At 51.5% G+C, this 144179-nt stretch overlaps 1 protein-coding gene across 1 annotated transcript; it reads right to left on the bottom strand.

Moving 5' to 3' along the window:
• Positions 1–66858: 66858 nt before the first annotated feature.
• LOC147706650 (potassium-transporting ATPase alpha chain 2-like) lies at positions 66859–140825 on the bottom strand. Its single transcript, XM_086933150.1, has 23 exons — positions 140697–140825; positions 128104–128235; positions 125714–125773; positions 125129–125332; positions 118586–118699; positions 115333–115467; positions 113300–113417; positions 112711–112979; positions 107185–107383; positions 105790–105899; positions 102394–102528; positions 93997–94189; positions 89981–90156; positions 89733–89869; positions 87806–87956; positions 86463–86631; positions 82395–82549; positions 82062–82185; positions 80780–80925; positions 75226–75359; positions 70537–70638; positions 69569–69660; positions 66859–67146 (listed from the first exon to the last, which is right to left on the bottom strand). Exons 1-23 carry the CDS (start codon positions 140706–140708, stop codon positions 67118–67120), a joined length of 3096 nt encoding a protein of 1031 aa, XP_086789276.1. The 5' UTR covers positions 140709–140825; the 3' UTR covers positions 66859–67117.
• Positions 140826–144179: the final 3354 nt, after the last annotated feature.

The raw sequence follows: 144179 nt of genomic DNA, 5'->3' as shown, positions 1-144179 counted from the left end.
ACTCACACTTGGATGCCTGTCTGGTTTAAGTTCTATAAGTAGGCTTTTATATGCAGTACATGTCTCCCTGGGAAACAACCACAACCCTGTTGATGTGTTTCGACTCAGCTGGACACACACAAATATATATCGCATTCCTCTATATGGTCCTGGAACTTCTTACTAACTCACAAATATTTATGCAAATAAAAAAAATATATACAGTCAAGGGAAAAAAAACACTCAGATTTGTTATTATAGTATGCACTGAGCACCATACCACGTAACTGCCCTCCATCCTCGGTACATGCCTTGGCTAAAGACAAATGAAAAATAAGTTAGTCAACCAAGTGCATAACATTGCAGAGGCATCTGTTATGGTGCGCTGTGTGTTGCATACCATAACAGAAACATTTAGAGTATGTTCTTGTGTTCATTAGAACCATAACTAATCTTTAAAAAAAATGTCAGTACATTTCTATGAAAAAAGATTTTGTATCCAATCTTTCACTTAACTGTTATGCCCAGTCCGCCATTGGCAGCTTACCGCTGCTATGTACAGTCTCTGGCTGTGCACAGCTTAAGACCTGCACCTAACTAACCCACACTGGCAGCCTAATCCAGTGTGCATGGCCCAGTGATGTTAGAATGTAGGGCCACCACTCTGTTCAAGCTTTCAGTGGCTCTTTATATGAACCTCCTCCCTTTTTACGTCTCGGACCTGAAGGCTGCGCTTGCACAGTCTAGCTCAGAGACTTTGTCTACGGTATGGGGACTTGAACCTACCCCTCTTCACCAGTGGCTGACCTCGTAAATGCTGGCCAGCCATTGGAGGAGAGGAGCGTCATTCCGTTGAAGACCGGATTCGGGGGCGTGTTTTTTCGATCCTTACTGTTTGCTTTCTCTCCTCTTCCCATTGGCTGGAATTTTACATTCCAGCCATTGGGAAGAGGAGAGAACGAAAACCACGCCCCCGAATCCTAAAATGACGGGGCTTTTCGGTAGCCATTTCTGCTGGACCGCCGACGGAAGAAGTAGAGAAGCTGCTGAGTCCTCCGGTGAGTGCTCGCTTTTCTTGCCTCGTTGTGATTGTTTTTCTGGCTTGTGGGTCTGCCCCCTCGTTGTGTTTGCTTTCCGGTCCCCTCCATGTGCGTCTGCCCCCTCGTTGTGCTTGCTTTCCAGCCTAAGTGCCCCCGAACTCCTCTCCCCAGCCGGCCGAGTTCCCTCTCCTTCCCACGTCCGGGTCAGAGCGCTGGTGCCCCCTCCACCCGTGTGCACCCCCTGCCCGTGATCTGCCCTCTCCTCGGCCACCTTCTGCCCTGATCTCCGATTTCTGTCCCCCTCCACATCCACCGACTGCCGTTCCCTCTTTCGAGCCCCCGGTTTGAGCTCCGCTGTCACCTGCCGCCCCGAGCTTCCACCCGAGCTCTGCTCACCCAGAGGGGTGCTGTCCCCCGAACTCTGCTGCCCCCGGATCCGAGCTCTGCAAGAACCCCACCCCCACCGATGCTGCCGCGTGTGATGCGGGGTCTGCTGCTGACAGGGGGGTGGGGAGCTCAGTTCATCCAAACTCTGCAACTCTCGCAGGGCTCTGGCCCGTGGGCGCTTTGTACACTGCTATAAAAAAAAAGGTTACAGGCTTCTGGCTGTGCTTGCTCTCCTGCCCCCTGGCTGTGCTTGCTCTCTTGCCCCCTTGCTGTGCTTGCTCTCATGTCCCCCTGGCTGTGCTTGCTCTCCTGTCCCCCTGGCTGTGCTTGCTCTCCTGTCCCCCTGGCTGTGCTTGCTCTCCTGCCCCCTGGCTATGCTTGCTCTTACCTCGTTGTGAACATTTTTTCTGGCCTCTGTTCCCTGTGTGTGGCTCTGTGTGTGTGTGTGGCTCTGTGTGTGGTTCTGTTTGTGTGTGGCTCTGTGTGTGTGGCTCTGTGTGTATGTGTGTGTGTATGGGGCTCTGTGTGTGTGGGGCTCTGTGTGTGTGGGGCTTTGTGTGTGTGGCTCTGTGTGGCTGTGTGTGGGTGGGTGGGAGGGTGGCTCGTGTGTGTGGGTTCGGTGGCTCTGTGTGTGGGTGGCTCTGTGTGTGTGCAAATGCAATAGGTCTCGCATTTGCGAGCGATTAAGCTATTGGCATTGTAAATGACAATGCCATTTATTTATGTTTTAAAAACAAAAACATAAATAAAAATAATGTCATGAGTAATGCCAATAGCTCTAACTTTAACAATGCCGAGACCATTGCATTGTAAATGCTTGTTGAGTAATGTTGGGTGATGTTGGCTTGGTTCCTCTGACAGTGTTGTGTGGTTCTTTCTTTACGATGGTTTTGAAGCGTCCAATACTTTATGACTCACTGGCGCTACATACGTGCCCTGGCCCAGGGCCCCAGCCTGTCGGGGCACCTGATAGAGCCAGCTCTGTTCTGCGAAGTCTTGCCCGGGTGACCTTCGATAATAATTAAACCGATTGCGGTGAATAGCCTTTTTAGGTCTCGCCGAGCCAATGCGCTTGCGCATTGCTGGCGAGATTATAGTAAGGGAAAAGAAAAGTTTACCAAAACGGCTGCGGATTAGACACAGTTCATGTGAGACAGGCGCGTGCACAAACCAGCCATGTGACACACCACCATTTGTCTGTGCTTCGCATCAGACTTCAAAGGCTGCCGCCCCCCCTCCCCCACATCAGACTTCAAAGGAATGCGCTCAAGCTCCCACGCCCCCACCACAGCAATGTCGAGAGCTTGTTTCAATCCTCTGCTCCCCTCCTTTCTCTCACTCTGTTTCCGCCACTCCTCGTTCTTCTATAGTATCCACTCCCCGCTTCTGCCCCCAATACAACTCAACCTACGTAACTGCTTACTACATCGCCACCACCTTTCATTCATCAGATCACACCGACTTTCCTCCAGTCACCTGCCTTTGCCGCGCTCGTGACCCACCCGTCCCCCTTCCCCCCCATCACTACTACGCGATCAGCACATCTGGCCTCCGCCCGGTTTCCAATTAGTGAAAAGCTGCTGCTAACACTCCTTTAACAACAATCACCAGTGTCTGTTGCAGTTATAGGCACTTAGGGTCATATGTAGGTAATTTGTGTTTTGCGATTTTCAAATTGCGATTTTTTAGGAATCGCAATTAGAGAATCGCAAAACACAATGTAGGTAGGATTAGCAAAATTTTTTGCGAATCTTACTTATTCCTTATTTGCTAATCTCAAATTGAGATTCGCAAATAAGGAATACCTCCTCTTTCATTCCTATGGGCTAGAAGGCCCATAGGAATAAATGGGAAGACATTCTCAATTGCGATTCTCAATTAGAGAATCGCAAATTGAGAATGCAATTTCAGGGTTGCAAGGGTGTCAATAGGACACCCCTTTGCACCCCTGAAATTAACATGTGTGCACATGTGGCCCACATACATGCCCTAAGGGCAAAATACCACCAACCTGAAGTTGGTGATATTTTGCGATTCCTTAAGCCAAAATTTGCACAACTTGGGTGCTTCCTACATTGCATTTAAGGAATCGCAATTTGCGATTCCTTAAATGCAATAGCAAAATAAGGAATCTCATATTTTGTGATTACTTATTTTGCATGTGGGCTTTTGTGTGCTACATAGCACACTGCCCTAATTGCGATTGCAAATGCTGAAATTCTGCGAATTTCAGCATTTACAAGCGTAATTAGGCTTCGTACATATGGCCCTTAGTCGTGGACATTTGGTTAACGTCAGTTGTTAGCACCTCGTCATCCACGCGTGACTCCGCTTTGTGTGTGCTGAGCTACATATGGCCATGACACTCAGAAAGGTTTTGTGGTAAAACACTGGATGATATACTTGTATCACTCAGCCACATGCATTGCAAAATCTGGTAGTCTTTAATTATTTCTCCCAATCATTTTTCTATGTCTATGAATTCCCCAAAGTGACATGTAGTATAATCTTGCGATGTCTCCTCACTAGAGGGACTTCAGACGCGAAGAATTTAACAACAGAAACACATAAAATAGACGAGTTCACCATAGTCCATCTTTGCTAACCGAACACACTACTGAGGGAATTGCTATATTGTTGAGACCAGTAAGTACTCTCGAGTCACAACTTGCTATAAATCTTACCTACAACACACTAAAAGCGGCAGTTTAAACGCACGCAAGCATTGCCAGCATCGTATTTGTTTTGTGCAAATTTGCACGCTAAATTCAATAAAGACAGGATTATTAAAACATGACATAGGATTTGGATTCCTTTTAAATATCTCTCTACGTCTATTGTTTTTATCTACAAATTTTGAATAAAAGGAAAGAATAAAGAAGAAAATTGACTTTGGACTTTCTTGAGAGAACATTTGAATTTCTTTTCTCTTATGAACAAATGCATACTGAGCATTAATATTGTGTTCACTAATTGTTTTTGGTGTGCAGGGTCAACTTGTGGAATCTCTCTACGTCTCTTTCTGCACTCTCGCACCCACGCTCTTTCTGTTACTCCTTGCTCTCCCTCCAACTATACCCTCCAACTCCACCCTCCCACTCCAACTCCACCCTCCCACTCCAACTCCACCCTCCCACTCCAACTCCACACTCCCACTCCAACTCCACCCTCCAACTCAAACTCCACTCTCCAACTCCACCCTCCAACTCCACTCTCCAACTCCAACTCCACCCTCCAACTCCACCATCCAACTCCAACTCCACCCTCCAACTCCACCCTCCAACTCCAACTTCACCCTCCAACTCCACCCTCCAACTCCAACTCCACCCTCCACCCTCCAACTCCACCCTCCAACTCCACCCTCCAACTCCACCCTCCAACTCCAACTCCACCCTCCAATTCCACCCTCCACTCCAACTCCAACTCTACCCTCCAACTCCAACTCCACCCTCCAACTCCACCCTCCACCTCCACCCTCAACTCCACCCTCCAACTCCACTCTTCACATCCACCCTCCAACTCCATCCTCAAACTCCACCCTCCAACTCCACCCTCCATCACTCAGGGACACCACCACATCACTCCGGGACACCACCACATCACTCAGGGGCACCACTCAGGGACACCACCACATCACTCGGGGACATCACCACATCACTCGGGGGCACCACCACATCACTCGGGAACCCACCACATCACTCGGGAACCCACCACATCACTCAGGGACACCACCACATCACTCGGCGGCACCCCTCAGGGGCACCACCACATCACTCAGGGACACCACCACATCACTCAGGGACACCACTACAACACTCAGGGACACCACCAAATCACTCAGGGGCACCACCACATCACTCAAGAACACCACCACATCACTCAAGGGCACCACCACATCACTCAGGGATACCACCACATCACTCATTGACACCACCACATCACTCATTGACACCACCACATCACTCAGGGATACCACCACATCACTCGGGGGCACCAGCACATCACTCAGGGATACCACCACATCACTCATTGACACCACCACTTCACTCAGGGACACCACCACATCACTCAGGGACACCACTACAACACTCAGGGACACCACCAAATCACTCAGGGGCACCGCCACATCACTCAAGAACACCACCACATCACTCAAGGGCACCACCACATCACTCAGGGATACCACCACATCACTCATTGACACCACCACATCACTCATTGACACCACCACATCACTCAGGGACACCACCACATCACTCGGGGGCACCAGCACATCACACAGGGATACCACCACATCACTCATTGACACCACCACTTCACTCAGGGACACCACCACATCACTCAGGGACATTACTACAAAACTCAGGGACACCACCAAATCACTCAGGGGCACCAGCACATCACTCAAGAACACCACCACATCACTCAGGGACATCACCACATCACTTGGGGACACCACCACATCACTCGGGGACACCAGCACATCACTCAGGGACACCACCACATCACTCGGGGGCACCAGCACATGACTCGGGGACACCACCACATCACTTCCAGACCGGGGAATACATGGCTTTGCAGTTCGGGCTGGACTGTTCCCATGAGGCACAGGGTCAGACTGATTTGCATATAGCCATGTCTGAACTGGGGTGGCAGAGTGGGCTAAAGAACGGTGATGGATTAAACCCAGATCTTTTGACTGGGTTTGAGTGTTTGATTGATTCAGATGCTCCGTCCATCACCACCCCCTTTTGTACCGCTTTCGGCCGCCATAAGTGTGGCAGGGTATGCTCAGACGTGAGTCCCTTGCTAACTTTGCCACTGGATTCAAGCAAGCCGGGCTGAAGACGGCTGGAATGCCAGAAACCGGTCCTCGGAAGCTTGTTTCCGGTCCAGGGAAGACATGGCTTGGCAGTTCGGGCTGGACTGTTCCCATGAGGCACAGGGTCAGACTGATTTGCACATAGCCATGTCTGAACTGGGGTGGCAGAGTGGGCTAAAGAACAGTGATGGATTAAACCCAGATCTTTTGACTGGGTGTGAGTTTTTGATTGATTCAGATGCTCCGTCCATCACCACCCCCTTTTGTACCACATCACTCAGGGACACCACCACATCATTCAGGGACACCACCACATCACTCAGGGACACCACCACATCACTCAGGGACACCACCACATCACTCAGGGACACCACGACATCGCTCGGGGACACCACCACATCACTCAGGGGCACCACGACATCACTCTGGGGGCACCACCACATCACTCTAATACACCACCACATCACTCGGGGACACCACCACACCACTCAGGGACACCACAACATCACTCAGGGACATCAGCACATCACTCAGGGGCACCACAACATCAATCAGGGACACCACCACATCACTCAGGGACACCACCACATCACTCAGGGACACCACCACATCACTCAGTGACACCGCCACATCACTCAGTGACACCACCACATCACTCAGGGACACCACCACATCACTCGGGGACACCACCTCATCACTCAGGAGCACCACAACATCAATCAGGGACACCACCACATCACTCAGGGACACCACCACATCACTCAGGGACACCACCACATCACTCAGGGTGCACCACCACATCACTCAGTGACACCACCACATCACTCAGGGACACCACCACATCACTCGGGGACACCACGACATCACTCGGGACACCACCACATCACTCAGGAGCACCACAACATCACTCAGGGACACCACCACATCATTCAGGGACACTACCACATCACTCTGGGACACCACCACATCACTCTAATACACCACCACATCACTCAGGGACACCACCACATCACTCTGGTACACCACCACATCACTCAGGGACACCACCACATCACTCAGGGGCACCACTCAGGGGCACCACCACATCACTCAGGGACACCACCACATCAGTCAGGGACACCACCACATCACTCGGGGACACCACCACATCACTCAGGGGCACCTCTCAGGGGCACCACCACATCACTCAGGGACACCACCACATCAGTCAGGGACACCACCACATCACTCGGGGACACCACCACATCACTCAGGGACACCACTACACCACTCAGGGGAACCACCACATCACTCAGGGACATCACCACATCACTCAGGGGCACCACGACATCACTCAGGGACACCACGACATCACTCTAGAACACTTCCACATCACTCGGGGACACCACCACATCACCCAGGGACACCACCACATCACTCAGGGACACAACGACATCACTCAGGGACACCACCGCATCACTCAGGGACACCACGACATCACCCAGGGACACCACCACATCACTCAGGGACACCACCACATCACTCAGGGACACCACTCAGGGGCACCACCACATCACTCAGGGACACCAGCACATCAATCAGGGACACCACCACATCAGTCAGGGACACCACCACATCACTCGGGGACACCACCACACCACTCAGGGACACCACAACATCACTCAGGGACATCAGCACATCACTCAGGGGCACCACAACATACATCAATCAGGGACACCACCACATCACTCAGGGACACCACCACATCACTCTGGGGGCACCACCACATCACTCAGTGACACCACCACATCACTCAGGGACACCACCACATCACTCGGGGACACCACCACATCACTCAGGAGCACCACAACATCAATCAGGGACACCACCACATCACTCAGGGACACCACCACATCACTCAGGGACACCACCACATCACTCAGTGACACCACCACATCACTCAGGGACACCACGACATCACTCGGGGACACCACGACATCACTCGGGGACACCACCACATCACTCAGGAGCACCACAACATCACTCAGGGACACCACCACATCATTCAGGGACACTACCACATCACTCTGGGACACCACCACATCACTCTAATACACCACCACATCACTCAGGGATACCACCACATCACTCTGGTACACCACCACATCACTCAGGGACACCACCACATCACTCAGGGGCACCACTCAGGGGCACCACCACATCACTCAGGGACACCACCACATCAGTCAGGGACACCACCACATCACTCGGGGACACCACCACATCACTCAGGGGCACCACTCAGGGGCACCACCACATCACTCAGGGTCACCACCACATCAGTCAGGGACACCACCACATCACTCGGGGACATCCCCACACATCACTCAGGGACACCACGACATCACTCAGGGACACCACCACATCATTCAGGGACACTACCACATCACTCTGGGACACCACCACATCACCCAGGGACACCACCACATCATTTTCAGGGGCACCACCACATCACTTGGGAACCCACCACATCACTCTGGGACACCACCACATCACTCGGCGGCACCCCTCAGGGGCACCACCACATCACTCAGGGACACCACCACATCACTCAGGGACACCACTACAACACTCAGGGACACCACCAAATCACTCAGGGACACTACCACATCACTCTGGGACACCACCACATCACTCTGGGACACCACCACACCACTCTAGAACACCACCACATCACCCAGGGACACCACCACATCACTCTAATACACCACCACATCACTCAGCTCCACAACAGCACTGTCCTTACTTGCTACCAACAAGCATTGCCATAGCCAATAGGACTCGCATTAGGAAAGTGTAAGCTATTGGCTGTGAATAACGATGCTATTAATTTATATATTTTCAAAGCCTACACATATTTTAAAAAATGTTTAATTTACACTGCCAAGAGCTAACACTTTCCTAATGCGAGACCTATTGCATTGCAAATGCTTGTTAATGTGTGAGTCTATTAGAGACATCGCGTGTTTCCTGCCGCATCCTTACTAAAGTTTCTTCACGATGATGTACGAGAGCTGGGGGGGAGGGGGGGCAGAGAGCATGTGTGGTAATGTTACTGACCCGCGGCTGTTGACACGTCACTTCCCCCGGATATCAGATGTGGACACATCTAGAGCTTGGCCGAAGAGGCCATGACCGGCTGACACTGGATCACGACATCACAGCTGATCCCAAGGGGCCCCGAAATACCTTTGGCCCCGGGCCCCTGAATCCCTAAAAGGTCCCTGGTTTCCTAAGGAGCTTGCCTTGATTCTGGGTACCCAAAATCCCCCCCGCCCCCCCTACAGCTCCCCTCCCAGGCGGTGACGCTGCCTCCGAGACCTGCAGGCCCCGCCCCGAAACTGAGCCCCCACTGAGTGAGGGGGGGCAGAGACTGTGAGTGAACAAAGGGGGCGGGGGAGGCATTGTCCGTCTCTGGGGCACCCTGCCCCCTCCCCAACTAATAAACTCCTTAATGAGCGAAGCAAACAAAGCGTCAGACGCCGGAGGAGGCTTCGAGGCGCTCGACGGAGGGTGAAAGAATGCAACTCCCCCCCCCCCATCCTGCCCACTACACCCCCACCCCGGGGCAGCCCGTCTGAATTTAAACCGGCTGTAAACCCATCCCAGTATCAGCAGAGACCCCCTCCCTCCAGTCGCAAATTGGAAGGGGTCCCCAGGGAACCCCTTCACTTTGTGACTTTCTCTAAACGTATTTTTTAGCACAGGCAGTGGACCCAGGGACCACTGCCTCCCCTTACAATATGAAACAAGCATTTGCCATGCAGTAGGGCTCGCAGTTGTGAGAGTTTGAGCTATTGGCATTGTAAATGACAATGCCTTTTATTTATTTTGTTTTTTAAAATATAAATAAAAGGCACTGCCATTTCCAAAGCTAACAGCTCAAATTCGCGCAAATGCGAGGCCTATTGCATTGTATATAGTGCAAGAAAGAGGCCCAAGGGCTTCCTGGCACTAGAGAGACCAGCGCAGCGCTAGTGAGGGAGTCTTGAGGTGTCTCTTGAATCGAGAAGGGCAGGAAATATTCCCGATAGACCGAGAATCCCAAGATGGAGCCCTCACAAGGGAGTAAAGGAGCCGCTGCCCTAAGGAACTCTTCACCGTGGAATTAAGGACGTTAAGGGAGTGACAATGTACACCGGAGGTAAACAGGACCCACATTAAGATGGGCTCTGTGGATCAGGCAGAGACTTGAAGAGAGACCCCCGCTAAGAGGTCTCCAATGGAGCTCCTGAAACGGGTGGGAGTAGAGCTCCGATGCAGAGGTGCACGCCGGGCAGTGGGTTCTGCACAGATGTTGCTCGTGGTGGGTACTTCTTGCAGTGGGCTCAGGCAAGTTCAACAAGTGCCCACTTACCTCCGTATTTCAATCAGACGTTAGGTTTCTTTCTTGTAGAAGGCTCTGGCAGGTTGGTCAGCTCATGGAATTCGGACCCTCTGCCACACCCTGTACTTTCTGTGGGAAACTACGTTTTCATTCAAGGAACGAGTACAACTCTGTGCCTTGCCGGGCTTTAAGTGGGCCAGGTCTTGCCAGTGCGCAGCACCGGCAGTTCTTAAAAGCAGGTGCCGAGACAGGTCCCTATCGAGCTCTGCCTTTTTGCCACCCCCCCCCCCCCCCCGCCATGCAACTTCAAGGAGACTCGTCACAGCTCTTTCAGTCCCACCATTTCAGAACTGAAGCATTTCAACATGCTCTACTACGAAGGCATGGTTGTTGCTTATTGATCTTATGCAACTAACAACCATTGATAAAGCCAAGAGTACTGGCTTGTTTTAAGTGTAATGTTACTTAAAGTATTATATGTCTAGAGGTAAATGACAGACGTAGGAAAATACCAGTGTGGTGGCACACTAGCTAAGCGAGTGCTTTTATGCCACGCCCTTTTCAGAGTCCCTCCAGGTTTTTAATCCCACTTAAAGCCCTGGTGCCTTGGGTGACGGTTTTACATGTCTCTGGATGTGAAGAGTGCATAGAAGAGACACATTGAGAGTGGCAGCATTAACAGAAAGAAAGCAAGACAGAGTAGGATGGGCAGATAAAGTGAGTGTGTGTTGTGTATTAAGAAGGAAGGTGGGGGTCTGTAAAGACACCTATGGATGGGGCAGTTCTGTATTTGTGCCTGTGTGAGTGCTTCAGTAAATGGTTTTGCAGAGTTCCCTGAGCACAAGAGTATGTGAGTGTATCTGTGAAAAACGGATGAGTATCAGGGAACTCTATAGAGCAATCCACCAATAAATGATTTCGCAAATATATTCCTCGCTATTGTCTTCAACAGTATAATATTCTCATTAGGAAGCGATAGGCAAGATAAGCCTATAATTCTGGAACCATCAAGTATATCTCGGGTTCCCGTACCCGATCCTCATTTATAGGTGGATTGCTCTATAGAGTTCCCTGATACTCATCCGTTTTTTACATCTACAAGTGATATCAATTTCATGCCCTGAGGAAGTCATTGGGTGATGCCCCTTGACGAAACACGTGTTGGCGTTTGGCTGTTGTAAATTATATCAAGACTGTACTGCTGTATCTACAAGTCCTCGTGATCATAAGGACTTTTTTCAAACTTGGATACATGGATATGGACTTTCATCTGTAAACCTCACAGATACACTCACATACTCTTGTGCTCAGGGAACTCTGCAAAACTTGTTATTGTGACAAGAATTACTTTTGTAATTTACTGTCTCCTGACAGCGGTGGGTGGTAGCTGTCTGTGGCTCCCTTGATGCCCCATTCTGAGATAATAAGCTGTAGATTTATTGCTGCATAGGTTATGCGCTATGAATACCTCACCACCTATCTTTCGAAGTGTGCTTCAGTAAATGTCTGCAATTGATTGGTCTTTGTCCAGATGGTTTCCAGGGGTGTGTATGCAAAGGTCTATATCCTCTTTCTGTATAATAATTGTAGTGCTAATCCTATAGTTAACTGCTCCTAGTTGGGCAGATAAAAGATTTTCAGAGTTTAAGAGTAACATTATTTCCTCTGGATCATATAGTTTTGTTAACGGTGAAAGCCAAAATTAAAACTTTTGTCTCTGGGTATCAAGCTTGTGAAAGAAGTCGCTACATGACATCTAAGTGTGAAGCCGACGTAGGCGTCCCTCACAGAAGTGGTGGACCGGCTGGACTCTGTTGTAGGCAGTCCATGGCCTATGTGAATGTGCTGCACCTGATAAAGCCACAATGCAGGGGGTCGCCACTGCTTTTCAGGACTGGTTCAAATCTTTATTGTTCACTGGAGGGGCTCGTGCTACCCGACCACTGAATCTTCTCTGGCTCTTCCCATGAACTCTCTGGTTTGCCCCCCCCCCCCCTATTACAAAGCGCTAATAGTTGCCAATTTTCATACCCCCAGATTAAGTGCTACATCGAACATTCGTAATATTATTATTGCTTTAATTCCTTGCAGTATGTACTCGAACTGGTAGATGAGTGAACTGGATGCGGCGCCGTTGCCTCTGAAGTGGAGCACTGAAAAAATAAACAAGCACTGGCGTTGCCAATAGGTCTCGCATTAGGAAAGTTTGAGCTATTGTTATTGTAAATGTCAATTTTTTTTATTCATGTGTTAGTTTTGAAAATAGCTAAATGAATAGCTTTGTCATTTACAATGCCAGTAGTTATAACTTTCGCAAATGTGACACCTGTAGCATTTGTAATGCAACATGTTTTGTATTTACGTGACTTAGCTGTATTGATATTACAAATTACAATGGCTTTTATTTTTTTTAATAATGAATACTTAAATAAAAGTGATTGTAATTTATAATGGCAATAGCTTACACTTTTGTAAATAACTTTTGTGAAGATTATGTTCAGTGTATTTTATTGTGACGAAAATCCAAAAACAGAAGTGAAATATTAACATCTTTTTGTGACATTTGTAATAAAGCTTGAAACATAGAGAGAACATATTTGAACCAGTTGTTGTTGAATGATTGCGCAGATTAAAGCTGGGGTGGCGCTGAGTGCTACACGCTCTTATAAATCTAATTACAATTACAAAATAATAGAATTGACGCAACTGGTTGATCCGCGAATCTGAAGGCTGCTTGGGGACAATGCAGGCTTTAATTGACGATCACTTGAAACTTCCTAGTGGCAAAGGTGTGTTCTTTCTGAGAGGTGCTGTGTGAGTGTTGGCAGCAGAGATGGGAGGTCTTTCCTTATAATGGACTCATAATAAATGCTTCCACCTGGCCCAGTCTGATTGCGTATCGCTGAATACATATTTTGAAAATAATCATTTTATCTTAAACACTGAGGGCCTCATGTACTGCGGAATGATGCAGCGCGGCGCCGCGAGCCATTCTGCTGTGCTGAGTGTGTGTTTAAAAGCATAAAGATGCGTTGTATTCACAACAACACAATACATCCGTGTGGTTTCCCCTGCGCAGGCGCACAACTGGACGCACAAGTGCTGCCAGGAAGCAGCGCAGGCGGCCTTGCGTCAAGGTGCAAGCAGGTCTGTGCTACGGGGATGAAGGCGCACCTTCCTGCACAAAAACAAGCATTGCTGGCATTTTCCTCTCTGCAGCACGTATAGAAAGAGGAAAATATGAGAAGAAACAAAAGTATTTCTCCTCTTTGCCCCACCAGCGGCGCAGGATTCTGACAGATTCTGAGGTTTACGGCACTAGTAAATCCGGGAATGCGTCAGGCTCAGAACACCCACAGCAACACCCATGGAACACCCCTTTCACGCAGAAAAATGCGTAAAGGGGCCATATTTACAAGGCCATGAAAGGTCATGCAGGGTGGCTTTATGTGGCCTTGTAAATATGGGAAGGTGCACTGCGCTGCCGGTGCGCATCACAAAAAGTGACACGCTTGTGGCGCAAGGGGTTGAAATCAGGCCCTAAATCTATTTTTCACACTTTGCGGCCGCCTCTTGTATACTGCGTACAGCACCGTTTTAAAAGAATGCCTTCCATATTCACAGTGCTTTCTGTCACAGGCTGGGTCTTGCAGGGCTATAAAAAGACATTAAGGGACATATTTATGAGGATGTGGCGTGGCGCAGCGCAAAAAGTCACGTTGGGAAAGGGCGGGAATGCGCCATATTTAAAAGAAAACAGCATTTCTGTCATGGTCCCAGTGCTGGGGCCGTTTTGGCTGCTTCGTGCCAGCGCATGCACCCTTGCACCCAGTGACGGCTGGTGACATCTGAAAGTGGTGGACGTAAAAGCTTGCGCTCACCTATAAGGAGCGAGCACATACTCAATTATCTGAGCCTGGCTGTTCGTTGCAGACAAGGCGGCCTGATGACCCGCCCTCCCTCCAACACAGGCACCTGCCGAAGCTGGGATGCGCCCGGCGCTCTGTTCGGGTTAAGGGGTTTTATACTGTGGGAAGTCTCGACTCCTGGTCCATGCTAAACTCTCGAGAGCATAAGCACTCACAAGCACCAACTAATTGAACACCAGAACTATGGATATGCAGCGGAAATTATAGGGAGTGATAAGGAGTCAAGACCTTTAACGAGGATGCAGCGAGCGAGCTGCACCGGAGCCCAGCAGTGAGACAAGAGTGACTCACAAAATGGCGGCCACCGCGGCTTCGAGACCCGGAGTCCCACGGTCCTGATGCATGAGGAGAAGCCGTACGAGATGCGCGGCACGGCCTGGGAGCACCCTCATCGGAAAATCCACAGCGGAGGGGCTGAGTTTATGAGACATCAACCGCGGAGAGTGAACCCGACGTACCTCCGGCAACACGCGCCTCACCAGGAGAGTGATGCGCCTAGTGAGTAGGGAGCAGAGTTGCAGCCATCGGGTGAGAGCGCAATATACTGGGGCTAAAGAGGGCCACAGTGAGCACAGATTCAGCAGCAAAACGGCCCCCAGACACTACACAAGACATTGCTTGAGCCTAAAATGGCAGCCGTACAAACACAGAGGCCTGTACTGAGTACATTGTACATAGGAAGAGAGGCAAGATGGCCGCTGGGGTAGGAGCTCTTCCAGAGGGCCCCGGGGGTAAGTGATTGATTTAAATACCTGGAAATCCAAACCGCCGAACTGCAACATTTAACCTCAATAGCATGATTTTACTTACTGTACAAGAATCGTCCTTCTCAGCGCCGTGATAGAATCTTGTGACCTCGATCTCCGGCCACTCACAGCTGTTGCGCAGAGCTGATCACCGGCTTCTGGTAAGAGGGCATAACTGCACTGACTCCCAGCTACTGCGATTGCTAGATGCATTAACCAACGATAATCTGCCTGCTGCACCATCCCGCCGCTACGTTGACGCAAGGCTGAAACAAACCAATGCTGCACCGGCCCATAGTTGGCTGCTTTCTAAGCACCCTCTCCAGAATCCTTTCCGGAATATGCGCACCCCTCTTATTTTACTTCTCTGTGCTATCGCTACCCTTGTGGCCCCTTTTTCTATCCACCACACCACGCCTTCACCTCATCTCCTTATCATGGCTTCCAGTCGAATTAAGTCTGGAATCAACTGCTTCAAAGTCATTTATCCCCCTTATATGTCGAAAGCAGCAGCAAAACGGTTCAAGCATAACATCATTGAACATTTTCCAGGTTCCCTCTCCGTTGACCAATTCCATAATGGGCGCCTAGGGAAGATTAACAATGACTTCATTTTCTTCACTCATGACATCCGTTCCTGGTCCTCCAGCTTCTTCAATTCCTTCAAAGTCTCCTCCTCCTCTTCTTTCCCGCATGGGAAGCAGTTAAAAATGTCTCCCTCCACTCGCTTTATTGGCTTTCTCACCATTACTCTTCATAACAATGGCACTGTCATGATCCAAGCTTCTGACTCCCGTCTTTCTGTCTTTGACCTCATCTTCCACTCCTTTCGTCCCACCCCTGCGACTACTATCTCTCTAGATTCTTCCTCTTCTTCTTCTTCTAGTTTGTCTACTTTCTCCCTTTCTCCCCCCTTGACCCCCACACATTCCTTCAGAGCGCTCTCCCGGGAGTCACAGGTCAACCCCTTTACCCCCCCTTCTCTCATTCCCCCCCATTCTGCCCCCTTCACAACTGGACCTCCCCCTTACCTCGTCTGCTTTACACCCCACTTCACCTCTACATCCTGCACCTCCCCATTATTCCACTGCCCTCTCCCGCCCCCCAACTCCCCTGTTCCTACCCATTTCCTCCCTATTGAATCCACCTTTCTTACAATCTGAACTACTGATCAACTCGCCTTACCCTCCTCTCTTCTCCTCACACCTTTCCGCTCTTCCCCTTTCCTCGTACCTTCAATTCTGTTCTTACACCTCCCATCTCTCTACTACCTTCACTCCCCCTCCCATGCCTCACATCCCTGCCATCCCTATTTGTAATTCCATCATCTTCCCTCCTACTGATCTCACACATCCTATCTCTCCACATCTTACATTCCTCCTTATGCTTCTCAACCCTGTTTCCCCTCTTGGTAATTCCTCCCTCTTCCCTCCCTTTGACTGCACAGTCCTTCATTCCTCCCACAACTTTCATTTTTCTCAACCCCCCTCCCCACTCTGCCTGGTGCCTTTACCCCTGCATTCACATTTCATTACTCTTGGTACCTGGCCTGCACCCTCTCTCTTCTCCCCATTCCTGTGGCCTTCCTTTAACCTCCCTCCCTGTACAACCCCTTCTCCTCTCATCTCATCATATCCATGGCCTTCCCATAACCCCACTACCTCCCCCCTCCTCCTATGATCTCTATTCTTCACCTCGGCTCAACACCAGTAAACATATCACAGTAACTCTATTCACTCCTTTCTATCACCTTCTTTCCGCCCTCAGACCCTTGCATCACATCTCTCTCCCCAGTCCCCCACAGCCCACTGCCCTCCTTCGCCTACTTCACTGTCTCCCCCACCTTCGACCCTCGCACCCCAACACTCCCCCCATCCCCCACTTCCTCCTGCCCCCCGTCGCCTAGTCCACTCTCTCCCTTAACCATTGAGCCTCCCTCCACTCCGTGCTCAGCTCACCTCTCTCTGGAAACTAAACTTGATTCCCTCATCTCATCCATTTCCCAGCTTGAAGCGTCCATTTCACTCTTATGTGCTAAGATATCCCCCTCCTAACAACTTCCCGAGGTGTTCCCTGCTCCCGCGCCCCAATAGAGCCAACCACAGTCTCCTCCACAGACATCACCAACTTACTGGCTAGCTACAAGACCATCAACGTCAATTCCCCTCCACTCGCCTCTCCTAACAACTCTACTCAATTTGCCATTCAGACCATCTCTTCTGTCACACCTTACCAGCCTCCCCCTCAAGGGGCACCCTCATTCAAGAATCTAATCCCTATCCCCCTCATCAGTCCAGACACTCACATCACCAAAACAGTTACATCAGAGCTACACTGTGTGCCCCATAACTGCAGATCTGCAACCAAACACAAACTGGAAATCTCCGACACCATCACTCACCACAATCTCGACTGCTCTTTCTCACTGAGACCTGGTTTAATGACTCCTCTCACACTTCTTTTGATCTTTTGTTACCCACTGACTACTCTATCCTCAGAAACGACAGACCAGGCAAGATCGGAGGAGGTGTTGCGATTATCTTCAGAAACTCCCTCCAAATCAAAGCCTTTCCCACCACCCTCTTTCGCACCTTTGAATGCCTCTCTCTAGAATTCCAAGTTCATCACGGCACACCCTTCAGGTTCCAAACCATCTACCACCCGCCTGGAAATTGCTCTTCCTTCATGGAGGAACTCATCGACTTCATTAGTGACCAATATTCACAAAGCGTCAAGCAGATCTTCCTAGGTGATTTCAATCTCCACTGGGCTCCGTGGAAGACTCGGCTGCCAACAAGCTTGCAACCTTTCTCTCAGCTAACGATCTTGCCCAACACTGCCCGGAAATTACGCATGCCAAGGGCTCAATTCTGGACCTTGTGATTTCCAAATCAGACCAGATTACCACTGCTTCACCCATCCGTGTAGACTGGTCTGACCATTTCCTCATTCCCTTCTGTTTTCACCTCTCGCACATCATAACTCTCGGCCAACCTAAAAGAGCCTCTACGTGGTTCCGCAACACAAAAAACATTGATCTTGAGACTCTATGTTATTCTGCTATGCGTTCACTTCCTAGTCTAGACCCCAATATGGATGTCAACGATCTCACTCCCTATTGCCTCTCAATCCTTGCATTCGAAATCGACAAGGTTGCTCCACTCCAAAGCGAAAGGAAAATACCCACCCCTTCAGCTCCTTGGTTCAATAAAGCTCTCTGTGACGAAAGGAAAAACCTTAGAATCTTGGAGAAGCATTGGAGACAATCTCCATCCACCTCCAACCTCTCTCTTTTACGTTCAGCAAGATCCAAATACCACAAGCACATCTTCCAGGAAAAAACATCACATTTCAGATCCCTCCTCGATTCAGCTAAAAACAGACCCAGGGGGCGTGGCCAAGATGGCGGGGTGAGCGGACGCTTCCTCCCGTAGCTCCTCCGGCCCAGCTCAGCTCGAGCCCCGATTCCTGCGCTTCTCTCCCCCCGCGGCTGCACTGCGGGCGAGAGAACTGTGCCGGAGTTCTTGGGGCACATTTTGATGCCACTTTGACTTCTGGTGCCCCGGGGGAAGTCCCCGAAAAGTTTGATCAACGATCGATTCGAGGAGTGGAGCCTGGATCGCCCCGAGGAGAAGGGCCTGGAGGCGGAGCGTATCGCGGCGCTGTCCGCGCGCCTCGGCTGGGCCGAGTGCTGAAAGCAAGGGATCCCGAGGGAGCGGACTCGACGGACTCCGCGGAGTGCGGAGGCTTCCTGGACGGCGCCCTTGTGACCAGAGTCATCGCTGGGCGGCAGACCCCAGCCTTGCGCCGGCGATCTATCCCCCTGCCATGGGTGTCGGGGTGTGACGCCTGGCGGACCCCGAGCCTGGAAGAGAGGGACGGTGGAGTTTGAGCGGTGACCGAACTGGGCGTACTAGTTGGTGAAACTGGGGGTCATTGGCATCGCACTTTCCCGGCCCGTTGATGTTTGAGGGTCGCCCATAGACTTGCTGGCCTGGGCTGCCCTCCTTGGTTCCGCCCTCCTGCCATCTTGTCGTTGAGGAGCTGGTATTGGTGACCCTCGCCCGCGCCCTTGTCACACGGGCGCCTCGGCTCATCCTGGTGCCTACGCATCTGCCGTCCTCCCTGGAAGCACGCGGCTGAAAGCCTCCGACCTGAACCTTGATTATCGCCCTGCCTGGCTCGATGGTTGTATCGCCCTGGCCCGTGCCGCCATTTTGTCGCCTGTGACGCACTACCCTTGTCCTCGGTGTGGTCTTCACATCTGGTGCCCACGAGCGGCTGGGCGCATCTACAGCGGCCAGCTCTAGGCTTCACCCACCGCGGAGGTCAAGATGGCTGGGAGACGAGGCGCGGCACGGGGAGATCGCACTCTGCCGGACATGCTCGGCAGGGCCAAGCAACTGCGAGACAGGACACAGCCGTCCCCGGGGTCCTCCCGGGCCACAACGGACGCCACCGGAGGCGAACCACCAGTCATGAGGTCCTTCATGGAGGACTTATTCAGCTCCCTCAAAGAGGAATTCCAGACTCTCAAGACCGAGGTGGCCGGAGAGGTCCGTGAAGTGCGCAGAGAAATCGAGGGCCTGGGCGAGCGGGTCGACACTGTGGAAACGGCGGCCCAGCGTCGTGATGAAGAGATAGTTCATCTCCAGCAGGACGTTCTCCGCCTACGGGAGCAATGTGTCGAGCTCCAGGCCCACTCTGAGGACCTCGAGAACAGGTCCAGGCGGAATAACATCCGGGTGCGAGGCGTTCCGTCCGCGGATGAGGGTGCGGACCTAGTGGCCTACCTGCAGGACCTGTTTCGCGACATCTTGGGAGAAGGAGCGGACTTCCCGATCCGTATCGACAGAGCACACAGGGTGGGCCGCCAGCGCCAGTCATCGGCACCCCCACCTGATATCCTGGCATTCCTGCCGGACTTCCCCCTAAAGGAGCGCATTATGACAGAGGCCCGCAGGAAGCAGCCGCTGTCCTTCCGAGAACGACCCGTGGCGCTCTATCAAGACCTGTCCGCCATCACACTGCAGAAGCACAGGTCTTTCCGCATCGCTACGGACTTTCTGCGGGAGCATGAGACGGCCTACTCCTGGGGTCACCCCTTCCGTCTTATCTTCCGATGGAATGGGTGCTACATCAGCAGCGCTCCTTACAAGATGTCTGTGGGGTGCTGGGACTCACAGCTACGGAGGAAGAAGGGGCGACACCCGCATGGAGGCGCCCCGAGCGGCGGGGCCGACGGAGGTCGAGAAGGCGCCAATCGCCGGCGACGGCGAGTCGCCCTGACTCCCCTACCATCAGGGCGGATATGGCGGAGGCCCTGAGGACTGCGGCCAGGAACTTGCCTGAATCTAATGGCGTGGCCCAGACGGCCTAACTTTTCTCCGGGGGGAGAGACTCTTAGCTTCTGCGACGCTGAGCTGGGGCTGGGGGTTGGGGGGAGAGGTCGGAGGTGTGTGGCTGGACGTCCACCTGACTGGTTTCTACAGACTCGCCCACTAGGGCTAGACTGAGACAATGGGGTGTTTTTTCTTGTTTTTGGTTTTGGCTGGTTGCCATGGGTTGGTTTTGGGGAGGTTCAAGAACTGGTTTGGTGTTGGGGGAGCCCCGTCCGATATTGTCCGAACACATGCGAGGCCGCCTCTGGCCTTCCCTGCACCCTTGCCCCGCGCGCCCCTTCCACTGATCCCTCGCCTGCTGCATAGCGCTTTGCATCCCTGGGAGCGATGCCGTCCCTGAAAGTAGTGACCCTTAACGTTAAGGGTCTGAATAATCCTGTGAAGCGTAGGGCGATCCTTTCCCTGCTAGAAGGGTCACAGGCGGATATCTGCCTCCTGCAGGAAACCCATTTACTCTCTAAAGATTGCCATAGGTTGCGCTCTGCCAAGTTCCCCACACAACTCTTTTCCTCGCTCGGCTGCGACTAAGACCGCGGGGGTAGCCATTCTTCTAGCCAGCTCCTTCAGGGGTGAGGTGTTGTATAAACATGCCGAGCAGAAGGGGAGGCTTCTAGCGTATCGCATGCGTCTGGGGGGTGTGGCCTTCACGGTTGGCTCCGTGTACAGCCCAAACGACCACCAGGATCGCTTCCTGGAATCTGTGTTGGTGGACGTTACTGCCTCGCCCGATCGCCACGTCATTTTGGGGGGAGACCTGAACATGGTCTTCGACTCCACCTTGGATAGGTCTGCCCAGCGCTTTCCGCAGACGGGGGAGCTCTCCAGAGCGGTACAGGACCAGATTGCAGAGATGGATCTGCATGACCTCTGGCGCACCATGCACCCCGCCGATAGGGACTACTCATATTTCTCCCACGCACACCGCACTTATTCGCGGTTGGACTACCTCTTGGTGAGCGGACCGCTTCGCTCGGCCGCCACGGCAGCAGACATCGGGGTTTTGTCCCTGTCCGACCATGCGCCGGTATCCGGAGTTTTTGCTTGGCCGGCGGTCCCCCCCTCCAGAGGGATGTGGCGGCTTCGGGATACGCTTCTCCATAAGAAATCGGTGGTGAAGCGAGTGGAGGAGGTCATTCCTGAGTACCTGACCCACAATAACAACTCCGACACGTCCCTAGCCACGCAGTGGGCGGCTTTGAAGGCGGTTGTCAGAGGGGAGTTTATCTCCATTTCCTCGGCGGAGAACAGGGAGCGGCAACGTAAGAGGGAGGAACTAACGGCGCAGGTCAGGGAACTTGAACAGGTTTACCGCCGGACGGGAGCTCCTCGAGTCTGGAGGCAGCTGAAGGCGGCGCGGAAACTCCTCTCTGCGTTCGACCTGGACCGGGCGGAGTATGCGGCGTTGCGCTTGAAGCATGCCTTTTACACCGGCGGAGACAGATGCGGTAAGCTCCTGGCCCACCGGCTCAGGGCTGCGCAGCAACGCAACGTGGTAAAGAAGCTAGTGGGAGCGGATGGGGTCCCGGTTTCCGGTGACGCGGAGGTGGCGGATTCCTTCCGTGCCTTCTACGAGGCGCTGTACGCTGCAGAGCCCTCCCCACCGGGAGAGGCTGAGGCCTACTTGGAATCAGTAACCCTCCCTGCCCTGGATCCCGCCCAGGCGGACCACCTGGAGAGGGACATTCATGTGGAGGAAGTCATCTCCGCTATTGCACGGTTAAAGCACGGCAAGGCCCCGGGCCCAGATGGCTACACGGCCTTATTTTACAAGACCTTCTGTCCCACTGTCGCGCCTCTCCTGGCTCGCTTATTCAATTCCTTCTCTGAACCGGGAGCTATCCCACCGGACCTTCTCTCGGCGACTGTGTCGGTTATTCCGAAACCGGGGAAGGACCGGACTCTGTGCGGCTCGTATCGGCCCATCTCGCTTCTAAATGTGGACCTCAAGCTTTACACGGGGATCTTGGCGGCCAGACTGGGTCTGCACCTACCAGGTCTGGTGGAGGCGGACCAGGCCGGTTTTGTACCCGGTAGGCAGACGGTCGACAACACCAAGAGGGTGACGCACGTGCTAGAGAAGGCCTCACGCGTCCCGGGTGAGCGGATGCTGCTGTCGGTCGACGCGGAGAAGGCCTTTGATAGGGTCCATTGGCCGTACCTCGAACTGGTTCTCGGGAAACTGGGGATCGGCGAGAAGTTCCGCACTATGGTTTTTAACTGTTATAGGAGGCCGTCAGCATCGGTGCGTGTCAATGGACACAGCTCCAGCAGCTTTGCCATTGAGCGCGGCACGAGACAGGGCTGCCCCCTCTCGCCGCTCCTGTTTGCCCTCTATATGGAGCCGTTTGCCCAGAGGATTCGTGATAACCCGGACGCTATTGGGGTGAAGATGGGGCAATACACACATACTGTCAGCTTATATGCGGACGATGTCTTGCTGACCCTGGATGACCCCAAGCGGTCGCTCCCTGCCTGCGTCCAGGAGCTGACCTCCTTTGCCCGCGTGGCGGGCTTCAAAATGAATATGTCTAAATCGGCTGCCCTGGATGTGTCACTCTCTGTCGACACCAGGCGGGACCTCCAGCGTCTTTTTCCTCTGCAATGGTCCTCCTCCACGGTGCCTTACCTGGGGATTTTGCTTGCACCCTCCCTACCTGCAATGGTCGCAGCTAACTACTCCTCCCTGGGCAAGAAGATTAAGGAGGAACTTGGCCGTTGGAACAAAGGCCTGCTCTCGTGGCTGGGCCGTATCGCAGCGGTGAAGATGACGATACTGCCTCAGATCTTGTATCTTTTTCGCGCTCTACCTCTCCAGCCCCCTGTAGGTTGGATACGGCAGGCGCAGGCTGACATCTCCCGCTTTGTGTGGCAGGGCCGTAAGCCTCGAATGAAACGGGTCCTCTCCATGCTAGCCCCGGAGGCGGGGGGTCTCGGTGTCCCGGACCTCCGGAAGTACTTTCAGGCGACGCAACTCCGATATTTGGTGGAGTGGAGCCGGTGGGAATCGGACAAGCACTGGCTCTTTCAGGACCAGGCAGTTGCGGTCGTACTCTCCAGGAAGTCCCGTTCCTGCGGCGCACTCACCGCCCGCCTAATCTCTACGCCTCCTTTATCACCCGAGTTCCGCTGCGAGTGTGGGACGCGGTGTGCGAGCTTCGTGAGCTCACCACTTTTCCATCACCGTTCACTCCCATTGCTGGCAATCCAGACTTCACTCCGGGTCTGGAACCGGGAGCCTTTTCCCACTGGGTGAGCGCGGGTTGCAGGGCGCTTTTCCAGATCTACGGGCCGGAGGGGGTGCTCCCCTTCCAGCAGCTCCGACAGGAATTTGGTCTGACGGAAGGGGACAGACTGCGTTATATGCAAGTCCGCCACTGGGCTCTTCAACCCCCAGTGCGTGACGTCGCGGCCCGTTCGATTACACCCTATGAGCGGTGGCTGGTAACCCGGACCTCGGATGCCAAGCTTATCACCGACTTGTATAAGTTTCTCCAACCCCCGCCGTTTCATTACCATAACCCAGGGAGGGAGCGCTGGCACAGGGAATTGGGCAGGACCTTGAGCCACAAGGAGTGGGACAGGATCGCGTATCGGGCGAGGCACTCAGCGTACCACACTGGGCTGACGGAGACCTTTACTAAGGTGTCCACCTATTGGTACTACACCCCGGAGAGGCTCTACGAGATGCACAAAATCGGTGATAAAGGTTGCTGGCAGTGCCCGGTGCTGTCGGCCTATTGGAAGGAAGTCTTGGATGAGGTGAACAGGCATTTTGAGATCGAGCTCCCGCGCTTCCCTGCGTATGTTCTGCTAGGCCTCCCCAATGACCTGATGTACCCGCTGAGGTCCCGCAGGGGTAGACAGATTGCGATTGCGCTAGGCTCGGCGGTTCAAAACATCCTTGTACTCTGGCGCACCCCCACTGCCCCCTCTATCACTGGTTGGCTGCATAGGCTCTGGCAGGTACTGGGCATGGAGAAGATGTCGCTAACAGTGGCTGGGAATGTAGACCAGTTTAAAGAGCTCTGGCACCCCTTTTTAGCGCTGCTGTCCACAGAATTTCGCGAGCTCACATGTCCACGGTACCTGCGACTCCTTAGGCTGACGCCGCCGGCGGCTCCAGTGGAGTGAATGTGGCGGGATCGGGGGTTTGGGGCTGGGGGTGGGAGGCGGGGTTACATGCTTCTAATGCTGACTTTCGGACGGGGAGGTTGGGGTTTTGTTTTCCTTCTTTTTCTCCTTTGCTTTTCTTTCTTCTTTTTCTCAGGGGACGGGGGGTTGGAGGGATGGTGTGTTTTTCTTTGTGTTGCGGGACGCTACTCTAGCTCGGCCTTGCTCGGGGAATGGGGTCTTCTGGAGGGTCATTTGTATTGCCTTATTGCCTTATGACTTATGCCTTGTTACCCTCCGGGGCTTCCTGCCTCCCTACTTTCCTTCTAAATCGCTGCACCGTTTCGCATCTTGTATTGTATGTTCGCTTGACCTCCTATTCCCTTCCCCATGTTTTTTGTACCTTAATAAAATACTTTAAACCTAAAAACAGACCCAAAAAACTTTTCGACCTCATCAAAAACCCAAATTGTTCTCCCCAAACCATCAAACCTGAGGATGCTTCAAAGAAAGCAACTGAGTTCGCTATGTTCTTCGATCAAAAGGTAAAATCTCTGGTGGAACAGGTCACCCACCCCCATTGAGGAGCGAAAATCATTAGTCACTTGGCAGAACTTTGCCGCCATCTCGGAAGATGAGCTCCTCAAATGCATACTCGAAACCAAACCCTCCAACCATTCTTCTGACCCCATACCCAGTGGCATCGCCATTGATTTCTATACCAACACTCTCTCCTACTGGACCAGGCTAGTCTATCTCTTCCTCAGTCAAGGATCCCTCCCAGTTGTCCTCAAAACAGGACAGGTTACCCTCCTTCTGAAAAACCCTCTGCAGATGCAAACAACCTCAATAACTTCCGCCCCATCACCAATCTCACTTTTCCTTCAAAGATGACAGAAAAATGTGTTGCAAAACAACTTTCCCAACAGATTATGGACAATAATCTCCTCAACATGTTCCAGTCTGGCTTTATTCAAAACTGCAGCACTGAAACAGCCCTGCTACAAGTGATCGATGATGCGCTGCATATTCTCGATTCGGGGGAATCGTGCCTTCTGATTCTTCTTGACCTCTCTGCAGCTTTTGACACTGTTAATCACAACACCCTCCTTAACACTCTTCAACAGAGAATGGGCGTGGAAGGCACAGTACTCAAATGGTTTGCCTCTTTCCTCTCGGACAGATCCCAAATGATCAAGATTGCGAACAGTCTCTCGTCTCCACTGGTGGTTGGTCAAGGCGTCCCGCAAGGTTCTATCCTTGCACCCACTCTGTTCAATCTCTATCTGGAACCATTATGGAACCTTCTAAGCAAATCTGGAATCCTCTACCATCTCTATGCGGATGACACCCAAATCTACCTCAAAGTGTCTTCCACTCATGATCTCTCACTACTCAGCTCTACTCTCCACTCTATCCACAACTGGATGTTAGTTCACCAACTCATTCTCAATCCCTCCAAAATGGAATTCCTTCTCTTAACAAGCTCTCTCTCTCCGCCTCCTGTTCAATCCTGGATGGATCAATCGAATCTACTCAACAGTAAACCCATCATTGTCGACAGCGCTAAATTCTTAGGTGTCAAACTTGACTAAAGACTCAACCTAATCTCACACATCAACTCCATGGCCAAGAGCGCACGTTATCAACTGCGACTTTTATGGGGGATTCGTCGGTTCTTCCCGGAGAATGACCTAAAAACCTTGGTCCAATCGCTAGTTCTCTCTAGACTTGACTATTGTAATTCTCTTCTGACTGGCCTTCCCAAATCTCACCTCTCCCCCCTCAAATCCGTCCTCCATTCAACAGCTCGCTTCATTTCAGGGTCCAAACGAAGTGACCCCATCCCTCCTATCCTGTCTTCTCTCCGATGGCTTCCCATCAAGGCTAGAGCTATCTATAAAACAGCGTGCATCACCCACAAAGCTTTGCACTCTTCCTCCTCTCGCTATCTGGCGAATAAACTGAAATTGTCTGGAGGCTCAAGACCGTCTCGAAATGCTGAAAAGTTCCTTCTTGAACCCCGCTCCTTCAAAAGGGAAAAATTGATGGCGCAATCGTTCTCAGGTAATGCGGTGAGAATCTGAAACTCGCTTCCTCCTTCGCTCCGTGCCACCACCTCCATCCAGATCTTCAAAGCGGACCTCAAATCTCTTTTATTCCAAAGACGCTTTCAGAACTAATTCCCCCCTTCTCAGACCAGGAAGTGCTTTAGTCATTGTAAATTTGTCATATATTTTCATATTTTTGCTTGTACATTCTGTGTTTGATAGCGTGTTCCTTTTGCCTGCGTTGTTTTGATTCCTGCTGCCTTTGTTTGTTCCATTCCTGTCACAGTTCCCTCATGTGACGTCACTGGTTCTAGTGCTCGGCGCTCTGACACCTTCGGGTGAAGTCCGCGCTTTATCAAAATGCAATAAATAAATAAAGAAATGCATCTAAGATGGTCTTCTGTTTTGATAATAACCCAGTCAGTAGGCTCGCATGGTGTCAATGTGCAGGAGGGAGGGTGTCCGTGTGTGGTGATAGCCTGCCCCCTGGTGGCGAAAATCGGGACTTCTGGTGGATTCTCTGGGGTCCTCCAGCCTGCTCTCAAAGGGAAGGCCAGGGCTTCAGTAACCTGCGCTCATTTTTGGAATCGACGGTCTTAGTTGCCCGTTTCTCAATATCTTATTAAAATGCAGTCTCGGTACCAGATTATAAACGTATGAGGACGCGGCCCTGAGGGTTGGTCCCGTAGCCCCTCCCAAAACAAAGCAGAAGGCCGGGCCAGGAAAACACCGATGCCGGCAGCAGCCGCGCAGACACATTCGAAGGAACGAAACTACGGCACGGACTCTCATGGACTTCTTTACTGTTTCTTCTGTCCTGGCCGTCATGTTGCTGCTGCTCTCGGCCGCTTCACTCTGAACCCTGACCCGCCATCTTGCCCATTCCCTCGTCCTTGTACCCTTTTCCCTCGTTTCCCCCTTGACGATCCTCAAATGTTTCTTCCCTTTTCTGATTTGCCTTTTCCCCATACCCTTGTATCCCTCCCACCCTCCCTTGGTGCTGTGACTGTGTCCTCCCTCCGACCCCCCTTAATGGAACTCAGCTTCTCTGTATATAGAGATAACTCTAATCACTAGTATATGCGTAGACCTTTGTACTCTCTACCATTCCTATGCGACTCTTAGAGTATATCCATCCGTATCCCTTCCCTATGGATATAGAGATAACTCTAATCACTAGTATATGCAGTAGACCTTTGTACTCTCTACCATTCCTATGTGACTCCTAGAGTATATCCGTTCGTATCCCTTCCCTATGTATATAGAGATAACTCTAATCACTAGTATATGCGTAGACCGTTGTACTCTCTACCGTTCCTATGTGACTCCTAGAGTATATCCATCCGTATCCCTTCCCTATGTATATAGAGATACCTCTAATCACTAGTATATGCAGTAGACCGTTGTACTCTCTACCATTCCTATCTGACTCTTAGAGTGTATCCATTCGTATCCCTTCCCTATGTATATAGAGATACCTCTAATCACTAGTATATGCAGTAGACCTTTGTACTCTCTACCATTTCTGTGTGACTCTTAGAGTATATCCATTCGTATCCCTTACCTATGTCTATAGAGATAACTCTAATCACTAGTATATGCAGTAGACCTTTGTACTCTCTACCATTCCTATGCGACTCTTAGAGTATATCCATCCGTATCCCTTCCCTATGGATATAGAGATAACTCTAATCACTAGTATATGCAGTAGACCTTTGTACTCTCTACCATTCCTATGTGACTCCTAGAGTATATCCGTTCGTATCCCTTCCCTATGTATATAGAGATAACTCTAATCACTAGTATATGCGTAGACCGTTGTACTCTCTACCGTTCCTATGTGACTCCTAGAGTATATCCATCCGTATCCCTTCCCTATGTATATAGAGATACCTCTAATCACTAGTATATGCAGTAGACCGTTGTACTCTCTACCATTCCTATGTGACTCTTAGAGTGTATCCATTCGTATCCCTTCCCTATGTATATAGAGATACCTCTAATCACTAGTATATGCAGTAGACCTTTGTACTCTCTACCATTTCTGTGTGACTCTTAGAGTATATCCATTCGTATCCCTTACCTATGTCTATAGAGATAACTCTAATCACTAGTATATGCAGTAGACCTTTGTACTCTCTACCATTCCTATGTGACTCCTAGAGTATATCCATCCGTATCCCTTCCCTATGTATATAGAGATAACTCTAATCACTAGTATATGCGTAGACCGTTGTACTCTCTACCATTCCTATGTGATTCCTAGAGTATATCCATCCGTATCCCTTCCCTATGTATATAGAGATACCTCTAATCACTAGTATATGCAGTAGACCTTTGTACTCTCTACCATTCCTATGTGACTCTTAGAGTATATCCATTCGTATCCCTTCCCTATGTATATAGAGATAACTCTAATCACTAGTATATGCAGTAGACCTTTGTACTCTCTACCATTCCTATGTGACTCCTAGAGTATATCCGTTCGTATCCCTTCCCTATGTATTTAGAGATAACTCTAATCACTAGTATATGCATAGACCGTTGTACTCTCTACCATTCCTATGTGACTCCTAGAGTATATCCGTTCGTATCCCTTCCCTATGTATATAGAGATAACTCTAATCACTAGTATATGCAGTAGACCTTTGCACTCTCTACCATTCCTATGTGACTCCTAGAGTATATCCATTTGTATCCCTTCCCTATGTATATAGAGATAACTCTAATCACTAGTATATGCGTAGACCGTTGTACTCTCTACCATTCCTATGTGACTCCTAGAGTATATCCGTTTGTATCCCTTCCCTATGTATATAGAGATAACTCTAATCACTAGTATATACAGTAGACCTTTGTACTCTCTATCACTCCTATGTGACTCTTAGAGTATATCCATGTGTATCCATTCCCTATGTATATAGAGATAACTCTAATCACTAGTATATGCAGTAGACCTTTGTACTCTCTATCACCCCTATGTGACTCTTAGAGTATATCCGTTCGTATCCCTTCCCTATGTATATAGAGATAACTCTAATCACTAGTATATACAGTAGACCTTTATACTCTCTACCATTCCTATGTGACTCTTAGAGCAGTGGTTTCCAAACTTTTGACTCCTGAGGACCCCCATTGAGTCACCACTGGAAGCCGGAGACCCCCAAGCAATTTGTATGAGTTAAATTTCAAACATTAAAACAATAATTCGAAAAAAATACACACGTGTGCACACAAAACAAATACTCAAAGTACTAAGGATTTTGGGGCCAGATGTACGACCATTTCATTTAGCGCCTTGCAATTGGCGACACATTGCGAGTGGCAAATAGCGAGTCTCTAAATGAAATGTACAACAGTGTTTAACACTGTTTGGGAGTCCCAATGGGGTCGCAAATTGCTAATGAGCCTCTCGCAATTTGCGAGCCCATTGGGAATGCCAGCCCTCCCAGCGATGGTGGCCCGCTGGGCTCTGCAGGCCACCATGTCTGGGACTGCTTTTAAATAAAGCAGTTAAAAAAAAATGCAGCCTGTTACCATGCATTTAAAAAAAAAAGAAATGAAACGTTTTCGTTTCATTTTCTAAGGGCAGGCAGAGGTCCCTGGGACCACTGCCTGACCGTAAAAAATTATTTTGCATGTATTTGCAAAGGGGAAGGGGTCCCCTGGCGACCCCTTCCCATTTGCGAATGCATTACCATCTACTTGACGTAGGTGGTAATTGTGATTGTTTTGCGACCGCGAAACATTTGTACATGGTTTTGAGACTCGCTATTTGGAAGGGAATTTTCCTTCCAAATACCAAGTTTCAAAACCTATTTAGAGAGTCACAAACAAATTGCGACTCGAGAAATAGGCAATGTACACGGCCCAATAGGTTTTTGCATGCGCAAACGGGTTCGCGAACCCGTTCGCACATATAAAAACGGATCATACATCTGGCCCTTAGTATTTTATATTGAAGTAATAGCCCCTCTGTCACATGCATTTCATTTGTTTTATAGCATCTCTCATACCATTGTAGGATGTCAGAGCACTTTACATCACACACATATAGAGACATTGAATCATACATGTAAATCAGTGTGTATATAAAATGTTTAAATAGTGCTTGGTCTGGAAAAGCACAAACTCAGAATTCAGAGCATAACACGCTGGCTAGCACTTACTTTAACATTAAAAATGTATTTCCACCCAAATATATCTTTTTAGCAGCATCAGGATAATGAATAACTGGGACAAAATATAAGTTACTAACTGGTACCATGCAGTTTGCAAGCAGCTCTTTGATGACAGTTTATAGGTCCCTCTGCTATATTTCAATTGTCACTTATGAAGTGCACAGTAATAAAGGAATCTCTGTGAAAAAAGCAGTAACCACGAACCTAGGCACATAAAATGCTGCTTTTTAAGATGCATGTTACACGTCCTTTGCAGTAGGCACATTAACCCTCTTAGTTAAATCAAAGCTGCCAGTGAACAAAACTCTCCACACTCTCCAGCAAGTACATTAACCACTGGCATTCTCTTGACACTTTTATTGTTGCTGGAAAGCTGCTAATTATACAAGAAATATTTTTGTGCTTTTAAAACTGTTGCCTACGGACCCCCTGGGTATGTGTCACGGACCCCTGGGGGTCCGCGGACCACAGTTTGGGAAACACTGTCTTAGAGTATATCCATTCGTATCCCTTCCCTATGTATATAGAGATAACTCTAATCACTAGTATATGCAGTAGACCTTTGTACTCTCTACCATTCCTATGTGACTCTTAGAGTATATCCATTCGTATCCCTTCCCTATGTCTATAGAGATAACTCTAATCACTGGTATATGAAGTAGACCTTTGTACTCTCTACCATTCCTATGTGACTCTTAGAGTATATCCATTCGAATCCCTTCCCTATGTATATAGAGATAACTCTAATCACTAGTATATGCAGTAGACCTTTGTACTCTACCATTCCTATGTGACTCTTAGAGTATATCCATTCGTATCCCTTCCCTATGTATATAGAGATAACTCTAATCACTAGTCCATGCAGTAGACCTTTGTACTCTCTACCATTCCTATGTGACTCTTAGAGTATATACATTCATATCCCTTCCCTATGTATATAGAGATAACTCTAATCACTAGTATATGCAGTAGACCTTTGTACTCTCTACCATTCCTATGTGACTCCTAGAGTATATCCGTTCGTATCCCTTCCCTATGTATATAGAGATAACTCTAATCACTAGTATATGCGTAGACCGTTGTACTCTCTACCATTCCTATGTGACTCTTAGAGTATATCCATCTGTATCTCTTCCTTGTGCGACTTTACATCTTGTACATTTGCAATTTTTTTCTGTTTTTATCTTTTATGTAATGCATGTAATCCTTAGTCCTTATGTTTTGCAACTGGTTCTTATGTAAAGCGCTCTGACACCTTCGGGTAAAGTTCACGCTATAGAAAATCGCATAAATAAATAAATTAAAAAATAAACAAATTCCCAACCTAACCAATCCAGGAGCTCCTATCATGCTGCTTATAACAGTAATCAGCATGAGTGAAGCATCTGGATTGGCTGGAGCAGGCTTCAGCGCTCCGAAAGGCACTGGAGGCCTGTGCCTGCTTTTCAACCCAGCTGTCCAAAACAGCTGGATTGCAGAGGTTTGAATTGTGCATGACGGGGCTGGCTGTAGAAAGATAGCCGGCCAAACTGACATGAGCTCTTCAAACTAAAGCAGCCACTCCTCACTGCGGCCAATCATCAGCAATGACTCACGGGCCCCGCTTTCATACTCCATTCAGCGAAAAAGAACAGGAGTGAAACCCATAAACCAAACTGGGACTGGGTATACAGTATATATAAAGCACAATGTCCCAATAGGTACCAATAAATAAGGCAATTTCAAGTGTGCATGCATCAAGCATTACAGGCAAAGGACAACAAGGAACTTGCACTACTGATTAAGTCTGCCCCAGCGCAAGATTCACTCAGGTAAATCCTCGCCTACATTACCTAGTGATCGCCCTAGTGCCCCGAGGCTCTTAACCCTTGGTAGCTCCCGCGGTTTTCCGCCCGCTCTGAATCAGGCTCTCTTTTTCAGGCGCTGCACCGGCTTCAATTCATAAGGCTTGAACTCCCCCGGGACGGATCACTGCTCAATCCTCTGTAAGTTGTGCTCCCCGTTTTTAGGTTTCGCTGGAGAAAGGAGCCGTTAGGCTCCTCCTCCAGAGAAATCTATTGAGTCCAGTAAGCACTATGGAACACGCCCCCCCGTCCCATTGGCTAGCTCCATAAATGGAGCCTAGCCATTGGACGAGGGGCCTGTCCATCAATGCCGGACCAGACACGGGGGCGTTCCCGAGATTCTTTGGCTTTTGCCCACGTCACGCGACGCCGGGAACGCCCCCGAGTCTGGTCCGGCCGTGCTTGCTGCTGTCCTGCCTTGTGTCCCTCCTCCCGCCGTCCCCACGTTTCCCGCCTCCCTCCCGACGTCCGTGTCCTTTCCCGCCCCCCTCGTCCTCTCCCGCCCGCCCCCCGAGAGTGCTTGCTGCTGTCCTGCCATGTGTCCCTCCTCCCGCCGTCCCCACGTTTCCCGCCTCCCTCCCGACGTCCGTGTCCTTTCCCGCCCCCCTCGTCCTCTCCCGCCCGCCCCCCGAGAGCGGAGGAGGGAAGCCCGACTCGCCCAGCATACAGGTTTAATGTGGGCGTAGGATCCCATCCGTATGTGGCAGTGATACAGTGGGACTCCAGTCCGGGTTTACCATGTCTCATCGGTCGTCTGATTTCCTGCAACGCTGAAGGAGAGCGCACAGGCAGGCATTCAAACCCGAGCGAGGGAAGAAGGGAGTCTAGAGACCTTCTCACGCCACCCACCTCCCGAAGTGGCATACCTGCAAGAGCAAGCATGGGGGAGACGGCCCGTAGGCTGTATGTGTAGGAGCTCTCAAGTCTCTCCTCTTCCGCCGACACAAAATGGCGGCAACCCGCTTCGATAACTGCAGTGACAAAAAATACATCGATTTTGCTCCGGTAAGGGTGGACGGTGTTGTGGCAGGTAGCGGTGGAAGGCTTCGTGGGAAACGTTGCACAGAGTTATTTCCTATGCTGCACGCCACCCGGGTGGGAGGGGATCCTGGGCAGGCGGAGGGGCGGGACGAGGAGCCTCGGCAGGTGGAGGGGCCGGCAGGGAGGGAGCGAAGAGGCAGCGCTGTCCGGGCATGCTGCGGAGCACCGAGGAGCTCCCCTGCACTAACCAAGCGGCCACTGCCCTGCCATATGTAGGACCTTCGAGAGACCCCATACTTCCTGGGATTGAAGAGCCGACGGTAGCCTGGTCTATTGTGAGACCAGCAAGAAGCTCCCTACTGCTAACGGTTGGAGGTGCCGAGAGTCAGACTGCCTACTATGGTAGCAGCAGACCCACCTGCCCCTCTGCTGCCCGTGGAGCCCGGGGCTGCACTTCGGGGAGGCTCCGTAGCCGCTTCAGTGGAGCTGGGCTGCGCTATACTCCGGCAGCATGTCTGTGCCATGCTGAGTGGGACAGGTAAGGAGAGACCGTGCTGGTGCTGTGTTTGTAAACAACACGCGTGGGAAGCTTGGAGTGGCTGAGCAGGCGCTGTTCGCATTGCCTGATGCTAGAGCCCGGTGTGCCATATAAATCTCGTTTGCAGTGTCTGTGTAGGGGTTGGCAAACAGCGCGGATAAGCCTAGATTTGGGTAGCCCAGACTCGGCTGGAAAGTTGGTAGCCTCGTCCACAGACGAATGGCCCCGCGCTAGGAGGCGCCGCAGGTGCAGCACCTGCAGCTCTGCATGGATATTCCAAGAGGCAGCAGCCAGGGTCCCCACCCACAGGCGCCTACCTGTGCAGGGAAGGTGAAGCCATCTCACGCCTGTTCTCAAATGCATCGGCTCCCAGTGCCTGTTTAATCAAAGGTCGTCGAAATGCCACAATACCCCCACTCTTTTGTCACTGTTTGTCCAAAGGTTGTCTCCATTACATTGTAGACTGTGTGTGCCTTAAAGCAGCGCCATCTTCTGTAGTGCTCTGCCACCCAGAAATGCGTGTGTACAGCTTTGTAGAATGCATCTGCTATCCATAAGCAGCTGCTGGCCACGAGGGCCACAGGCTCGGATCCCTTGCATTGTCGCCCTCTTTTAGCCTCGGGAACCAAGCTTGCAGAACAATGTGTAAAATCATGCGGAGAGCCGAGAATTCACAGGTACAACTGGCGGTTTATTGTTGTTTTTGAACTGCATTTGCGCTGGGAAGCTGTCTACCCGGATCATAGTTGAGCCTTTTGGAGCCCCTGGTCGTTTTAGTCATCCACGCTGATGCAGTGGGGTTGCTTTCAAAAAGCTTGTTTCAAGATCACTCATGCTTTGTCGTGTGGCTCTGTGTGTGTGTGTGTGGTTCTGTGTGTGTGTGTGGCTCTGTGTGTGTGTGGCTCTGTGTGTGTGGCTCTGTGTGTGCGTGTGGCTCTGTGTGTGTTTGTGGCTGTGTGTGTGTGGCTGTGTGTGTGTGGCTCTGTGTGTGTGTGGTGAGGAATTAGCATTTTAAAAATACTTAGAAATTCACAGAAAAAAGCAAAAGTTACAGGGACGTTATAGTTAGCAAATGGTATGTAATAAAATGTAGACATTTTCTGAAAAACACAAAGCTAACTTGGACGTTATAGTTAGGCTTAGGTTTCACTTGTACGACACCAGTGAACCCGCAGCAGCTATAGTTAACTATAGCTCACATCCCAGCAATACGCTGACCGTGTGCTGTTCCCGCCCCCCCTCGCTGTCCTGTGCCCCGACCCCCCCCCCCGCTGTCCGTTCCTCCCCGTGTGTCCGTTCCGCCCCCTCCCCGTGTGTCCGTTCCGCCCCCTCCCCGTGTGTCCGTTCCGCCCCCTCCCCTTTCACTTCCTGCGCAGTCCTACCCCACCCCCCTCCCCCCAGTACTCGCACAACACGCCTATGTGCTAGGTGCACATTCTTTTGGGGGGGCACACTGTTGACGCACACACATTGTCCGCAGCTCTGCCTTCGCCCTCCTCCTTTCATCTCCCCAGCCCCTCCGGGTACCCCACCCCCCACATCACGCACGCATTCAGACAGCACATCACCCCTTCTTTCCCCTCTCCCTCCAGGTACTGCTTCCCATGAATGTAAACATTCAGGTGGTGTGACACCCCCTCCCTTACACCCCCTCGGGGCACACCTCGCTATCCATGCACGCACCCAGACACTGTGTCGCCCCTTGTCTCTTACACTCCCTCTGCCTCCTCTCCCTCAGGACACACTTCCCCCCCCTATCCATGCACACATTCAGACGCTGTATTTCCCCCCCTCCCCAGCATGCCCCCCTCCCCAGCATGCCCCCTCTCCCCAGCATGCCCCCTCTCCCCAGCATGCCCCCTCTCCCCAGCATGCCCCCTCTCCCCAGCATGCCCCTCTCCCCAGCATGCCCCTCTCCCCAGCATGCCCCTCTCCCCAGCATGCATGCCTCCCGTCCCCAGCATGCATGCCTCCCGTCCCCAGCATGCATGCCTCCCGTCCCCAGCATGCATGCCTCCCGTCCCCAGCATGCATGCCTCCCCTCCCCAGCATGCCTCCCCTCCCAAGCATGCCTCCCCCAGGACTTCTTTCCCTACAGGAACACTTCCTGCCTCAGTGTCCTCTCTGCAGGACACGTCTCCACCCTACATACAAACAGCACCATCTGGGTGGAGGGCGGGATGCACGTGCGCATGAAAGAAAAGTAAGGGGGGTATTCTGCAGGAACTAATCCATGCAGTTGTGCAGGCAGTGCAAGCCGCCACAAAGTGATGCAACCAAGGCATTGTTTTCAGAAGGCAGTCCTTCGAGGCAGGAGAGATGCAGGAATCACTGCATGCAGTTGTGCAGGTAATGCAAGCCGCCATAAAGTGATGCAAACAGTGTTTCGTTTTAAATTGAGGCCCTGCGAGGAAGTAGAGGTGCAGGAACCAATCCATGCAGTTGTGCAGGCAGTGCAAACATCCACAAAGTGATGCATGCAACCAGTGTGTTGTTTTAAAAGGCGGGCCCTGTGTGGGAGGAGAGGTGCAGCTGTGGTAGAAAAGGCCTATGGACCTGAGACAGGAGTGCATCCCGTGACACGATACAGCTGTGCACGTGGGCGCTGCACACAGCTGGGCTAGAATGCTGTAAACAGACTTGGGCATACAGCAATGAGAGGGAGCTAGTGACTTTCTGTTCCTGTAGAGGCGCTTTAGGTGTAAATACTGCAGTGTTGTGTTTGGTATAGGATTTAAGATGCAATATTATTTTTTTTGGTTTAAATCTTGTACAGATATTGTATTGTTTGCTAAGAGCTGATTTTCGATAATAATGTTTGAATAAACACAACCTGTGTGATGAATCCAAATTAGAGATATTCAGTATTGTCAGTGACTCAGCTGAGTTGGAGGGTGCGGGATCCAAATTGGGTGTCTCCCTGGCCCAAGCAATACAGAGTGTTACTGATTCTTACTCAACTAGCTGGCTAACAGACATGTTATCCCCAAACATCAGCTGATCAATTTTTGAAAATAGCCATATGTTGCTATCAAATACACATTTTCTTTTTGAAAAGAGCAAACAAAATGACAAAAGCTTATTAAGAAAAAATAAAATAAAATGAAACCTGTTTTGTCACAAATATCTTTTCATTTTTCGTAAATACACATTTGACAATCAAACTTCAATTTGTCATTTTCATCACATACTCACAGCCATCACTGCCACACATGAATGCCATGTATCACTATCTCATGCCATGGAGGTCTACAATATGCCAAGAATCATCATGCTTGGATCAACATTAGACCAAGGGTGGGAATCCTGATGCCATGTGTGCCAACAACAAGAAGCAAGTAATTGCCACGGTTATACCTTGGCCACCACTATACTAGGTTGAGCAATATCATTCAGTGGTGGAAACCAATATTTCAAAAATTGACATCAATATGTCAGAGGTGGCATTTGCCAGCCGTTGCCATCATGAAATTGATTCTCACATTATGCAAAGCATTTCCACCTGTATGCCATGGCCACCAATACCAAAGGTGGGAACCATCAATACGCTAAGAATTCCAATCAATATGCCCGGTACAACATTTTGCCAGGAGTGGGAACCATCTTTTATATTGAAGCACACAATATGCAAATAATGAGTGCTTGGAAGTGAGAGTGACTAAGCAGTGCTAGGGAGTGCAGAGTGACTAGGGAGTGCAGAGTGCTAGGGTGTGCTAGGGAGTGCAGAGTGACTGCAGAGTTCTAGGGAATGCAGAGTGACTGCAGAATGCTAGGGAGTGCTAGGGAGTGCAGAGTGACTGCAGAGTGCTAGGGAGTGCAGAGTGACTGCAGAGTGACTAGGGAGTGCAGAGTGACTGCAGAGTGACTAGGGAGTGCAGAGTGACTGCAGAGTGACTAGGGAGTGCAGAGTGACTAGGGAGTGCAGAGTGACTAGGGAGTGCAGAGTGACTAGGGAGTGCTATGGAGTGTTAGGGACTGCTGAGTGACTGCCGAGGCTAATGGCAATGTAAATGACAATGCCATTTATTTATCTGTTTTCAAAACCAACACATAAATACAAATTTTGTTATTTACAATGCCAATAGCTCTAACTTTTCCAAAGGCGAAACCATTGCATTGTAAATGCTTGTTTCACCTACCTTTCCTCCGCCCCCCCTTCCCCCCCCTCCCTTTGCCCCCCCTCCCCCGCCTTTCCCCCGGTTTCCTGAAAATTGCTTTTCTCTCCTGCAGGATCGCCTGCATCCAAAGCTTCTTTACGACTGGTAACTACCCAGTGCCAGCGTTTTTCTTCAACTTCAGGTATGCCATTGTCACATGCCTGTATCTCAACCTTGCCACTTCCTTTCTTCCACCTTAGGCCCCCTGTTCCTTACTCACACGCTGAGCAATTGCATGAAAGCAATCACTACTGTCACCATCACCACATAGGTCTGCTCTTTAATAACTTGGCTCTTCCGCTTTTGTGTGAATCGCCCTTCCACCCGGCTCACACTACCGTCCTTAGAGTTAGGCTGCCCTACACCCTCGCCCGATCTCTGAACTTAATTTTGTCCCCTTGCAGCACTCCATCAATTGTCAACCCTGTCCTGAAGAGGATCCCAAATCACTGAGGATCGAAACGCCGTCGACAATCACAGCGCAATTCTCTGGCGCATTACCTCTAGGCTCATAACTGTGTTCTACTTGAAATATTGAAATAATGTGAATTTACTTTCGAGCCTTCACTGTATATTCCTTGTCACTTTGCGCCGATCACGCTGTTCACCACGTTCACTTGCGTCGTCACTTTCACTTTATTATCACCTTGTCACCAAGTGCCATTTGGGTTGTCTCATGAATGCTTTCATGTACAGTGCTGCTTTTTAACTGTATCCCCATTTGAAACAAAAACGGTGATTAATAAGCCTTTCACGAATGAATTGAGACTCCTTTTTGTCCTTTGCCTGTAATGCTTGATGCATGCATACTTGAAATTGCCTCATCTATTGGCACTCATACTCCATTCAGCACATTCATTTATTTCTTTCTTAGGCACGGGGAAATGAAATGATTTGCCCAGAATCACAAGATATTGAGCGTGCCTTTAGTTGATTTACATGATGCAAAGACAAGGCAAGTGGATAGTAAATTTAGACCCAAGTCTGCAATAACCTGGAGCGTGTTGGTTACCACAAAACACACACACATGCATGCATGTATACACCCACACACACACACACTCACACACATATACACACACACACTACAAAACACTCAACCTGTATGATATCAGATGCAATGAGTCCTTGCACACACACTAACTGACCATACACATGTGCGCACACACAGACAGACGCTACCCCCACACACACAAGTGCACACACAGGTACACATACAAACATACACATTACATAATTCTCACAGTGTATGATACAAGGTGCAAGTGGCCCCTGAACAGACACACATCCACACACACAAATACACACACTGCACAATAATCATTGTATAATTCCAGTCGCAATGCTTCCCTGCACACACGCGAACACACACTACCCACTGTATGCAAGTGGATGAACACACACTACCCTCTACACATGCTTGCACACACTCACACTCTCACACACACACAGACATGTGGTGTGATGCAGGTAGAGAGGTGTGGTGCAGTGGCCAGGGCAGCTGTTTTGTTCGGATGAGTATGCACCAGGGTGTCCTTTATGCTTTTGGCTCTTTTGAAAGAGAAGAGCGGTTTCTCCCACTTGTGGTTGTTGCTTTCCAAAATCCACCAGTGCTTCCTGATTGATCTGCTGATAGCATTTGAAGCAACACTGTACATTGTCACACATGTGAGGGGTATCTCTTCAGGGTTCTTTGGATTTTCTTCTAGAAGAGCTTCCCTGTGTTGGTTCCTTGCCCTCTTCCAACTTTTCTTTAGTATTCTATCAGGATAGCTCCGTCAATTCGCTGCAGTTGCGTCTGAAACGAAGATATTGGCCGAAGGGGAGATTTTCCCGTAGTGGTCAATGGTGGAACCTGGAGAAATGCAGCAAGTTGTTTTTAGCTGTCGGTTTGTGGTGGGTCTTGGTCTGCAGTCGGTTACCAACTTTCATGATGACTACATCCAGGAAGAGCATCTCATCACTTCGATAAGTTGTGTGGGTAAACTTCAGATTCGGATCGCAGGTGTTGATCCAGCCAAAGAATTCCAAAAGTGCATTTTCAGGTCCTTGACAGATGATGAACACGTCATCTATGTACCTCTTCCAAAAGGTGCTTTTACGGTTTAGTCACTATCACTTAATTTGATTGCATCACAGATAATGCATAACCTGCGCTTACCCTCCTTCTGAAAAACCCTCTGCAGATGCAAACAACCTCAATAACTTCCGCCCCATCACCAATCTCACTTTTCCTTCAAAGATGACAGAAAAATGTGTTGCAAAACAACTTTCCCAACAGATTATGGACAATAATCTCCTCAACATGTTCCAGTCTGGCTTTATTCAAAACTGCAGCACTGAAACAGCCCTGCTACAAGTGATCGATGATGCGCTGCATATTCTCGATTCGGGGGAATCGTGCCTTCTGATTCTTCTTGACCTCTCTGCAGCTTTTGACACTGTTAATCACAACACCCTCCTTAACACTCTTCAACAGAAAATGGGCGTGGAAGGCACAGTACTCAAATGGTTTGCCTCTTTCATCTCGGACAGATCCCAAATGATCAAGATTGCGAACAGTCTCTCGTCTCCACTGGTGGTTGGTCAAGGCGTCCCGCAAGGTTCTATCCTTGCACCCACTCTGTTCAATCTCTATCTGGAACCATTATGGAACCTTCTAAGCAAATCTGGAATCCTCTACCATCTCTATGCGGATGACACCCAAATCTACCTCAAAGTGTCTTCCACTCATGATCTCTCACTACTCAGCTCTACTCTCCACTCTATTCACAACTGGATGTTAGTTCACCAACTCATTCTCAATCCCTCCAAAACGGAATTCCTTCTCTTAACAAGCTCTCTCTCTCCGCCTCCTGTTCAATCCTGGATGGATCAATCGAATCTACTCAACAGTAAACCCATCATTGTCGACAGCGCTAAATTCTTAGGTGTCAAACTTGACTAAAGACTCAACCTAATCTCACACATCAACTCCATGGCCAAGAGCGCACGTTATCAACTGCGACTTTTATGGGGGATTCGTCGGTTCTTCCCGGAGAATGACCTAAAAACCTTGGTCCAATCGCTAGTTCTCTCTAGACTTGACTATTGTAATTCTCTTCTGACTGGCCTTCCCAAATCTCACCTCTCCCCCCTCAAATCCGTCCTCCATTCAGCAGCTCGCTTCATTTCAGGGTCCAAACGAAGTGACCACATCACTCCTATCCTGTCTTCTCTCCGATGGCTTCCCATCAAGGCTAGAGCTATCTACAAAACAGCGTGCATCACCCACAAAGCGTTGCACTCTTCCTCCTCTCGCTATCTGGCGAATAAACTGAAATTGTCTGGAGGCTCAAGACCGTCTCGAAATGCTGAAAAGTTCCTTCTTGAACCCCGCTCCTTCAAAAGGGAAAAATTGATGGCGCAATCGTTCTCAGGTAATGCGGTGAGAATCTGAAACTCGCTTCCTCCTTCGCTCCGTGCCACCACCTCCATCCAGATCTTCAAAGCGGACCTCAAATCTCTTTTATTCCAAAGACGCTTTCAGAACTAATTCCCCCCTTCTCAGACCAGGAAGTGCTTTAGTCATTGTAAATTTGTCATATATTTTAATATTTTTGCTTGTACATTCTGTGTTTGATAGTGTGTTCCTTTTGCCTGCGTTGTTTTGATTCCTGCTGCCTTTGTTTGTTCCATTCCTGTCACAGTTCCCTCATGTGACGTCACTGGTTCTAGTGCTCGGCGCTCTGACACCTCCGGGTAAAGTCCGCGCTTTATCAAAATGCAATAAATAAATAAAGAAATGCATCTAAGATGGTCTTCTGTTTTGATAATAACCCAGTCAGTAAGCTCGTATGGTGTCAATGTGCAGGAGGGAGGGTGTCCATGTGTGGTGATAGCCTGCCCCCTGGTGGCGAAAATCGGGACTTCTGGTGGATTCTCTGGGGTCCTCCAGCCTGCTCTCAAAGGGAAGGCCAGGGCTTCAGTAACCTGCGCTCATTTTTGGAATCGACGGTCTTAGTTGCCCGTTTCTCAATATCCTATTAAAATGCAGTCTCGGTACCAGATTATAAACGTATGAGGACGCGTGTAACGTTGTCAATAAGTACTCGAGGCAGGTTGTGAGGTTGCAACTCCTATTTATTGGCAATTAGAGTAAGTTGTCCGACGAGCGCCAGCCGGCGCTCTGCCCCGTAGTTTTGCTCGGCGCGCTAATCAATGCGCGCGCACTCGGCGCCAACATGGCCGCCTACGTCACGTCAACGTGACGTGAAAACAACTAGACCGCTACATATCTCCCCCTTTTACCAAACCCATGTTCAGTCACTTACAGTTCGCAGTTTAGTTCAAAGTCTCGGAATTTGGCAGGCCTTACAACTTGTCTTCCACTCCTGGTCACCTTACCAATATTCTCTCGAGCCCCTTGACTCTGCGTTTCCTCTTCTTCTGTTCCTCCGCTCATCGCTCCCTCACTGTTCATATTTCCTCTCGGCCTGTCCATCTCTGCTGCAGGAGTCTCACACCCTTCTTCACCTTCTTGCACCTCCCCTGCACCTGCTTCGTCTCTTTTCTCACTTCCGCCAATCCTATTCTCTTCATTCATGTCGTCCATGTCTTCACCTTCCGAGTACCACTGTCCCCATCTCTATATCTTGTTGCACCGGGCCATGCGGTCCTGCGACCACACGTTTCCATCACTGAGCAGAGCCGCTCGATCGTAAACTTCCTTAACTTGCATCGGCTTGCTATATTTGCTGTCTCCCTTTCTTTGTAGGGTGGCCAGCTTTACTCTCACCCACTCTCCTCTTTCTAGGTGAGTGTCCTTCACATTCCTCCGTTTATTGTAGTTGTTGGTGTAGATGGCTTGTGCTCTTTCCAGATTGGCCCTTACTACAGCCGGAGACCACTCACTGGTTACCACCTTCTCCTTCCAGATCCTGTTGTCATGCGTGAAGGGTTCACGTCCTCTCAATATTTGAAACGGGCTGTACCCCGTGCCTGTGGGAGTTATTCTGTAGGCCCACACCATGTTCTCCAACGCTTTCTTCCAGTCTTTATTGCTGGCGATGGCCGCTTGTATGGCCCCCATCACCACTCTGTTAAATCGCTCAACTAGACCGTTGCCCGCTGGATGGTAAATGGCCGTGTGCTTTAAGGTGATGCCATTTCTTTCCATGAATTGTTTCCATCTTTCCGACGTGAACTGTGGTCCGTTGTCACTTAAGATGGACTTGGGAATTCCTTCTCGGGTGAACGTTTCGGATAGAAACTCCAGGATGTTCTCAGTGTCCATGGATTCGCTCACTTTTATCTCTGGCCATTTGGAGTAACGGTCTATGAGGACACACACATATTTCTGTTTGCTCTGGTCATCCAGCACCGGTCCTAAAATGTCTATTGACAACTCTTCCCATGGGTTTGAGGGATTGTCGAACTTTCCAAGAGCTGGACGTAGTGGCCTCAATGTTTTGTCGGCCCCTTGACATTGGGGACACTCTCTGACATGCCACTCTGCTCTTACGTCCATACCTGGCCACCAGTAATTCTGTTTCGATCTGGCCTTGAGCTTCCCTATGCCAAGATGGCCTTCATGTAATAAGTCCAGCAGCTTGTTGATGAGATTCCTTGGGGGGATTACCTTGTCTCCCCGGTAGATGAATATGCCCTTGTCTCCTACTGACAGTTCCTCTTTCACTTCATAAAATGGTTTGAGGTTAGTTTTCACCTTTTTCTTATCTGGCCAACCTTGTATGATGTGCGCCCTCACTTCTTTGAGGTCGGTGTCTTCTTCATACGCTTCAGTCCATTCTTGTATGCTAATTATCTTCTCTTGGTCCTCTATGAGAGCCACCATCTCTCCTCTGTCAGCTGGGTCTTCTTCTCCGGGCTCCATGGCCGCTGCTCGACTCAAGTAGTCCGCCACTCGATTCTTGTTTCCAGGGATGTACTCTACATCATATCTGAATTCCAATAACTTTAAGGACATTTTCGATATCCTGGGTGTGGCGCTGGCGTGTCCGCACGATGTTAGTACCTTCACTAACGGCTTGTGGTCTGTCTTGAGCAGGAATCGGGTACCCCATAAGAACTGCCGGAACCTCGCCGTGGCCCACACTACCGCTAGCATCTCCTTTTCGATGACGCTGTACTTGCCTTCAGTCTCCGTCAATGCTCTGGAGGCGAAGCTGATTGTTTCCATGTCCCCTCTTCCTCGGTCTTGCATTAGTACTGCGCCTAGCCCTTTGTCGCTGGCGTCGGTGATGAGCACGGTGGTGCCTTGTGGGTCGTACCCCTTGAGTGGTATGGCTCCCGAGATTTCCTTTTTGATGACTTCAAATTCTGCTTGGGCTTCCGGTGTCCACTGAAATGCCGTGCTCTCTCTGGTCAGCAACCTCATGTTGTAGGTCTTGGAAGCGAAATGTACCACGAACTTGCTATAGTACTCCGCCATTCCCAGGAACGACCTGACTTCTTCCTTGTTCTTGGGGGGCGGTGCTTCAGCGATGGCCTTCACGTTCTCCGTCTTGGGTGTGATCCCCTGTTGTCCAATTTCATGGCCTAAGTATGTTACCGATTGCAGTCCCAACCGACATTTAGACCATTCTGCCGTGAGACCCTTGGCTTCCAGTGTTTGTAGTACTTTCTCTAGTTTCCGGTCATGATCTCTCCTATCTCTCCCCATCACTAGAATATCATCCTGGAAGTACTGTACGTCTTCGCAGTCTCTGAATAGTTGGTGCATCATCTTCTGAAAGACTGCTGCCGCCGAGGCTAGTCCGAACGGCATGCGACAAAATCTGTAGCACCCAAACGGGGTAATGAACGACGTCAGGCTTTTGCTGTCCGGGTGTAGTGCTATCTGGTGGTAAGCTGAGGTAAGGTCAATGGTGGAGAACCACTGAACCCCTCTGGTTTTGGCCAACATCTCCTCTATCCTGGGAAGGGGAAATTTCTCCACCACTATGTTTTTATTTAGTTCTCTCAGGTCCACACAGAGCCTGACCTTTCCGTCGGGTTTCATTACGACCACCAAGGGCGCCAGCCATTCGGCGCATGTAATTGGTTCTATGATGCCCTTCCTCTCCAGATCTTGGAGTTCCGTCTGGACCGCTTCCCTCACTGCAATGGGCACATTTCTCACCTTATGTGCTACTGGAATGGCTCCTTCCTTAAGCACTATCTTATGTTGAAATTTCTCCATTTTTCCTACTGTACCCCCAAACACCTTCGGGTAGTTCTTCTTCCATCTGTTCATGTCCGGCCATTCCTCCTGTTCTGTGAGAAGAATTTGTTCCTTCCCTCCTGGGTCGAGTTTTATGCCTAGATCGCCCTGGTCTAGCCATCCTAGGACGGAGGGTCCTTTCTCGGCAACATATAGTTTGCACCACGCTGATCGGCCTCTGAACTCAAACAGTAGGTGTCGGAAACCTAACATGGGAATGCGATCCCCATTGTAGGTGACTGGCCGTATGTCTAGTTTCTCCAGATCTGGGCCCAACTTGGGTTGGAACTCTTCTTCCCACACTGCTCTCTGTACGATGGTAAATGGAGATCCGGTGTCTGCCACTACCGTGATGGTGATGCCGCCCATGGACATCTCTAGGACTGGTTTGGTTGATCTCTTGCCGTCTACGCTCAGCACCTGATCGTATATGCATAAGACGGTGACCACTTCTTCCTCTGTGGCTTCCTCAAGGTCTTCTTCGCTTTGGTCAACGTATTTCACCATTCCCTTCTGCTGTTTCTTCCGACATACCTTCTCGTAGTGACCTACGATTCCGCAGTGCATGCATTTGGCTCGGAATGCCGGACAACATCTGTCGTGGGCTTCGTGGGACCAACTTCCACACCTGTAGCACGTTTTCTTGTTCTCACTTTTCGCCTGTTTCCCTTGCCATCTGCTGGTCCCTTTGGTTATAGGTTGTTTGTTTCTTTGGTCCTTGCGGTGATCCTCTTCCTGTATCCTGTTCACCATGGTTGGGGTGACCACCTCTTTCTTGGTTGCATTTGCGCACCTCTTTGCGAGTTCCGCCCTCTTCACTATGACCAGTACTTCTTTGAGTGTGGTGTCACCGCTCGCCCACAGCTTGTCTTGTACATTTTCGCTCGTGGTGTGCATGACCACCTGGTCTTTTATGAATTCGTCTTCCCACAGCGCGTACTTACACGGGGCTGCGAGCTTTCTCAATGCTGCTACATACTCTTCGATGGTTTCTCCCGCCTTTTGTTTCCTTTGCTGGAAGTTATATCTATCCACTGAAACACAGATGGTGGGGCGATATCGTTCATCTAGGTCCTCCACTGCATGCGCATACACATCGTCATCTGTGTCTTCTCTCTTCTTCGGTACAAGACTCTTGTATATTCTCAGTCCTTCTGGTCCTAGATTTAGTAGCAGGATGCGTTTTTTTCTCTGAGGAGTAAATGTTTCTTCATTTTCGTCCTCCAGGACCCCTATGAAATTGTCTATATATTCCTTCCAGTCCTCCCACTTCATCAGTGGGTCTCCGGGTTTCGGTAGGAATTGCACAGGTGCAATCGCATACCCCGCCGGGGTACTCATCTTCACTTCCTTGGCGCCTGTTCCGTCGGTGGCTTTACCCGGGGGGCTGCCTGGGGTGTTGTTATTGTTTCCTGTGTGCTTGATTCTCTGGGGGCTCTTGTTACTAGACCCCACTTCCTCCTCTTTGGTAGCCAGCGCAGCGCTCCCTGTACGTGGGTATGTAGAAAGGTGGCACGTGTGCTCTTAGCTGTCTTGTGGATAGCGCTGTCTCTGTGGCCTATTTGTAGCTCATGTGCTGTGCTGTGGCACTGCCACGCTCCTCGGGTTGCTCAGTACCTCAGATCGTCCAATTGAGGTTGGCTGGGATGTTTCCACAACCCCTCCGCTCCAGGCAGGCCTTTCTGGTGTTCAGTTGGGCCAGGTGAGCCTGTGTGCGTGTCTTCTTTCGCCTCGTGGGGGCCACGTGGAGTGCTGCTCCCTTCTGTGCTCCTGCGTCGGTCTGGTCTCCTGTCTCGACCTCGTCGCCACTGTAACGTTGTCAATAAGTACTCGAGGCAGGTTGTGAGGTTGCAACTCCTATTTATTGGCAATTAGAGTAAGTTGTCCGAGGAGCGCCGGCCGGCGCTCTGCCCCGTAGTTTTGCTCGGCGCGCTAATCAATGCGCGCGCACTCGGCACCAACATGGCCGCCTACGTCACGTCAACGTGACGTGAAAACAACTAGACCGCTACAACGCGGCCCTGAGGGTTGGTCCCGTAGCCCCTCCCAAAACAAAGCAGCCGGGCAGGGAAAACACCGATGCAGGCAGCAACCCTGCAGACACATTCGAAGGAACGAAACTACGCCACAGACTCTCATGGACTTCTTTACTGTTTCTTCTGTCCTGGCCGTCATGTTGCTGCTGCTCTCGGCCGCTTCAGTCTGAACCCTGACCCGCCATCTTGCCCATTCCCTCGTCCTTGTACCCTTTTCCCTCGTTTCCCCCTTGACCGTCCTCAAATGTTTCTTCCCTTTTCTGATTTGCCTTTTCCCCATACCCGTGTATCCATCCCACCCTCCCTTGGTGCTGTGACTGTGTCCTCCCTCCGACCCCCCTTAATGGAACTCAGCTTCTCTGTATATAGAGATAACTCTAATCACTAGTATATGCGTAGACCTTTGTACTCTCTACCATTCCTATGCGACTCTTAGAGTATATCCATCCGTATCCCTTCCCTATGGATATAGAGATAACTCTAATCACTAGTATATGCAGTAGACCTTTGTACTCTCTACCATTCCTATGTGACTCCTAGAGTATATCCGTTCGTATCCCTTCCCTATGTATATAGAGATAACTCTAATCACTAGTATATGCGTAGACCGTTGTACTCTCTACCATTCCTATGTGACTCCTAGAGTATATCCATCCGTATCCCTTCCCTATGTATATAGAGATAACTCTAATCACTAGTATATGCAGTAGACCGTTGTACTCTCTACCATTCCTATGTGACTCTTAGAGTATATCCATTCGTATCCCTTCCCTATGTATATCGAAATACCTCTAATCACTAGTATATGCAGTAGACCTTTGTACTCTCTACCATTTCTGTGTGACTCTTAGAGTATATCCATTCGTATCCCTTACCTATGTCTATAGAGATAACTCTAATCACTAGTATATGCAGTAGACCTTTGTACTCTCTACCATTCCTATGTGACTCCTAGAGTATATCCATCCGTATCCCTTCCCTATGTATATAGAGATAACTCTAATCACTAGTATATGCGTAGACCGTTGTACTCTCTACCATTCCTATGTGACTCCTAGAGTATATCCATCCGTATCCCTTCCCTATGTATATAGAGATACCTCTAATCACTAGTATATGCAGTAGACTGTTGTACTCTCTACCATTCCTATGTGACTCTTAGAGTATATCCATTCGTATCCCTTCCCTATGTATATAGAGATACCTCTAATCACTAGTATATGCAGTAGACCTTTGTACTCTCTACCATTTCTGTGTGACTCTTAGAGTATATCCATTCGTATCCCTTACCTATGTCTATAGAGATAACTCTAATCACTAGTATATGCAGTAGACCTTTGTACTCTCTACCATTCCTATGTGACTCCTAGAGTATATCCATCCGTATCCCTTCCCTATGTATATAGAGATAACTCTAATCACTAGTATATGCGTAGACCGTTGTACTCTCTACCATTCCTATGTGATTCCTAGAGTATATCCATCCGTATCCCTTCCCTATGTATATAGAGATACCTCTAATCACTAGTATATGCAGTAGACCTTTGTACTCTCTACCATTCCTATGTGACTCTTAGAGTATATCCATTCGTATCCCTTCCCTATGTATATAGAGATAACTGTAATCACTAGTATATGCGTAGACCTTTGTACTCTCTACCATTCCTCTGTGACTCTTAGAGTATATCCATTCGTATCCCTTCCCTATGTATATAGAGATAACTCTAATCACTAGTATATGCAGTAGACCTTTGTACTCTCTACCATTCCTATGTGACTCTTAGAGTATATCCATTCGTATCCCTTCCCTATGTATATAGAGATAACTCTAATCACTAGTATATGCAGTAGACCTTTGTACTCTCTACCATTCCTATGTGACTCCTAGAGTATATCCGTTCGTATCCCTTCCCTATGTATATAGAGATAACTCTAATCACTAGTATATGCATAGACCGTTGTACTCTCTACCATTCCTATGTGACTCCTAGAGTATATCCGTTCGTATCCCTTCCCTATGTATATAGAGATAACTCTAATCACTAGTATATGCGTAGACCGTTGTACTCACTACCATTCCTATGTGACTCCTAGAGTATATCCATTTGTATCCCTTCCCTATGTATATAGAGATAACTCTAATCACTAGTATATGCAGTAGACCTTTGTACTCTCTATCACTCCTATGTGACTCTTAGAGTATATCCGTTCGTATCCCTTCCCTATGTATATAGAGATAACTCTAATCACTAGTATATACAGTAGACCTTTGTACTCTCTATCACTCCTATGTGACTCTTAGAGTATATCCATGTGTATCCCTTCCCTATGTATATAGAGATAACTCTAATCACTAGTATATGCAGTAGACCTTTGTACTCTCTATCACTCCTATGTGACTCTTAGAGTATATCCGTTCGTATCCCTTCCCTATGTATATAGAGATAACTCTAATCACTAGTATATACAGTAGACCTTTATACTCTCTACCATTCCTATGTGACTCTTAGAGCAGTGGTTTCCAAACTTTTGACTCCTGAGGACCCCCATTGAGTCACCACTGGAAGCCGGAGACCCCCAAGCAATTTGTATGAGTTAAATTTCAAACATTAAAACAATAATTCGAAAAAAATACACACGTGTGCACACAAAACAAATACTCAAAGTACTAAGGATTTTGGGGCCAGATGTACGACCATTTCATTTAGCGCCTTGCAATTGGCGACACATTGCGAGTGGCAAATAGCGAGTCTCTAAATGAAATGTACAACAGTGTTTAACACTGTTTGGGAGTCCCAATGGGGTCGCAAATTGCTAATGAGCCTCTCGCAATTTGCGAGCCCATTGGGAATGCCAGCCCTCCCAGCGATGGTGGCCCGCTGGGCTCTGCAGGCCACCATGTCTGGGACTGCTTTTAAATAAAGCAGTTAAAAAAAATGCAGCCTGTTACCATGCATTTAAAAAAAAAAGAAAATGAAACGTTTTCGTTTCATTTTCTAAGGGCAGGCAGAGGTCCCTGGGACCACTGCCTGACCGTAAAAAATTATTTTGCATGTATTTGCAAAGGGGAAGGGGTCCCCTGGCGACCCCTTCCCATTTGCGAATGCATTACCATCTACTTGACGTAGGTGGTAATTGTGATTGTTTTGCGACCGCGAAACATTTGTACATGGTTTTGAGACTCGCTATTTGGAAGGGAATTTTCCTTCCAAATACCAAGTTTCAAAACCTATTTAGAGAGTCACAAACAAATTGCGACTCGAGAAATAGGCAATGTACATGGCCCAATAGGTTTTTGCATGCGAAACGGGTTCGCGAACCCGTTCGCACATATAAAAACGGATCATACATCTGGCCCTTAGTATTTTATATTGAAGTAATAGCCCCTCTGTCACATGCATTTCATTTGTTTTATAGCATCTCTCATACCATTGTAGGATGCGAGAGCACTTTACATCACACACATATAGAGTAATTGAATCATACATGTAAATCAGTGTGTATATAAAATGTTTAAATAGTGCTTGGTCTGGAAAAGCACAAACTCAGAATTCAGAGCATAACACGGTGGCTAGCACTTACTTTAACATTAAAAATGTATTTCCACCCAAATATATCTTTTTAGCAGCATCAGGATAATGAATAACTGGGACAAAATATAAGTTACTAACTGGTACCATGCAGTTTGCAAGCAGCTCTTTGATGACAGTTTATAGGTCCCTCTGCTATATTTCAATTGTCACTTATGAAGTGCACAGTAACATAAGAATCTCTGTGAAAAAAGCAGTAACCACGAACCTAGGCACATAAAATGCTGCTTTTTAAGATGCATGTTACACGTCCTTTGCAGTAGGCAAATTAACCCTCTTAGTTAAATCAAAGCTGCCAGTGAACAAAACTCTCCACACTCTCCAGCAAGTACATTAACCACTGGCATTCTCTTGACACTTTTATTGTTGCTGGAAAGCTGCTAATTATACAAGAAATATTTTTGTGCTTTTAAAACTGTTGCCTACGGACCCCCTGGGTATGTGTCACGGACCCCTGGGGGTCCGCGGACCACAGTTTGGGAAACACTGTCTTAGAGTATATCCATTCGTATCCCTTCCCTATGTATATAGAGATAACTCTAATCACTAGTATATGCAGTAGACCTTTGTACTCTCTACCATTCCTATGTGACTCTTAGAGTATATCCGTTCGTATCCCTTCCCTATGTCTATAGAGATAACTCTAATCACTAGTATATGCAGTAGACCTTTGTACTCTCTACCATTCCTATGTGACTCTTAGAGTATATCCATTCGTATCCCTTCCCTATGTCTATAGAGATAACTCTAATCACTGGTATATGAAGTAGACCTTTGTACTCTCTACCATTCCTTATGTGACTCTTAGAGTATATCCATTCGAATCCCTTCCCTATGTATATAGAGATAACTCTAATCACTAGTCCATGCAGTAGACCTTTGTACTCTCTACCATTCCTATGTGACTCTTAGAGTATATACATTCATATCCCTTCCCTATGTATATAGAGATAACTCTAATCACTAGTATATGCAGTAGACCTTTGTACTCTCTACCATTCCTATGTGACTCCTAGAGTATATCCGTTCGTATCCCTTCCCTATGTATATAGAGATAACTCTAATCACTAGTATATGCGTAGACCGTTGTACTCTCTACCATTCCTATGTGACTCTTAGAGTATATCCATCTGTATCTCTTCCTTGTGTGACTTTACATCTTGTACATTTGCATTTTTTTTCTGTTTTTATCTTTTATGTAATGCATGTAATCCTTAGTCCTTATGTTTTGCAACTGGTTCTTATGTAAAGCGCTCTGACACCTTCGGGTAAAGTTCACGCTATAGAAAATCGCATAAATAAATAAATTAAAAAATAAACAAATTCCCAACCTAACCAATCCAGGAGCTCCTATCATGCTGCTTATAACAGTAATCAGCATGAGTGAAGCATCTGGATTGGCTGGAGCAGGCTTCAGCGCTCCGAAAGGCACTGGAGGCCTGTGCCTGCTTTTCAACCCAGCTGTCCAAAACAGCTGGATTGCAGAGGTTTGAATTGCGCATGACGGGGCTGGCTGTAGAAAGATAGCCGGCCAAACTGACATGAGCTCTTCAAACTAAAGCAGCCACTCCTCACTGCGGCCAATCATCAGCAATGACTCACGGGCCCCGCTTTCATACTCCATTCAGCGAAAAAGAACAGGAGTGAAACCCATAAACCAAACTGGGACTGGGTATACAGTATATATAAAGCACAATGTCCCAATAGGTACCAATAAATAAGGCAATTTCAAGTGTGCATGCATCAAGCATTACAGGCAAAGGACAACAAGGAACTCGCACTACTGATTAAGTCTGCCCCAGCGCAAGATTCACTCAGGTAAATCCTCGCCTACATTACCTAGTGATCGCCCTAGTGCCCCGAGGCTCTTAACCCTTGGTAACTCCCGCGGTTTTCCGCCCGCTCTGAATCAGGCTCTCTTTTTCAGGCGCTGCACCGGCTTCAATTCATGAGACTTGAACTCCCCCGGGACGGATCACTGCTCAATCCTCTGTAAGTTGTGCTCCCCGTTTTTTCACCTACCTTTCCTCCGCCCCCCCTTCCCCCCCCCTCCCTTTGCCCCCCCTCCCCCGCCTTTCCCCCGGTTTCCTGAAAATTGCTTTTCTCTCCTGCAGGATCGCCTGCATCCAAAGCTTCTTTACGACTGGTAACTACCCAGTGCCAGCGTTTTTCTTCAACTTCAGGTATGCCATTGTCACATGTCTGTATCTCAACCTTGCCACTTCCTTTCTTCCACCTTAGGCCCCCTGTTCCTTACTCACACGCTGAGCAATTGCATGAAACCAATCACTACTGTCACCATCACCACATAGGTCTGCTCTTTAATAACTTGGCTCTTCCGCTTTTGTGTGAATCGCCCTTCCACCCGGCTCACACTACCGTCCTTAGAGTTAGGCTGCCCTACACCCTCGCCCGATCTCTGAACTTAATTTTGTCCCCTTGCAGCACTCCATCAATTGTCAACCCTGTCCTGAAGAGGATCCCAAATCACTGAGGATCGAAACGCCGTCGACAATCACAGCGCAATTCTCTGGCGCATTACCTCTAGGCTCATAACTGTGTTCTACTTGAAATATTGAAATAATGTGAATTTACTTTCGAGCCTTCACTGTATATTCCTTGTCACTTTGCGCCGATCACGCTGTTCACCACGTTCACTTGCGTCGTCACTTTCACTTTATTATCACCTTGTCACCAAGTGCCATTTGGGTTGTCTCATGAATGCTTTCATGTACAGTGCTGCTTTTTAACTGTATCCCCATTTGAAACAAAAACGGTGATTAATAAGCCTTTCACGAATGAATTGAGACTCCTTTTTGTCCTTTGCCTGTAATGCTTGATGCATGCATACTTGAAATTGCCTCATCTATTGGCACTCATACTCCATTCAGCACATTCATTTATTTCTTTCTTAGGCACGGGGAAATGAAATGATTTGCCCAGAATCACAAGATATTGAGCGTGCCTTTAGTTGATTTACATGATGCAAAGACAAGGCAAGTGGATAGTAAATTTAGGCCCAAGTCTGCAATAACCTGGAGCGTGTTGGTTACCACAAAACACACACACATGCATGCATGTATACACCCACACACACACACACTCACACACATATACACACACACACACTACAAAACACTCAACCTGTATGATATCAGATGCAATGAGTCCTTGCACACACACTAACTGACCATACACATGTGCGCACACACAGACAGACGCTACCCCCACACACACAAGTGCACACACAGGTACACATACAAACATACACATTACATAATTCTCACAGTGTATGATACAAGGTGCAAGTGGCCCCTGAACAGACACACATCCACACACACAAATACACACACTGCACAATAATCATTGTATAATTCCAGTCGCAATGCTTCCCTGCACACACGCGAACACACACTACCCACTGTATGCAAGTGGATGAACACACACTACCCTCTACACATGCTTGCACACACTCACACTCTCACACACACACAGACATGTGGTGTGATGCAGGTAGAGAGGTGTGGTGCAGTGGCCAGGGCAGCTGTTTTGTTCGGATGAGTATGCACCAGGGTGTCCTTTATGCTTTTGGCTCTTTTGAAAGAGAAGAGCGGTTTCTCCCACTTGTGGTTGTTGCTTTCCAAAATCCACCAGTGCTTCCTGATTGATCTGCTGATAGCATTTGAAGCAACACTGTACATTGTCACACATGTGAGGGGTATCTCTTCAGGGTTCTTTGGATTTTCTTCTAGAAGAGCTTCCCTGTGTTGGTTCCTTGCCCTCTTGCAACTTTTCTTTAGTATTCTATCAGGATAGCTCCGTCAATTCGCTGCAGTTGCGTCTGAAACGAAGATATTGGCCGAAGGGGAGATTTTCCCGTAGTGGTCAATGGTGGAACCTGGAGAAATGCAGCAAGTTGTTTTTAGCTGTCGGTTTGTGGTGGGTCTTGGTCTGCAGTCGGTTACCAACTTTCATGATGACTACATCCAGGAAGAGCATCTCATCACTTCGATAAGTTGTGTGGGTAAACTTCAGATTCGGATCGCAGGTGTTGATCCAGCCAAAGAATTCCAAAAGTGCATTTTCAGGTCCTTGACAGATGATGAACACGTCATCTATGTACCTCTTCTAAAAGGTGCTTTTACGGTTTAGTCACTATCACTTAATTTGATTGCATCACAGATAATGCATAACCTGCGCTTAGTATATTGCGTGCCTGAGGTTAATGGGTGTTACCCGTAACAACGATCCCTCCTGATGAAAATGGGTACACGGAGTGGCTTTACGTTTTGTTCACCCTGATTGACAAGAGTGCCTGATATAGAGGTATACGTGCCATTACCTGGATGAACTGATTGGTAATTCACTGCACGGGGTTGCAAACAGACTAGACCACTTGATTGCTTGTCAAGAGATACCATTGAACTCACTGAATTGTAGTGTGTGTGTTTTATGTGTTTTCTCTAACAGCGTCCGTTGGCTTTTTGGAACTCCAGTAGGCCCCGTGGTAAAACCGTGAGTTTTACCATTTGCATCCCTCCACAGGTTAGGGTGCGCCTTAGCGAGCGCACACTGCAGTGGAGGGCTGGTCCTGACGAATGCTTGGCAAATTGCACTTCATAAGCTGAAACCTGTTGACCACCACCCACACTTAGTCTAACCTGGATGCACCTGGTCAATTTAGCCAGACAGCTAGCGTCCGTCTCACTTGTTCTTAATGATACCTGGTTTTCCACCATGAAAATTACTTTGGGATTAAACCACCGCATCTTTGAACTTGCACTATCTCACCCCTACACTGACACTACATTGCCAATGCCCGTTCCGCTGCAATTCAGGCGTCGTAGCACACCAGGGAGCCCTCGGCCTCTCTGGTGGGAACCCGACGATGAAGCATGTCACCAACTGGGACGGTGAGTGAGGGTTCTTTTAAATAAGAGGTATGATGACCCACCCTCGCTACTCACTCTTTTGTTGTTACTGAACCTATACATTTGGGGGAATGAGAGTGATTATCCCTCCCTCTCCTGTTGTTATTAAACATATACAGAACTATGCGCAGGAAAACAGGACCTCACATCTGTACCCAAAATCCCTTACCGACTAGCTATAGTGTCTCGTTTGTTCTCCATCTACAGCGAAGCTACCAATGATTAGACAACCCAGAACACGTCACCCTATCTTGGGAATCACAGGAGCCAGACGCTCCTTCATTCACTTACTTGTACTTGTCCACAATGCGAGTAATCTGAGACATGGTTTAGTTTAAAATGTTTATTTCAACTAACGCACTCTATAGTGCAGTACACGAGCCAATACTAGCAGCAAAATGCATAAACACAATATAGTGAGCATTGTTACAATACCCTAAAATACAAACGGGGATAGCATGTTATAAAAAAACAATGGAAAAGGACGAAAACGACCTAACCATCCTCCCCGTGACAAGAGATAGTTTATTATAAAACAGAAGACCTCTGGACTTTGTCAGCAGACCCCATACCTCAAGGCCTAGATGCAATATTCACATCGCAGGACAAACACGGGTCTTCTTTCGGTGTCTCTCCAAGTGTATAAAAACAGGTTGCGGGTGAAATATTAAAGTACATGATTTCCAGAAGTGCAGCTGTGTGTAGCATGTTATGTCTAGATGCGAGGGACATTGTGTGCAGACTAAACCTCAGAGCACAGCAAAGAGCCTGCAAAGCAGACCGTTCTCATGCGAAAGGAGCACAAAGCGAGTCTTGTGAAATATATGCATGCAGGGGGGGCTGAAGACCTGTGTGTGTCCGGGCTAGGACACACCACCGAGGGGGGGCTGAAGACCTGTGTGTGTCCGGGCTAGGACACACCACCGAGGGGGGGCTGAAGACCTGTGTGTGTCCGGGCTAGGACACACCACCGAGGGGGGGCTGAAGACCTCTGTGTGTCTGGGCTAGGACACACCACCGAGGGGGGGCTGAAGACCTGTGTGTGTCTGGGCTAGGACACACCACCGAGGGGGGGCTGAAGACCTGTGTGTGTCCGGGCTAGGACACACCACCGAGGGGGGGCTGAAGACCTGTGTGTGTCCGGGCTAGGACACACCACCGAGGGGGGGCTGAAGACCTGTGTGTGTCCGGGCTAGGACACACCACCGAGGGGGGGCTGAAGACCTGTGTGTGTCCGGGCTAGGACACACCACCGAGGGGGGGCTGAAGACCTGTGTGTGTCCGGGCTAGGACACACCACGGAGGGGGGGCTGAAGACCTGTGTGTGTCTGGGCTAGGACACACCACCAAGGGGGGGCTGAAGACCTGTGTGTGTCCGGGCTAGGACACACCACCGAGGGGGGGCTGAAGACCTGTGTGTGTCTGGGCTAGGACACACCACCGAGGGGGGATTGAAGACCTGTGTGTGTCTGGGCTAGGACACACCACCGAGGGGGGATTGAAGACCTGTGTGTGTCCGGGCTAAGACACACCACGGAGGGGGGGCTGAAGACCTGTGTGTGTCCGGGCTAGGACACACCACCAAGGGGGGGGCTGAAGACCTGTGTGTGTCTGGGCTAGGACACACCACCGAGGGGGGGCTGAAGACCTGTGTGTGTCTGGGCTAGGACACACCACCGAGGGGGGGCTGAAGACCTGTGTGTGTCCGGGCTAGGACACACCACCAAGGGGGGGCTGAAGACCTGTGTGTGTCCGGGCTAGGACACACCACCAAGGGGGGGGCTGAAGACCTGTGTGTGTCTGGGCTAGGACACACCACCGAGGGGGGGCTGAAGACCTGTGTGTGTCTGGGCTAGGACACACCATCGAGGGGGGGCTGAAGACCTGTGTGTGTCTGGGCTAGGACACACCATCGAGGGGGGGCTGAAGACCTGTGTGTGTCTGGGCTAGGACACACCACCGAGGGGGGGCTGAAGACCTGTGTGTGTCTGGGCTAGGACACACCATCGAGGGGGGGCTGAAGACCTGTGTGTGTCTGGGCTAGGACACACCACCGAGGGGGGGCTGAAGACCTGTGTGTGTCTGGGCTAGGACACACCACCGAGGGGGGGCTGAAGACCTGTGTGTGTCTGGGCTAGGACACACCACCGAGGGGGGGCTGAAGACCTGTGTGTGTCCGGGCTAGGACACACCACCAAGGGGGGGCTGAAGACCTGTGTGTGTCCGGGCTAGGACACACCACCAAGGGGGGGGGGCTGAAGACCTGTGTGTGTCTGGGCTAGGACACACCACCGAGGGGGGGCTGAAGACCTGTGTGTGTCCGGGCTAGGACACACCATCGAGGGGGGGCTGAAGACCTGTGTGTGTCTGGGCTAGGACACACCATCGAGGGGGGGCTGAAGACCTGTGTGTGTCTGGGCTAGGACACATCACCGAGGGGGGGCTGAAGACCTGTGTGTGTCTGGGCTAGGACACACCATCGAGGGGGGGCTGAAGACCTGTGTGTGTCTGGGCTAGGACACACCACCGAGGGGGGGCTGAAGACCTGTGTGTGTCTGGGCTAGGACACACCACCGAGGGGGGGCTGAAGACCTGTGTGTGTCTGGGCTAGGACACACCATCGAGGGGGGGCTGAAGACCTGTGTGTGTCTGGGCTAGGACACACCACCGAGGGGGGGCTGAAGACCTGTGTGTGTCTGGGCTAGGACACACCATCGAGGGGGGGCTGAAGACCTGTGTGTGTCCGGGCTAGGACACACCACCGAGGGGGGGCTGAAGACCTGTGTGTGTCTGGGCTAGGACACACCACCGAGGGGGGGCTGAAGACCTGTGTGTGTCTGGGCTAGGACACACCACCGAGGGGGGGCTGAAGACCTGTGTGTGTCTGGGCTAGGACACACCACTGAGGGGGGGCTGAAGACCTGTGTGTGTCTGGGCTAGGACACACCACGGAGGGAGGGGGGCTGAAGACCTGTGTGTGCCCGGGCTAGGACACACCACTGAGGGCCGAGAGGGGGGGGCTGAAGACCTCTGTGTGTCTGGGCTAGGACACACCACTAAAGGGGGGGCTTCAGACCTGTGTGTGCCCGTGCTAGAACACACCACCGAGGGGGGGCTGAAGACCTGTGTGTGTCTGGGCTAGGACACACCACCGAGGGGGGATTGAAGACCTGTGTGTGTCCGGGCTAGGACACACCACGGAGGGAGGGGGGCTGAAGACCTGTGTGTGCCCGGGCTAGGACACACCACCGAGGACCGAGAGGGGGGGGCTGAAGACCTCTGTGTGTCTGGGCTAGGACACACCACTAAAGGGGGGGGCTTCAGACCTGTGTGTGCCCGTGCTAGAACACACCATCGAGGGGGGGCTTCAGACCTGTGTGTGTGTCCAGGCTAGGACACACCACTGAGGAGGGGGGAGGGGGCTAAATACCTGTGTGTCCGGGCTAGGACACACCACCGAGGGGGGGGTTGAAGACCTGTGTGTGTCCGGGCTATGACACAACACTGAGGGGGGGGCTGAAGACCTGTGTTTGTCTGGGCTAGGACACACCACTAAAGGGGGGGCTTTGGACCTGTGTGTGTCCGGGCTAGGACACACCATCGAGGGGGGGCTTCAGACCTGTGTGTGCCCGGGCTAGGACACACCCCAGATGGGGGGGGGTTAAGACGTGTGTGTGCCCGGGCTAGGACACACCACCAATGGGGGGGCTGAAGACCTGTGTGTGTGCCCGGGCGAGGACACACCACGGAGGGGGGGGCTGAAGACCTGTGTGTAACCGGGCTAGGACACACCACCGAGGTGGGGCTGAAGACCTGTGTGTGTGCCCGGGCTAGGACACACCACAGAGGGGGGGCTGAAGATGTGTGTGTGCCCGGGCGAGGACACACCACGGAGGGGGGAGCTGAAGACCTGTGTGTAACCGGGCTAGGACACACCACCGAGGTGGGGCTGAAGACCTGTGTGTGTCCGGGCGAGGACACACCAAGGAGGGGGGGCTGAAGACCTGTGTGTGCCCGGGCGAGGACACACCACCAAGGGGGGGGCTGAAGACCTGTGTGTGCCCGGGCTAGGACACACCACGGAGGGAGGGGGGCTAAAGACCTGCGTGTGCCCGGGCTAGGACACACTACCGAGGGCTGAGAGGGGGGGGCTGAAGACCTGTGTGTACCCGAGCTAAAACACACCATCGAGGGGGGGCTTCAGACCTGTGTGTGTGTCCAGGCTAGGACACACCACTGAGGAGGGGGGAGGGGGGCTGAATACCTGTGTGTGTCCGGGCGAGGACACACCAATGGGGGGGGGGGGGCTGAAGACCTGTGTGTGTCCGGGCTGTGTGTTTCTCTTCCATGTCCAACGTAAGCCTTTCTAGTTCTGCTGCTACTTTCCTTGCTACCGCCTGTCCCCCAGCTCCTCTGGGGACAGGCTACTGCCGCCTGGCCTGGAGGGTCCCCCTCTTCCAAAAGCATATCCCCCCTCGGAATAGGCTCCTCCGCCTCTCCACCGAGATCAAGACACTGCTCGCTGGCATGTCTGGCTGCTACCCAGGCCCTCAGCGCCTTTTGTAGCTCCTCCCTCCTAGTGAGCACTCTGACTTGGACTTTTAGGTTTTGGCAAATCGCTTTAAAGTCCCTAACATTGTCGGATTCCAACCTATCTTCCTCAAAGGCAACTTCCAGGGATGCAGCAGATGGTATTATTGATTCAGGCATGATGAAGTAGCAAGTTCAAACTCGCGAGATCAAAAATAGCCCAAAAAGAAAAAGAACCTGTATGTGGCACGTAATGGTCTGCGACATGGCAGTAGTTCAAACCAATCACTGTAAGTCACGTGCAAACACAAGTCCTATCTTCACCTCTGACAATCAGTGTTAGAAATGGGGGTCTCTAGTTAGCAGAGGTAGGTACCTTTCTTCAAATAGGATTCCTTCTTCCTAGACAGGATGAGGGAGTTACACTCCTAAAATAACCCCTGCTCACCCCCTTGGTAGCTTGGCACAAATAGTCAGGCTTATTTTAGAGGCAGCGTGCAAGGCATTTGCACATAACCAACAGTAATACAGGGTAAGAACTACAAAAGGACACCACACAAATTTAGAAAAATATCCAATATTTTTATATACTTAAGACAAGACCAAAAACGATAAAAATCCACAATACAGTACTAAAAAATCTGCGTGAGAAACAGTTCCTTGATGATGATAGCTCGTCTGGGGCTATCACAGCGTCATGAGCAAACAAATCCAAACAGTTCTGGCTGACTGTGGAGTCGCGGGCCAGCTACGGCGTCGGGAAGACCTGCAAACAGTACCTTTTAGAAATGCAGGGCATCGGCGACCTCTCTTTGAGCTTCCGAAAGCACGGTGTCCGCAGGCATCGGACCCGGAGGTCGGTGCAGGAGTCGTCGGGCCCACGAAGTCACACTTATTGCAGATCAAACTCCTCTCTGTTGAACTCCGAAGCACCGGCGTCGGCAGGCTTCTAGTGCTGGTGTGCGAAGTGCAGCGGTGATGTGTGCGGTGCCTTCAAGTTGTGGTGCGAGCAGCCGCTCAGTGGCGGCATCAGATGGCGAGTATCCTGGTCCTAGCCCTAGATGGCAGGCGTGCACACAGCTTGCAGTATCCTGGTCCTAGCCGTAGATGGCAGGCGTGCACACAGATTACAGTATCCTGGTCCTACTCCTAGATGGCAGGTGTGCACACAGCTTGCAGTATCCTGGTCCTAGCCCTAGATGGCAGGCGTGCACACAGCTTGCAGTATCCTGGACCTAGCCGTAGATGGCAGGTGTGCACACAGCTTACTGTATCCTGGTCCTACCCCTAGATGGCAGGTGTGCACACAGCTTGCAGTATCCTGGTCCTAGCCCTAGATGGCAGGCGTGCACACAGCTTGCAGTATCCTGGTCCTAGCTCTAGATGGCAGGCGTGCACACAGCTTACAGTATCCTGGTCCTACCCCTATATGGCAGGTGTGCACACAGTTTGCAGTATCCTGGTCCTAGCCCTAGATGGCAGGCGTGCAAACAGCTTGCAGTATCCGGGTCCTACCCCTAGATGGCAAGCGTGCACACAGCTTACAGTATCCTGGTCCTAGCCCGAGATGGCAGGTGTGCACACAGCTTGCAGTATCCTGGTCCTAGCCCTAGATGGCAGGCGTGCACACAGCTTGCAGTATCCTGGTCCTAGCCCCAGATGGCAGGCGTGCACACAGCTTGCAGTGTCCTGGTCCTAGCCGTAGATGGCAGGCGTGCACACAGCTTGCAGTATCCTGGTCCTAGCCCTAGATGGCAGGTGTGCACACAGCTTACAGTATCCTGGTCCTAGCCCTAGATGGCAGTGGTGCACACAGCTTGCAGTATCCTGGTCCTAACTCTAGATGGCAGGCGTGCACACAGCTTGCAGTATCCTGGTCCTAGCCCTAGATGGCAGGCGTGCACACAACTTACAGTATCCTGGTCCTAGCCCCTAGATGGCAGGCGTGCACACAGCTTGCAGTGTCCTGGTCCTAGCCCTAGATGGCAGGCGTGCACACAGCTTGCAGTGTCCTGGTCCTAGCCGTAGATGGCAGGCGTGCACACAACTTACAGTATCCTGGTCCTAGCCCTAGATGGCAGGCGTGCACACAGCTTGCAGTATCCTGGTCCTAGCTCTAGATGGCAGGCGTGCACACAGCTTACAGTATCCTGGTCCTACCCCTATATGGCAGGTGTGTACACAGTTTGCAGTATCCTGGTCCTAGCCCTAGATGGCAGGCGTGCAAACAGCTTGCAGTATCCGGGTCCTAGCCCTAGATGGCAAGCGTGCACACAGCTTACAGTATCCTGGTCCTAGCCCGAGATGGCAGGCCTGCACACAGCTTGCAGTATCCGGGTCCTAGCCCTAGATGGCAGGCGTGCACACAGCTTGCAGTGTCCTGGTCCTAGCCGTAGATGGCAGGCGTGCACACAACTTACAGTATCCTGGTCCTAGCCCTAGATGGCAGGCGTGCACACAGCTTGCAGTATCCTGGTCCTAGCTCTAGATGGCAGGCGTGCACACAGCTTACAGTATCCTGGTCCTACCCCTATATGGCAGGTGTGCACACAGTTTGCAGTATCCTGGTCCTAGCCCTAGATGGCAGGCGTGCAAACAGCTTGCAGTATCCGGGTCCTAGCCCTAGATGGCAAGCGTGCACACAGCTTGCAGTATCCTGGTCCTAGCCCCAGATGGCAGGCGTGCACACAGCTTGAAGTGTCCTGGTCCTAGCCGTAGATGGCAGGCGTGCACACAGCTTGCAGTATCCTGGTCCTAGCCCTAGATGGCAGGTGTGCACACAGCTTACAGTATCCTGGTCCTAGCCCTAGATGGCAGTGGTGCACACAGCTTGCAGTATCCTGGTCCTAACTCTAGATGGCAGGCGTGCACACAGCTTGCAGTATCCTGGTCCTAGCCCTAGATGGCAGGCGTGCACACAACTTACAGTATCCTGGTCCTAGCCCCTAGATGGCAGGCGTGCACACAGCTTGCAGTGTCCTGGTCCTAGCCCTAGATGGCAGGCGTGCACACAGCTTGCAGTGTCCTGGTCCTAGCCGTAGATGGCAGGCGTGCACACAACTTACAGTATCCTGGTCCTAGCCCCTAGATGGCAGGCGTGCACACAGCTTACAGTATCCTGGTCCTAGCCCTAGATGGCAGGGGTGCACACAGCTTGCAGTGTCCTGGTCCTAACTCTAGATGGCAGGCGTGCACACAGCTTGCAGTATCCTGGTCCTAACACTACATGGCAGGCGTGCACACAGCTTACAGTATCCTGGTCCTAGCCCTAGATGGCAGGCGTGCACACAGCTTGCAGTATCCTGGTCCTAGCCCTAGATGGCAGGGGTGCACACAGCTTGCAGTATCCTGGTCCTAACCCTAGATGGCAGGCGTGCACACAACTTACAGTATCCTAGTCCTAGCCCCTAGATAGCAGGCGTGCACACAGCTTGCAGTACCCTGGTCCTAGCCCTAGATGGCAGGCGTGCACACAGCTTGCAGTGTCCTGGTCCTAGCGGTAGATGGCAGGCGTGCACAGAGCTTGCAGTATCCTGGTACTAACCCCAGACGACAGGCGTGCACACGCCTGCAACAATGCTAACTTAGGTGTACTTACCATTGGGGGTGGATTATGCTGATACGACCATAGGGTCGTATCAGCAAGGTTATTGCCGTTTTCCATGGAACATCGCTGAAAAACCAGCGATGCTCCATGAAAAACACTGCTATTTCTCGAAAATTATCGCCATTGCGCTATGCATTGTTGATACAGCGATAGCATGGCAATAATTGCCAGCGATAGCTAGCGATAAATAATTTCCCACTGAGAGCGGCCCGCGATAATTATCGCTGCCGCTTGATAATATGCCCCTTAGATACCAACTCACTCCAGAATCCTAAAAAGGAGGAAGATATTCAGCCAGACCTGAAAATGATGGAGGAAATTCAATGGAGGTGAGATCTCTGGGAGAATCTATAATGGAGGTAAGATCTCTGGGAGAATCTATAATGGAGGTAAGATCTCTTGGAGAATCTATAATGGAGGTGAGATATCTGGGAGAATCTATAATGGAGGTAAGATCTCTGGAGGAATCTATAATGGATGTAAGATCTCTGGGAGAATCTATAATGGATGTAAGATCTCTGGGAGAATCTATAATGGAGGTAAGATCAGAGGTAAGATCTCTGGGAGAATCTATAATGGAGGTAAGATTTCTGGTAGAATCTATAATGGATGTAAGATCTCTGGGAGAATCTATAATGGAGGTAAGATTTCTGGTAGAATCTATAATGGATGTAAGATCTCTGGGAGAATCTATAATGGAGGTAAGATCAGAGGTAAGATCTCTGGGAGAATCTATAATGGAGGTAAGATCTATGGGAGAATCTATAATGGAGGTAAGATCTCTGGTAGAATCTATAATGGAGGTGAGATCTCTGGGAGAATCTATAATGGACGTGAGATCTCTTGAATAATCTATAATGGAGGTGAGATCTCTGGGAGCATCTATAATGGAGGTAAGATCTCTTGGAGAATCTATAATGGAGGTGAGATCTCTGGGAGAATCTATAATGGAGGTAAGATCTCTGGGAGAATCTATAATGGAGGTGAGATCTATGGGAGAATCTATAATGGAGGTGAGATCTCTGGGAGAATCTATAATGGAGGTAAGATTTCTGGGAGAATCTATAATGGAGGTAAGATCTCTGGGAGAATCTATAATGGAGGTAAGATTTCTGGTAGAATCTATAATGGATGTAAGATCTCTGGGAGAATCTATAATGGAGGTAAGATCAGAGGTAAGATCTCTGGGAGAATCTATAATGGAGGTAAGATGTATGGGAGAATCTATAATGGAGGTAAGATCTCTGGTAGAATCTATAATGGACGTGAGATCTCTTGAAGAATCTATAATGGAGGTGAGATCTCTGGGAGCATCTATAATGGAGGTAAGATCTCTTGGAGAATCTATAATGGAGGTGAGATCTCTGGGAGAATCTATATTGGAGGTAAAATCTCTGGGAGAATCTATAATGGAGGTGAGATCTATGGGAGAATCTATAATGGAGGTGAGATCTCTGGGAGAATCTATAATGGAGGTAAGATTCCTGGGAGAATCTATAATGGAGGTAAGATCTCTGGGAGAATATATAATGGAGGTGAGATCTCTGGGAGAACATATAATGGAGGTGAGATCTCTTGGAGAATCTATAATGGAGGTAAGATCTCTGGGAGAATCTATAATGGAGGTGAGATCTCTGGGAGAATTTATAATGGAGTGAGATCTCTGGATGAATCTATAATGGAGGTGAGATCTCTGGGAGAATCTATAATGGAGGTAAGATATCTAGAATCTATAATGGAGGTGAGATATCTGGGAGAATCTATAATGGAGATGAGATCTCTGTGAGAATATATAATGGAGGTGAGATCTCTGGGAGAATCTGTAATGGAGGTAAGATGTCTGGGAGAATCCATAATGGAGGTAAGATCTCTGGGAGAATCTATAATGGAGGTAAGATCTCTGGGAGAATATATAATGGAGGTGAGATCTCTGTGAGAATCTATAATGGAGCGAGATCTGTGGGAGAATCTATAATGGAGGGGAGATCTCTGGGAGAATCTATAATGGAGTTAAGATCTTTGGGAGAATCTATAATGGAGGTAACATCTCTGGGAGAATCTATAATGGAGGTGAGATCTCTGGGAGAATCTATAATGGAGGTGAGATCTCTGGGAGAATCTATCCCTATATTAGGAATGAGGTGGCAAGCAAGGACAAGATGTCACTAAAAATCTGTCTTTTTCGATGAGAATACAGACAGATGTCAGTGAAATAAACACCTATGTTCTCTTTTTACATATATGCTTCTTCTATATATTGATTATTTAAATGTCCAAACCAGCACATTTAGACAAGGACAGGGTATTAGAAGAGGATGACAATTTGGAAGTAAAATCCTGCATTAAAAGAACATTCCATTGCTAAAATCAGCAGATTCAGTTCAGAGGAAAGGTCACTAACATACTAAAGAAGGAGAAACGCCCACATTTAGAAAACAACATTCTTTATTGGAAATTATACAGCACAGAAATAGATACAACATTTTTAAGTGGGATATCCATAGGAACCAGACCACCAAAATAACCAAACAATTTACACAAATATGTTGAGTTTTAACCGCTCAGCAGTCCACAGTGTCTACGATGGAGTGAAAGACCAGCCTTGACTCCCGCCGCATCAATGTCGGGTGATGTTCACATGTTACTCCTGTGGCGACCCTTTCCCGCATGTGGCGCCTCCTGGAGGTTAATAGTATAACTCTCTGTCGATCCAAGCTGAAACAGGGACAAAAAGATGGAGTTAAAAGCTGCCTATTTCTAAATTCTTACCCCATTAGAGCTCATGGGACAACCGCTATAATCCAAAAGGGTTCAGAGTGAGTCCCTAAAGAGCAACATTTGGCCAATGACCGCACTCTGACATGACAGGTTACTGAGCACAACTACTCATGCCACTGGAGCACAGAACACTGACATGCTCTAAAGAGATTGTTACTTGAGACTGACACGCAAACATCGATCAGGTATATCTGTCACCGCAACCCAACTCAACTAGTAAACCCACGTACCCAAGGGACAATTACTGGATTCCAACACTCAACCGATGACTCCTTATAATGAAGGGTCAGCTAAAATGCACAGCACTCTAGCAATGATCCTCTAAAGCTGATAGTCACTCACTGATGGTCAACAATCAGCGAATGGCCTTATGCACCTAATGGGTAGATTAGAACCCAGATCCCCAACAAGAACCACATGTAACCCAGGGACAGTCACTGGAACCCGGCATTCAAAGAATGCTTCTGCAGACCAGTCACTGCAGATCAATACTCAGTCAAAGACCCTTGTAAGGGAGGGTCTACCACTGAACCCCAACGTCCACTGACCCCTTGCAAGGGAGGGTAAACCACTGAGCCCCAACGCTAAGTCACCCCTTCTAAGGGAGCGTCTACCACTGAACCCCAAAGCTAAGTGACCCCTTCTAAGGGAGGGTCTACCACTGAACCCCAATGCTAAGTGACCCCTTCTAAGGGAGGGTCTACCACTGAACCCCAATGCTAAGTGACCCCTTCTAGGGGAGGGTCTACCACTGAACCCCAATGCTAAGTGACCCCTTCTAAGGGAGGGTCTACCACTGAACCACAACGCTAAGTGACCCCTTCTAAGGGAGGGTCTACCACTGAAGACCAACACTCAACCCATGACCTCTTGTAATGGAGGGTCTACCACTGAAGACCAACACTCAACCAATGACCTCTTTTAATGGAGGGTCTACCACTGAAGACCAACACTCAACCCATGACCTCTTGTAATGGAGGGTCTACCACTGAAGACCAACACTCAACCCATGACCTCTTGTAATGGAGGGTCTACCACTGAAGACCAACACTCAACCCATGACCTCTTGTAATGGAGGGTCTACCACTGAAGACCAACACTCAACCCATGACCTCTTGTAATGGAGGGTCTACCACTGAAGACCAACACTCAACCAATGACCTCTTTTAATGGAGGGTCTACCACTGAAGACCAACACTCAACCCATGACCTCTTGTAATGGAGGGTCTACCACTGAAGACCAACACTCAACCCATGACCTCTTGTAATGGAGGGTCTACCACTGAAGACCAACACTCAACCCATGACCTCTTGTAATGGAGGGTGTACCACTGAAGACCAACACTCAACCAATGACCTCTTTTAATGGAGGGTCTACCACTGAAGACCAACACTCAACCCATGACCTCTTGTAATGGAGGGTTTACCACTGAAGACCAACACTCAACCCATGACCTCTTGTAATGGAGGGTTTACCACTGAAGACCAACACTCAACCCATGACCTCTTGTAATGGAGGGTCTACAAATGAAGGCCATTCCTCCACCGACAACACCTTATTTATTTATTTATTTATTTATTTATTTTAAAGGTTTTATATAGCGCTGCTGGACCCTAGAGTATCAGATCGCTTTACAACGAAGGTAGACATAAAACGAAAACTTAACAGTGTGCAGAAAATGCAAGGGATATAGTATTGCAATCAGAGCGCTATACATGTGAGAAACAGTAATAAGATATCATTGACAGAGTGAAGGACATTCATATGGGATAAAAAATGGTCTTGTAATGGGTCGGATACTGAAGATCGGCTGTCAGTCAGTGATCCTCTGCTGAAGAGGTTCAGGCGTGAAGCGAACACACAAAGTCTAGCATCACGATGGATGGCGTAACCAGGTCTGGGGCTGAGCAGCGCCTGCTAACCTCCTCCGCTGACCATTATCCTTTTCTAGCTTTAATGCGCGTCATCTAAATATTCAGGACACAATATTTACAATACGCATCAATCACTAATGCAGGGACTAACATGAGCTGGTGCAATGCAATCTCATGTTAATGTCATGCCTGCTGTGCTAGACCTGTGGTGCATGCGTGTGTGAATGAGTTGGTAGGTAGGAGCTGGTTTGGGTTGACGCAGGTTCATAATTATCCCTTCACTGCCACCTGCACGTTTATGTGCCGGTGTAGAGTCAGGCGCTGCTGAAGAGTGATGGAACCCAGTTTCTAAATGTCATAGGGTAATAGAAGGAGTACACTCAGCCGTTAGTCCCCAGAGGGGCTGATCTGTGTCTCTACCAGAACAAATCACCACAAATCCACCACCACCATCGGCAAGAGCACAAGAGAAGCAAAAACTTACACCCCGGGAATGTGCGGATCAAAAACTTCCGTAGTTCATCATACACCACAATCAGGATAGCGTAGTGAATGGAAACAAACCAGTACTGGATCCTACAGACAGAAAAGAAAGTGGGAAAGAGTGTGATTGATGAGGACAGACAGAAAAAAAAAACATTGATACATTCAAAGAGTCAGCATGAAGGCGCTGAAGTACTGAAGTGGTCTGGAAATCTTGAAGAGAGGTTACATAACTTATTTTCAAGATCAAAGAAATCTACTGCTTGGAAGAGAATTCTGGGACTTCTTGTTTGCCTAAATGCATCTGCTCGGAGCCAGAAGACTGTAAACACGCTCTGCTCACATAGATCTTCAAACTAGTTTAACACAGAAGTGAATCTACCCTCTCTTAGTAGATACCCTTTCCATTCTGATGCTCTTTTAAAGAGGGCAGTGTATCAGACATATAGCAACTTTATTGGGTTGTTGCATGCTTCTCGGTGGTAGGCGTAGCAACACCCTCGCCCAAGTGAAGAACTGCCGTCTTGTATCAGCAATAAGAAACCTCAGTCCAGGGTTCTCTGCTGTTGCCTTTTGGGATTCTGTTTTTAAAGTTTGTCATCATTTGGGCATATATCTGACAGCGCAAGTCCCCAGCATGCCTCATTGTTACTAGAGGGTCTTCCTGGTCCAGTAATGCCTTCCATTATGTGTGCCCACACCAAAAGCACACTGATGTTACCAATGTGTGATTAGCAGTGCTTTACAAAACACCCAAACACAATAAAAATAAATGTACACAAATGCATGGATATAATTCAGCCAACTTAAAATTTCTGAAGCGTTTCTGCACTTAGCAGGGTTTTATCTAATTGCATACCTTCTCCCCTTCTGGGGAATCCCGCTCCCCAATCACCCGCACCAGAGTAACGCTCCCTCAGAATGCCCCTAGAATAGCCCCTGGTGCCGGCGGCACAGGATCCGACTTACCTCAGTGGTGAAAAGTGCAGAGCCTCGTCCATGCCGGGGCAGTAGCAGAGGAAGACCCCGATGACGATCTGTGACAGCACCCCCAAGAAGATCATCTTGTTCCTGAAACATCACAAACCTCATGTTACTCTCCCACATCCTGTGGGTCCGCAAGAACCACAAAACCAAGTCCACATCTAGCAGGACCTTCTGGGGAGTGAAGATTATTTTAGAACTATCTGCAGTATCTGATGTAAGATAAATAATTCCTACAGAAATATAGTTGCGCTGATCTCTGAAGCTAGTTAGGGGTATATAGATAGAGTGAAGAGCAGACTCATGAGTCTCACCAGAGAAAAGGTCGGACAGAGTGCACATGTGGCAGAAAATGCGGTCACAATGGGGTCATTTGGCTGTATTATTGGGCCATGCTGTGGTCCTCGGCAAAGATTTGCTCCCTGGCCCTCAGCTCCCTCATCTTGCTGACAAATTTGACTGACATTTTGCTATATCACTGATACTTTACATACTTGTTAGGATTTTGACCTCAAAGGTTGTTAGAATTGACCACTAGCAACCGTACAGTGGAGAAGAAATGGTCATAGTTGGGTCATGGATGGGTTCAGACGTACAGTGGAGAAGGAAGGGTCATGGATGGGTCATGGATGGGTTCAGACGTACAGTGGAGAAGGAAGGGTCATAGTTGGGTCATGGATGGGTTCAGACGTACAGTGGAGAAGGAAGGGTCATAGTTGGGTCATGGATGGGTTCAGACGTACAGTGGAGAAGGAAGGGTCATAGTTGGGTCATGGATGGGTTCAGACGTACAGTGGAGAAGGAAGGGTCATAGTTGGGTCATGGATGGGTTCAGACGTACAGTGGAGAAGGAAGGGTCATAGTTGGGTCATGGATGGGTTCAGACGTACAGTGGAGAAGGAAGGGTCATAGTTGGGTCATGGATGGGTTAAGACGTACAGTTGAGAAGGAAGGGTCATGGATGGGTTCAGACGTACAGTGGAGAAGGAAGGGTCATGGATGGGTCATGGATGGGTTCAGACGTACAGTGGAGAAGGAAGGGTCATGGATGGGTCATGGATGGGTTCAGACGTACAGTGGAGAAGGAAGGGTCATAGTTGGGTCATGGATGGGTTCAGACGTACAGTGGAGAAGGAAGGGTCATGGATGGGTCATGGATGGGTTCAGACGTACAGTGGAGAAGGAAGGGTCATAGTTGGGTCATGGATGGGTTCAGACGTACAGTGGAGAAGGAAGGGTCATGGATGGGTCATGGATGGGTTCAGACGTACAGTGGAGAAGGAAGGGTCATAGTTGGGTCATGGATGGGTTCAGACGTACAGTGGAGAAGGAAGGGTCATAGGTGGGTCATGGATGGGTTCAGACGCACAGTGGAGAAGGAAGGGTCATAGTTGGGTCATGGATGGGTTAAGACGTACAGTGGAGAAGGAAGGGTCATAGTTGGGTCATGGATGGGTTCAGACGTACAGTGGAGAAGGAAGGGTCATAGTTGGGTCATGGATGGGTTCAGACGTACAGTGGAGAAGGAAGGGTCATGGATGGGTTCAGACGTACAGTGGAATAGGAAGGGTCATAGTTGGGTCATGGATGGGTTCTGACGTACAGTGGAGAAGGAAGGGTCATGGATGGGTTCAGACGTACAGTGGAATAGGAAGGGTCATAGTTGGGTCATGGATGGGTTCAGACGTACAGTGGAGAAGGAAGGGTCATAGTTGGGTCATGGGTGGGTTCAGACGTACAGTGGAGAAGGAAGGGTCATAGTTGGGTCATGGATGGGTTCAGACGTACAGTGGAGAAGGAAGGGTCATAGTTGGGTCATGGATGGGTTCAGACGTACAGTGGAGAAGGAAGGGTCATAGTTGGGTCATGGATGGGTTCAGACGTACAGTGGAGAAGGAAGGGTCATAGTTGGGTCATGGATGGGTTCAGACGTACAGTGGAGAAGGAAGGGTCATAGTTGGGTCATGGATGGGTTCAGACGTACAGTGGAGAAGGAAGGGTCATAGTTGGGTCATGGATGGGTTCAGACGTACAGTGGAGAAGGAAGGGTCATAGTTGGGTCATGGATGGGTTCAGACGTACAGTGGAGAAGGAAGGGTCATGGATGGGTTCAGACGTACAGTGGAGAAGGAAGGGTCATAGTTGGGTCATGGATGGGTTCAGACGTACAGTGGAGAAGGAAGGGTCATAGTTGGGTCATGGATGGGTTCAGACGTACAGTGGAGAAGGAAGGGTCATAGTTGAGTCATGGATGGGTTCAGACGTACAGTGGAGAAGGAAGGGTCATGGATGGATCATGGATGGGTTCAGACGTACAGTGGAGAAGGAAGGGTCATAGTTGGGTCATGGATGGGTTCAGACGTACAGTGGAGAAGGAAGGGTCATAGTTGGGTCATGGATGGGTTCAGACGTACAGTGGAGAAGGAAGGGTCATAGTTGGGTCATGGGTGGGTTCAGACGTACAGTGGAGAAGGAAGGGTCATAGTTGGGTCATGGATGGGTTCAGACGTACAGTGGAGAAGGAAGGGTCATAGTTGGGTCATGGATGGGTTCAGACGTACAGTGGAGAAGGAAGGGTCATAGTTGGGTCATGGATGGGTTCAGACGTACAGTGGAGAAGGAAGGGTCATAGTTGGGTCATGGATGGGTTCAGACGTACAGTGGAGAAGGAAGGGTCATAGTTGGGTCATGGATGGGTTCAGACGTACAGTGGAGAAGGAAGGGTCATAGTTGGGTCATGGGTGGGTTCAGACGTACAGTGGAGAAGGAAGGGTCATAGTTGGGTCATGGATGGGTTCAGACGTACAGTGGAGAAGGAAGGGTCATAGTTGGGTCATGGATGGGTTCAGACGTACAGTGGAGAAGGAAGGGTCATGGATGGATCATGGATGGGTTCAGACATACAGTGGAGAAGGAAGGGTCATAGTTGGGTCATGGATGGGTTCAGACGTACAGTGGAGAAGGAAGGGTCATAGTTGGGTCATGGATGGGTTCAGACGTACAGTGGAGAAGGAAGGGTCATAGTTGGGTCATGGATGGGTTCAGACGTACAGTGGAGAAGGAAGGGTCATGGATGGGTCATGGATGGGTTCAGACGTACAGTGGAGAAGGAAGGGTCATAGTTGGGTCATGGATGGGTTCAGATGTACAGTGGAGAAGGAAGGGTCATAGTTGGGTCATGGATGGGTTCAGACGTACAGTGGAGAAGGAAGGGTCATAGTTGGGTCATGGATGGGTTAAGACGTACAGTTGAGAAGGAAGGGTCATGGATGGGTCATGGATGGGTTCAGACGTACAGTGGAGAAGGAAGGGTCATAGTTGGGTCATGGATGGGTTCAGACATACAGTGGAGAAGGAAGGGTCATAGTTGGGTCATGGATGGGTTCAGATGTACAGTGGAGAAGGAAGGGTCATAGTTGGGTCATGGATGGGTTCAGACTTACAGTGGAGAAGGAAGGGTCATAGTTGGGTCATGGATGGGTTCAGACTTACAGTGGAGAAGGAAGGGTCATAGTTGGGTCATGGATGGGTTCAGACTTACAGTAGAGAAGGAAGGGTCATAGTTGGGTCATGGATGGGTTCAGACGTACAGTGGAGAAGGAAGGGTCATGGATGGGTTCAGACGTACAGTGGACAAGGAATGATTATAGGGCCAGATGTAGGAGCCCTAATACCGGTCGGAAGCGGCCGATTTCGGCCGTTTCCGACCGTTTCCGACCAGTATTAGGCTTTTCAGATGTAGGGGGCCTACCGAATCGGTAATTTTACCGATTCGGTAAATATACCGATTCGGTAAAATACCGAATCGGTATATTTACCGAATTGTTAAATCCATATGTAGCTGACACTCCTAAGAGTGCCACAGGCCCTTAAGAGTCGGTATTTTACCACACAATCCTATTGTGTGGTAAAATACCGAATTCAGGTGTGCATGCACATCTGTGCATGCACACCTGTGCCATGTGACACACAGACATGCCCTTAGGGCATGTATGTGTGCCACATGTCACACAATCCTGTACTTGGGGTGCTAGAGGGTGTCAAAGTGACACCCCCTGCACCCTTGCAGGATTCGGTATTTACCGATTCGGTAAATACCGAATCGGTATTTCCCATTGATTCCTATGGGCTTCAAGGAATTACCTAAATCTGCCCCCTTCCCATTTACAGACTCTTAAATACCGATTCGGTAAAATTCGGTATTTAAGAGTCTGTAAATGGGAATTACCTACATCTAGCCCATAGTTGGGTCATGGATGGGTTCAGACGTACAGTGGAGAAGGAAGGGTCATAGTTGGGTCATGGATGGGTTCAGACGTGCAGTGGAGAAGGAAGGGTCATAGTTGGGTCATGGATGGGTTCAGACGTACAGTGGAGAAGGAAGGGTCATAGTTGGGTCATGGATGGGTTCAGACGTACAGTGGAGAAGGAAGGGTCATGGATGGGTTCAGACGTACAGTGGAGAAGGAAGTCTTAGCATTGGGTAATTGACGGGTTCAGCGGTACGGAGCAGAGCGAGGAGATGGCATTTGATGATGGGAAAGTTAATGTTAATAGGAAAGACAAGTTTACACAGCAGTTTATGGGCAGGAGTGGCTTTAATCACCACTTCATAGCTATGGGTTACAATTCCAGGAGACTATGATGCAATATTTGACAGGGATTACATCTTACCTGAAAAAATTTCTGTTAAAAATGGTATTCTTTCTCGTTTTGCGAATAAAAGTATCTGCCATCTGGCACACCACAATGCTGATAAAAACTGCGGAGTAGCAGAACCACTCCTGCTGCAATCGCTGATAATAGGTCTGTGGGAGAAGGAAAGACCAGGTAAGCCTCGAGCACAGAAGGACCAAAGTGACAGAGATAAAGAACAGTAAGAACAAACTGAAGACGCCATAGAGAAGGAAAGTCAATAATGACTGAGCCCAACCAACTGAGGAACACAACTCTAGAAGACAGGGATTCAGAGACAAAGAGTGAACAAAATGTCAAATATAATCAGTGGAGGGAGAGAGGGACAACTAACCTCCACACGAGGAACCCATAGTATTCTTCATAAACACAGACCAGAGATGCTAGACTGAGACACACCCAACCAGTGATTTTGGAGTGAGACACACTCAACCAGTGATTTTGGAGTGAGACACACTCAACCAGCAGAGACCAGGGACATAGATGGAGGCACACTCAACCAGCAGAGACCAGAGACATAGATGGAGGCACACTCAACCAGCAGAGACCAGGGACATAGATGGAGGCACACTCAACCAGCAGAGACCAGAGACATAGATGGAGGCACACTCAACCAGCAGAGACCAGAGGCATAGATGGAGACACACGCAACCAGCAGAGACCAGAGGCATAGATAGAGACACACTCAACAAGCAGAGACCAGAGACATAGATGGAGACACACTCAACAAGCAGGGACCAGAGACATAGATGGAGACACACTCAACCAGCAGAGACCAGAGACATAGATGGAGGCACACTCAACCAGCAGAGACCAGAGTCATAGATGGAGACACACTCAACCAGCAGAGACCAGAGACACAGATCGAGACACACTCAACCAGCAGAGACCAGAGACATAGATGGAGGCACACTCAACCAGCAGAGACCAGAGACAGAGATGGAGACACACTCAACAAGCAGAGAGCAGAGACATAGAGGGAGGCGCACTCAACCAGCAGAGACCAGAGACACAGAGGGAGGCGCACTCAACCAGCAGAGACCAGAGACACAGATCGAGACACACTCAACCAGCAGAGAGCAGAGACATAGATAGAGACACACTCAACAAGCAGAGACCAGAGACACAGATCGAGACACACTCAACCAGCAGAGAGCAGAGACATAGATGGAGGCACACTCAACAAGCAGAGACCAGAGACATAGATGGAGACACACTCAACCAGCAGAGACCAGAGACATAGATGGAGGCACACTCAACCAGCAGAGACAAGAGACATAGATGGAGGCACACTCAACAAGCAGAGACCAGAGACATAGATGGAGGCACACTCAACCAGCAGAGACCAGAGACATAGAGGGAGGCGCACTCAACCAGCAGAGACCAGAGACACAGAGGGAGGCGCACTCAACCAGCAGAGACCAGAGACACAGATCGAGACACACTCAACCAGCAGAGACCAGAGACATAGATGGAGGCACACTCAACAAGCAGAGACCAGAGACATAGATGGAGACACACTCAACAAGCAGAGAGCAGAGACATAGATGGAGGCACACTCAACCAGCAGAGACCAGAGACATAGATGGAGACACACTCAACAAGCAGAGACCAGAGACACAGAGGGAGGCGCACTCAACCAGCAGAGACCAGAGACATAGCTGGAGACACTCACAAACAGAGAGCAGAGACATAGATAGAGACACACTCAACAAGCAGAGACCAGAGACATAGATGGAGGCACACTCAACAAGCAGAGACCAGAGACACAGAGGGAGGTGCACTCAACCAGCAGAGACCAGATACACAGAGGGAGGCACACTCAACAAGCAGAGACCAGAGACATAGATGGAGGCACACTCAACAAGCAGAGACCAGAGACATAGATGGAGGCACACTCAACAAGCAGAGACCAGAGACATAGATGGAGGCACACTCAACAAGCAGAGACCAGAGACACAGAGGGAGGCACACTCAACAAGCAGAGACCAGAGACATAGATGGAGGCACACTCAACAAGCAGAGACCAGAGACATAGATGGAGACACACTCAACAAGCAGAGAGCAGAGACATAGATGGAGGCACACTCAACAAGCAGAGACCAGAGACATAGATGGAGACACACTCAACAAGCAGAGACCAGAGACATAGATGGAGGCACACTCAACCAGCAGAGACCAGAGACATAGATGGAGACACACTCAACCAGCAGAGACCAGAGACATAGATGGAGACACACTCAACCAGCAGAGACCAGAGACATAGATGGAGACACACTCAACAAGCAGAGAGCAGAGACATAGATAGAGACACACTCAACAAGCAGAGACCAGAGACATAGATGGAGGCACACTCAACAAGCAGAGACCAGAGACACAGAGGGAGGCGCACTCAACCAGCAGAGACCAGAGACACAGATCGAGACACACTCAACCAGCAGAGACCAGAGACATAGATGGAGAAACAATCAACAAGCAGAGACCAGGGACATAGATGGAGGCACACTCAACCAGCAGAGAGCAGAGACATAGATAGAGACACACTCAACAAGCAGAGACCAGAGACATAGATGGAGACACACTCAACAAGCAGACAGCAGAGACATAGATGGAGACACACTCAACAAGCAGAGAGCAGAGACATAGATAGAGACACACTCAACAAGCAGAGACCAGAGACATAGATGGAGGCACACTAGACCAGCAGAGACCAGAGACATAGATGGAGGCACACTCAACCAGCAGAGACCAGAGACATAGATGGAGGCACACTCAACCAGCAGAGACCAGAGACACAGATGGAGACACACTCAACCAGCAGAGACCAGAGACATAGATGGAGACACACTCAACAAGCAGAGAGCAGAGACATAGATGGAGGCACACTCAACCAGCAGAGACCAGAGACATAGATGGAGACACACTCAACAAGCAGAGGCCAGAGACATAGATGGAGACACACTCAACAAGCAGAGACCAGAGACATAGATGGAGACACACTCAACAAGCAGAGACCAGAGACATAGATGGAGACACACTCAACAAGCAGAGACCAGAGACATAGATGGAGACACACTCAACAAGCAGAGACCAGAGACATAGATGGAGGCACACTCAACCAGCAGAGACCAGGGACATAGATGGAGGCACACTCAACCAGCAGAGACCAGAGACATAGATGGAGGCACACTCAACCAGCAGAGACCAGAGTCATAGATGGAGACACACTCAACCAGCAGAGACCAGAGGCATAGATGGAGGCACACTCAACAAGCAGAGACCATAGACATAGATGGAGACACACTCAACAAGCAGAGACCAGAGACATAGATGGAGGCACACTCAACCAGCAGAGACCAGAGACATAGATGGAGACACACTCAACAAGCAGAGACCAGAGACATAGATGGAGACACACTCAACAAGCAGAGACCAGAGACATAGATGAAGACACACTCAACAAGCAGAGACCAGAGACATAGATGGAGGCACACTCAACCAGCAGAGACCAGAGACGTAGATGGAGGCACACTCAACAAGCAGAGACCAGAGACATAGATGGAGACACACTCAACCAGCAGAGACCAGAGACATAGATGGAAGCACACTCAACCAGCAGAGACCAGAGACATAGATGGAGGCACACTCAACAAGCAGAGACCAGAGACATAGATGGAGGCACACTCAACCAGCAGAGACCAGAGACATAGATGGAGGCACACTCAACCAGCAGAGACCAGAGACACAGATGGAGACACACTCAACAAGCAGAGAGCAGAGACATAGATGGAGACACACTCAACAAGCAGAGACCAGAGACACAGATAAAGGCGCACTCAACCAGCAGAGACCAGAGACATAGATGGAGACACACTCAACAAGCAGGGACCAGAGACATAGATGGAGGCACACTCAACCAGCAGAGACCAGAGACATAGATGGAGGCACACTCAACCAGCAGAGACCAGAGACATAGATGGAGGCGCACTCAACCAGCAGAGACCAGAGACATAGCTGGAGGCACACTCAACCAGCAGAGACCAGAGACATAGATGGAGGCACACTCAACCAGCAGAGACCAGAGACATAGATGGAGGCACACTAAACCAGCAGAGACCAGAGACATAGATGGAGGCACACTCAACAAGCAGAGACCAGGGACATAGATGGAGGCACACTCAACCAGCAGAGACCAGAGACATAGATGGAGGCACACTCAACAAGCAGAGACCAGGGACATAGATGGAGGCACACTCAACCAGCAGAGACCAGAGACATAGATGGAGGCACACTCAACCAGCAGAGACCAGAGACATAGATGGAGGCCCACTCAACCAGCAGAGACCAGAGACATAGATGGAGGCACACTCAACAAGCAGAGACCAGAGGCATAGATGGAGGCACACTAAACCAGCAGAGACCAGAGACATAGATGGAGGCCCACTCAACAAGCAGAGACCAGAGACATAGATGGAGGCACCAGATATGCTAGACTTAGACACTCTTAACTAGCAGAGACAAGAGAGGCTAGACTAAGAAACACTCAACCAGCAGAGACCAGAGACATAGATGGAGACACAACCAACAAGCAGAGACCAGAGACATAGATGGAGGCACCAGATATGCTAGACTTAGACATGCTTAACTAGCAGAGACAAGAGAGGCTAGACTAAGAAACACTCAACCAGCAGAGACCAGAGACATAGATGGAGACACAACCAACAAGCAGAGACCAGAGACATAGATGGAGGCTCCAGATATGCTAGACTTAGACACGCTTAACTAGCAGAGACAAGAGAGGCTAGACTAAGAAACACTCAACCAGCAGAGACCAGAGCCATAGATGGAGACACACCCAACTAGTAGAGGCCACAAATTGTGGACTGAAACACTCAACCAGCAGAGACCAGAGGTGCTAGACTGGGAAATCTTTAACCAGCAAAGACAAGGGATGTTTGATGGAGACACTCTCAACTGACAGAGACCAGAAATGCTCCCCGGAGACACACGCAATCAGCAGAGACAAGAGATGCTAGACTGAATCACACTCAACCGGCAGAGACAAGAGATGCTAGACTAAGACACTCTGAACCAGCAGAGACCAGAGGTACTAGACTAAGACAGTCAACCAGCAGGGACAAGAGGTGTTGGACTTAGAACACTCAACCAGAAGACACCAGATGGTAGACAGAGCCAAACTCTACCTGCAGAGGCCAGAGGTGTTAGATTGAGACACACTCATACAGACCAGAGACGGTAGATTCAGGCGCACTTGCTCAAAAGAGATCAGGAAGGTCAGACCATGATACACTAAACTCGCAGAGACCAGAGAGGTTGCATTGATACACCAACCGATCACAGTGGATTGAACCAGAAACACAAGACAGACAAAGCGCCAAAGAGAAAACCAGTGATGACTGACAGGCTCAGCCCTTGTGAGAGGTTATCTGATGTGCACCACAGAGAGGGCACTCCTTCTCCAAGGGCAGTTTCCTGTCTCTGCCATTTGGAGGTTTCGCCAAAGGGGTCTTACCCATTCACTGCCGTAGCTGTCCTCCAGTTCTAAGACCGTCTTACTCTCCCAATCCGGGCGCAGACCGATGAGCCGCATTGGAAGGAAGCCATGCTGGGCCATTATTGTGAAATAATTTGCAAAGCCAGCGAAAGATTCCATGGCAGCTGAGAAGGGAAAATTGAATTATTGGCTAGATGACTTCAGGTGACATTCATCCATTCTTCCATTTATTCATGCAACCAGGAGTGATTACATCAGTCTATCTGACAAGCCATTAGCTATGCACACCAGCATAAACCTAACACACAGCACCACAATCCGAACATTTCAAATAGTATTCAGACATCCACTAACCAGAAAACCAAACAATATTTCCTCTCGTCACACCTAAGCAATGAAGAGGCTAAAGGGTTTATGCTTAGCCACTGTACCAAGTGCACCGAGCAGCAAATATCACTCACTCACAGAGAGCACAGGAGGTGAAAGAGACAAAAGAGAAGAGGGGAGGGTAAGATAAAGGAGAGAGAGAGAGAAAGAGCAAGAGAGAGAGACAAGAGGGGGAGAGAGACAAAAGAGAAGAGGGGAAGGTGAGACAAAAGAGGGGGGTGACCGACAAAAGAGGGGGAGAAAGACAAAAGAGCAGATAACTGGGAGAGGGAGACAAAAGAAGGGGCGAGAGACAGACAAAGAGAAGATGGGAGAGAGAGAAAAGAGAAGAGGGGAATGTAAGATGAAGGAGAGAGAGAGAGAGAGAAAAGAGGGGGAGAAAGACAAAAGGGAAGAGGGTAGGCTGAGATAAAGGAGGGGAGAGAGACAAAAGAGAAGAGGGTAGGGTGAGATAAAGGAGGGGGAGAGAGACAAATGAGGGGGAGAGAGACAAAAGAGAAGAAGGGAGGGTAAGACAAACAAAGGGGAGAGAGACAGACAAAAGAGGGGGAGAGAGAGAGACGAACGAGCAGGAGAGAGAGAGACAAACGAGAAGAGAGGAGGGTGAGTCAAAAGAGGGGGTAGACAGAAAAAAGAGGAGGGAGAGAGAGAGGGAGAGAGAGCGAGAGAGAGACAAATGAGGGGGAGAGAGATACTAGAGAAGAAGGGAGGGTAAGACAAAAGAGGGGGAGCGAGAGAAAAAAAGAGGGGGAAAGAGGGAGAAAAGAGGGGGAGACAGACAGACAAAAGAAGGGGGAGAATGAGAGGTGGAGATGGAAAAGGGCTGCAAGGACAGAGAGGGCCCGCCCGCCCCAAGCCTGCAGGTCATGCCCAGTGCCAGACATCACACCTTGGCCGAAGGCCACACACTCACCAATGTGGAAGTAGGAGTAGCAGAGCAGCTGCTGGTTCACCAGGTGGTCTTTGGTGGGGTGCCTCGGCTTCCGGGTCATGATGTCATTCTCTGGCTTCTCATAGGCCAGGGCAATGGAGGGGATCTGGGGAATGAATGCATTGCTGTAAGGATGCTTGGACAGATGGATAAATGGATGAATATGTGATGGAGGCAGGCAGGCAGTGGATGAAGGCAGACAGACAGACAGGCAGAAGGAACGGTAGGTAGGTAGATCGATCGATCGATCGATCGATAGATAGATAATTGGGTATTTGCTTGACTATCAAGTCACAGCAGATTTTGATTGCTTACAATGTCTGTGCCCAGCTCGATGAAGAGGATGGTGATGGTGCCCAGGGGCAGAGGGCAGTTCAGGATGATGTACACCATGAAAGGTATCATCTCTGGAATGTTCTTGGTCAGGGTGTATGAGATGGACTTCTTCAGGTTGTCGAAAATTAAGCGGCCTTAGAGGAAAGAGAAAGAAACAAAATGGGGAGTTGGTGGAGCCACAGGGCAAAGACACGCATGAAAACAGACCCCACAACCTCCCACCTGGTATGCAAGACCTGGACACACCGTGTAGGGGACTGCGATGACTGACCACCCACAGACCACCCACCTGTGCAGTGAATAATGCAAGAACTGGACACGCTGCTTTACAGATCACCTCTGCACAGAGGAATACAACGACTGAGCACCCACCTGTGCTCAGAGGAGGGCACGGCTAAGCACCTACAGACCACCCACCGGTGCAGTGAGGAATGCAAGGACTGAGCACCCACAGACCACCCACCTGTGCAGTGAGGAATACAAGGACTGAGCACCCACAGACCACCCACCGGTGCAGTGAGGAATGCAAGGACTGAGCACCCACAGACCACTCACAGACCACAGTGGAGTGGTGTGGCTCACTGGTTAGAGGCGGCATACCCGGAAGCAGAGAACGACCCGGGACTAGGGTTCAATTCCCGACGCGGCAGGGTCGTGGACCAGGGTCAGCGGACTCGATAATTCTCGCCTCGGTGCCTACTCTAACCAGGGATCACACTCTGCAACTCTGGGCATTAGCTTGCCTCATCTCTACAACGGCCCCCCACATTCGCCGGGGATGCCTGGTTTCACCTTGGAGATACCCAGTAGGGACGATCTCACAGGGATAGCCAGGACGGGTTCCCCAGCGGTCTACAGCGCCACGACGCCCCAGGGCAGCAGTGCGCTTTACAAGAACACATACATTACACATTACATTACATTACATTACACTCACCTGTGCAGTGAGGAATGCAAGGACTGAGCACCCACAGACCACTCACCTGTGCAGCGAGGAATGCAAGGACTGAGCACCCACAGACCACTCACCTGTGCAGTGAGGAATGCAAGGACTGAGCACCCACAGACCACTCACCTGTGCAGTGAGGAATGCAAGGACTGAGCACCCACAGACCACTCACCTGTGCAGTGAGGAATACAAGGACTGAGCACCCACAGACCACTCACCTGTGCAGCGAGGAATGCAAGGACTGAGCACCCACAGACCACTCACCTGTGCAGCGAGGAATGCAAGGACTGAGCACTCACAGACCACCCACCTGTGCAGTGAGGAATGCAAGGACTGAGCACCCACAGACCACTCACCTGTGCAGTGAGGAATGCAAGGACTGAGCACCCACAGACCACTCACCGGTGCAGTGAGGAATGCAAGGCCTGAGCACCCACAGACCACTCACCTGTGCAGTGAGGAATGCAAGGACTGAGCACCCACAGACCACTCACCTGTGCAGTGAGGAATGCAAGGACTGAGCACCCACAGACCACTCACCTGTGCAGTGAGGAATACAAGGCCTGAGCACCCACAGACCACCCACCTGTGCAGTGAGGAATGCAAGGACTGAGCACCCACAGACCACCCACCTGTGCAGTGAGGAATGCGAGGACTGAGCACCCACAGACCACCCACCTGTGCAGTGAGGAATGCAAGGACTGAGCACCTACAGACCATCCACCGGTGCAGTGAGGAATGCAAGGACTGAGCACCCGCAGACCACCCACCTGTGCAGTGAGGAATACAAGGACTGAGCACCTACAGACCACCCACCGGTGCAGTGAGGAATGCAAGGACTGAGCACCCACAGACCACTCACCTGTGCAGTGAGGAATGCAAGGACTGAGCACCCACAGACCACTCACCTGTGAAGCGAGGAATGCAAGGACTGAGCACCCACAGACCACCCACCTGTGCAGCGAGGAATACAAGGACTGAGCACCCACAGACCACTCACCTGTGCAGTGAGGAATGCAAGGACTGAGCACCCACAGACCACTCACCTGTGCAGCGAGGAATGCAAGGACTGAGCACTCACAGACCACCCACCTGTGCAGTGAGGAATACAAGGACTGAGCACCCACAGACCACTCACCTGTGCAGCGAGGAATGCAAGGACTGAGCACCCACAGACCACCCACCTGTGCAGCGAGCAATGCAAGCACTGAGCACCCACAGACCACCCACCTGTGCAGTGAGGAATACAAGGACTGAGCACCCACAGACCACCCACCTGTGCAGTGAGGAATACAAGGACTGAGCACCTACAGACCACCCACCGGTGCAGTGAGGAATGCAAGGACTGAGCACCCACAGACCCCTCACCTGTGCAGTGAGGAATACAAGGCCTGAGCACCCACAGACCACCCACCTGTGCAGTGAGGAATACAAGGACTGACATTTCCAAGACCATCCACGTGTGCAGTGAGGAATACAAGGACTGAGCACTCACAGACCACCCACCTGTGCAGTGAGGAATGCAAGGACTGAGCACCCACAGACCACCCACCTGTGCAGTGAGGAATGCAAGGACTGAGCACCCACAGACCCCTCACCTGTGCAGTGAGGAATACAAGGCCTGAGCACCCACAGACCACCCACCTATGCAGTGCAGAATGCAAGGACTGAGCACCCACAGACCACTCACCTGTGCAGTGAGGAATGCAAGGACTGAGCACCCACAGACCACCCACCTGTGCAGTGAGGAATGCAAGGACTGAGCATCTACAGACCACCCACCGGTGCAGTGAGGAATGCAAGGACTGAGCACCCGCAGACCACCCACCTGTGCAGTGAGGAATACAAGGACTGAGCACCTACAGACCATCCACCGGTGCAGTGAGGAATGCAAGGACTGAGCACCCACAGACCACTCACCTGTGCAGTGAGGAATGCAAGGACTGAGCACCCACAGACCACTCACCTGTGCAGTGAGGAATACAAGGACTGAGCACCCACAGACCACTCACCTGTGCAGTGAGGAATGCAAGGACTGAGCACCCACAGACCACTCACCTGTGCAGCGAGGAATGCAAGGACTGAGCACTCACAGACCACCCACCTGTGCAGTGAGGAATACAAGGACTGAGCACCCACAGACCACTCACCTGTGCAGCGAGGAATGCAAGGACTGAGCACCCACAGACCACCCACCTGTGCAGCGAGCAATGCAAGGACTGAGCACCCACAGACCACCCACCTGTGCAGCGAGCAATGCAAGGACTGAGCACCCACAGACCACCCACCTGTGCAGTGAGGAATACAAGGACTGAGCACCCACAGACCACCCACCTGTGCAGTGAGGAATACAAGGACTGAGCTCCTACAGACCACCCACCAGTGCAGTGAGGAATGCAAGGACTAAGCACCCACAGACCCCTCACCTGTGCAGTGAGGAATACAAGGCCTGAGCACCCACAGACCACCCACCTGTGCAGTGAGGAATACAAGGACTGACATTTCCAAGACCATCCACGTGTGCAGTGAGGAATACAAGGACTGAGCACTCACAGACCACCCACCTGTGCAGTGAGGAATGCAAGGACTGAGCACCCACAGACCACCCACCTGTGCAGTGAGGAATGCAAGGACTGAGCACCCACAGACCCCTCACCTGTGCAGTGAGGAATACAAGGCCTGAGCACCCACAGACCACCCACCTATGCAGTGCAGAATGCAAGGACTGCCATTTCCAAGACCATCCACGTGTGCAGCAAAGAATGTAAGAACTGTAGACTCCCAAGGCAGCCCACGTGTGCAATGAGGAATGTGGGAGCTGAGCACCCACACACGAACCACCTGTGCAGTGAGGAATGCAAGAAATGAACACTCACAGACCACCTAGTTGTGCAGGTGAGGAATACAAGGACTGCGCATCCAAAGACCATCCACCTGTGCAGTGAAGAATGCGAGAAGTGCGCACAGGAGCAGAGCAGCTGACTACCCCAGACAAGACTTGCACTTAGGCCCCATGAGGCCAGAACAGTCCTAGTGCAGACAGGGGCAGTGATCTGGCAGAGCCGAGCAGACCGACCCTCACCCAAACACCCTCTCACCTTCCTCTACTCCAGTGATGATGGAGGCAAAGTTGTCGTCCAGAAGGATCATGTCGGCGGCATGCTTGGCTGCATCTGAACCAGCGATCCCCATGGCCACTCCGATATTGGCTTTCTTGAGGGCTGGTGAATCGTTGACTCCATCACCAGTGACAGCAACAATGGCCCCCTGCGACAAGAATCAAGAAAAGTCTCAGTGCTGGTGCCTCCTGTGCTTGTCTCCTACTCTGCAAATAACAACTCGTGGATGTGTGAGATCTAGCTAGCCATGCACCCAAATGGAAATGCAATGCACCCACTAGCCTACGGGCCAACACTCCCAATGCACCCACCAGCCCCCGATCCAACACTCCCAATGCACCCACTAGCCTACGGGTCAACACTCCCAATACACCCACCAACCCCCCATCCACCAATCCCAATGCAACCACTAGCCCCTGTCCAATAGTCCCAATGCATTCAGTAAGTACACTGGGAAAGGGTCTGACACCCTCTATCTGCCAGAATAAAATCCCTTCTTTTTGTGCGGGTGTTCACTCCAATGGGGTAATGACCCTGGATTTCCCCATTAAATACCCGCTCAACAGAGCGTAAGAATGTTTTTCCATTAGAAATCAGTCAAATTTATGCCAGTATGTTCATATCTCCACTTTTATTATCAGAACATTGGATCCATATCCCAGAACAGCCAACATGTGTTTCAGCCCCTGGGGCTATTGAGCCTGGGGCTTTCTCAAGGCTTCCAACTTTACACAGATTAATCTCCTGAGTCATTGTTGTCTCACAGTTGTATATGTATCAGTCTCCTCAGGATAAATCCCTTCTCTGATTTGACAGGCACACAACGCTAGTGTCTAGTGCCAATGCTTTACCGTGCCACTGAGCCAACCGTATTGTTACATCCACCAGCCGGAGCCAGTCCCACTGCAGCCAGCAGGCTCTGAGCACCCCGAAGCCTCTGAGCCAAACTTCTCCATCCAGACCTAGTCCTACAGTCTCACTGCTTCATAGGTCTCTGAGGCTCCATACTTGCTGCAACCATCAGAACTAGTGTTCTGCATATGCCCAGAACCCACCAGGCTATGCCCTACAATCGCACTACGTTTACCCCTGATGACCCTGCGTTCCAGTCTCCGGCAGTATAACCTTAGCTTCACCCAAGCACTGGCGACTGCACCCCCACTCTCTGACCCTATAATTCAAGGGTGCTTCCAAGACAACTGCCTTCTAATCCCCCGGAGCCAACAGCTGATAGCCCACTAACTCCACTTGACCCCAGAGTATCCAGGCCAGCATTTCCAGCCCCACAGAAACCTTTGTGTCTCTGAACTTATGACACCCACCAGCCTCTGGCATCCCTCCACGATGAGCAGCTTCTGCTGTGGAGATGTTCTCGCGAAGACGATCTCTGTGTGGTATCTGAGGATGTCATCCAACTCATCCGAGCTCATGTCCTTGATTTCTGTGCCGTTGACAACAATGGTTTTAGCGTCCCTGTAAAATAAAACGCAGAGCTTGCGTGAACAGGATTGGAATGCAAGGTACGGACAGGGCCACAGAACGCACTACCACTGCCGGACCCACCTCTTGTAAAACCTTCTGAAGTCCAGACCTTCATCCTATCAGCAAAGGTCCACCCATGAGCTACAGGTCCTGTTCTGTTCTCCCCAGAAGACCTCTCTCAAGTTTGAGTATGAGGAACTTTCAGCCATACTGAACCGAAACCACTCCATCCTTCACATTATGAACCAAAAACGAACCCAGAACCTGGCACCCAACAACAGCAGTCTCGAAAGGAGACTTGTCATAGATTAAGAAATGTCATGCCCCCAGTGTGAGACTCAATCCTGCACTCTAGAACAAGCCATCTAAGAACCAAAAACTAACTTCTCAGTAGAATCAAAACCCTCAGGACAACCCAAAGAAGAAGCCCCATGTCTTCTGGAACACAAGAAGACGTGACCTTTAGAACAAGCCCCATGTCTTGTAGAACACAAGAAGACGTGACCTTTAGAACAAGCTCCATGTCTTCTGGAACACAAGAAGACGTGACCTTTAGAACAAGCCCCATGTCTTGTAGAACACAAGAAGACGTGACCTTTAGAACAAGCCCCATGTCTTCTAGAACACAAGAAGACGTGACCTTTAGAACAAGCCCCATGTCTTCTAGAACACAAGAAGACGTGACCTATAGAACAAGCTCCATGTCTTCTAGAACACAAGAAGACGTGACCTTTAGAACAAGCCCCATGTCTTGTAGAACACAAGAAGACGTGACCTTTAGAACAAGCCCCATGTCTTCTGGAACACAAGAAGACGTGACCTTTAGAACAAGCCCCATGTCTTCTGGAACACAAGAAGACGTGACCTTTAGAACAAGCCCCATGTCTTCTAGAACACAAGAAGACGTGACCTTTAGAACAAGCCCCATGTCTTCTAGAACACAAGAAGACGTGACCTTTAGAACAAGCCCCATGTCTTCTGGAACACAAGAAGACGTGACCTTTAGAAACAGCCCCCAAACCTCCAGACATCAGAAGCCCCGTGCCCTTCAAAACAAGAAACCCCATGTCCAAGGCTATTGATAACAAGACTGAAGCAAGAAGAAGAATACCGCTCTATGTAGGGCTAAAAGACCATAGTCCACAGATCAAGATGCCCGGTGGACTCCGGAGCCAAGGAGCCCCATGTCTTCAAGACCATGAATCCCGATGCCTCCTGAGCAAGAAGTCCCATTCTCTTCTGAGTGAGGATCAAATACCCCTTTCAGAAGCGCCGCGCCCTGTAGAGTCGCCAACACTCCTGAAGCCCATGGCCAGTTTAGGAGTCAAGGTGGCTAGGACGTGTCGCACAGAGGGTTCAGGCACTCCTCAAAGAGAAGAGTACGGTCAGTGCTTAATTTGTTAAAGAAATAAGTGTCAGGGCCCTCGCCAAGAGGCCCCTAAAGCCCGCACAGTCCATCGCCCCTGCCAGCGCTGCCAATGACAATACAAACACAACTACTGCCCATAACATTCCTACAATTCAGGATATTCCAGGCCCCCAAAGCTGTACGAATGGTTTGGGCGACAGGTGTAAGTCATTTTAATGTATATTGAATTAATAAACAACTGTTGTTGTGCCCATCTCTAAATTAGGCAAACAGCGCCACCATGTGGAAGACTGTCATAAGTGCGGGTGTTGACAATTACGGGCTGGTGCCGAGCACCAGAAACCACAGGCTCAAATTAAGAGGTAGCTATCGTACAGTAGCTGTTACTCTATGTTTACCTGGGATTGACTTGTTCCACTGGAATATTAAGCCGCTGAGAAATGTCTTCCACTGTCTCGTTAGCCGCTGATATGATGCCCACACACTTAGCGATGGCCTTTGCTGTGATTGGGTGATCACCAGTCACCATGATCACCTACAGAGAGAGAAGTTTTGCTTTTTGTTGAATATCAGTTGTTTCTGTCTTTTGGTAAAGTTTAACATTCATTGTTGATTCGAGGACTCGAGATGTGACCAGGTCTCTTACCTTGATCCCAGAGGAGCGGCACTTGAGCACGGCATCCGGGACACTTGACCGAGGAGGGTCGATCATGGAAATGAGACCAACGAAGCACAGACCATCGATGGGGAAGTTCATGTTATCTGTGTCGAAAGGGTATCCGAGAGGAAAATCCGACTCCGGCAGGAAGTAGTGGCAGAAACCTAGAAGAAGACACCACAGTCAGGCAGGAGATAGGGGAGAGAAGATTGTGAGAGACTGGTATCAGAGAAGATGGGTATCCATGGGGCCTATGAAGGAGGCGATGAAAAGAATGAGAGGTCGTGAGATGGGAGAGGAAAAAAATCTCAGTTGGAGAAGATCAAAGGACAGAGGTGGAGGAAGACACAAGGACAGATGGTGAAGAGATGCAGAGATAGAAAGACAAGAGGGTTGAGAAGATGAGAGTAAAAGGAGAAAGGCCAGACAGATTTTTCTGAACAGGCATTTTTCTCCCTTTCATCCATCTAACCCCACCGGAGAGGTGGTCCATTCAAGGTTACCCATGGATCACAAGTGTGAACTGGTCACCCGTCAGTGTTGGAGAGTCCATTGGCGCCCTCCATGTGCCCTACCAGCCAAAGCCAGGGTAAAACACAGAATCAGCCCCATTAAGACACTCTCACATCCCACACCACACTCCCTGCTGCTTCCATCCCACACCACACTCCCTGCTGCTTCCATCCCACACCACACGCCCTGCTGCTTGATCGTCCCACACCGACCACACTCCCTGCTGCTTCCATCCCACACCACACTCCCTGCTGCTTCCATCCCACACCACGCTCCCTTCTGCTTGACCATCCCAAACCACACACCCTGCTGCTTCCATCCCACACCACACACCCTGCTGCTTGATCGTCCCACACCCACCACACACCCTGCTGCTTGACCATCCCACACCCACCACACTCCCTGCTGCTTCCATTCCACCCCACACTCCCTGCTGCTTCCCTCCCACACTCCCTGCTGCTTCCATCCCACCCCACACCCCCTGCTGCTTCCATTCCACCCCACACCCCCTGCTGCTTCCATTCCACCCCACACTCCCTGCTGCTTCCATTCCACCCCGCACCCCCTGCTGCTTCCATCCCACACCCACCACACCCCCTGCTGCTTCCATCCCACCCCACACCCCCTGCTGCTTCCATTCCACCCCACACCCCCTGCTGCTTCCATCCCACACCCACCACACCCCCTGCTGCTTCCCTCCCACACTCCCTGCTGCTTCCATTCCACCCCACACCCCCTGCTGCTTCCCTCCCACACTCCCTGCTGCTTCCATTCCACCCCACGCTCCCTGCTGCTTCCCTCCCACACTCCCTGCTGCTTCCATTCCACACCCACCACACTCCCTGCTGCTTGACCATCCCACCCCACGCTCCCTGCTGCTTCCATTCCACACCCCCTGCTGCTTCCATTCCACCCCACGCTCCCTGCTGCTTCCATCCCACCCCACACCCCCTGCTGCTTCCCTCCCACACCCCCTGCTGCTTCCCTCCCACACTCCCTGCTGCTTCCATCCCACCCCACACCCCCTGCTGCTTCCATTCCACCCCACACCCCCTGCTGCTTCCATCCCACACCCACCACACCCCCTGCTGCTTCCCTCCCACACCCCCTGCTGCTTCCATTCCACCCCACACCCCCTGCTGCTTCCCTCCCACACTCCCTGCTGCTTCCATTCCACCCCACGCTCCCTGCTGCTTCCCTCCCACACCCACCACACTCCCTGCTGCTTGACCATCCCACCCCACGCTCCCTGCTGCTTCCATTCCACACTCCCTGCTGCTTCCATTCCACCCCACACTCCCTGCTGCTTCCATTCCACACTCCCTGCTGCTTCCATCCCACCCCACACTCCCTGCTGCTTCCATTCCACCCCACACTCCCTGCTGCTTCCCTCCCACACTCCCTGCTGCTTCCATTCCACCCCACACTCCCTGCTGCTTCCATCCCACCCCACACTCCCTGCTGCTTCCATTCCACCCCACACTCCCTGCTGCTTCCCTCCCACACTCCCTGCTGCTTCCATTCCACCCCACACTCCCTGCTGCTTCCATCCCACCCCACACTCCCTGCTGCTTCCATTCCACCCCACACTCCCTGCTGCTTCCATCCCACACCACACCCCCTGCTGCTTCCCTCCCACACTCCCTGCTGCTTCCATTCCACCCCACGCTCCCTGCTGCTTCCCTCCCACACTCCCTGCTGCTTCCATTCCACCCCACGCTCCCTGCTGCTTCCCTCCCACACCCACCACACTCCCTGCTGCTTGACCATCCCACCCCACGCTCCCTGCTGCTTCCATTCCACACCCCCTGCTGCTTCCATTCCACCCCACGCTCCCTGCTGCTTCCATCCCACCCCACACCCCCTGCTGCTTCCCTCCCACACTCCCTGCTGCTTCCATTCCACCCCACACTCCCTGCTGCTTCCATTCCACCCCACGCTCCCTGCTGCTTCCCTCCCACACCCCCTGCTGCTTCCATTCCACCCCACGCTCCCTGCTGCTTCCCTCCCACACTCCCTGCTGCTTCCATTCCACCCCACGCTCCCTGCTGCTTCCCTCCCACACTCCCTGCTGCTTCCCTCCCACACCCACCACACTCCCTGCTGCTTAACCATCCCACCCCACGCTCCCTGCTGCTTCCATTCCACACTCCCTGCTGCTTCCATTCCACCCCACACTCCCTGCTGCTTCCATTCCACCCCACACTCCCTGCTGCTTTACTATCCCACCCCACACCCCCTGCTGCTTCCATTCCACCCCACACTCCCTGCTGCTTCCATTCCACCCCACGCTCCCTGCTGCTTCCCTCCCACACCCACCACACTCCCTGCTGCTTGACCATCCCACCCCACGCTCCCTGCTGCTTCCATTCCACACTCCCTGCTGCTTCCATTCCACCCCACACTCCCTGCTGCTTCCATCCCACCCCACACTCCCTGCTGCTTCCCTCCCACACTCCCTGCTGCTTCCATTCCACCCCACACTCCCTGCTGCTTCCATCCCACACTCCCTGCTGCTTCCATTCCACCCCACGCTCCCTGCTGCTTCCATCCCACACTCCCTGCTGCTTCCATTCCACCCCACACTCCCTGCTGCTTCCCTCCCACACTCCCTGCTGCTTCCATTCCACCCCACACTCCCTGCTGCTTCCATTCCACCCCACACTCCCTGCTGCTTCCATTCCACCCCACGCTCCCTGCTGCTTCCCTCCCACACTCCCTGCTGCTTCCCTCCCACACCCACCACACTCCCTGCTGCTTGACCATCCCACCCCACGCTCCCTGCTGCTTCCATCCCACCCCACACTCCCTGCTGCTTCCATTCCACCCCACACTCCCTGCTGCTTCCATCCCACCCCACACTCCCTGCTGCTTCCATCCCACCCCACACTCCCTGCTGCTTCCATCCCACCCCACACTCCCTGCTGCTTCCATTCCACCCCACACTCCCTGCTGCTTCCATCCCACCCCACACTCCCTGCTGCTTCCATCCCACCCCACACTCCCTGCTGCTTCCATTCCACCCCACACTCCCTGCTGCTTCCATCCCACCCCACACTCCCTGCTGCTTCCATCCCACCCCACACTCCCTGCTGCTTCCATCCCACCCCACACTCCCTGCTGCTTCCATTCCACCCCACACTCCCTGCTGCTTCCATTCCACCCCACACCCCCTGCTGCTTTACTATCCCACCCCACACCCCCTGCTGCTTCCATTCCACACCCCCTGCTGCTTCCATTCCACCCCACACTCCCTGCTGCTTCCATCCCACCCCACACTCCCTGCTGCTTCCATCCCACCCCACACCCCCTGCTGCTTCCATTCCACCCCACACCCCCTGCTGCTTCCATTCCACCCCACACTCCCTGCTGCTTCCATCCCACCCCACACCCCCTGCTGCTTCCATTCCACCCCACACCCCCTGCTGCTTCCATTCCACCCCACACTCCCTGCTGCTTTACCATCTCATCAGCCACAAAACCTGACTCACCAAGCACCCGCTCTCCTAGGCCTCCCAGGTCCATATAGGCTATTTGGAAGGATTCCCGCATTTCTTCGTCCAGGGGCCATTCCTGACCCCCTATCATGATTGTAGTGCAGCGGTCCAAAATACGCTCTGGGGCCCCCTTCATCACCAGCAGATAGCGCTTCTCGCTGGGGTCTTCCAGGCGGTGGATGGAGAGCTATGGAAAAAGGTTGGACAATGTTACCATGGCGCTATGCAACTTCTTGGCATGTTGTGTTGCCTTGCTCCATGTTCATCGCACACATTCAACCATTCTGTGTCTTCGTAGCACTGTCAGTGCCCATCACTTGCCCCCTGTCGTAAAAGTAAAATGCCCCCTCCCCCGGTGCTGAAATGATAGTAAATCTCCCTGTCCACACAGTCGTTTTTTTGTCCACCCTGTCACCTCAGATTAGTCCCAGCCACCTGAAAAGCCGCCTGGCTCCTGCTCCGCCCATACTGCCAAGCCCGGCCTCTCAGCCCAGAACGGAAGCGACCCAAAGCTGGGCTCCTAGTTGGGGGTCTTAAGTCCGGTAAAGCTTGGTTCCAGCGGGCCAGTGAGCACCCGACCCAGGTCTGGGCACAGTGATGAGTAGATGCTTACATTCATCTCAGCCGCTGGTAATTACTCGGGCCACGTCCCAGTCCATCTTTTTTACCCACAGTGCCACCTCATATTAGACTCGGCCATATGTAAATAAGCCTCTGTCCTCCACCAATAGAAACACTCCAGCCGAATCACCATTCCATGTCCTCTCTGATGCGTAGCACAGGCAGCCCCAGACTGGGGGTTCCCTCTAGTGGTGCCTCCTGGTTGGGGTGCATCTTGGATCAAGTGGCACAGTGAGCACATGACCCACATCTGGGGTCGAGTTGGCTGACCCCGGATGAGCTCTGTTGGGACCTAGTGTGGTTGCGTGTTATGCTTGCGCATTCTTGGCTGGTGTTGTAGAAATGGCCTCCATTGTGGATTCACATAAAAGGAAATCCCCTGTGTGTGCAACAAACTGCATGAACATAAGATTTGTTGCTGATTCCGGCTCTCCATTTACCCTCATCAATACCGAGGACTTTAAAAGATTCCAGTAGACCAGTCCAGCATAAAGATCTTTGCCTATGGTGGGAAAAAGGTGGAGGTTCTTGGCAAGTTTGAGGGCGACTTAGAGTTCAAAGGGGATTGTGCTCGAAAAGCAGTGCAAATTTATTGGGGTGGGAAGATCAGGGCGAGCTTGGGATCATTTTGGATCCCGATCATCCAGATATGGTTGTCGAAACAGGAAGCCAGACAGTTCTATTGTAATTCTTTCTCTGCCACCCCTGTGCATGCAGTCACCGTTGCGCGGTTATCTGATGATGATTGGTTCCAAAAGTATCCTGACATTTTTAGTGGTAACCGAGGAAAACTGAAGGGTTTCCAACACTGCATTGTCCTTAAGGATGACGCCAAGGCCGTTGCACACAAGGTGCGCAAGGTACCGTTAAGCTTACGTAGTGAACTCCAGCTGGAACTTGAGCGGTTGTGCACCATGGGTGTGATTGAGTCCATTGAGGGCTCCGAATGGTTGGCTCCAATCGTTTTGGCACGCAGGGCGGACAAGTCTCTCAGAATGTGTGTCGACTTGCATGACCTAAACTCTTGCATATGGGTGGACCACCCACCTCTGCCCAACATCAACGAGATGCTGGCAATCTTGGAGGGTGCCAAGTACTTCTCCTCACTCGACATCTCCTCCACTTACCACCAGGTGGAATTGTGCAAGGACTCAAGACACCTCACCTCCTTTGTGACACTCGAAGGTGTATTTAATTATATACGCCTGCGGTTTGGATTAGCATCAGCTTCTGCAGTGTTCCAGTGCCTCATGGGGAATCTATTTAAGAGCACGGCAGGAGTCGTGCTCTTCCAAGATGACATTCATATTTATGGGAAAACTGAGTTAGAACACAATACCAGAGTCAAGCAAGTGTTGGATTTGTCAGATCGAGTGGGTTAACGCGGAGGAAAGACAAGTGCAAATGTTTTCAAGAAGGTGTAGACTGTCTGGGGCATCACATTTCTGGAAGGGGGTTCAAACCCAAGGTAAAGCTTTTAGATGCCATCCAGAATGCACCTGAACCACAGAATAAGGACCGGCTTCTTTCCTTTTTAGGGCTGGTTGAATACTACGCCAAATTTGTAGCCAACTTATCAGACATGACGGCGCGTTTGCGTGAGCTCCTTAAAAAGAATGCAAAGTATGTGGGGTCTGTTGAGTGTAGTCTTGACTTTTAGCTCTTGAAGGAGGCAATCGTTAAGGCACGTCCCCTAAAGTTGTTTAGCATCAATGATCGTTGTATTGTTACTACGGATGCCAGCAATGTGGGCTTAGGGGCAGTCCTTATGCAGAAGAGATGTGACAATAGAGAGGAGACCATCGTTTTTGGCTCCAGAGCCCTTCGGGGGCGGAGAGCACTTACTCCTCGATCAAAAAGGAGGCCCTAGCTTTGTGGTGAGGCGCACAACATTTCCGGAACTTTTTTGGGGGGAACAAATTTCTTCTGAGAACCGACCATAAACCATTGGTGGATCTCTTTATCACCACAGGGGGGAGGGCCACTCCATGCATAGCCAAATGGCAGTACAGACTGGATAAGTTTCACTATCGTCTGGAGTATGTGGCTGGTGTTAAGAGTCATGTGGCCTATTGTCTGTCCAGGTTACCCCTCACTGAGGTTGCTGCTGACACTGTGGTTAAGGATCTGGAAATGGCGTGTGGGACTTTGTGGTTCACAGTTCGCCTAACAATATGAATTTGGCTCCTGAGCTGATTCCTTTTAAGAGAGTATGCGACTAATTGTCTCTTGTGGATGGAATTCTGCGGAGGGGTGGGTTGTTGGTTGTGCCTGTGCGAAGTTGGACTGGTATATGCTGTCCACTAGTTATAGTGGGCACCTTGCACCTGTCCAATTGACCCTTATTGATGATAGGTTAAAAGACAACCTTTATTGAAAGCTATCCTAGTGGTAGCTATGGAGAGCGGCCTTCAAGCTAAGTCTTGAAGGAATGTAAAGCAGCTTGTTTTACTAGCCTATAACCTCCTGAATGACCAAATGAAAGGAGAACCACACCAGGTTGTATAAAATATATGTATTTATTTCTAAAGACTTTCTACTAATCTCTTTATCAGATTAGAGAATAAAACACACAATTTACAATCACTAGATCAACAGTAAATAGCACAATACACGATGGGCTCCAGGGGGAGACCGAACCATATATTAAGAAAGTGGTATAACAACCCCGACTTGACTAGACACAGTGCCCAGAGCACGTAGAATTTCTGGGACCCCAAGGAACCACCCAAAGGAGTGACACTGGGGACCCACGGAGGACGGGTGCAGTGTGTGAACACAGGCACGAGCTCCATACAATCCTACGGGAAAGTTGCGGTTGGAATTTTAAAGATTAAGGACACTTAGTAGAGGACTTCAAGCAAACCCAGCTAAACATAGAAGGTTCTAAGGCCAGCACCCTTGAGAGTACCGAGGTACCCTTGTTACCTATCCCAGAGGAGCCGGGTGCATACGGGTCATGTGATGTCGGAAACCTTCATAGTTGTCAATGGCGTGTTGCAAGAAAGTGCTGCTGTCGTGAAGCTAAAAAGTGTCCGGTGTGATCCAAGCCTGGATCGAAGATGTGAAGAACCTGAAAGCAGAGGGGACAGAGTCTGGGTCACTTGTCAGTGACCAGGGGCACGATAGATGAATGCCCACCGATGTCGGGTGGTTCAGGTGCAAAGAGGTGAAGCTTGACTCTGCAGCCACAGGGACCAGGAGATGTCGAAGACAACCAGGATCCAGATGCAAGCTGTCCCACAAAGGATGTCGAGTGCTGAGGGGTCAGTGCTCGGATTGAACACAAAGAAGCCTTGGCAACTGCAACCCACACGGTCAGAGCAAAGATGCTTTGGTGAGGACCAGCAAGGTCCTCGGGACTCCCCAAGCAATGGAGAGTCACGGCACATCTGGAACAACCAGGGAAGCCTACTTGAAGTTAATGATGCCTTCTTGGGGACCCACAGGTCAACAGATCAGGGATTGCAAAGGGACCTCTAGAGGAATCACAAAGTACCAGCCCACGGAACACTCGTAGAGTGTAGGTCAGCAATCTTTGGTGGAATCACTGCTCAGGGTCAGGGCTACAATTAGCCTAAAGCTCAGCCTCAGGGGTTGCCAGAAAGCTGATGCTTCTGCAAATTGACACAGTGTCCAGGGGTTTGGGTTGCACGGTCACCACGAGGGATGCGGGCCTCAGACTTGCTGTGGGCACAGATCGACCTGTAAGACCTCGGGAACCCTCCTCCTGTGTTGCAAAGTTCTTCGTAGTCCTAAGGAGCTTCAGAGATGCAAACCGGTCAGATGCGTTAAAGGTGCCTGCCACGCAGGGGAGTAACTTCTTTACTCCAAGGGATATTATTAAGTCATCCAGCGCAGTGTAGATCGTCGAAGTACTTGGTTTCTGTAGTTGAGTTTAGTCCAGGTAATATCTAAAGTCCTGCAGTCAGGGTTTCCCACTTTATACCCAAGGAAGGGGTGGGACAAACTCTGGGGACCCACCTATGGGAGGGTCAGGACAGGGGGGTGGCTACACCCATGTCCTTTGTCCAGTTTCACCCCAGAGCAGGGGCTGAATGTCCCTGCAACCGGTTTGAACTGGACTATGCATAGGGACACCAAATGTGCCCCCAGTGCAGACATCAAAGCACTCTCAGAGTGCACCCACCCAGCCCCAATACACTAAAGCCTGTCTGGGAGGTGGTTACACCTCCCTGTGACTAGAAACCTATTGTCAAGCCTTCCCTTGCCGGAGTTTCGTCCAGCAGTAGGAGGGCAGACTTGTGTCTGTGGCTGGCAGCATCCTATTTGGGATGCCAGGGTTCTGTAAGCTGGTACCGGGTGTACCGGTGTTGCCATGTTTCTCCCTCTAGGAGGGTGGAATCATACCTCCCACGTCAGTTAATGGCAGGGAGGTATGATTCCAAGGTGTTTGACACTAAACACAACATGTTTCTGTGCAGCCGTTTTAAAGTTGGCATTTACCGCGAGGTTGTAATGCAATTAAGAGTATATGGTATGGCTGCATCAGAGACAACCCCACAGAACAGATTCCAAAGGCTGCAGAGGGGCTCTGCTCATGCAGGGGCACCCTCTCACACAAACCAAGCACCCTGCCTTCAGGATTGTTAAGGCCTGCCATAGAGGTGACTGATTGATCAGAAGAGATATAGGTAACCTATCTCAGTAAGGGATGTATGCACCACCTTACCCAGGCTGCAGTAGCAGTCCTGTGGTGTCATTCTGGAAGGCTTCCCAGGGGTGGCATAATACATGCTGCAGCCCCTGGAAGGCCTCTGGGGTACCTATGCCCTTGGTACATAGTATACCATACACTAGGGACTCATAAGGGTACCCTAGAATCCAATCTGGAGTGTACCGAAAGTACATGCAATAAATTTAGAGGAGAAAGCAGATAGACTGGGGTCCTGGATAGCAGGATCCCAGCCAGTCTAAGTCGAAAACAGTGAAACATCAGCAAAAATTGGGGGTAACCATAAGAAGCAGATCCTACTCTCCTACGGTGCCTGAGTGCATGCGCAAGACAGTTTTGGATCTAACTCACAAAGGTCACCTGGGCATTTGTGCCATGAAGCGAAGGGTTAGAGGGGACTCCTGGTGGCCGGGTGTAGATAAGTCCATCGAGCATTGTGTTTGTGATTGAGGAGCGTGTGTTTTGAGTGGCAAAACCCAAGTAACCTATCCTTCTCCCATCAATCCAGTTGCTGTAAAGAACTCGCCATGGAACAAGTTGATGTGGCCGGCCCTTTTGGTGAGATGGGTAGTTCTCTGAAACATGCCTTGGTGTTGATTGATTATGTCTAAATGGCCTGTGGTGAGGTTTGTGGATGGGGTCAATTCCGGAACCATCATCATTTTTTTCATGGATGTCTTTCTTTCTGAAGGGGTTTCTGGAAGTGCTAGTGACTGACAACGGGACTCGGTTGGTGTCTGTAGAGATGCAGGAGTTTCTAAAGGAACATGGGATCAAGCATGTCCTCAGCTCCCTTTATCATCCCCGCAGCAATGGTCTAGTTGAGCGCTTCAACCGTGTCGTCAAGGATCAGCTACAGTCCGCTTTGACAATGGATTGCACTGGAAGGGGGCCATCTATGAGATGTTGTGGGAGATGAGAGCCACTCCTCACGTGAGTGCTGGCATGTCTCCTTTCACCTTGCTAAGGGGTAGAGTAGCGGGATCTAAGCTTAATAAAGACTGGATGTCAAGAAAAGAGGTTGATCAGCAGAATTTGGGCAAAGTAGCTGATGTCAGGGCTGCTGCACAATCCAAGTATGCATCCGTTTGGGGAAACAACCTTTACAACGCAACTTTTACAACGCACTACCATTACAACGAAACTTTTACAACGCAACATCCATTACAACGCATGCATTTACAACGCAACCATTACAGCGCATGACACTACAAAGCACACCACTACAACGCATGCCATTACAACGCAGTCATTACAACGCATACCATTACAACGCATAGCATTACAACACATTGTACCCTTACACTATCCAACACTTACCCTACTGTTGCACCTCCTGGAGTTAGAATAGTAATTTTTACCCCTACACTATCCAACACTTACCCTACTGTTGCACCCCCTGGAGTTAGAATAGTAATTTTAACCCCTACACTATCCAATACTTACCTTACATGCAATGTAATGTTATGCGTTGTAATGGTATGCGTTGTAATGGTATGCGTTGTAATGGTATGCGTTGTAATGGATGTAGCGGTGTAAAAAATGCGTTGTAAAGGTAGGCGTTGTAAAAGTATGCGTTGTAACGTCATCCATCCATCCGTTTGTGTCATCGTATCCCCGGTACGTGTCAATGCCTGGGTGAGGATGAAGAAGCCAGTCCATGCTCGTAAAGGACCCTCTCCGTTTTCTACCCCGGTTAAGGTGAGGGAGCTGAGAGACCATGTGGTAGTTTTGGAGAATGGTAAGATCTGGAACAAATGTGCAGTCTCTGTGGTGCCAAAGTCGAATGCTGAGTATGTAAGAGGGAAATTTGGGGTCCAGAACCCTTGCACTGGTGTGCTTCCTGTGGGGGGAATTCCGGGGGTACGTGTTTCCGACAGGGAGGATGCTCCCAGAGAAAGCTCTTCTAGAGCGAGGCTGCTCCACCAAATGACAGGACTACGCCAGGTATTGAACCTCGCGGAACACTTTTGTCAACCCTACTCGTCTTTACCAATTATGGGGCAGATTTATGTTGCCGACGCATCCCTGCAAATCAGCAGAGATGTGCCAGGAAAGATACGGCACGCAAGTTTATCCTTGCGCCACCCTTGATGGTGCAGGAATAAACAGATGCGTGTCGCATCTAGGGCGTGAAGTCGGCGCAGTGCTGAAGTTGTGTTGCGTGCGGCACGCAACTCCAGCACTATTCCAACTTGCCCTATCTCTAACATGGTGCGTCAAGCCTTACGCCTGCTTCAAGCAGGCGCAGGGTTTTGACGCATCAGCGTTGGGAAAGTGACTCAGTCAAATCATGTAGATTTCACGGAGTCACTTTTCAGGGGCGTTCCTGCGACGGAACGCCCCTCCTGCGTGGAAACGCCCACATGAAACCTTACGCAGGTTTCATGTGGCGCAGGGCCTTACACCGTGACGCATCTCCATAGATGCGTCATGATGTAAGTATGTCGCAACGTGGTGCACGGTTTACGCCGCTGCTGCGTCACAGAAGTGACGCAACGGCAGCGCAAAAGTGCCGCAAGTCCGACATAAATCTGCCCCTATGTTTTTTTTTTTGCATTTGCTTCTCTTGTTAGATATGTTATGTATTTTTTTGTTTGCCATGTGAAGGAAGGCGGGCGTGTTGGGACCTGGTGTGGTTGCGTGTTATGCTCGTGCATTCTTTTCTCTAGGTTCCCTGAGCGGAACACGGAATGCGAGGGTTTCGGCAGTTGCTGCTGGGGAGCTGGCGAGACTGGAAGTGAATAAAGTGACTTGGCCAGCCTACCTGCGTGTCGACTTCCTTTTAACCTCCTTCAATTTAAACCTCTACCACTGGTCTCAGGGAATGACCCGCCCCTTCCTTGGTGTCCAGCCTCCTTCCTGGTGTCTAGCGACCTCTACTGGCTGTTGACAGTGCTGCGAACATTCTTGTCCCCATCAGCCCTTTTCAGTGCCACAAATCATTCTTGGGAGCTATTCCTTCCTCTCCGCCAGCCAGGGACCCCTCACTGGTCTGCTTCAACCCCGGCCCCCCCAAGGGTTCCCAGTCTTGCTCAGGCACAGGAGCCAAGCCCAGCGCGCCAGGCCCTCACCTGGAACTTGTTGGTGGAGTTGAAGGGGATCTCAGCCATCTTCTGGTTACGGGCTCTCAGCTCCATCACTCCCCCGAGGTTCAGCTCTGTGAACTTGAGCAGGGCGGTCTCCGACGCGTCCCCGACCACCACCCTCTGCAAGAAAAGGTGAGGATAGGTGAGGATGAGCGACCAGGGTCGGGGGGAGGGACCAGAGTTGGGGGGAGGGACTAGGCTCAGGGTGAGTGACCAGGGTCGGGGTGAGTGAGGTTGGGGGGAGTGACCAGGGTTGGGGTGAGTGGTCCGGGTCGGGGTGAGTGACCAGTGTCAAGGTGAGTGACCAGGGTCAGGGTGAGTGACCAGGGTCAGGGAGAGTAACTAGGGTTAGGGGGAGTGACCAGGGTCGGGGTGAGTGACTAGGGTCGGGGTGAGTGAGGTTGGGGTGAGTGACCAGGGTTGGGGTGAGTGGTCCGGGTCGGGTGAGTGACCAGTGTCAAGGTGAGTGACCAGGGTCAGGGTGAGTGACCAGGGTCAGGGAGAGTAACTAGGGTTAGGGGGAGTGACCAGGGTCGGGGTGAGTGACTAGGGTCGGGGTGAGTGAGGTTGGGGTGAGTGACCAGGGTTGGGGTGAGTGGTCCGGGTCGGGTGAGTGACCAGTGTCAAGGTGAGTGACCAGGGTCAGGGTGAGTGACCAGGGTCAGGGAGAGTAACTAGGGTTAGGGGGAGTGACCAGGGTCGGGGTGAGTGACTAGGGTCGGGGTGAGTGAGGTTGGGGTGAGTGACCAGGGTTGGGGTGAGTGGTCCGGGTCGGGTGAGTGACCAGTGTCAAGGTGAGTGACCAGGGTCAGGGTGAGTGACCAGGGTCAGGGAGAGTAACTAGGGTTAGGGGGAGTGACCAGGGTCGGGGTGAGTGACTAGGGTCGGGGTGAGTGAGGTTGGGGTGAGTGACCAGGGTTGGGGTGAGTGGTCCGGGTCGGGTGAGTGACCAGTGTCAAGGTGAGTGACCAGGGTCAGGGTGAGTGACCAGGGTCAGGGTGAGTGACCAGGGTCAGGGAGAGTAACTAGGGTTAGGGGGAGTGACCAGGGTCGGGGTGAGTGACTAGGGTCGGGGTGAGTGAGGTTGGGGTGAGTTACCAGGGTCAGGGGGAGTGACCAGGGCCAGGGAGACTGACCAGGGTCGGGGTGAATGACTTTGGTCATGGTGAGTGATTAGAGTCAGAGAGAGTGATCAGGGTTGGGGTGAGTGGTCAGGGTTGGGGTGAGTGGTCAGGGTTGGGGTGAGTGACCAGGGTCAGGGTGAGTGACCAGCATCAGAGAGAGTGACCAGGGTCAGGGTTGGGTTGAGTGACCAGGGTCAGGGTGAGTGACCAGGGTCAGGGTGAGTGACCAGGGTCAGGGTGAGTGACCAGCATCAGAGAGAGTGACCAGGGTCAGGGTGAGTGGTCAGGGTTGGGTTGAGTGACCAGGGTCAGGGTGAGTGGTACGGGTCGGGGTAAGTGACCAGGGTCAGGGTGAGTGGTCAGGGTCGGGTTGAATGAGTTCGACGGAGAGAGCATCCGTGGCTGCCTTGGGGCTGTCTTCGACTGGTTTCAGCGAAGCAGCCTCAAGTGCAACCCTGATAAATCAGAGGTGCTCTTCTTTGGATGTCAGGCAGACCCGCCTTGGCAGGAATGGTGGCCGGTGAATATGTTTCCTCCCTCATCTTCCTCCACGGTGGCAATAAATCTTGGGGTTAAAATTGACAATAATCTATCACTGAAATCCCAGATAATAGGCCTCACGGGCACTTGCTTTGGTCTCCTGAAAATGCTACGTAAGTTCCTCCCCCTGCTTCCTTTGGTACATCGGAGGATAACGGTCCAGGCCTTAATTTGCTCCAGGCTTGATTATTCTAACGTTCTATATTTGGGCCTCCCGGACTACTTATTGCAAAAACTCCAACTGGTCCAAAACTCAGCTGCGAGGGCCATCTTTGGCCTTCCCCGCCATGCTAGAACATCGGAGCTGTTATCCTCCCTTCACTGGCTTCCTGTCAGAAAACGAATTATTTGTAAGGCACTTACATTGGCCCACAAGGCACTTCATGCTGTCGGGGCCAATTATATTCAGAAACGGCTTACGTTCTAGAAGCCTACAAGATCCCTTAGGTCTGAATCCCTTGGTCTGGCAACTGTTCCTATCATCAGGAAAGCTAGGATAGGGGGACGCTCTTTTAAACATCTTGCTCCTAAGTTGTGGAATTCCCTCCCCCTGGAACTCCGCTGTTCATTTAATTTGCTGGCCTTTAGAAAGGGCTTGAAGACTTGGCTTTATACTCAATGATTGGTTTGTTTCCTGTTTCTGATTTTTCTCTTTGTTTTCAGCTATGGGTCAGAAAGCGCCGGGACACTCCTTGGAGTAGCCGAGCGCTATATAAGACACCCATTACATAACATAACATAACAATGACCAGGGTCAGGGTGAGTGGTCAGGGTCGGATTGAGTGACCAGGGTCAGGGTGAGTGGTCAGGGTCAGGGTGAGTGGTCAGGGTTGGGTTGAGTGACCAGGGTCAGGGTGAGTGGTCAGGGTCGGGTTGAGTGACCAGGGTCGGGGTGAGTGGTCCGGGTGGGGGTGAGTGACCAAGGTCAGGGTGAGTGACTAGGGTCAGAGAGAGTGACCAGGGTCAGGGTGAGTGGTCAGGGTCGGGTTGAGTGACCAGGGTCAGGGTGAGTGGTCAGGGTCGGGGTGAGTGACCAGGGTCAGGGGGAGTGACCAGGGTGAGGGAGAGTGGTCAGGGTTGGGGTGAGTGACCAGGGTCGGGGTGAGTGGTCCGGGTGGGGGTGAGTGACCAAGGTCAGGGTGAGTGACTAGGGTCAGAGAGAGTGACCAGGGTCAGGGTGAGTGGTCAGGGTCGGGTTGAGTGTCCAGGGTCGGGGTGAGTGGTCCGGGTGGGGGTGAGTGACCAAGGTCAGGGTGAGTGACTAGGGTCAGAGAGAGTGACCAGGGTCAGGGTGAGTGGTCAGGGTCGGGTTGAGTGACCAGGGTCAGGGTGAGTGGTCCGGGTCGGGGTGAGTGACCAGGGTCAGGGGGAGTGACCAGGGTGAGGGAGAGTGGTCAGGGTTGGGGTGAGTGACCAGGGTCAGGGGGAGTGACCAGGGTTAGGGGGAGTCACCATGGTCAGGGGGAGTGACCAAGGTTCTGGTGAGTGCCAGGGGGAAGCAAGACACGTTATATCCGGAGTCCTGCGCAGGAAGGGACACAAGCTGTCAGTAGAAACCCACGCGTGACCTGTCAGAGAGGGATCCTCCACATTAGAGCCGCCCCAAGGTAGCCGCTCCCTTTGCTTGTGAAAAGGGGCTCCAAGGAATGACTCCTCTTAGGGGGGGGGGAGGAGGGGGAGCCCCGATAACCTCTCGACCCTCTCCCTTGAGACACACCTTGTTGATTGATAGCTCCTCTTGGCCGCCGGTGAACTCAGCCCGGTTGCACAGGGCGGCGATCCTGGAGAGCGCCCCCCAGGTGGGGGAGCTGCGGTTAAAGCCTTCACCTGGATGGGGGGCACAGACATGTCAGAAGAGGCCACAGACAGGACAAGATATACTCTGTGTGTTCAACTGGCGATGCAGAAATATTCATTTCAATCTGATGGCGCCTACTACTGGCAGACAGTGCCTACTGCTTAGATACAGCTCCTACTACTGGCAGACAGTCCCTACTGCTCAGATACAGCGCCTACTACTGGCAGACAATGCCTACTGCTCAGATACAGCGCCTACTACTGGCAGACAGTGCCTACTGCTCAGATACAGTGCCTACTACTGGCAGACAGTGCCTACTGCTCAGATACAGCTCCTACTACTGGCAGACAGTGCTTACTGCTCAGATACCGCTCGTACTGCTGCTAGACGAATATAACACATTACAACGTGTGCTTTTACAACGCAGTACTTTACAACACAGTCGTTACAACGACCACGTTGTTACCACGCGTGTCATTACAACGCAAGTCGTTTCAAGACTTGCTCTAGGGGGCGCGCTGGACTTAGGAATAGCATCAATTACTATTCCTACTCCAGTTTGCGCAACAGCAGGGAAGGTGTTGGGTTTTAACATATTCCCTGGTGTTGCGCGCCCCCTAGAGCAAGTCGTTGAAACGACTTGCGTTGTAATGATACGCATGGTAACAACACGGTCGTTGTGACAACCGCGCTGTAAAGTATCTTGTTGTAAAAGTTGCGTAGTAAAGGATGTTTCCCCTGCTACACAGCTCTTAGTGAAGGTGGCCCATGCCTACTCCTCAGATACCGCTCCTACTCCAGGGCTAGTGCCTTCTGCTGACAATCAGACCCTAAGACACAGGGGCGGCATGTAGTGCCGGCGGGCACCTCCTAGCACTAGGCACTGGTTCACTTCTGCCAAGTGTACATGAAGACAGTGGCACCCCGTGTTGAACCCCTCCCCCACTTCAAATGGACAGATGACGTCAGATAGAGCGCATGCCACACCTCCATGGGTCATAGGGGGTTCCTAAAGCTCTCGCATCACATTCTCTCCACATTCAGGCAGAGTGAGGTCCAAGCTCACCATATACTGCTGGACCCCTTCCCCATAGGCGCCCTTCATGGTGCACCCAATAAGTCAGTCCCAAGGCTCCTGTGCCATCCTTGCCCCTTGCACCTGGGCTCTCTACTTCTGGACACTTGTGTACAGGAATAGAGATTCCTCTTGGGGTACACATTTAGGCAGTGAGGTAGAAGTCTCCTCAGGACCCCCCCTCTCTATACACTCCTCCCATGGGACACCCTAGCAGTCATCCTCACAACTCCTCTTACCATCCTGGTCTTCTGATGTGTCGGCCGCGTGGATCAGGTTGTCAAACCACATGTGTGCCACCGTCATCCTGTTCTGGGTCAGGGTACCGGTCTTGTCGGAGCAGATGACGGAGGTGGAGCCCAGCGTCTCCACCGCCTCCAGGTTCTTCACCAGGCAGTTCTTCTTGGCCATCGTTTTGGCCGTCAGCGACAGACACACCTGTGGGGGGAGAGAGGGTCAGGCGTGAGCTTTTAATGCTGCCGGCCAAGTTCATCCATGAGATTATGATTTTTCCTGCCAGGTTTAGCCATGACCTTATGATGCTGCCGGCCAGGTTCAGCCATGAGCTTATGATGCTGCCGGCCAGGTTCAGCCATGAGCTTATGATTCTGCCGGCCAAGTTCAGCCATGAGCTTATGATGCTGACGGCCAGGTGCTGCCGGCCAGGTTCAGCCATGAGCTTATGATGCTGCCGGCCATGTTCAGCCATGAGCTTATGATGCTGCCGGCCAGGTTCAGCCATGAGCTTATGATGCTGCCGGCCAGGTTCAGCCATGAGCTTATGATTCTGCCGGCCAAGTTCAGCCATGAGCTTATGATGCTGACGGCCAGGTGCTGCCGGCCAGGTTCAGCCATGAGCTTATGATGCTGCCGGCCAGGTTCAGCCATGAGCTTATGATGCTGCCGGCCAGGTTCAGCCATGAGCTTATGATGCTGCCGGCCAGGTTCAGCCATGAGCTTATGATGCTGCCGGCCAGGTTCAGCCATGAGCTTATGATTCTGCCGGCCAAGTTCAGCCATGAGCTTATGGTGCTGCCGGCCAGGTTCAGCCATGAGCTTATGATGCTGCCGGTATGTGCCACAGGGGCGCCCACCATGTGGAAGACACCAGTTTGAGGACATTGGGGGAGTAACACAGACAGAGCGTCTTGATTCACTGAACTGGGAGAGCATGTCTGAGGACGGTGAGTGTGTACAAAGTGTATTAGAACATTGCAGGCAATGGAATGCTCCGGACTGCTAATGGCCGGGAAAGCCACAAGCTCCAGCACTCCGATGTTTGTTTACAACAACAGCTGTGAATGAAGGCCTCAGAGCCCGAGGGGATCCCAACTCCCTGGAGCTCCGATGCCTTTGTTTTTATAACTAGGACATTCTTCCCTCTAGGGACGAAATATTCCAATGACGTTTAAGCCCGCCGTATCGGGCTAATCTGGCCCTTAGAGGCCCCTCGCGTGTTAAATGTAATGTAATGTAATGTATGTGTTCTTGTAAAGCGCACTGCTGCCCTGAGGCGTCGTGGCGCTGTAGACCGCTGGGGAACCCGTCCTGGCTTTCCCTGTGAGATGGTCCCTACTGGGTATCTCCAAGGTGAAACCAGGCATCCCCGGCGAATGTGGGGGGCCGTTGTAGAGATGAGGCAAGCTAATGCCCAGAGTTGCGGAGTGTGATCCCTGGTTAGAGTAGGCACCGAGGCGAGAATTATTGAGTCCGCTGACCCTGGTCCACGACCCTGCCGCGTCGGGAATTGAACCCTGGTCCCGGGCCGTTCTCTGCTTCCGGGTCTGCCGCCTCTAACCAGTGAGCCACACCACTCCACTTAAAGGCCCTCGCTTTCGACTTTAATGCTGGAGCAGGCCTTTAATGTCCGGTATAGCCTGCTACGACAGGCTATATAATAGAGGGTAAAGACGGTCCTGCAAGTTTGCACACAGGCCATAATCACAAGTTACACAATAAAACTACATGAAATGTTACTGTTTCCATATGGTAAAATAACATATTATACTTGCAGTGTTGTACAGTTATAAGGAAACCTCCATTGAATGGGGAATTGCTGTATTTTCTAGCTTTTTCAAGCAATATATCTAAATGGAATTCCCTATTCCATGCTGTTTTACCGCATACATTGAGCACCTGCTCTGAGCACGCGGTGGATTCATGCGGTGGCCGATGGCTGGAGTAGCGGTTAAGGGGAGGGGTGGATTCATGCAGTGGCCGATGGCTGGAGTAGCGGTTGAGGGTAGTGGTGGATTCACGCGGTGGCCGATGGCTGGGGTAGCGGTGGATTCATGCGGCGGCCGATGGCTGGAGTAGCGGTTGAGGGTAGCGGTGGATTCACGCGGTGGCCGATGGCTGGGGTAGCGGTTGAGGGTAGCGGTGGATTCATGCAGTGGCCGATGGCTGGGGTAGCGGTTGAGGGGAGGGGTGGATTCATGCGGTGGCCGATGGCTGGGGTAGCGGTTGAGGGTAGCGGTGGATTCATGCGGCGGCCGATGGCTGGGGTAGCGGTTGAGGGGAGGGGTGGATTCATGCGGTGGCCGATGGCTGGGGTAGCGGTTGAGGGGAGGGGTGGATTCACGCGGTGGCCGATGGCTGGGGTAGCGGTTGAGGGGAGGGGTGGATTCATGCGGTGGCCGATGGCTGGGGTAGCGGTTGAGGGTAGCGGTGGATTCATGCGGCGGCCGATGGCTGGGGTAGCGGTTGAGGGTAGCGGTGGATTCATGCGGCGGCCGATGGCTGGGGTAGCGGTTGAGGGGAGGGGTGGATTCACGCGGTGGCCGATGGCTGGGGTAGCGGTTGAGGGTAGCGGTGGATTCATGCGGCGGCCGATGGCTGGGGTAGCGGTTGAGGGGAGGGGTGGTTAGAGTTGGGACAAGAGGAAGCGTTGGATGCTTTTCCCTGTTAGAAAAAGGCATCAAGAGACTTGGTTGCCGCCACAAACACCGTCTCATGCAATCCATCTGGCAGAAAAATCAGGTCAATCAATCAATCAAACAAACTTGTAAAGCGCGCTACTCACCCATAAGGGTCTCAAGGCGCTGGGAGGGGGGGGGGAGTCGCTACTGCTCAAACAGCCAGGTCTTGAGTTGTTTCCTGAAGGAGAGATGGTCCTGGGTCAGCCGTAGGGGGGTGGGGAGGGAGTTCCAAGTCTTGGCTGCCAGGTAGGAGAAGGATCTTCCTCCGGCGGTGGCTCTGCGGATGCGTGGTACGGTGGCGAGGGCGTGGCTGGTCGATCGTAGCTGGCGGGTGGGTTTGTAGAATGTGAGGCGGCTGTTGAGGTATTTGGGTCCCATGTTGTGGAGAGCCTTGTGTGCGTGGGTGAGGAGTCTGAACGTGATCCTCTTGTTGACGGGGAGCCAGTGCAGGTCTTTCAGATGGGCGGAGATGTGGCTGTGACGGGGGATGTCCAGGATGAGTCTTTCCGAGGCGTTCTATATGCGTTGGAGTCTTTTCTGGAGTTTGGCTGTGGTTCCAGCATAGAGGGTGTTCCCGTAATCCAGACGGCTGGTGACGAGGGCCTGGGTGACCGTCTTCCTGGTTTCGGTGGGGATCCACTGGAAGATCTTTCGGAGCATTCGCAGGGTGTTGAAGCAGGAAGACGAGACGGCGATGACTTGCTTGGTCATCGTGGGGGAGGAGTCCAGGATGAAGCCCAGGTTGCGTGCATTGTCCGTTGGCTTGGGTGCGGTGCCCAGGGCAGGGGGCCTCCGTGAGTCGTCCCAGGCAGAAGGGGATGGTCCCAGGATGAGGACTTCCGTCTTGTCTGAGTTCAGTTTCAGACGGCTGAGCTTCATCCATTCCGCAACGTCTTCCATTTCTTCCTGGAGGCTGGCTCTGGCGGTGGCGGGGTCGTTGGTGAGGGAGAGGATCAGCTGGGTGTCATCGGCGTAGGTGATGATGTTAAGGTTGTGTTGGCGTGCGATGGCTGCGAGGGGGCTCATGTAGACGTTGAAGAGGGTGGGGCTGAGCAAGGATCCTTGCGGGACGCCGCAGATGATTTCGGTGGCCGTGGATCGGAACGGTGGGAGGCGGACTCTCTGGGTTCTTCCGGCGAGAAACGAGATGATCCACTCCAAGGCCGTTCCTTGGATTCCGGTGTTGCTGTGGCGCTGTATCAAGGTGCGGTGGCATACGGTGTCAAAGGCTGCTGAGAGGTCCAGGAGGATGAGGGCAGCTGTTTCCCGGTTGTCGAGCAGGGACCTGATGTCGTCGGTTGCTGCGATGAGGGCCGTCTCGGTGCTGTGGTTTGCTCGGAAACCGGACTGCGAGGGGTCGAGGGAACCGTTAGTCTCGAGGAAGGCGGAGAGTTGTTTGTTGATGGTCTTCTCGATGACTTTGGCAGGAAAAGGGAGGAGGGAGATGGGGCGGAAGTTCTTGAGGTCCGTGGGGTCTGCAGTGGGTTTCTTCAGGAGGGCGCTCAGCTCAGCATGTTTCCAGCTCTCCGGGAAGGTGGCGGATGCGAAGGAGCTGTTGATGATGTCCTGGAGTTGGGGTGCGATGATGGAGTTGACTTTGTTAAAGAAGTGGTGTGGGCATGGGTCGGTAGGGGAGCCGGAGTGGATGGTGTTCATCGTGCAGGTGGTGTCTTCGGTGCTGACCGAGGTCCAGGCGCAGAGGGTGGTGGTTGGGTGCGCTGGTTCGGCGTTTGGGAGTGTGGTCTGTGCGCTGAAGCTGTTGTGTAAGTCGGCGATCTTGGGGTGAAAGAACAAGGCGAGTGAGTCGCAGAGGTCTTGTGAGGGTGTGATGTCATTGTTGCAGGCGCTGGGGTTGGTGAGTTCTTTGACGATGCTGAAGAGTTCCTTGCTGTTGTGGGTGTTGTTGTCCAGTCGTTCTTTGAATGCTGTCTTCTTGGTGGTGTTGATCAGCTGGTGGTGTTTGCGGGTGGCGTTCTTGAGGGCTGTCATGTTTTCTGTAGTTTGGTCGTGGCGACAGACTTTCTCGAGGGTGCGGCAGGTTTCCTTGGAGTTTTTGAGGTCGTTGGTAAACCATGAGGCTTTCTTGCTGCTGGGTCTGCTGGGTGGGTTCTTTAGTGGTGCGAGGTCGTCGGCGCAGATGGTGAGCCACTGTGTGAGGTTGCGGGCTGCTTCGTTGGGGTCTGTCGTGTTGGTGGGAGGGTTCTGGCTGAGGGAGGTGGTGAGCTGGTCGGCGGTGGTCCAGGTCAGGTTCTTCCAGAGCCAGGTGAATCCAGGTGTCGATAAGCCTAACCATAACAACCAGGTGAGGTAAAATGAACACTTGCACGCGCCAATGCCATCGCCCTGCTTCGCATTCAGACACATAGTGCTCAGAGGATGCACAGGAGGCCCTATAGTAGCTACCTGTGGTTTAAAGAAGGGTGTAAAGCCCTGTTTGTAGCAACATGTGGTGTTAGACACATGGGGTAAGAGGGCACATGGCCAACCGTGCCAGCAGCCGCACAGGGTGATAGGAGTGCACATGACCAGCCCTACCAGCAGACACATGGGGAGGGAAGGGGCTCATGGCCTGCCCTGCCAGCAGCAGCATGGGGTGGGGAGAAAGCAGAGGGTCAACCCTGCCAGCAACAGCACAGGGTGGGAAGAAGGCAGAGGGTCAACCCTGCCAGCCGCCATGCAGTAAGAGGGCACATGGCTAGCCCTGCCAGCAGCCGCATGTAAGAGAAGAGCCACTTGGGTGATTCAACATCAGAAAGGTTTTAGCAGGTATCCTGAGGGGACGCAACCACACCCCTGAAGTTGGGGTCCAGAGGCAGGTGGATTCAAAATGTAGTTCTTGGTACTCACAGTGACAGTGGCCAGCAGTCCCTCGGGCACGTATGCCACAATGATGCCAATGCAGAAGATAATTGAATTCAAGACGTTGTAGCCCATGGAGATGGAGATGATGAAGAAGAGGACCCCGACTGCCACCGCGAGGCCGCTGATCACGTGCACAAAGTGCTCGATCTCCAGAGCAATGGGGGTCTTCTGGTCCCCAACACCTGAAGCCAGAGACGCGATCCGCCCAATCACGGTGCGGTCTCCGGTGTTGATCACGATGCCACTGGCAGCACCTGAGGGCGAAACAGAAGATTGTCTGAGCTGGCACAGAGAGCAGTCAGATCGCACAACTAGGAAGACAAGCTCCCACACCTGAGAGATGAACCCATCCCCAACAAAACATTCCAAACAAGAGACTTAGCATCTCCAAACCTGCACCAGCAGCTGTAGAACAAACCCCACACACTGGAGAAAACCCCACATCATGAATACCTCAAAGTCATGAACAAAGACCGCTCAAAACTGAAGCACAGGACCCAAAATCAAAATGAGGGCTGCGCCAAAAATCTACTCACTACCCTGCAAAGAAAGAAAAGATGGCCTTGTCCCTTACCCTCAAGGCAGGTGCTGGAGTAGAAGGCCAGGTTCTTGGTCTCGAGGGGGTTTTCATGGGAAAATTCAGCAGATCGCGGCTGTGGCTCAGACTCTCCCGTCAATGAGGAATTGTCAACCTTCAAAACCAAAAACACAGCATTTCTAACTTGCTGTCAGTGACCCCCTGGTTGAGTTCATACATGTCTGCTCTTAGTCTGTCCCGGAACACATGCTAGTACTGTGACCATGGGAAATTCCATTTACCTCCCCTAGATTTCAGTGTACCACCAGCTGTTGTACTGTGTGTGAGAGTGCGAGTGACTGTGCAAGTGAGTGTGAGTGTGAGAGTGAGTGCGAGTGAGTGTGTGAGAGTGAGTGCGAGTGAGTGTGTGAGTCAGTGTGAGAGTGAGTGTGAGTCAGTGTGTGAGTGAGTATGAGAGTGAGTGTGAGTCTGAGAGTGAGTGAGTAATACAGTGTGTGAGTGGGAGAGTAAGTGTGAGAGTGAGTGTGAGTGTGATTGGAAGAGTGAGTGTGAGAGTGAGTATCAGAGTAAGTGTTAGAGTGAGTTTGAGAGTGAGAGTGGGAGTGAGTGGGAGAGTCAGTGTGAGAGTGATTGTGAGAGTGAGTGTGAGATTGAGTGTGAGAGTGAGTGTGAGAGTGAGTGAGTGTGAGTGAAAATGAGTGTGAGAGTGAGTGTGAGAGTGAGTGTGAGTGTGAGAGTAAGTGTTAGAGTGAGTGTGAGAGTGAGTGTGAGTGGGAGAGTGAATGTGAGAGTGAGTATGAGAGTAAGTGTTAGAGTGAGTTTGAGAGTGAGAGTGACAGTGAGTGGGAGAGTCAGTGTGAAAGGGTGTGAGAGTAAGTTTGAGTGAGAGTGAGTGTGAGTGTGGGATTGAGTGTGAGAGTGAGTGTGAGTGTAAGAGTGAGTGAGTGTGAGTGAAAATGAGTCTGAGAGTGAGTGAGTGTGAGAGTGAGTGAGTGTGAGAGTGAGTGGGAGAATGAGTGTGAGAGCGAGTGTGAGAGTAAGTGTTAGAGTGAGCTTAATAGTAGGAGTGAGTGTGCGTGGGAAAGTGAGTGTGAGTGTGAGAGTGAGTGTAAGTGTGAGTATGAGTGAGTGTGAGAGTAAGTGTGAGAGTGAGTGTTAGAGTAAGAGTGAGTGTGAATGTGAGAGTAAGTGTGAGTGAGTGTGAGAGTGAGTGTGAGAGTATGAGAGTGAGTGCAAGAGTGAGTGCGAGAGTGAGTGAGTGTGAGAGTGAGAGTGAGTGTAAGAGTGAGTGTGAGAGTACGTGTGAGAGTGAGTGTGAGAGTGAGAGTGAGTGTGAGAGTAAGTGTGAGAGCAAGTGTGAGTGAGTGTGAGAGTGAGTGTGAGTCTGAGAGTGAGTGTGAGTGGGAACGTGAGTGTGAGAGTGAGTGTAAGAGTAAGTGTTAGAGTGAGTTTGAGAGTGAGAGTGTGGGAGAGTGAGTGTGAGTGAGTGTGAGTGAGTTTGAGAGTGTGAGAGTATGAGAGTGAGTGCAAGAGTGAGTGCGAGAGTGAGTGTGTGAGTGAGTGTAAGAGTGAGAGTAAGTGTGAGAGTGAGTGTGAGAGTGAGTGTGAGAGTAAGTGTGAGAGTAAGTGTGAGAGTGAGTGTGAGAGTAAGTGTTAGAATGAGTGAGTGTGAGAGTGAGTGTGAGTAGGAAAGTAAGCGTGAGTGGGAAAGTGAGTGTGAGAGTAAGTGTTAGAGTGAGTTTGAGAGTGAGAGTGTGACTGAGTGGGAGAGTGAGTGTGAGTGTGAGAGTGAGTGTGACAGTGAGAGTGAGAGTAAGTGTGAGAGTGAGAGGGAGTGTGAGTCTGAGAGTGAGTGAGTGTGAGAGTGAGTGTGAGTGGGAGAGTGAGTGTGAGAGTAAGTGTTGGAGTGAGTTTGAGAGTGGGAGTGAGTGTGAGTAGGAGAGTGAGTGTGAGAGTGAGCAAGCATATATTCTTACAACCCATGCACTGAGCCATGCACTAACAGCAACCACATGGCAATCTGTGCCCTCCTTCAGAGGGCAGAGATGGTGTTTGCTCCACGCACTCACCTTGCAGCCCTGACACTCCAGCAGTCGAAGATCCGCCGGCACCTTATCGCCGCCTTTAATTTGTACAATGTCACCCAGTACCAGGTTCTCCGCCAGCACCTCCAGCCTCTGCCCATCGCGGATAACCAGGGCTTGCTGCAAAGAAGCCAAAGTGGTATGAGAAGGCGGGGACCAGGGCCACTGGTAGACATTCATCCTCCAGAACCGATACTCTTCTGTGCTCTGTGAAGATCACCCCATCTAACAGAACTCTCTCCTATGTGAGGGAGCACTCGCTTCTGCCGACTGGGCCTCCTGAAGAGCATGGGGCTCTGCACTCTTCCCCAGCAGAGTCAGCGAAGTCAGTCAATCAACACATAAAGACTCATTTTAATATTTCTTCGTCATGATGATCCAAGGCCCCAAACACGCTCACCCCAAAACACGAAGGGCCTGACCCATAAACTGCACTTTTGTAGCACGTCCAGCACCACACATGGCGACCACTGGAACTGCAACGCCCGAAAATAACAGTGCTAGGGACTTCAAATACAACCCTAGAGCAAAGGGACTTCAAATACAACCCCAGAGCAAAGGGACTTCAAATACAACACCAGAGCAAAGGGACGTCAAATACAACCCCGGAGCAAAGTCACTTCAAATACAACCCCAGAGCAAAGGGACTTCAAATGCAACCCCAGAGCAAAGGGACTTCAAATACAACCCCAGAGTAAAGGGACTTCAAATACAACCCCAGAGCAAAGTCACTTCAAATACAACCCCAGAGCAAAGGCACTTCAAATACAACACCAGAGCAAAGGGACTTCAAATACAACCCCAGAGCAAAGGCACTTCAAATACAACCCCAGAGCAAAGGGACTTCAAATACAACCCCAGAGCAAAGGGACTTCAAATACAACACCAGAGCAAAGGGACTTCAAATGCAACCCCAGAGCAAAGGGACTTCAAATACAACCCCAGAACAAAGGGACTTCAAATACAACACCAGAGCAAAGGGACTTCAAATACAAATACAACACCAGAGCAAAGGGACTTCAAATACAACCCCAGAGCAAAGGGACTTCAAATACAACCCCAGAGCAAAGGGACTTCAGATACAACCCCAGAGCAAAGGCACTTCAAATACAACACCAGAGCAAAGGGACTTCAAATACAACCCCAGAGCAAAGGCACTTCAAATACAACCCCAGAGCAAAGGGACTTCAAATACAACCCCAGAGCAAAGGGACTTCAAATACAACCCCAGAGCAAGGGGACTTCAAATACAACCCCGGAGCAAAGGGACTTCAAATACAACCCCAGAGCAAAGGGACTTCAAATACAACACCAGAGCAAAGGGACTTCAAATACAACCCCAGAGCAAAGTCACTTCAAATACAACCCCAGAGCAAAGGGACTTCAAATACAACCCCAGAGCAAAGGGACTTCAAATACAACCCCAGAGCAAAGGGACTTCAAATACAACCCCAGAGCAAAGGCACTTCAAATACAACCCCAGAGCAAAGGGACTTCAAATACAACCCCGGAGCAAAGGGACTTCAAATACAACCCCGGAGCAAAGGGACTTCAAATACAACCCCGGAGCAAAGGGACTTCAAATACAACCCTAGAGCAAAGGGACGTCAAATACAACCCCAGAGCAAAGGGACTTCAAATACAACCCCAGAGCAAAGGGACTTCAAATACAACCCCAGAGCAAAGGGACTTCAAATACAACCCCAGAGCAAAAGGACTTCAAATACAACCAGCAAAGGGACTTCAAATACAACCCCAGAGCAAAGGGACGTCAAATACAACCCCAGAGCAAGGGGACTTCAAATACAACCCCGGAGCAAAGGGACTTCAAATACAACCCCGGAGCAAAGGGACTTCAAATACAACCCCAGAGCAAAGGGACTTCAAATACAACCCCAGAGCAAAGGGACTTCAAATACAACCCCAGAGTAAAGGGACTTCAAATACAACCCCAGAGTAAAGGGACTTCAAATACAACCCCAGAGCAAAGGGACTTAATACAACCCCAGGGCCCAGAGCAAAGGGACTTCAAATACAACCCCAGAGTAAAGGGACTTCAAATACAACCCCGGAGCAAAGGGACTTCAAATACAACCCCGGAGCAAAGGGACTTCAAATACAACCCCAGAGCAAAGGGACTTCAAATACAACCCCGGAGCAAAGGGACTTCAAATACAACCCCAGAGCAAAGGGACTTCAAATACAACCCCAGAGCAAAGGGACTTCAAATACAACCCCAGAGCAAAGGGACTTCAAATACAACACCAGAGCAAAGGGACTTCAAATACAACCCCAGAGCAAAGGGACTTCAAATACAACCCCAGAGCAAAGGGACTTCAAATACAACCCCAGAGCAAAGGGACTTCAAATACAACCCCAGAGCAAAGGGACTTCAAATACAACCCCAGAGCAAAGGGACTTCAAATACAACCCCAGAGCAAAGGGACTTCAAATACAACCCCAGAGCAAAGGCACTTCAAATACAACCCCAGAGCAGATTATGTTAAATTGAATTCAATTATTTCAAATAGTCAAAATTATACGAAAAGTGTGCATAATTATTTATAAAATATTTAGTAACCTATTTAACAGATTATTCAATAGTTTAGAATTAAATAATAATGATGAACTGCTTTAAATATTTAATATTCATTTATGGGTTATTGAACATTTTATAATTAAATAGTACATATATAAACATGAATTTATATACTTTTTATTTTACCTATTTTAAATAATTTCATGTGACAATATCTCATATGGGATTTTATTTTAACGACAGCAGCACCAGCGGTAGCCATATGTAGTGCGGGACATACTACAAAAGTGTAAGTTACTACAAACAGGTGTGTTTCTATAAAAGTGCATTTTGTGAATACTGAAATGTAGTAAACTTACTCAAAAGTGTAAACTTACTCAAAGTGTGAGTTATCTTTGTGAATCAGACCTCCAGTAGCTAAATAGTCTATGCCGCTACCCTCCTTACATCACCCTAAACCACCCTCTACCACAAGCCTGAGGTTACCACCTCTGACACCACCAACCACTGACGCCCTCCTGCTAACCTAAACCAGGGGGCCAGCTTTGACTTACCATCACTGAGAATGTTACACTGCCGCTAGGAACCACCGCAGAGCTCACCCTCTGACAACCTCTGCTATCACAACACAAACACATCCCTGTGCTGCCCCCGCCCAAGCACACTTCACACACAGATTCAAGCGGACAAGAGCCTTACCTGCGGGACCATGTTCTTAAAGCCAGCCATGATATTGGTACTTTTGGCTTCTTGGTAGTAGGCGAAGAGAGCCGTCATGACTACCACAGCGATGAGCACAATTGCCAACCACAGCTGGAGAAAAAAAAGAGTGGAGAAAGATGAGAAGAAAATGATCCAACCACAACTAAAGGGGAATGGAAAGAATGCAGCAGACCCAGAAGACAACCCGCATAAAAAACAATTAACCACAGCATGAGCGGAGGAGGGAAGAGCGGAGTCGCACCAGAAGATAACAAACATCAAATAATAATCGTCCAGAGACGGAGCATGGGGGGGTAGACTGGTGCACACTAGAAGACAACAGACAATTATCAACCACAGCTACAAAACAGAACGGCAAAGTGGAGAAGTATTAGTAGACAATTACCAGCAAACAATAGCCAACCACAACTACAGGGAAAAGTGAAGAGTGGAGCAGCATCAGATGACACATGACATCAAACAGTAACCACTACAGGTAAAGCTAAGGAGGCAGGAGCGTAGCAGAGCCAGAAGACAACGATCATCAAACAACAGCCAACTACAGCTAAAGTGGAGGGAGGAAGAGTTGAGCAGCATCAGAAGATAACCAACAATAACGAAGCACAGCTTGAGCTGGAGAGGAAAGAGTGTAACAGCATCAAAAGATAACAAACATAAAACAGAAACCGACCTCTTATAAATCAAAGGAGGCAAGAGTGGAACACAGACAGAAGCCAAAAAGCTTCAAACAATTACCAACTACAGCTAGTGCGGAGGAGAGAAGAGTGGAGCAGCATCAGAAGATAACCAATGATAACCAACGACAGCTAGAGCGGAGGAGAAGAGTGGAGCAGCATCAGAAGATAACCAACAATAACCAACCACAGCTAGAGCGGAGGAGAAGAGTGGAGCAGCATCAGAAGATAACCAACAATAACCAACCACAGCTAGAGCGGAGGAGAGAAGAGTGGAGCAGCATCAGAAGATAACCAACAATAACCAACCACAGCTAGAGCGGAGGAGAAGAGTGGAGCAGCATCAGAAGATAACCAACAATAACCAACCAGTCAGAGCGGAGGAGAGAAGAGTGGAGCAGCATCAGAAGATAAACAACAATAACCAACCACAGCTAGAGCGGAGGAGAGAAGAGTGGAGCAGCATCAGAAGATAACCAATGATAACCAACCACAGCTAGAGAGGAGGAGAAGAGTGGAGCAGCATCAGAAGATAACCAACAATAACCAACCACAGCTAGAGCAGAGGAGAGAAGAGTGAAGCAGCATCAGAAGATAACCAATGATAACCAACCACAGTTAGAGCGGAGGAGAGAAGAGCGGAGCAGCATCAGAAGATAAACAACAATAACCAACCACAGCTAGAGCGGAGGAGAAGAGTGGAGCAGCATCAGAAGATAACCAACAATAACCAACCACAGCTAGAGCGGAGGAGAGAAGAGTGGAGCAGCATCAGAAGATAAACAACAATAACCAACCACAGCTAGAGCGGAGGAGAAGAGTGGAGCAGCATCAGAAGATAACCAACAATAACCAACCACAGCTAGAGCGGAGGAGAAGAGTGGAGCGGCATCAGAAGATAACCAACAATACCCAACCACAGCTAGAGCGGAGGAGAGAAGAGCGGAGCAGCATCAGAAGATAAACAACAATAACCAACCACAGCTAGAGGAGCGAAGAGTGGAGCAGCATCAGAAGATAACCAATGATAACTAACCAGTCAGAGCGGAGGAGAGAAAAGCGGAGCAGCATCAGAAGATATCCAACAATACCCAACCACAGATAGAGTGGAGGAGAGAAGAGTGGAGCAGCATCAGAAGATAACCAACAATAACCAACCACAGCTAGAGCGGAGGAGAGAAGAGCGGAGGAGCGAAGAGCGGAGGAGCATCAGAAGATAAACAACAATAACCAACCACAGCTGGAGCAGAGGAGAGAAGAGCGGAGCAGCATCAGAAGATAAACAACAATAACCAACCACAGCTAGAGCGGAGGAGCGAAGAGCGGAGCAGCATCAGAAGATAACCAACAATAACCAACCACAGCTGGAGCAGAGGAGAGAAGAGTGGAGCAGCATCAGAAGATAACCAATGATAACTAACCAGTCAGAGCGGAGGAGAGAAGAGTGGAGCGGCATCAGAAGATAACCAATGATAACCAACCACAGCTAGAGCGGAGGAGAGAAGAGTGGAGCAGCATCAGAAGATAACCAACAATAACCAACCACAGCTAGAGCTGAGGAGAGAAGAGCGGAGGAGCGAAGAGCGGAGGAGCATCAGAAGATAAACAACAATAACCAACCACAGCTGGAGCAGAGGAGAGAAGAGCGGAGCAGCATCAGAAGATAAACAACAATAACCAACCACAGCTAGAGCGGAGGAGCGAAGAGCGGAGCAGCATCAGAAGATAACCAACAATAACCAACCACAGCTGGAGCAGAGGAGAGAAGAGTGGAGCAGCATCAGAAGATAACCAATGATAACCAACCACAGCTAGAGCGGAGGAGAGAAGAGTGGAGCAGCATCAGAAGATAACCAATGATAACCAACCACAGTTAGAGCGGAGGAGAGAAGAGAAGAGTGGAGCAGCATCAGAAGATAACCAATGGTAACCAACCACAGTTAGAGCGGAGGAGCGAAGAGCGGAGCAGCATCAGAAGATAACCAACAATAACCAACTACAGCTAGAGGAGCGAAGAGTGGAGCAGCATCAGAAGATAACCAACAATAACCAACCACAATTAGAGCGGAGGAGAGAAGAGTGGAGCAGCATCAGAAGATAACCAACAATAACCAACCACAGCTAGAGCGGAGGAGAAGAGTGGAGCAGCATCAGAAGATAACCAACAATAACCAACCACAGCTAGAGCGGAGGAGAAGAGTGGAGCAGCATCAGAAGATAACCAACAATAACCAACCACGGTTAGAGCGGAGGAGAGAAGAGCGGAGCAGCATCAGAAGATAACCAAAAATAACCAACCACAGCTAGAGGAGCGAAGAGTGGAGCAGCATCAGAAGATAACCAACAATAACCAACCACAGTTAGAGCGGAGGAGAGAAGAGTGGAGCAGCATCAGAACACAACCAACAATAACCAACCACAGCTAGAGGAGCGAAGAGTGGAGCAGCATCAGAAGATAACCAACAATAACCAACCACAGTTAGAGCGGAGGAGAGAAGAGCGGAGCAGCATCAGAAGATAACCAACAATAACCAACCACAACTAGAGCAGAGGAGAGAAGAGTGGAGCAGCATCAGAAGATAACCAACAATAACCAACCACAGCTAGAGAAGCGAAGAGTGGAGCAGCATCAGAAGATATCCAACAATAACCAACCACAGCTAGAGGGGAGGAGAGAAGAGTGGAGCAGCATCAGAAGGTAACCAACAATAACCAACCACAGCTAGAGCGGAGGAGAGAAGAGTGGAGTAGCATCAGAAGGTAAACAAAAATAACCAACCACAGCTAGAGCGGAGGAGAGAAGAGTGGAGCAGCATCAGAACACAACCAACAATAACCAACTACAGCTAGAGGAGCGAAGAGTGGAGCAGCATCAGAAGATATCCAACAATAACCAACCACAGCTAGAGCAGAGGAGATAAGAGTGAAGCAGCATCAGAAGATAACCAACAATAACCAACCACAGCTAGAGGAGCGAAGAGTGGAGCAGCATCAGAAGATAACCAATGATAACTAACCAGTCAGAGCGGAGGAGAGAAAAGCGGAGCAGCATCAGAAGATATCCAACAATAACCAACCACAGCTAGAGGGGAGGAGAGAAGAGCGGAGCAGCATCAGAAGATATCCAACAATAACCAACCACAGCTAGAGGGGAGGAGAGAAGAGTGGAGCAGCATCAGAAGATAACCAACAATAACCAACCACGGTTAGAGCGGAGGAGAGAAGAGCGGAGCAGCATCAGAAGATAACCAACAATAACCAACCACGGTTAGAGCGGAGGAGAGAAGAGCGGAGCAGCATCAGAAGGTAACCAACAATAACCAACCACAGCTAGAGGGGAGGAGAGAAGAGTGGAGCAGCATCAGAAGATAACCAACAATAACCAACCACAGCTAGAGCGGAGGAGAGAAGAGTGGAGTAGCATCAGAAGGTAACCAACAATAACTAACCACAGCTAGAGGGGAGGAGAGAAGAGTGGAGCAGCATCAGAAGGTAACCAACAATAACCAACCACAGCTAGAGCGGAGGAGAGAAGAGTGGAGTAGCATCAGAAGGTAAACAAAAATAACCAACCACGGTTAGAGCGGAGGAGAGAAGAGCGGAGCAGCATCAGAAGATAACCAACAATAACCAACCACAGCTAGAGAAGCGAAGAGTGGAGCAGCATCAGAAGATATCCAACAATAACCAACCACAGCTAGAGCAGAGGAGATAAGAGTGAAGCAGCATCAGAAGATAACCAACAATAACCAACCACAGCTAGAGGAGCGAAGAGTGGAGCAGCATCAGAAGATAACCAATGATAACTAACCAGTCAGAGCGGAGGAGAGAAAAGCGGAGCAGCATCAGAAGATATCCAACAATAACCAACCACAGCTAGAGGGGAGGAGAGAAGAGCGGAGCAGCATCAGAAGGTAACCAACAATAACCAACCACAGCTAGAGCGGAGGAGAGAAGAGTGGAGTAGCATCAGAAGGTAAACAAAAATAACCAACCACAGCTAGAGCGGAGGAGAGAAGAGTGGAGCAGCATGAGAACACAACCAACAATAACCAACCACAGCTAGAGGAGCGAAGAGTGGAGCAGCATCAGAAGATATCCAACAATAACCAACCACAGCTAGAGCGGAGGAGAGAAGAGTGGAGTAGCATCAGAAGGTAAACAAAAATAACCAACCACGGTTAGAGCGGAGGAGAGAAGAGCGGAGCAGCATCAGAAGATAACCAACAATAACCAACCACAACTAGAGCAGAGGAGAGAAGAGTGAAGCAGCATCAGAAGATAACCAACAATAACCAACCACAACTAGAGCAGAGGAGAGAAGAGTGAAGCAGCATCAGAAGATAACCAACAATAACCAACCACAACTAGAGCAGAGGAGAGAAGAGTGAAGCAGCATCAGAAGATAACCAACAATAACCAACCACAGCTAGAGGAGCGAAGAGTGGAGCAGCATCAGAAGATAACCAATGATAACTAACCACGGTTAGAGCGGAGGAGAGAAAAGTGGAGCAGCATCAGAAGATAACCAACAATAACCAACCACAGCTAGAGGAGAGGAGAGAAGAGCGGAGCAGCATCAGAAGATAACCAACAATAACCAACCACAGCTAGAGAAGCGAAGAGTGGAGCAGCATCAGAAGATAACCAACAATAACCAACCACGGTTAGAGCGGAGGAGAGAAGAGCGGAGCAGCATCAGAAGGTAACCAACAATAACCAACCACAGCTAGAGCGGAGGAGAGAAGAGTGGAGTAGCATCAGAAGGCAACCAACAATAACCAACCACAGCTAGAGGAGCGAAGAGTGGAGCAGCATCAGAAGATAACCAACAATACCCAACCACAGATAGAGCGGAGGAGAGAACAGTGGAGCAGCATCAGAAGGTAAACAAAAATAACCAACCACAGCTAGAGCGGAGGAGAAGAGTGGAGCAGCATCAGAAGATAACCAACAATAGCCAACCACAGCTAGAGGAGCGAAGAGTGGAGCAGCATCAGAAGATAACCAACAATAACCAACCACAGATAGAGTGGAGGAGAGAAGAGTGGAGCAGCATCAGAAGATAACCAACAATAACCAACCACAGCTAGAGCGGAGGAGAAGAGTGGAGCAGCATCAGAAGATAACCAACAATAACCAACCACAGCTAGAGCAGAGGAGCGAAGAGTGGGGCAGCATCAGAAGATAAACAACAATAACCAACCACAGTTAGAGCGGAGGAGCGAAGAGCGGAGCAGCATCAGAAGATATCCAACAATAACCAACCACAGCTAGAGCGGAGGAGCGAAGAGTGGAGCAGCATCAGAAGATATCCAACAATAACCAACCACAGCTAGAGCGGAGGAGCGAAGAGCGGAGCAGCATCAGAAGATATCCAACAATAACCAACCACAGCTAGAGCGGAGGAGCGAAGAGCGGAGCAGCATCAGAAGATATCCAACAATAACCAACCACAGCTAGGGCGGAGGCGAGAAGAGCGGAGCAGCATCAGAAGATAACCAACAATAACCAACCACAGCTAGAGCGGAGGAGAAGAGTGGAGCAGCATCAGAAGATAACCAATGATAACCAACCACAGTTAGAGCGGAGGAGAGAAGAGCGGAGCAGCATCAGACGACAACTGACATCAAAAAATGACCAGCTACAGCTGGAGATTAGAAGGGTAAGTGTGGCTCAAAAATCTGCGGGTAAAAGAGGAAGGGAAGAGGGGACATTCTTTGAGGGCTTGGATGAAAGAAGGAAGGCAGTGACACTCAAGATGGAGAAGGGTGGACACCATGGAGCTTCTGGGTAGAGGATGAGGAGGACGGGCAGGTGTCTGGGAGGTGTTGAAGGCTCTTACGTTGTCTTTGGAGGTGGTGGAATCTTGTGAGACCTGAAGTCCGTAGGCGATGAAGCAGAGGATGGATCCGATCCAGAAGACGATGGAGAAGCCCCCAATCATCAGCTTTGCGAACTTGACAATCTCCGGTGTCCCCTTGGGGGGGGTGAGCTGATTGGGACCATCTCTGGCCAGGAGTTCCAGAACTCTCTCTGAACTGAGACCCTACAGAAACAGGAAATCACTCTCAGATCTGTATCCTAAGCAATGCTTATGTCTTCCCGCTTCCCAGGTCTACTCTCTGCCTTGCCCTCCATGTTCCTGCCTTTCCCTCAGTGCCGCCCCAGGTCCCTCCAGTGTCTCTTGCTTCCTCCGAGCTCTCTACCTGTCCCCCCTTGTTTCTTGCATCAATCACACAAGAGGGGCAGTGCAACCACAGGGGCAGCAGAGTGCACACCCTGTCTCACCAGAGGGAGATAATGGGATCCCCAAATGATGTAGAGGTGACCGGGTCCCCTCTCTGCCCTCTTAAGAAGGATAAGCCCCAAACCTTTCATCATTAGGGCGCTTGTGTGGTGATGCCAATAGGTCTTCATGCTGGCTTACCGTCTTTATATTGGCCCCGTACTTCTGTTCCAGCTCCTCCGGTGTTAAGGTGTGATCATCCTGCAATGAAAGCACAGACACGTGTGAGCCAGTAACTCAGGGGAACCTTCCACAGCCCCCTGCCCTCTGCTGGCAGCTCAGGGGGGGAACGAACAGGCAAACAAACTTGGGGTGTGTTGGACTTGGCCCTTCTGGCAGGTTCACCCCTAAACGTTTTGCTTATGAATGTGAATTGGCGGTAGTGATTTTTGGCTTCTGCGCACTTTCACTGTGTCCCAGTGGAAAGTGCGTGCGCACTCTGAGTGCGTGGGCTGAGATAGGCCTGCCCTCCCATAGGAATGCATGGGGAATGTATGTGTCCCTGGTAGGTCCTGATGCGTGGGGAGTGCAGGTGCGAGTTTGGTATGTGCAGACTCATGTGATTAAATGCTGCGCAATGATGTGTGCAGCGTGATTGTGTCTAGAGTGGAAGTGCCACTTCTAGAAGTTGGCATGTTTGTGTAATTTGTGTCTGGCTTGTGATTGGCTGGCGCAGGCTGGTGAGCCTGGCTCCAGGAGTCAGGATGGGTCTGCCCCGGTGGTGAGTGTTGAGATTAGCATGAGTGATGTGAGGGAGTACACCTGGGACCTGAATGGGTCTGGGCTTTCCCCACACAATACTGGCTCCGCCCCCTGTGGTGCGTCTAATGACCCTAGCTTGCCTAGTGAATGGAAAGGGTGGCTGAGGAAAACAAAGTGCTCCAAACCCAGCTGCGACTGGTTTTTCCCCCACCCTGCACCCTGAGTCCAAGGATTTTCTAGTATAAGAAGGGGCTGTGTCCCCTTACAAAATTGTTCTCTTCTTGAATCCTTTCCTGAGGGGGGGCTGCTGCTGGGCGCCAGGAGGACCGCCACTGGGGATTGCCTCCCTGCCTAGGAGGACCCTGTGAGCTGGCTCTGGGCTTCGAGCCAGGGACCGGGAGGAACATAGGTGACAAGGACGGTGAGGCCTCGAACTGAGACCACCACACCACATCCCTCAGTCCGTTGAGGTGCACGAAACCCCCCAAAATTTGGATGGCGCCTGGCAATACAGAGACACACTAATACACCAACAAGGAGAAGCTACTCTTCCCTTGATAGACAAATAGGATAGGGACCTCCATCCTTTAATTCCCTACACATAGAGGGGGATTCTACTCTTGCCCTGAAGAAAGTCCTGGACCTTTACGGCCCTCGTGGACTGAAACATGTCGGCATTGACACTAGGGTCTTCTTAGGACCATCAAAATCCAAAGAGACACGTTTTTTACAGTTTTTTAATAACCCGATCTGACCCAAGAATAAAGGGAACCCAGGGGTCAGATTTAGGTTTCTTAACTTTAAGTCCCCCTGTCTTCATCTACTAAAGAGCTACCCAACACTGTGGTTGAGCCCACCTCGACTTTTAGGGGTTGGGGTGACCCGATGATGAAGCATGACAGCACTAGGGTGTGTGAGGGTAACTAAAAAGAACTCGTTTTTTCCCTTATACAGCAGGGACATGACTAGCATGATCCCAATTCCCTAAGTGGTTGTGTGCACATTCCATACCACGATAGGTATTTGTTCTGCAACGTACACTTTTTGAGAATTGGTCTCGAATAGAGTGTAATTGGAGTATTTTTTGAGAATACCCACATTTATACAGCCAAGCAGATACTTTTCATTTGCTCTGCTGGGCTGTGCCCTGGAGGACTGCTCACAGGTACCCGGAGTGATACCAGCAGCCCACAAGCTGCTCAATGGAGACCCCTGTCCGAGCAGAGCAGCGGTGCTCAGGGAGAGCAGAAGAGACCACATACTCGATGGAGGGCAGCCTGGAAGACCCCTCCTGCACGACCGCCCTCCAGCCTCAGCCTCTCCTTGCAGACCCGGCCTTGGACCCTCCTCCTCTCCCTGCACACCCCGACTCTCCCTGCACACCCCGGCTCTCCCTGCACACCCCGACTCTGCCTGCACACCCTGACTCTCCCTGCACACCCCAACTCTCCCTGCATACCCCGCCTCTCCCTGCACACCAGGCTCTCCCTGCACACCCCGACTCTCCCTGCACACCCCGACTCTCCCTGCACACCTGGCTCTCCCTGCACACCCCGGCTCTCCCTGCACACCCGGCTCTCCCTGCACACCCGGCTCTCCCTGCACACCCTGACTCTCCCTGCACACCCCGACTCTCCATGCACACCCGACTCTCCCTGCACACCCGACTATAGTTGTACACCCCGCCTCTCCTTTTAGATGAGGTCTCTCTTGCACCTTTGCACACCCCAGTCTTGGCTTCATTCAGAGTCAAACAGCCCTTGAACATCACAGCCGGAGACATCGGGGGGGAGGGTCGGGGGGTGGCGGGGGGCACTGCCTCTACTTACGATTTCCAGCTCCTTCTTTAGCCCCTCCACCTTCTTTCCGCCCTTCTTCTCTTTCTTCCTCAGCCTGAGGGGCTTCTCCATGGCAGAGACATCCTTCCCACCAGCCTCCAGGGTGTAGATCTCAGGCAGACGCTGAAAGGGAAGAGTAGGAGAGGGTCAAGGGGGTGCTTCGAGGAGCTGCCCTCCAGTGATAAGCCCCTCGGGGAGCTGCCCTCCAGTGATGAGACCCTCAGGGAGCTGCCCTCCAGTGATGAGACCCTCAGGGAGCTGCCCTCCAGTGATAAGCCCCTCAGGGAGCTGCCCTCCAGTGATGAGCTCCTCATGGAGCTGCCCTCCAGTGATGAGCTCCTCAGGGAGCTACCCTCCAGTGATGAGACCCTCAGGGAGCTGCCCTCCAGTGATGAGCTCCTCAGGGAGCTGCCCTCCAGTGATGAGCTCATCAGGGAGCTGCCCTCCAGTGATGAGCTCCTCAGGGAGCTGCCCTCCAGTGATGAGACCCTCAAGGAGCTGCCCTCCAGTGACGAGCCCCTCAGGGAGCTGCCCTCCAGTGATGAGCTCCTCAGGGATCTGCCCTCCAGTGATGAGCTCCAAGGACCTGCCCTCCAGTGATGAGCGCCTCAGGGAGCTGCCCTCCAGTGATGAGCCCCTCAGAGAGCTGCCCTCCAGTGATGAGCTCCTCATGGAGCTGCCCTCCAGTGATGAGACCCTCAAGGAGCTGCCCTCCAATGATGAGCCCCTCAGGGAGCTGCCCTCCAGTGATGAGACCCTCAAGGAGCTGCCCTCCAATGATGAGCCCCTCAGGGAGCTGCCCTCCAGTGATGACCTCTTCATGGAGCTGCCCTCCAGTGATGAGCCCCTCAGGGAGCTGCCCTCCAGTGATGAGCCCCTCAGAGAGCTGCCCTCCAGTGATGAGCTCCTCATGGAGCTGCCCTCCAGTGATGAGACCCTCAAGGAGCTGCCCTCCAATGATGAGCCCCTCAGGGAGCTGCCCTCCAATGATGAGGCCCTCAGGGAACTGCCCTCCAGTGATGACTTCTTCATGGAGCTGCCCTCCAGTGATGAGCCCCTCAGGGAGCTGCCCTCCAGTGATGAGCCCCTCAGAGAGCTGCCCTCCAGTGATGAGCTCCTCAAGGAGCTGCCCTCCAGTGATGAGACCCTCAAGGAGCTGCCCTCCAGTGATGAGCCCCTCAGGGAGCTGCCCTCCAGTGATGAGATCCTCAGGGAGCTGCCCTCCAGTGATGAGCTCCTCATGGAGCTTCCCTCCAGTGATGAGCTCCTCAGGGAGCTGCCCTCCAGTGATGAGCACCTCAGGGAGCTGCCCTCCAGTGATGAGTTCCTCAGGGAGCTGCCCTCCAGTGATGAGCCCCTCAGGGAGCTGCCCTCCAGTAATGAGCTCCAAGGACCTGCCCTCCAGTGATGAGACCCTCAGGGAGCTGCCCTCCAGTGATGAGACCCTCAGGGAGCTGCCCTCCAGTGATGAGCTCCTCAGGGAGCTGCCCTCCAGTGATGGTCCCCTCAGGGAGCTGCCCTCCAGTGATGAGCCCCTCGGGGAGCTGCCCTCCAATGATGAGACCCTCAGGGAGCTTCCCTCCAGTGATGAGTCCCTCAGGGAGCTGCCCTCCATTGATGAGCCCCTCAGGGAACCGCCCTCCAGTGATGAGAGCCTCAGGGAGCTGCCCTCCAGTGATGAGCCCCTCAGGGAGCTGCCCTCCAGTGATGAGACCCTCAGGGAGCTGCCCTCCAGTGATGAGATCCTCAGGGAGCTGCCCTCCAGTGTTGAGACCCTCAGGGAGCTGCCCTCCAGTGATGAGACCCTCAAGGAGCTGCCCTCCAGTGATGAGACCCTCAGGGAGCTGCCCTCCAGTGATGAGCCCCTCATGGAGCTGCCCTCCAGTGATGAGCTCCTCATGGAGCTGCCCTCCAGTGATGAGCCCCTCAGGGAGCTGCCCTCCAGTGATGAGATCCTCAGGGAGCTGCCCTCCAGTGATGAGAGCCTCAGGGAGCTGCCATCCAGTGATGAGCCCCTCAGGAAGCTGCCCTCCAGTGATGAGCCCCTCGGGGAGATGCCCTCCAGTGATGAGCTCCTCAGGGAGCTGCCCTTCAGTGATGAGCTCCTCAGGGAGCTGCCCTCCAGTGATAAGCTGAGGCCCCTAAGGGAGCTGCCCTCCAGTGATGAGCCCCTCAGGGAGCTGCCCTCCAGTGATGAGCCCCTCAGGGAGCTGCCCTCCAGTGATGAGCCCCTCGGGGAGCTGCCCTCCAGTGATGAGTCCCTCAGGGAGCTGCCTTCCAGTGATGAGAGCCTCAGGGAGCTGCCCTCCAGTGATGAGCCCCTCAGGGAGCTGCCCTCCAGTGATGAGACCCTCAAGGAGCTGCCCTCCAGCGATGAGCCCCTCAGGGAGCTGCCCTCCAGCGATGAGACCCTCAGGGAGCTGCCCTCCAGTGATGAGCCCCTCAGGGAGCTGCCCTCCAGGGATGAGCTCCTCGGGGAGCTGCCCTCCAGCGATGAGCCCCTCAGGGAGCTGCCCTCCAGTGATGAGACCCTCAAGGAGCTGCCCTCCAGTGATGAGTCCCTCGGGGAGCTGCCCTCCAGTGATGAGAGCCTCAAGGAGCTGCCCTCCAGTGATGAGCTCTTCAGGGAGCTGCCCTCCAGTGATGAGCCCCTCAGGGAGCTGCCCTCCAGTGATGAGAGCCTCAGGGAGCTGCCCTCCAGTGATGAGCCCCTCAGGGAGCTGCCCTCCAGTGATGAGACCCTCAAGGAGCTGCCCTCCAGTGATGAGCCCCTCAGGGAGCTGCCCTCCAGTGATGAGTCCCTCAGGGAGCTGCCCTCCAGTGATGAGCCCCTCAGGGAGCTGCCCTCCAGTGATGAGCCTCTCAGGGAGCTGCCCTCCAGTGATCAGACCTTCAGGGAGCTGCCCTCCAGTGATGAGCCCCTCAGGGAGCTGCCCTCCAGTGATCAGACCCTCAGGGAGCTGCCCTCCAGTGATGAGCCCCTCAGGGAGCTGCCCTCCAGTGATGAGCTCCTCGGGGAGCTGCCCTCCAGTGATGAGACCCTCAGGGAGCTGCCCTCCAGTGATGAGCCCCTCAGGGAGCTGCCCTCCAGTGATGAGCCCCTCAGGGAGCTGCCCTCCAGTGATGAGCCCCTCGGGGAGCTGCCCTCCAGTGATGAGTCCCTCAGGGAGCTGCCTTCCAGTGATGAGAGCCTCAGGGAGCTGCCCTCCAGTGATGAGCCCCTCAGGGAGCTGCCCTCCAGTGATGAGACCCTCAAGGAGCTGCCCTCCAGTGATGAGCCCCTCAGGGAGCTGCCCTCATGTGATGAGACCCTCAGGGAGCTGCCCTCCAGTGATGAGACCCTCAGGGAGCTGCCCTCCAGTGATGAGACCCTCAGGGAGCTGCCCTCCAGTGATGAGACCCTCAAGGAGCTGCCCTCCAGTGATGAGCCCCTCAGGGAGCTGCCCTCCAGTGATGAGCCCCTCAGGGAGCTGCCCTCCAGCGATGAGCCCCTCAGGGAGCTGCCCTCCAGCGATGAGACCCTCAGGGAGCTGCCCTCCAGCGATGAGCCCCTCAGGGAGCTGCCCTCCAGGGATGAGCTCCTCAGGGAGCTGCCCTCCAGCGATGAGCCCCTCAGGGAGCTGCCCTCCAGTGATGAGCCCCTCAGGGAGCTGCCCTCCAGTGATGAGTCCCTCAGGGAGCTGCCCTCCAGTGATGAGCCCCTCAGGGAGCTGCCCTCCAGTGATGAGCCTCTCAGGGAGCTGCCCTCCAGTGATCAGACCTTCAGGGAGCTGCCCTCCAGTGATGAGCCCCTCAGGGAGCTGCCCTCCAGTGATCAGACCCTCAGGGAGCTGCCCTCCAGTGATGAGCCCCTCGGGGAGCTGCCCTCCAGTGATGAGCCCCTCAGGGAGCTGCCCTCCAGTGATGAGACCCTCAAGGAGCTGCCCTCCAGTGATAAGCCCCTCAGGGAGCTGCCTTCCAGTGATGAGCCCCTCAGGGAGCTGCCCTCCTATGATGAGCTCCTCAGGGAGCTGCCCTCCTATGATGAGCTCCTCGGGGAGCTGCCCTCCAATGATGAGCCCCTCAGGGAGCTGCCCTCCAGTGATAGGCCCCTCAGGGAGCTGCCCTCCAGTGATGAGCCCCTCAGGGAGCTGCCCTCCTATGATGAGCCCCTCAGGGAGCTGCCCTCCAGTGATGAGACCCTCAAGGAGCTGCCCTCCAGTGATGAGCCCCTCAGGGAGCTGCCCTCCAGTGATGAGTCCCTCAGGGAGCTGCCCTCCAGTGATGAGCCCCTCAGGGAGCTGCCCTCCAGTGATGAGCCTCTCAGGGAGCTGCCCTCCAGTGATCAGACCTTCAGGGAGCTGCCCTCCAGTGATGAGCCCCTCAGGGAGCTGCCCTCCAGTGATCAGACCCTCAGGGAGCTGCCCTCCAGTGATGAGCCCCTCCGGGAGCTGCCCTCCAGTGATGAGCTCCTCGGGGAGCTGCCCTCCAGTGATGAGACCCTCAGGGAGCTGCCCTCCAGTGATGAGCCCCTCAGGGAGCTGCCCTCCAGTGATGAGCCCCTCAGGGAGCTGCCCTCCAGTGATGAGCCCCTCAGGGAGCTGCCCTCCAGTGATGAGCCCCTCTGGGAGCTGCCCTCCAGTGATGAGTCCCTCAGGGAGCTGCCTTCCAGTGATGAGAGCCTCAGGGAGCTGCCCTCCAGTGATGAGCCCCTCAGGGAGCTGCCCTCCAGTGATGAGACCCTCAAGGAGCTGCCCTCCAGTGATGAGCCCCTCAGGGAGCTGCCCTCCAGTGATGAGACCCTCAGGAAGCTGCCCTCCAGTGATGAGACCCTCAGGGAGCTGCCCTCCAGTGATGAGACCCTCAAGGAGCTGCCCTCCAGTGATGAGCCCCTCAGGGAGCTGCCCTCCAGTGATGAGCCCCTCAGGGAGCTGCCCTCCAGCGATGAGCCCCTCAGGGAGCTGCCCTCCAGCGATGTGACCCTCAGGGAGCTGCCCTCCAGTGATGAGCCCCTCAGGGAGCTGCCCTCCAGGGATGAGCTCCTCAGGGAGCTGCCCTCCAGCGATGAGCCCCTCAGGGAGCTGCCCTCCAGTGATGAGACCCTCAAGGAGCTGCCCTCCAGTGATGAGTCCCTCGGGGAGCTGCCCTCCAGTGATGAGAGCCTCAAGGAGCTGCCCTCCAGTGATGAGCTCTTCAGGGAGCTGCCCTCCAGTGATGAGCCCCTCAGGGAGCTGCCCTCCAGTGATGAGAGCCTCAGGGAGCTGCCCTCCAGTGATGAGCCCCTCAGGGAGCTGCCCTCCAGTGATGATACCCTCAAGGAGCTGCCCTCCAGTGATGAGCCCCTCAGGGAGCTGCCCTCCAGTGATGAGTCCCTCAGGGAGCTGCCCTCCAGTGATGAGCCCCTCAAGGAGCTGCCCTCCAGTGATGAGCCTCTCAGGGAGCTGCCCTCCAGTGATCAGACCTTCAGGGAGCTGCCCTCCAGTGATCAGACCCTCAGGGAGCTGCCCTCCAGTGATCAGACCCTCAGGGACCTGCCCTCCAGTGATGAGCCCCTCAGGGAGCTGCCCTCCAGTGATGAGCTCCTCGGGGAGCTGCCCTCCAGTGATGAGAGCCTCAGGGAGCTGCCCTCCAGTTATGAGCTCTTCAGGGAGCTGCCCTCCAGTGATGAGCCCCTCAGGGAGCTGCCCTCCAATGATGAGAGCCTCAGGGAGCTGCCCTCCAGTGATGAGCCCCTCAGGGAGCTGCCCTCCAGTGATGAGACCCTCAAGGAGCTGCCCTCCAGTGATGAGCCCCTCAGGGAGCTGCCCTCCAGTGATGAGTCCCTCAGGGAGCTGCCCTCCAGTGATGAGCCCCTCAGGGAGCTGCCCTCCAGTGATGAGCCTCTCAGGGAGCTGCCCTCCAGTGATCAGAACTTCAGGGAGCTGCCCTCCAGTGATGAGCCCCTCAGGGAGCTGCCCTCCAGTGATCAGACCCTCAGGGAGCTGCCCTCCAGTGATGAGCCCCTCAGGGAGCTGCCCTCCAGTGATGAGCTCCTCGGGGAGCTGCCCTCCAGTGATGAGCCCCTCAGGGAGCTGCCCTCCAGTGATGAGACCCTCAAGGAGCTGCCCTCCAGTGATAAGCCCCTCAGGGAGCTGCCTTCCAGCGAGGAGCCCCTCAGGGAGCTGCCCTCCTATGATGAGCTCCTCAGGGAGCTGCCCTCCAATGATGAGCCCCTCAGGGAGCTGCCCTCCAGTGATAAGCCCCTCAGGGAGCTGCCCTCCAGTGATGAGCCCCTCAGGGAGCTGCCCTCCTATGATGAGCCCCTCAGGGAGCTGCCCTCCTATGATGAGCCCCTCAGGGAGCTGCCCTCCAGTTATGAGCCCCTCAGGGAGCTGCCCTCCTATGATGAGCTCCTCAGGGAGCTGCCCTCCAGTGATGAGTCCCTCAGGGAGCTGCCCTCCAGTGATGAGAGCCTCAGGGAGCTGCCCTCCAGTGATGAGCCCCTCATGGAGCTGCCCTCCAGTGATGAGCTCCTCGGGGAGCTGCCCTCCAGTGATGAGACCCTCAAGGAGCTGCCCTCCAGTGATGAGCTCCTCAGGGAGCTGCCCTCCAGTGATGAGAACCTCAGGGAGCTGCCCTCCAGTGATGAGCCCCTCAGGGAGCTGCCCTCTAGTGATGAGCTCCTCAGGGAGCTGCCCTCCAGTGATGAGAGCCTCAGGGAACTGCCCTCCAGTGATGAGCTCCTCAGGGAGCTGCCCTCCAGTGATGAGCTCCTCAGGGAGCTGCCCTCCTATGATGAGCTCCTCAGGGAGCTGCCCTCCAGTGATGAGCCCCTCAGGGAGCTGCCCTCCAGTGATGAGATCCTCAGGGAGCTGCCCTCCAGTGATGAGAGCCTCAGGGAGCTGCCCTCCAGTGATGAGCCCCTCGGGGAGATGCCCTCCAGTGATGAGCCCCTCGGGGAGATGCCCTCCAGTGATGAGCACCTCAGGGAGCTGCCCTTCAGTGATGAGCTCCTCAGGGAGCTGCCCTCCAGTGATAAGCTGAGGCCCCTAAGGGAGCTGCCCTCCAGTGATGAGACCCTCAGGGAGCTGCCCTCCAGTGATGAGCCCCTCAGGGAGCTGCCCTCCAGTGATGAGCCCCTCAGGGAGCTGCCCTCCAGTGATGAGCCCCTCAAGCTGCCCTCCAGTGATGAGCCCCTCGGGGAGCTGCCCTCGGGGAGCTGCCCTCCAGTGATGAGCCCCTCAGGGAGCTGCCCTCCAGCGATGAGCCCCTCAGGGAGCTGCCCTCCAGTGATGAGCCCCTCAGGGAGCTGCCCTCCAGTGATGAGACCCTCAGGGAGCTGCCCTCCAGTGATGAGCTCCTCAGGGAGCTGCCCTCCAGTGATGAGCCCCTCAGGGAGCTGCCCTCCAGTGATGAGCCCCTCAGGGAGCTGCCCTCAGTACCTCCCTGATACAGGAGAGTGGCTTCAAGGGGCGTGGCTTCAAGCGGTATCACCCTCCCTGATACAAGGGGCGTGGCTTCAAGAGAGGGTCACCCTCCCTGATACAGGGGCGTGGCTTCAAGCGGTGTCACCCTCCCTGATACAAGGGCGTGGCTTGAAGGGGCGTGGCTTCAAGGGGGGGTCACCCTCTCTGTTCCCCGTCATCGGATTCCAGCCCGGATGTTACATCTTCCGGCTCTAGCACCCCCCTGGCTCTCCTCCTCCTGATCCGTGGGCCTTCAAACCAGCCGAGGGGTCTAGAAACTTGTGGCTTTAACCTTAGTGCCCCTAACAATCCGCCCTCCTCTCTCCAGACCCCTAGCCCCCTTATATAATGTGATTAAATGAAGATATCCCGGCGTGACCGTTGTGAAATATGCCCTTCCCCCTTATATCCCAAGCTACACAGACGTCCTATGAATATCCTACAGACGCCCCCCTTATATACCAATCTACACAGACGTCCTATGTATATCCTATAGACGCCCCCCTTATACACCAAGCTCCACAGACGTCCTATGTATATCCTACAGACGCCCCTCTTATATATCAAGCTACACAGACGTCCTATGTATATCCTACAGACGCCCCTCTTATATACCAAGCTACACAGACGTCCTATGTATATCCTACGGACTCCCCCCTTATATACCAATCTACACAGACGTCCTATGTATATCCTACAGACGCCCCCTTATATACCAAGCTACACAACGTCCTACGTACATCCTACAGACGCCCCCCTCTTATACACCAAGCTCCACAGACGTCCTATGTATATCCTACAGACGCCCCCCTCTTATATACCAAGCTACACAGACGTCCTATGTATATCTTACAGACGCCCCCTCTTATACACCAAGCTACACAGACGTCCTATGTATATCCTACAGACGCCCCTCTTATACACCAAGCTACACAGACGTCCTATATATATCCTACAGACGCCCCCCTCTTGTATACCAAACTACACAGACGTCCTATATATATCCTAGACACCCCCCTCTTATACACCAAGCTCCACAGACGTCCTATGTATATCCTACAGACGCCCCTCTTATACACCAAGCTACACAGACGTCCTATATATATCCTACAGACGCCCCCCTCTTATATACCAAGCTACACAGACGTCCTATGTATATCCTAGACACCCCCCTCTTATATACCAAGCTCCACAGACGTCCTATGTATATCCTACAGACGCCCCCTTATATACCAAGCTACACATCGTCCTATGTACATCCTACAGACGCCCCTCTTATACGCCAAGCTACACAGACGTCCTATGTATATCCTACAGACGCCCCCCTCTTATATACCAAGCTACACAGACGTCCTATGTATATCCTATAGACGCCCCCTTATATACCAAGCTACACAACGTCCTATGTACATCCTACAGACGCCCCTCTTATACACCAAGCTACACAGACGTCCTATATATATCCTACAGACGCCCCCCTCTTATATACCAAGCTACGCAGACGTCCTATGTATATCCTAGACACCCCCCTCTTATATACCAAGCTACACAGACGTCCTATGTATATCTTACAGACGCCCCCTCTTATACACCAAGCTACACAGACGTCCTATGTATATCCCACAGACGCCCCCCTTATATACCAAGCTACACAGACGTCCTATGTATATCTTACAGACGCCCCCCTTATATACCAATCTACACAGACGTCCTATGTATATCCTATAGACGCCCCCCTTATATACCAAGCTACACAGACGTCCTATGTATATCTTACAGACGCCCCCCTTATATACCAAGCTACACAGACGTCCTATGTATATCCTATAGACGCCCCCTTATATAGCAAGCTGCACAGACGTCCTATGTATATCCTACAGACGCCCCTCTTATACACCAAGCTACACAGACGTCCTATGTATATCCTACAGACGCCCCCCTTATACACCAAGCTACACAGACGTCCTATGTATATCCCACAGACGCCCCCCTTATATACCAATCTACACAGACGTCCTATGTATATCCTATAGACGCCCCCCTTATATACCAAGCTACACAGACGTCCTATGTATATCCCACAGACGCCCCCCTTATATACCAAGCTACACAGACATCCTATGTATATCTTACAGACGCCCCCCTTATATACCAATCTACACAGACGTCCTATGTATATCCTATAGACGCCCCCCTTATATACCAAGCTACACAGACGTCCTATGTATATCTTACAGACGCCCCCCTTATATACCAAGCTACACAGACGTCCTATGTATATCCTATAGACGCCCCCCTTATATACCAAGCTACACAGACGTCCTATGTATATCTTACAGACGCCCCCCTTATATACCAAGCTACACAGACGTCCTATGTATATCCTATAGACGCCCCCTTATATAGCAAGCTGCACAGACGTCGGCTGTATATCCTACAGACGCCCCTCTTATACACCAAGCTACACAGACGTCCTATGTATATCCTACAGACGCCCCCCTTATATACCAAGCTACACAGACGTCCTATGTATATCCTACAGACGCCCCTCTTATACACCAAGCTACACAGACGTCCTATGTATATCCTATAGACGCCCCCCTTATATACCAAGCTACACAGACGTCCTATGTATATCCTATAGACGCCCCCTTATATACCAAGCTACACAACGTCCTACGTACATCCTACAGACGCCCCTCTTATACACCAAGCTACACAGACGTCCTATATATATCCTACAGACGCCCCCCTCTTATATACCAAGCTACACAGACGTCCTATGTATATCCTACAGACGCCCCCCCCGTGTAGAGGCATCTTACGCAAGGGACACGCTGTTCACCCTGTATTTCGGGGCCCCCTGTTTCCTCCCTGCACACATTGGAGTGTATTGTTTGTACCCACAAGTGTCAAACTGTGACCTCCCGGCAGAACCTGCTGTTTATCTGCAAACACTCGGTCCTCATTATCTTATACACTACAGCGCTCCGACACCCTCGCGTCATGTTGGCGCTTTATAAAGCACTCAATAAATAAAAGGCGCCCCCTGGTCTCCCGGGCGGGGGGGACAAGCGCCAAGAGGCGGCGCCACAGCACACACGATCGCAGCGCAGGCCTGACCCCCAGGAGGGCTCAGGCCCGGAGAGGGGGGGGGCGGGGGGTTTCACTTCACACAGGGTTTGCGGCCCTTACCTGCAGGCGGTTCCTTCTCCTCTTTGTGGCACCCTGGCTTTTATTTTCAGAGGGTGTGCTTTTCTTTTAATTGTTTAAGATCTCGTACATTCTTGGATCCGAGTCAGATCTGGGCGTGAGCTCCCACCCCCCGTGGCCCCAGGGGGTATTTATCATCATTCATCAGGCCCGCCCCAAACACGTCGCACTATTACAAGTTCCACACGCGGCCGATAATCCCCCTACGCATTAGTAGTGCCCCAGAGGTGGCATCCAAACTGTGTCCCGGAGAAGGGGGGGGCACGTCTCACGCACCCCGACACGCCGCGGCTCAACCAATATTTTCTTATCATTTGGTTTCATGTGTGGTTTCTAAATTGTTTGAAAACTTGGTCTTAATCTATTTGTATAATTATGAAACATATTTTGTGTGTGTATTTTAGGATCCAAAAGGTGTATTAACAATGGGGGAAATGTGTGAAATATGTCTTAATACAAATGTATGATTTTATGAATGAACATAACTCGATTGTATACAACAGAGATAGTTCTCCATGTGCAGCAGGGCTGTGTCTATGGACGTTTAAGGCCTTTGTGACGTGTCTCTGTTCTATAAATTCGTGATCAGCGCGTTTTCATTTACTCTTGAAAAGCAAACTCCCCCCGAGACAGGCGCACATATCCTGAAACGCCCCCGTGACACACCTCGACTCTGAGGGGCCACGCGTGGGGCTGCGGCTGCCCCCCCCCCCCCCCTTCCCCCCCTCCCTGACAGGGGCGCCGCTCGGCAGGAGCTTCAGGGCACATTGGACAGTGGAAGGGGCACTAGCCCCCCCCCCCCCCCCCCCACTCCACCGGTAAGTACTGCCGTGTAAACAACACCACCCTTAACGGGGTGCACCCCCAGTAAGGTTTAGCGCAGGCACACCACCACCCTCAACGGGGGGCACCCCCACCCCCTCACCCCCAGTGAGGTTTAACGTATACACATCACCAGCTCTTTGCAGGTGGCACCAGCCCCCCCCCCCCCCGTAAGATATAACGTCGTGTACACAACAGCACCCTTAATGGGGGGCGCCTACCCCCCTCTCGCTCCAGTGGGGTTGACCCAGGGTGAAACCGCCCGTAGGCAGAGGGACGGGGTGACCCCTCACTCTCCCGAGCAATCGGTGCACAGAGCAGTGTGTCTGAGTGTCTAACTGTGTGTGTCTGAGTGTGTGTGTGTCTGAGTGTGTGTGTCTGTGTGTGTGTGTATGAGTGTCTAACTGTGTGTGTCTGAGTGTGTGTCTGAGTGCGTGTGAGTGTCTAACTGTGTGTGTTTGAGTGTGTGTGTGTGTCTGAGTGAGTGTGTGAGTGTGTGTGTCTGAGTGAGTGTATGTGTCTGAGTGTGTGTGTGAGTGTGTGTATGTCTGAGTGTGTGTGTCTGAGTGTGTGTGTCAGAGTGTGTGTCTGAGTGTGTGTGTCAGAGTGTCTGTCTGGGTGTGTGTGTCAGAGTGTCTGTCTGAGTGTGTGTCCGAGTGTGTGTGTCAGAGTGTCTGTCTGAGTGTGTCTCTGTGTGTGTGTATGTCTGAGTGTGTGTGTCTTAGTGTGTGTGAGAGTGTGTGTGTCAGAGTGTGTGAGTGTGTGTCTGAGTGTGTCTGAGTGTGTGAGTGTGTGTGAGAGTGTGTGTGTCTGAGTGTGTGTGAGTGTGTGTCTGAGTGGGTGTGTCTGTGTGAGTATGTGTGAGAGTCTGAGTGTGTGTGAGGGTGTGTCTGAGTGTGTGTCTCTGACTGTGTGTGTAGGGGGTTAGAAGGCCCCCGGCCCATCCTTCTCTTTACAGACGGGTCCCCGGGACTCTCTCTGGCCCCAGTTCTCCTCCTAGTGCTGCTCAGCCGCCTCCAAGCGCTGCGCACACCATCCGTGCAAAGAGCGGGGTGTGTGTGTGTGGGGGGGGGGCGGGGGGGAATGATAACCCCAAGAGAAGGAAGACCCGGGGCCCCTTCTTACCTCCACCGCCATGTCCCCGGGGCTCTCTCTGGCTCCGGTGCTGTCTCTAGCGCCGCTCAGCCGCCTCCAAGCGCTGCCTCTCTTCAGACACTTCTTTCTACCCGCCTCAGTCCAGCTGCTGCCTCCAGATGTGCTGCTGAGGTGCTGCTGATCCTGCCTTATGTACACCTCGGAGCCTCCCGGCCCCTCCCCCAGGGAGGATCGTCCCCAAAAATCTGGATCCATCTGGCCATGTCTGGTAGAAGAGCGCACCTGTCTCCATCGAGGGTGGGGGGCACACCCCTCCGCCCTCACCCCCCATGAACGCCTGGACTGGGGGGGGGGGGGGTACAACACCCCTCCCCCCCACGGATGCCTAAACTGTGGGGCAAACCCCCCCCCCCCCTACGAATGCCTGGACTGGGGGGTACAACACCCCTCCCGCCCCCCCCCCCCCCCGACGCCTACACTGTGGGGCACAACACCCCTCCTCCCCCACGGACGTCTGGAATGGGGGTACACATCCCCCCCCCCCCCCCACGGATGCCTAGACTGGGGGTACACACACCCCGACCCCCGCCCAATCACCCCTAAGGACGCCTGGACTGGGGGGTACCAGCCCCTCCCCCAGCAGCGGCTGAGGTCTGGGGTACTCTCCCTCAAGTCTGAGACAGCCTAGGGGGGCATGTACTGGGGGCACGGGGCAGTGGTTAACAGAGGCAGGCGGGGTACACCCCCCCCCCCCCCGGGGGGGGGCAAGGATAGCCCTGTAGAGAGAGGGTGGCACAGAGGCCCCGGGTTGTGGCATCGGGTGTTCCTAGAGCCCCATACAGGACTGGGGGTTATGAACCTGGGTCCGCCTGGGATAGCAGCGTGTGGCAAGTGAGGTGGGAAGGGGGGGCAAGGCCCGTTACCCCCACGACGGCTGAACTGGGAGGGGGCAAGAAGAGCCCAGGGCAGATTCATCAACAGGGGCACCAGGGTGCCCCAGGCCGATGCCAGGCGTGGACGTGTCTCTGTCCAGCGCCAACATTTCTTTCTACCAGAACATCGAATAAAAGTAGCGCTTGGTAGCGCACAGAAGCGCTACAGGTCCCTTTGCGCTGCCGCTGCCTTGCGTCGAGGGGCGTCCCATGGGTGGTAGAGGGGCGCCCCAGAAAAAGCACCCCTGGCTTTGAGGCAAAACCCCCTCTACTAACATTGGGGGTCAGGGCTGGGCGTCAAAAGAGAGCGCCCCCTCGAGGCACGCCAGGGAGGAGAAACATTGGGCCCGATTCACAGAACTAACTTAAAACAAAATCCTAAACTTACTACCATTTTGGTATTCACAGAAGTTAGGAGTCCTAAGTGCCTTCTGTGAATACCGAAAGTCTTAAAATTAGGATGTTTCTCAGTTTAGGAGTAGTACAGTTAGGAGTCCTAACTTCTGTGAATTCCGAAGTTAGTAAGTGCCTTCTGTGAATACCAAAATGGTAGTAAGTTTAGGATTTTGTCTTAAGTTAGCTCTGTGAATCGGGCCCTTTGTTTACTCCAAACTGGAACCAAATGAGATCGCATCAGAGAGTAAACCAGAGAAGTTTACACAGGTGACACTTTGGGTGACACAGACTGACCCGGAGAAAGGAACCTGTGGGTGTCTGAGCAACTATCACAGTTCACAGGAGGGTCCGGTACCCACAGGAGGGGCCCGTGTCAGAGGGTCCAGTACCCACAGGAGGGGCCTGTGTCCATCCGAGGGTCCGTTGCCCACAGGAGGGGCCTGTGTCCATCAGAGGGTCTGGTACCCACAGGAAGGGCCCGTGTCAGAGGGTCCGGTACCCACAGGAGGGGCCTGTGTCCCTCAGAGGGTCCAGTGCCCACAGGAGGGGCCTGTGTCCATCAGAGGGTCCGGTGCCCACAGGAGGGGCCTGTGTCCCTCAGAGGGTCCGGTGCCCACAAGAGGGGCCTGTGTCAGAGGGTCTGGTACCCACAGGAGGGGCCTGTGTCCCTCAGAGGGTCCGGTGCCCACAAGAGGGGCCTGTGTCAGAGGGTCTGGTACCCACAGGAGGGGCCTGTGTCCCTCAGAGGGTCCGGTGCCCACAGGAAGGGGCCTGTGTCAGAGGGTCCAATACCCATAGGAGAGGCGTATTACAGGGGGTCCAGCTCCCACGGGGCGGGGTATGCCCAAGGGTCCAGCTCCCACAGGGTGGCTGTGCCCAGGGGGTCCGGTATCCACAGGAGGGGGTTGCTCTGTAAAGTCTCTTCCAATTACCATTAACAAAGAAGAAATCTTCAGCCAGTAAAACTCAGTTGATGCCACCAGGTCGTTGCCAGAAATCTCCTGTGCTCAGGGAGCGAGACTCCAGCAGCTCCCGCGCTCCTGGACGGCACTCACCCGTCCTTAACAAGCCACTCCCAATGCCAATGATGCAATGCGCTCAGTGAGCGGGCACTCACCCTTTCACTAATGAGACAATGCCAGTGGTGAATCCACAAAAGTGGGCTGCCCCTAGAATGTGTTCCTACAGGTATCTACAGACTTAGGGAGAGATGCGTTGCCATTGGGGGCCTCTCTAAAAAGTTACGGACTGGCCTCACACACCGCCCGGTGCCATGCATCATCATCGGCTGTCCTCGCCCTCTCGAAACTTGGTTTGATAGATGGCGGGCATACACCTGGAGACAGGGAAGCACTTCGATATCTAAGTGATGGCCGTGGGGGAGTGATAGGTGAATTAAAACCATTACCTTTGTCCATATCCTATGTTTATTCAGTGAGCAAAAGTATGGTGATTAAAAGAAGTGACCGGTGATGTGGGGCGTTATTCTCCCTTCACCGTATTATATATGGTCGACGAGTTTCTGCTTATGTGTCCCCGAAGGGTACGCAGCATTCTTCAGGACCAAAGGGGAAGTTACTACCTAAAGGTCCACTTCCCGGCACCTAGTGTCAAAATGGATGAACTTGCCTCTAGTGTGCGAGGGGGCTGTGGTTCACAATAACCCCTCTTGGTGTAACACCAAAGTAAGTGACTCCTATAGTCTAACCTACGTGGAAGCACCTACTGTGACTTTTTGTTGTGCTTCAGTGCTTCCAGCCGCTTTCCCAGAGGCGTCCTCTCGGTCTCCCTGTCAACTTAGTGAGTGGGTACTCACTCTTTCATTAATAAGACACTCAATGGCAGTGGTGCCCTCTGTTGGTGAGTGGGTACTCACTCTTTCATTGACTCATGCTCAATGGCAGTGGTGCCCTGCACTCAGTGAGTCTGTACTCACCCTTTTTTTATTGAGTTACACTCAATGCCAGTGGTGCCCTGCGCTCAGTGAGTGAGTACTCACCCTTTTATTAGTGAGTCACACTCAATGCTAATGGTGCCCTGTGCCCAGTTAGTGGGCGCTCACCCTTTTATTAATAAGTCACCCTCAATGCCTTTTGTTCCCTGTGCTCAGTGAGTGGACATTCACCCTTTCATTAATGAGTCACTCAATGCTAGTGGTGCCTTGTGCTCAGTAAGTGTGCACTCA

This window comes from Lissotriton vulgaris, chromosome 7 (genome assembly GCF_964263255.1).
Source record: "Lissotriton vulgaris chromosome 7, aLisVul1.2, whole genome shotgun sequence".
Classification (NCBI taxonomy): domain Eukaryota; kingdom Metazoa; phylum Chordata; class Amphibia; order Caudata; family Salamandridae; genus Lissotriton; species Lissotriton vulgaris.
Note: the sequence above shows the minus strand (reverse complement) of the source record. Positions and strands in the feature narration are given on the sequence as shown.

What these genes read in the sequence shown, in the direction of transcription:
- LOC147706650 (XM_086933150.1), bottom strand. An exon ending in ACTCCACCAACAAGTTCCAG is followed by an intron (nt 94,190 to 102,393) that starts GTGAGGGCCTGG and finishes CTTTTTCCATAG; the next exon opens with CTCTCCATCCACCGCCTGGA. An exon ending in GATCCGCACATTCCCGGGGT is followed by an intron (nt 67,147 to 69,568) that starts GTAAGTTTTTGC and finishes TCCCTGTTTCAG; the next exon opens with CTTGGATCGACAGAGAGTTA.